Genomic DNA, 144,179 nt, shown 5'->3' with positions numbered 1-144,179 from the left:
GGAATTACACAGCCCTGCATATAACTACTGTGGGCCTGGGACAAAGCTAGACGCATTAGAGGAAGTGGTGGTACTCTAGACAAACTACCTGTGGAATTACACAGCCCTGCGCATAACTACTGTGGGCCTGGGACAAAGCTGGACGCATTAGGGGAAATGGTGGTACTCTAGACAAACTACCTGTGGAATTACACAGCCCTGCGTACAACTACTGTGGGCCTGGGACAAAGCTGGACGCATTAGAGGAAATGGTGGTACTCTAGACAAACTACCTGTGGAATTACACAGCCCTGCGTAAAACTACTGTGGGCCTGGGACATAGCTAGATGCATTAGAGGAAGCGGTGGTACTCTAGACAAACTACCTGTGGAATTACACAGCCCTGCATATAACTACTGTGGGCCTGGGACAAAGCTAGACGCATTAGAGGAAGTGGTGGTACTCTAGACAAACTACCTGTGGAATTACACAGTCCTGCGCATAACTACTGTGGGCCTGGGACAAAGCTAGACGCATCTGAGGAAGCGGTGGTGCTCTAGACAAACTACCTGTGGAATTACACAGCCCTGCGTATAACTACTGTGGGCCTGGGACAAAGCTAGACGCATTAGTGGAAGCGGTGGTACTCTAGACAAACTACCTGTGGAATTACACAGCCCTGCGTATAACTACTGTGGGCCTGGGATAAAGCTAGACGCATTAGGGGAAGCGGTGGTACTCTAGACAAACTACCTGTGGAATTACACAGCCTTGCGTATAACTACTGTGTGACTGGGACAAAGCTAGACATATTAGAGGAAGCGGTGGTACTCTACACAAACTACCTGTGGAATTACACAGCCCTGCGTATAAGTACTGTGGGCCTGGGACAAAGCTGGATGCATTAGAGGAAGCGGTGGTACTCTAGGCAAACTACCTGTGGAATTACACAGCCCTGTGTAAAACTACTGTGGGCCTGGGCATAGCTAGATGCATTAGAGGAAGCGGTGGTACTCTAGACAAACTACCTGTGGAATTACACAGCCCTGCGTATAACTACTGTGGGCCTGGGACAGAGCTAGACGCATTACAGGAAGCGATGGTACTCTAGACATACTACCTGTGGAATTCCACAGCCCTGCCTATAACTACATCCGGCCTGGGACAAAGCTAGACGCATTACAGGAAGCGGTGGTACTCTAGACAAACTACCTGTGGAATTACACAGCCTTGTGTGTAACTTCTGTGGGCCTGGGACAAAGCTAGACGCATTAGAGGAAGCGGTGGTACTCTAGACAAACTACCTGTGGAATTACACAGCCCTGCGTATAACTACTGTGGGCCTGGGACAAAGCTAGACGCATTAGAGGAAGCGGTGGTACTCTAGACAAACTACCTGTGGAATTACACAGCCCTGCGTATAACTACTGTGGGACTGGGGAAAAGCTAGACGCATTAGAGGAAGCGGTGGTAATCTACACAAACTACCTGTGGAATTTCACAGCCCTGCGTATAACTACTGCTGGCCTGGGACAAAGCTGGACGCATTAGAGGAAATGGTGGTACTCTAGACAAACTACCTGTGGAATTACACAGCCCTGCGTAAAACTACTGTGGGCCTGGGACATAGCTAGATGCATTAGAGGAAGCGGTGTGGTACTCTACACAAACTACCTGTGGAATTACACAGCCCTGCGTATAACTACTTTGGGCCTGGGACAAAGCTGGACGCATTAGAGAAAGCGGTGGTACTCTAGACAAACTACAAGTGGAATTACACAGCCCTGCATATAACTTCTGTGAGCCTGGGACAAAGCTAGACGCATTAGAGGAAGCGGTGGTACTCTAGACAAACTACCTGTGGAATTACACAGCCCTGCGCATAACTACTGTGGGCCTGGGACAAAGCTAGACGCATCTGAGGAAGCGGTGGTGCTCTAGACAAACTACCTGTGGAATTACACAGCCCTGCGTATAACTACTGTGGGCCTGGGACAAAGCTAGACGCATTAGAGGAAGCGGTGGTACTCTAGACAAACTACCTGTGGAATTACACAGCCTTGCGTGTAACTACTGTGGGCCTGGGACAAAGCTAGACGCATTAGAGGAGATGGTGGTACTCTAGACAAACAACCTGTGGAATTACACAGCCCTGCGTAAAACTACTGTGGGCCTTGGACATAGTTACATGCATTAGAGGAAGCGGTGGTACTCTAGACAAACTACCTGTGGAATTACACAGCCCTGCGTATAACTACTATGTGCCTGGGACAAAGCATGTCGCATCTGAGGAAGCGGTGGTACTGTAGACAAACTACCTGTGGAATTACACAGCCCTGCGTATAACTACTGTGGGCCTGGGACAAAGCTAGACGCATCTGAGGAAGCGGTGGTACTCTAGACAAACTACCTGTGGAATTACACAGCCCTGCGTATAACTACTGTGGGCCTGGGACAAAGCTAGACGCATTAGAGGAAGGGGTGGTACTCTAGACAAACTACCTGTGGAATTACACAGCCCTGCGCATAACTACTGTGGGCCTGGGACAAAGCTAGACGCATCTGAGGAAGCGGTGGTGCTCTAGACAAACTACCTGTGGAATTACACAGCCCTGCGTATAACTACTGTGGGCCTGGGACAAAGCTAGACGCATTAGAGGAAGCAGTGGTACTCTAGACAAACTACCTGTGGAATTACACAGCCCTGCGCATAACTACTGTGGGCCTGGGACAAAGCTAGACGCATCTGAGGAAGCAGTGGTGCTCTAGACAAACTACCTGTGGAATTACACAGCCCTGCGTATAACTACTGTGGGCCTGGGACAAAGCTAGATGCATTAGAGGAAGCGGTGGTACTCTACACAAACTACCTGTGGAATTACACAACCCTGCGTATAACTACTTTGGGCCTGGGACAAAGCTGGACGCATTAGAGAAAGCGGTGGTACTCTAGACAAACTACAAGTGGAATTACACAGCCCTGCATATAACTACTGTGGGCCTGGGACAAAGCTGGAAGCATTAGAGGAAGCGGTGGTACTCTACACAAACTACCTGTGGAATTACACAGCCCTGCGTATAACTACTGCCGGCCTGGGACAAACCTGGACGCATTAGAGGAAATGGTGGTACTCTAGACAAAGTACCTGTGGAATTACACAGCCCTGCGTAAAACTACTGTGGGCCTGGGACATAGCTAGATGCATTAGAGGAAGCGGTGGTACTCATGACAAACTACCTGTGGAATTACACAGCCCTGCGTATAACTACTGTGGGCCTGGGACAAAGCTAGACGCATTACAGGAAGCGACGGTACTCTAGACATACTACCTGTGGAATTCCACAGCCCTGCGTATAACTACTGCCGGCCTGGGACAAAGCTAGACGCATTACAGGAAGCGGTGGTACTCTAGACAAACTACCTGTGGAATTACACAGCCTTGCGTGTAACTACTGTGGGCCTGGGACAAAGCTAGACGCATTAGAGGAAGCGGTGGTACTCTAGACAAACTACCTGTGGAATTACACAGCCCTGCGTATAACTGCTGTGGGCCTTGGACAAAGCTAGACGCATTAGAGGAAGCGGTGGTACTCTAGACAAACTACCTGTGGAATTACACAGCCCTGCGTATAACTACTGTGGGCCTGGGAAAAAGCTAGACGCATTAGAGGAAGCGGTGGTAATCTAGACAAACAACCTGTGGAATTTCACAGCCCTGCGTATAACTACTGTTGGCCTGGTACAAAGCTAGACGCATTAGAGGAAGCGGTGGTACTCTAGACAAACTTTATGTGGAATTACACAGCCCTGCATATAACTACTTTGGGCCTGGGACAAAGCTAGTCGCATTAGAGGAAGCGGTGGTACTCTAGACAAAGTACCGGTGGAATTACACGGCCCTGCATATAACTTCTTTGGGCCTGGGACAAAGCTAGACTCTTAACAGGAAGCGGTGGTTCTGTAGACTAGCTACCTGTGGAATTTCACAGCCCTGCGTATAACTACTGTGGGCCTGGGACAAAGCTAGACGCATTAGAGGAAGCGGTGGTATTCTAGACAAACTACCTGTGGAATTACACAGCCCTGCGTATAACTACTGTGTGCCTGGGACAAAGCATGTCGCATCTGAGGAAGCCGTGGTACTGTAGACAAACTACCTGTGGAATTACACAGCCCTGCGTATAACTACTGTGGGCCTGGGACAAAGCTAGACGCATCTGAGGAAGCGGTGGTACTCTAGACAAACTACCTGTGGAATTACACAGCCCTGCGTATAACTACTGTGGGCCTGGGACAAAGCTAGACGCATTAGAGGAAGCGGTGGTACTCTAGACAAACTACCTGTGGAATTACACAGCCCTGCGTATAACTATTGTGGGCCTGGGACAAAGCTAGACGCATTAGAGGAAGCGGTGGTACTCTAGACAAACTACCGGTGGAATTACACAGCCCTGCGTATAACTACTGTGGGCCTGGGACAAAGCTAGACGCATTAGAGGAAGCGGTGGTACTCTAGACAAACTACCTGTGGAATTACACATCCGTGGGTATAACTACTGTGGACCTGAGACAAAGCTTCAAAACCGCTGGGCGCAAGGCGATAAGGTAGTCAATCTGTTTGACGAAGCTTGCATGGAACACGACTTTGCATACGCAGCAAATAAAGATCTATCAAGTCGTCACATTGCAGATAGGATTTTAGCTGATAAGGCTAAGGCGATACGGTAAAGAAAAGGTATTGGTATAGGTCACCGCATCGCGACATTCGCAGTTGATAAAACCATGCGCGGAAAAATCAAGTTGGGTTTAGGAGTGATGAATTTCAAGCGAGTAATGAACGCTGCACGTTGAGCACTAAACAGTTAAAAAAAGAACAAGAAGGGTTGTTTGACAGCGATGTATGCTGCTAAAAACGCAATGAAGCAGAAACATTTCAGAACAAGAAGAAGAGACTCGGTAAAGCCCCTCGTGTTGTACCAATACCCAAGACATCCGGCGGTTTTGTTCCTTTTCTCATCCCGGCCCTCTCCACTCTCTCAGCGGTAGGTTTCCTCGCCGTTGTGGCTGCAGCAATAGCTCTAACGGTTAAGAACGCGCAAAACTCCCAAGCGCAGTTAGATGAGGCGAGAAGACATAACCGCATGTTGGAAGCCGCACCCATTGGAAAAGGGCTATACTTGAAACCGTACTGGAAGGGACTTGGTGTATTCATAAATTGAAAAAAAAAAAAAAAAACATTAGCGGTCCTACCAGATCAGTCACTCACAAATACAGACCTTCTTAAGTTAGTTAGACATAAATTCAAGATAACTGGGCAATGATATCATCATTCAATATAACCAGTCCAATAGAATATGATGAGAGAATCATTCGTCAGGAATACTTCTCTCATAAGCCTTACGCTTCAACCACGTTTAACAAGAATGATGAAATCCGAATTGTCATACAGCACTAAGACACGCTCACGCTTCCGTGCAAGAGTTTCATATATCTCGAGGGGTCATTCCAAAAACCTGACGGCAGCGATGTAGTGGGACCCAAGCTGACACGTAACGCATTAGCATTCCTCTTCCAAGACATTCGATATGAGCTGAATGGCTCTGAGATCGATCGTGCACGCAATGTTGGCATAACATTGACCCTTAAAACATACATCTCGGCATCGCCAGCAGATCTGCATAGTTTAGAAAATGCAGGATGGTTCGTAGACGAGCCAGAGGACAGAGCAGCTCAAGAGTAAATGCGATTTACTCCATGCATACCTCTAAAAATGCTTATGGGTTACTTTCAGCATATGAGGCAGATTATTACGAATGCTAAACAAGAACCTATTCTGGTGCAGAGTGCGACCGACAGTAACTCATATATTCAAGGAACTCAAGAAGAGAATATGATCACGATCAACAAGATAATATGGAAAATGCCTCACATCAGTGTATCCGACAAGGAGCATTTGAAGCTTTTAAAAGTGCTGACATTCCGCTCATGGGAGATCTTCGAGTACCCAGTGTCACCGACACTTAGCAGACTTACATGGGCCATTAAGACCTCCAGCCATCTTGAGATACCCAGATTCTTCACACTTGCGTTTCAGACTGATAGAAGGGCAAATACAGTAAATGATTCCACCATGTTCGATAACTGCAAGTTAACTTTGCCAAAGTCTACCTCAGTTCAGAATTCTACCCATACGACAATCTAAATCTGCAATGGAATGAAAATGTATACAGCCTGGGGTATGACATGTACGCAAGATTTCGTCCTTCTTGCTATGAAATTGCTGAAGGAGAGGGAGGGAGCTGCCGAATAGGTCCACGTAAGTTCAAAGAGCTTTCACCGATCATTGTAATAGACTGCTCTAAACAGAATGGGATAATTAAGTCTGGACCCATAGACGTGCAAACTGAATTTGAATCATTGCCAAATTACCCAGAACACACTGCTGTGTATGCTACATGACGGTGTAATCAACTAATGTCCGCTCACAGGTGTTGTGCAGCTGTATAAATGAATAGGTGCCGCCCTGTGCATTCATCGTTTGACGATGGCGTGTGAGCAAGTGAACATCACTGCAGACATTCTAGGATTCTATGACGGAGAGCGTAGACAGTTCGTATTTAAGATGTTGTGTTTGTAGAGTACACACAACATGCAGGAATAATTGAAACTTTCTCTACCTGTGTTGCTGGAGAGAAAAGTGTGACTTTTTTGTGTGTGAAGTCAATTATCTCGGGTTCACGATTGATGACCATGGCATACATGCCTCTAAGGATGTTGAGGTGATTCAAAACCTGCGTCCTCCCACCAACGTGAAGCAACTGCAATATGTCCTCGGTCAAATTAAGTGTAATCGGCGTTTATACCCCACGCAGGCGAGATCTCGGTTCCTCTGACTTGGTTGTTGCACAAGGGTGTGTGTTGGGTCGGCTCTCTTCCACCGTCCTTGTCTGGCCGCTTACAACCCCTCCGTGCCCCTCATCGTCGCTGCCGATGCATTGGATTATGGCCTGAGTGCAGTCCTCTTGCAAGTGGTCAACGTCGTTGAGAGACCACTGTCTTTCGCATCCAAAAAATTGACTGACGCTGAAACCAAATATAGTCAAATTGAAAAGGAAGTTTTGGCACTTGTTTTCGCCCTGATGAAATTCTACGATTCTACATATGGTAGTCATTTTACTCTGCAGACCAACCACAAACCTTTGGTTACTTTGTTTCACCTGGGTGCCACAGTGACCACCCGGACAGCACCCTGCCTCCAGCATTGGGCACTTTTCCTGGCGACATTCGACTTTGATATTGTCTATCGCACCTGTGAACGGCACACAAACCCCGATTCCCTTTCCTGGCTGCCGGCTGGAGTGGACCATGAGTTTGACGCCTCCCTCTTGGTTGTTTCCATATAGAACTGAACGTGGACACAGATCTGGATGCGCTTAAATTGGATGCTGATGCTGTCCAGTGGACCACCTCTCAGGATCATACACTGCAAGCTCTCTGCACCAAATCACTGTGCATTGTCTGACTAGCTGTTGTAGTGTCCATGATGCAGAAGTCCAGCATTTTTGGGATCATTGGCACAGTCTTTTTTCTTTCAGAGTGGCGTCATCCTTTTGCATAGTGATTCGGACATTCCCCGGTTGGTCACACCATATGCATTGCACTGCTGTGTCCTCGACCTCCTCCATGCTGACCGTTGGGGAATCGTCCTCACCTAACAGCTGGTCCACTGACACCGTTATTGGCACAGATTGGATAAAGACATTGCCTCCCTCATGTTGGCCTGCACAACATGCCAAAAACATCAGGTAGCACCACCACAAACCTGAAACAGCCTATCCAATTTGTTCGTGAGGTCCACTGCAGACGAGCAACCGACGATGACATCGTCCAGCTGGCCGCAGTGGCCATGCGGTTCTAGGCGCTTCAGTCTGGACCCGCGCTGCTGCTAGGGTCGCAGGTTCGAATCCTGCCTCGGGTGTGGATGTGTGTGATGTCCTCATGTTAGTTAGATTTAAATAGTTCTAAATTCTATGGGACTGATGAGCTCAGATGTTAAGTCCCATAGTGCTTAGAGCCATTTGAACCTTTTGAACCAAAGCAAGAAATGTCTGTGGAGCCACGTGCAAAGTGTTCAATTTACCTGTGTTAGAATAAACGCTGTGATATACCTCTTGCAACGCTGGGGAGTGAAGGCAATGTTCTGATCTTGTGAGGGTTGCCTGAATCTGTTGTAGAGTTTCTGTCGAGGACTGAAGAAACTCCTCTAAGGAGGCCATTTCTTCCGAAAATGAAAGTTTTATCCTCATCACCAATAACAGTAGTATCCTGCGGTCGGCAGGAATGAACTAACGATCAATTTTGAACACACCTTATTTAACTAAAACGCCTTCTTGGCGTGCACTAATTTCCAAACGCAAGAACAACGAGAAACCCAACAATTCTTGTGGTGACAAAAGCCAGATAAGAGTACAAGACAACGAAAAGAAATAATAACCAAAATACTATGCTACACAATTACAAAGTGGCGTTACGCCCAACAAGATACAATTTTGTACTGAAGGCTACAGGGAGTGCGTACTAGGCTAGAGCCAGCTTAGATATTGGCCAGATCTGTTCTAGCTATAGGTACACAGTGCCGGTCTGACTCTGCTGGCGTGCTTATGACACCAATTCGGCAGAGTGCTACACGTAGTCACATTAGTTCCAATTGGTATATCTCTGTCACATGTCTTTTCATGAAGTAGTGCGGTGTTTATGTGGAAAGTCTGTTGATGTTTACATCCACAGGCGAGCTCTTGAAGGGAGGTCGGTATCCCACCTTGTTTATCTGTTGTATGGACCCTCTAACCGATAACGGGCCGCTATGACATGATCCTCTATAGGAGATAAGGTAGTATTGGTCTGAGTGTATACTGTGTATGCAAGAAAATGTTTGTTACAGTTTACTGTTAATGGTATGGTGTCACAGATCGAAGGGGTATGTTAGGGGTGTCATACTTCACAACAGCCCAGCTTGAATATAAGTTAGCCATTCGTGGTGCTAAGACTGTGCCACAAAGATGCGCCAGTAGTTGCAAGGGATGCTGGGAAGCCCTCTGGTCATCGCCACTGGGACTGTGGGTGAATTGACTAGGTATGTGAAATCTCGGAAAGACTGTTGTCTTGTGTCCAATCACATGTGGAGTTTCTCTGATGTGCCCCCACTCGATCCCAGGAGCTCTGTAAGGAGGTCCAAGCGACAAATATACGGAATAGGGTCTGAGATTTAGTAAAAATTAATGCTAACTGCAGAATTAAGACATGTATTGATAATTGTTGGGATAATGTCCTCCAGGTTTTACTAGCAACCCTGGAATTGAGTTGGTTAGATGACACAGTGGGGAAATCCAAGGGGAAGACGTGGGTTTGCTTCATAGGAGGGACCGCTGATGAGGGAGGCAAGGCCACAAGTTTTGGGCCGGGTGTCCCCGTGAAGACCATCAAACAGAGCCGAGGGGGTTTAAGTCCTGAATGGGGCAGCCAATAGCCTTGTTGAAAATATACAGTTTGCGGACGAAAAGTGTAAGTATGAACTCCTGGAAGGATAGGGGTGCCATGTACTTTGTGCTCTCACATCTGAAACAAGAGAGAGAAAAAACTTGTTTTTGGTGCCACCTGGGGGGAATTCTTTAAGGATTGCTCATTCCCTTGTGATAGGCGGGGCGAGACCCAACACTATAGGAGCTGGTCGAGCAGTGGGAATGAATGTCTGAGGCATCGAGAGGCCGAGATTTTAGGAGTGAGCCCAAATGGTATGAGAAAGGGAAGTGGGATCACGGTCCAGGGACACTAGTTAAGTTCTAATAAGAGACACATCACTTTTCCAGTTATTCGTAATTTAGTCGCTTTGATGAGTAACACCTGTAACTCATGTGTAAACTTATTCAGAAAACTTTTTGTAACAATTTCGTGATCGATCTATCTACTGCAAAACACATTTTCACCAAAGGATTATTTTGTTTCTCCTACGCTTCAGGACCAGGGACGAGTCCATCCTAATGTTGCCAAGAGCTGTTTTTCCTTTCAAACTGCATCTTATTTTTTTAGTTTTGAAGGAAGTAATCGTATGCCAAGCTTCTAGAACATTCTAATGGCCTCGCTTTTGCCCCTCTCGAGGACACAGCTTTCACACACATAGGAAACTCGTGTCTTCCGTGGGAACACCTCATCACCTCACAACACCACCAAATGTTTTATGATATGCTCTACAAGAAGTTTTTCTTTTCCTCAACTTAAGAGATTACTTAAGGTTAGCTTTCGGAAATGGGTGTGAACCGGGAAATAGCATTTCAGTTCCATGCCTCATCAGGACCTGAAAGGAAAACATAACTTGAGGAAGAAGTGAGACAGGGTTGTAGCCCTTTGGTGATGACATTCAACGTGTACGTTCAACCATCTGTAAGAGAAACGAAGGAGAAATGTGTAAAGAAAATTAAAGTCCTGGGAGGATAAATAAAAGCTTTGAGGTTTACCAGTAACATTTTAATTCTTTCGAAAACGTCAAAAGACGTTAAAGCGCAGTTGAATAGAATGGATGGAGCATTAAAAAGAGGTTATGAGATGAACATCAGCAAAAGATAGGTAATGGAATGTAGATGAATGAACCAGGCGTTGTTGAGGAAATTAGATTAAGAAGTGTCACATTAAAAGTGGTAGAGGGGTTTGGTTATTGGACAGCAACATACCTGTGAATGGTCCAGGTAGAGAGGATATAAAATGCAAACTGGTAATAGTAAGAAAAGCACATAGCAGACTGTGTTCCTATCAGAGAGTCGAAAGTTCTGAATGAAATCAGAAACAACATTTTCTTTGTAGATGAGTTACCATTCAGATATGATAAGTGTTGGGCTGGGTGTCCCCATGAAGACCATCAACCACCGGCCCCCCCTCCAGTCAGACCACACGCTATTCATTCGTTTCTTTCATCAGTCGACTTGACTGATTCTATATATCAACTAAGGGCTGGAACTCCTACTCCTTCCGATTTTTGAGGATAACTTCATCAAACAAATAAGCTCTCAAAACTCTATTCTATTTCAGAATGAAATTTTCACTCTGCAGCAGAGTGTGCGCAGATACGAAACTTCCTAGCGGATTAAAACTGTGTGCTGGACCGAGACTCGAACTCAGGACCTTTACTTCTCACGACCAAATGCTCTACCAGGCACTTGCCCACTAAAGGCAGGGAACCTGAGTTCGAGTCTCGGTCTGGCACACAGTTTTAACTTGCCAGAAAGTAGAACATTTGCCCATGAGAGATAAAGGTCCCGAGCTCTAGTCTCAGTCCAGCACACAGTTTTAATCTGCCAGGAAGTTTCACACCGGTGCACACGCTGCTGCAGAGTGAAAATTTCATTCTGGAAACATCCCACAGGCTGTGACTAAGTCATGTCTCCACAATATCCGTTCTTCCAGGAGTGCTAACCAATAGCACTTACGGAACATATGTCATATGCTAAAGCTCGAGCAATAAATGCACAACAAAACACAATAAAATTTATAACCCCACACATCCAGGTGCGGATACAATAGGCATATTTTTAAATCATCCAAAAGTGTTTGATTCAGTTAACCCTGAATCACTGCTGAAGAAAATGGAGGCATATAATATCAAGGGTTCATCTATGTAGCTACTGTCCACCCACTTAACCCAGTGAAATTGCAATTAAATTCCCTGCTGGTTGCTCTAAAACCAGATTTAATACATATTAGTCGCTATGATTACTTTATAAATCATGTAGCATATTTGTTGTGTGTGGTAGTTCTCTAAACAGACAGCTGAATGTAGAGCAACACCTCACATTTTACATTGCCATGCAGTTTCACTTCTTTCTCCTCTGCGACTACTGCTTGTTATTCCACACAATTAGGTTAATGAACCACAACCCCAGTGTACAAAAATATCATAGAAAGTAGGCACTGAGATTGTGTATTTCTAGGAACCACTAGTACAGAAAGACAGTTTATTCTCCATGGGTCAATTCTTGATCCTTTTCTTTCTGTGGTATACATTAATGATACTGCACAACCCTCACATCATCCATGTTAAGCTATGTAAATGATTTGCATCCCCTGTTTTATTAGAAAGAGTTTAATACACTGGATCCTGTTTCATGTGGTGGTGTGACATGTGTAACTTCATATATTCTTCATCTAGACTTAAACATTAATATAACGAAATACCAGTTACTATTATTTAAAGTAGTCATTTCAAATCTGAAGGAAGTGGACAGCATATGCAGTATCTTAGCAATGCAAAACAAAACAATATTAAATTACTTGATATCTACCTAAACAGAAACTTTCAATAGGTAAATTCAAATTAACTTTATATGTTAGAAAATTATCAGTGGTTTATACCCACAAAACCGTCAATTAGAATTAATAACATTAAAAAGAGAGTCAAAACTTTCTTCACAAGTAATGCATACTATGCAGCTGAACATTTCTTAGAGGACTCAGAGTTATGGTTAATGAGAAAAGGAGACAACTGCTGTTGAAATAACCTGTCATATTACAATGCATGGCAGCAATCTAAAGATAATAGTGCGCCAAAGTCTTGATAATAAGGTCTTGTCATTCTCCAGAAATTAATGTCTCACTCAAAGGGGTATGCTGAGTCAGTGTTCCAAATATACAGAAGGGAGGACATGAGGACGTGCACAGGGCATTGTAGCATGTTTATGGGCCTGGGGTCAGCTTCCTGGACAGACTAGAGAGGTTTTCTGATGTTTTTCTAAATCGTTCCAGCCAATTTCCGGGTGGTTCTTTCAGCAAGGCCACAGCTAACCACCTGTCCTATCCTCACACAAACGTTCTTATATATAGTATATTATACAAATGTATATTCTGAGATGTCTATTATCATTGTATTATAATGACAAATCCCATATCACTCTCAGATGATTTCTGGATGAATAAATAAATAAACAGTGTGCTGTGACACAATTTACATGTAACTGGTGTTTTAATTTTGCTTCAGGGCTGTGTAGCAGACACAACTCTCAGTAGAATATTAATACTGCAAAAAAATCTAGTTATAATGAAGCCTGGATTAATATATAGTATGTCCTGGTGTGAATCACTCGTAAAATGTAAGTATACAACAATATGTTCCTTGTATTTACATAAATTGGTAAATTTTTGAGTACAAAATCAAACAGTAGCAGGAAATTTTAGCCATATTCGTTACTACAAAAATAGGAGCGCAATTATTTCAGATGTAGTACTTGATTAAGATGAAGAGGCTACAGTCCAAATTTCAATAACTGATATAGATTAACAAAAAATTATCTCTGATTAAAAAGTTTTAAACATCTCGACTGTTAATTGATTTCTCTGGACATGTAACTACTTGCAATTCAGTACAGTGTTAGTTTATAAAAGACGTTTGATATCAGTTAGTGGGTACAAGTTAGTAGTATTATTACTGTTACTATCATTATTATTATCTTTGGTTCAATGCACTACAGTTAGATGATGGCTACAGCAAAGAAATTTTCTATCGTTATTTGTTTGTTGCTGTGCTCTTCAGTCTGGAGATTTTTCAAGTCTGTCCTGTGCATGATTCTTGATATCTATATAACTACTGCTATTTACATCTGTTGGAGCTAGTATACTGTAGTAACAGTTTGGTCTCTTTGTATCACCATATTTCAAGCGATTATATTCTCTTTTGTGTGGACTGTTTATCATCCACATTTCACTTCCCAACAAGACTACACCACAGACTTTGGACAAGTATCATATGAGAAACTATTCAATCATATCACAAAGCTAGTTTGATATTCCATACACTCTTATTTTATTTATTAGCTGACAGTGCAGAACTGTATTGAATACATTCTTGAAGTCAAGAAACACGACTCCAATCTGGGTGCTGGTGTTTAGTGTCTTCTTGGTCTTGTGAATGAACACGATCATCGTTTGCGAGATCCATGTTACTTCCAAAAGAGGAGGTTCTCAGTCACCAGAAATGTAATACAAGGTGTTTCAAATATAATGACCTGATTATAAAACTCCTTATTTATTGGTGAAAACATACCACAAACACAGGATACATTGCAAAATACTGACAAAATCTTAAAATTTTTACTGTGCTATTACAAATGCTCTATGTGGCCTCTAGCAGCAGCACAAACAACATCTAGATGAGAGCGAAATTCATCATAAACTTTACACAATGTATATGCTTTTACAGACATTATGGTGGCTCTTGCCCCGTTCTTCACTTCTTCTGTGTCACGAGGTAAAGGGACACGCTTTCCTTCTTATATCCCCACAAGAAAAAATCGCATGATGTCAATCTGGCGATCTTGGAGGCCAAGATTTCAGGGCTGTGTCTCGGGGTCACATGTGCCCTATCTAGCTTAGAGGCAGAGCGTCATTGAGAAACTGATGTACATCGTTGTACCAGTGTGGTGGAGCTCCATCCTGTTGGAAAGTGAAGTTATTCGAGTCCTGCAGAAGTTGTGGAGAAAGCCAGTTCTGCAGCATTTGAAAATAATTCATTTCAGTCACTGTGCTTTCGTTTTCAGGATCGACCTGCAATCTTATCTTTGCGCAAGCATCCTGTCTCTTCATATTGGCGATACCAACGACTAAAGTTCTTGGGTGCAGGCGGATCAGTGCCAAAACGCCGACGAAAAGCACGATGAACTGAAATCACTGACTCACTCTTTGCAAACAGTGGTACACAAAACACCCTCTGCTCCTTCTGACCGCCAACTGGGGAGACTGACTGACATCTAACGGCGATTTTCTGCAACTATAGGCCACGCCCATTCAAGAAACACACATTTCCTTGCTGGCGCGTTCCATGTTTCGTAATTATTACCGCCCAAAATAAAGTCATTGTTTCTGAGACACCCTGTAATACGCGAGCATAAAAGTGTTTAAAAAAAACAGCAACAGACCGACGTCAGCGACATTTTTAAGCAACTTAGATAGGAGTGCTCTCTATTGCAGCAGCTGATGAAATAGGTGAATGCCTTTACATTACATTTTATATATTTCTTAACTACAGCACTCGACATATCGTCTTATCACACTGTAACTTGTTGTATAACGAGTTAACAGTATCGCACACTTCGTGTTCATTCATCTCTGTAAACATAAAGTCCATTACTTGTATGACATACCTAGGCATGTGTAGATGGAGATTGAGAGCCTTCGCTGCACCGCTTTCTGTGGATGTAAACTGTTTAATAAAAGATGTGTTTTCATCTTTCGTGATTATGTTTGCCTATCTAAGACTAATGCCATACTAGGCGATTTTCTGCGGTGTAGATGGACGATTTTTGTCGTGTCACTAATAGAAGTAGCCGATCTAAGCGGAAGGTGCAACTGAACTAGTAGCTCCATGAAGTTTCCACCCGCAACTGTCGCTGTGGAATGAGTAAGTCCCTGTTTCTTCGCAGCAATTTTCGCTGGCCTTCCTGCCACATTACAGGCTGTTGTGCTGCAGTCTCGATGTTTGCTGTTCTGTGTTTCATCTGTGTGCGTTAATGTTTGAAAAATGTTGTCCCAGCGGATCATTTGGACAGTGTAGGCTACTAAGGCTACTAATAAAAACTGAGGTTTGTCTTCTGTACCAAAACAACAATCACTGAAATCAGTCGTTCCTAATCTGCAGGGGGGGGGGGCTAATTACCCCATGAGGGCTAAAATGAAATCTTCTGAGGGCAAAAACTAAACGATTCGATTCCGTTTCAGTCGCATTCGGGAGGGCGACGGTTCAGTCCCACGTCTGGCCACCCTGATTTATGTTTTCCACGATTTTCCAAAATCGCTTCAGGCAAATGCCAGGATGGTTCCTTCGAAAGGGTATGGCCGGCCTCTTTCCCCGTCCTTCCTTAATCTGATGAGACTGATGATGTTGCTGTCTGGTCTCCTCCCCCCAAAACAACCCAACACTGTTTCAGTTACGAAATTAAAATATTTTCAAAAGATCATTACTAGTATCACAGTTCTGTAACTACTCTAATACATATGCAAAGCTATTAACACTGACCTGAAGGAGAATTTCATGAGGGCAAATAAAATACCTCGACTCTGCAATATATTTACTCTGAAAAGTTACAGATGATAATTTTACAGTTTTAAACATGTTTGAGACTCAATATATTATCAGAAATTATAGGCTTGGCGACTGAACAATAGTTCAGTTTGTTTCTGAATCAGTATTCTCAATTCTCTGTTGAAGTTATAAACTTTTGCATCACAATACAAAACTCCATTTCTCTATTAAAGAATTATAAGATGCTGCCTTCTTATCTATATCAGTGCCTTTCCTGTTCTTAATTTTCCACAAACATATGTGACTCCTGTACATTTCAATAAATTCAGCAATGAATTCTCTAGGGCACTGATGTATATATACCAATTTGAAATTCACTGTTCATGCACAGAAAGAAACACTAGACTGAAAAAATAGCTGACGCAAATAAGTTTCATTCACACCACACACTACCATTTGTCTGTGCACAAGTGGTTGGTGCCCTCAGATTCGAGCAATTTTGTTGAAGCCCCCAGCGCCAACTTACAGGTTTCTATTGCACATCTCATATCTGCAAAAATGCCCTGTTCCCACACAATGATCGTTTTGGGCATACATGATGTGCACATACATTTGTGCAGACAGATCGTTGTTGTAGATCAATGTACAATTTTATTGTTCGATAATAAATCGAAAGATGCTACAGACATATAGTAATGATTGTAGAATTTCTCTGGGTAATCTCTACGTTTCTCGCCTAACAGTGTGTTTATCTTCAGTTGGAAGATTCACAATAATTCTATGAATCCATAATTGTCATAGAAAATGGTGCCTTCTGCATCGATGAGCAACATATAATGCTACTGCAGCTAAATATCTAATTTAAGAATGACAGCTCATGTTGCAAGGTGTGTCTTGTAGGCCACTCATAAAACAGCTACAAAAGCCATAGATTTTTGTGGTATGTGCGCCACGCAGTTTTAATTTGGTGCGACTCATCCACTGCGATTCTAATTGTTTCAAGTATGGCGCCCTTTGCTATTTCAACTGCTATTATCAAACAGAGAAATATCTTCTAGCTTGGCATTAGCCTAACATGTGTTGGTTCACTGTCACCTGTCACAAGGGGTGTTGTGATATTTTTGAATTAGTATTCAATAAGTTTTTCTTGGATTAGATGACAGTGGTATTTGATTTTTGTGAATGTGTTTCATAAAATTTTAAAGTTCTGCCTTAAAATTTTTTATCTGCCTTATATTTGTGCTAGAAAACCTGTAAGTTTGTTGATCTGTACACTACAGCCAGATCAATCATATTCAGCCTAAGCTTAGTGAATTTGAATGGTAGTTTGAATCTGATGTTATTTCCACATTGTGCCTGTGTATTAGAATTCCCTCTGTTTCTTTAATCAGCCAACAGTAGTAAAGGCGTCTCAACAGAGTTCTCTAAAATGCCTCTGAATTTTTGTCAGGTTCTTTTGTATCTACATCTACATTTATACTCCGCAAGCCACCCAACGGTGGACTATATCCCAGCTCCCTTTGCCAAGTTTATTTTTAAATCTGTTGGAAGGCTGTTTTCATTCTAAAACTGTCGATTTTTTTAGGTGCCAAATTTCCTTCTATTGAGCAAAGTATGTACTCTGTTGAACTTAAAACTCCTTGAGAATTTTTGTTTGTTATTGCATAATCCATCCGATTAGAACTTGAGTCTGTTACTCTGGCGTCTGAGCAAACTGTATTTACCAGACTGTATGAGCTTAGTATCTCTATGGGCTTCTTGTTAACTAAGTTAAAAAAATGGTCCAAATTTCTCTGAGCACTCTTAGACTTAACTTCTGAGGTCATCAGTCCCCTAGAACTTAGAACTACTTAAACCTAACTAACCTAAGGACATCACACATGGCCATGTCCGAGGCAGGATTCGAACCTGCGACCGTAGCAGTCACACGGTTCCAGACTGTAGCATCTAGAACTGCTCGACCATCCCGGCCGGCTGATTAAGTTACAAAAAATTGTATTTATATTAAAAATCCGAAATGCATGAAGGTCATTGGGCCCAGTCTACCTAACTATAGCGATAAAACTATACAAAAGATGGAATGTATCTGTATTTGGTGGCAGAGATATCCAAATATCTTTTACTAAGTTAAACCCCTGTCCTTTGAGCTGAATTACAACTCCACTAATATCATTTATTCACTCCTTGTTATAGTGGTCAGAAAGCGACATCTTCTTAAAGTAGATGTAGTCATTGACATAAATTGTCATGCCATAATGCTATTTTTATTTATTGCTGTCATTTATTGCTAATATGTAATCATTTAGTTTATAGCAATTAATTGCATGACTTTTAAAACCGTAATCTCTTATCACAAACAAATGTGGCTGATACTGTACTTGTTTACAAGTACCAGTATTAAGTAAAGCATGTATTCATCTACATCTACTTGGACACTCTGCAAATCACACTTAAGTGCCTGGCAGCGGCTTTATCGAACCACCTTCACAATAATTCTGTATTATTCCACTCTCAAATAGTACTTGGAAAAAATAAACACCTATATCTTTCTGTGTGAGATCTAATTTCCCTTATTTTATTATGATGATCGTTTCTCCCTATGTAGGTCGGCGTCAAGACAATATTTTCGCACTTGGAGGTGAAAATTGGTGACTGAAATTTCGTCAGAGTACTGTCACAACGAAAAACGCCTTTGTTTTAATAGTGTCCATCCCAAATCCTGTATCATGTCCATGACACTCTCTCCCCTATTTCGCGATGATACAAAAGGCACTGCTCTTCTTGGAAGTTTCTTGTGTAATCTGTTAATCCTATCTGATAAGGATCGCAGACCATGCAGCAGTATTCAAAATCAGGAAGGACACGTGTAGCCTAGGCAGTCTCTTCACTAGATCTGTTACATTTTCTAAGTGTTCTGCCAAGAAACGAAGTCTTTGGTTTGCCCTCCCCAAAACATTTTCTGTGTGTTCTTTCCAAACTAAATTGTTTGTAATTGTAATTCATACATGTGTAGTTGAATTTATAACCTTTAGGTTAGACTGCTTTATCATGTAAACGAATTCTAATGGATTCCTTTTAGCACTCCTGTGGCTATCTCACACTTTTCATTATTTAGGGTCAACAGCAAATTTTTGCATTATTCAAAAATCTTTTATAGATGGTTTTGTAATTTGTTTTGATCTCCTGATGAATTTAATAAACGGTAAACGACATTATCATCTGCATACAACCTAAGATGGCTCCTCAGATTGTCTGTTAAATTCTTTATATAGATAAGGAACAGCACAGGACCTATAACACTACCTCAGGAAATGTCAGAAACACTTATAAGATGTTGCACATCTAAATAGATCCATCTCAATTTTTACTCCTTTCTTTGATTCTTATTTTGTGGAGACTGCAATTTTCTGCTTTTGGGGACCCAATATCTGTTACTTCGCTACTTGTGCCTTTTAGGTATTCCGTAATACATAGAATTACAGTTTGTTTTGACCAAGTCTAGAAGTTGGAGATGGACTTGGTCAGTGCTTTTATCTTGCCTGCTTTGAGCTTTGCAGTTTACATAGTGCTTTATTGGGACAACCTGCTCTGTCTGTAGTGACTTGCAATTCTTCTTGCTAAGTATAGTTTTCCACAACACATTCATATGCTGACCACCTGATCCAAAACGATTTCATGCTATTATTTCGACTTTTTACGCCAAATTTTTTTCCAGGGACTTTTAGATGAAGAACATGTGTAGTGTGGAATCATCCACCATCATCATTGATGTTCAGAATAAGAGACTTACTTGATAAGTCTGGTAGAAAGCAAGGATGAATATTTGTTTCTTAAACAACCACCTTACTTCTCCACACAGTCTCATTTTGCGGATATATATTTGGTCCAGCGATTCTCCAGAATTTTTATCGCTTCATAAAAAAGATTCCGTCAAACTCTGTAAAATACTCATTGACAGCAACAATGACTTCCTCATTTGATGAAATTTTCTTCGAGGTCTAAGGCACTGCAGTCATAGACTGTGCGGCTGATCCTGGCGGAGTTTCGAGTCCTCCCTCAGGCATGGGTGTGTCTGTTTGTGCGTAGGATAATTTAGGTTAAGTATTGTGTAAGCTTAGGGACTGATGACCTTAGCAGTTAAGTCCCATAAGATAAAAAAACTTTCTCCCCCACAATTATCCAATTTAGGGAACAGGAAGCAGTCACTTGGGACTAAGTCTGCTGCGTAGGGTGGATGAGGAAGCAATTCAAAGCCCAATTCATGCACTTTCGCCATTGTTATCGCAGATGTGTAGAATGTTGCTCCGTCCTGGTGAAAGGGCATTTTTTTGCATGCCAGTCTTACTCTTTTTTCAGTCAATGTAAGTTTAAAACGATCCAACAATGAAGTATAATAGGATCAAGTTGTAGTTCTACTTTTTTCAAGTAATCTATGAGGGTTATTCCTTAGGAATCCCAAAAAACTGTGGCCATCACCTTACCAGCTGACAAAATGGTCTTTACCTTGTTTGGTGCACTTTCACCAGCCTTTGTCCATTGTTTTGAATACTTTTTTGACTCTTGGTGTGTAATAATGGATCTAGGTCTCGTCAACAGTCATACATCGGCGCAAAACGTTTTGCAACTTGCGATTAAACGTCAGCGGACATTGTGTTGAAATGTGCTGGATGCGTTATTGGTCAACTGTGAGCAGTCGCAGCAACCATTTCACAAATAGCTTCTCTATACCCAGTTCCCCATGTAAAATATTATGCACTCACTCCTTTGAGAGGCCTGCAACTATAGTCTTAGCAGTCTCATAGATTTTTATTTGGCAGTTCTAAATTACCATATCACGGCTTCTGTCAATGGTTTCCTTTGTGATGACCTCAGTTGGATGGTTGGAGAGTATTTTGCATACAGTGCTTGTCCGATCACGTCTAAATTCATTAATCCAAAAGTAAATGGTCTTCAACGTTGTTGCAGAGCCTGCGTGAACTTCAAACAATTTTTCGTGAAGTACTCGTTTTCTTTCAACAGGACGTCCGCTTTTGTGTCACAACACACACAATACCACTTTTCGCGTCTTTACCACATGGTTTACAAATGCTATTACATTTATTTCCACACGTCTACGTACCGTTGTGTATAAATAGAGCATTGTTTCTTTCATTATCACACTGACTGTTACACTGCTTAAATTTTATCGTATTCGTGTTTCACATCCCCCTACCTCTTGTCTTGATAGCCCTGTTGTAAAGTGCCAAACTATGCATCTAAACGTCATATGTTCGATTCTCAGCCTGTCCCAGAATTTTGATATGTCAGGTATCAATTCTTCCCCCTCTGTCAATGTTTGTTACTGCGAAAAATTACCGATTTGCACTGTAGTTCAAAGTCCAAGTTGAGCTGTGGCCCCCCCTATAACTGGATGGATAATTCAGTTCAAAGGCTGGAGTACGCCAAGGGCATACGCCATCTAGGAACATGCCCAGTAAGGACTGCAGTGATGAAATCAATCTTCAGGTTGTCGAGAGCTTTACTTTTACCTCTTCCGAAATGAAAGTAAAATTTCGATTTTGTAAGCAGACTTGTTCAGAAGTAAATCAACTCTGGTGAGAAGACGAAAGAATATCATAAATGAATAAATTACTTTAACTCATGGAGCGACAGCCTACTTTGCAAAGAAGAAAACTGTAAGTCCCCTTTTAGCAAATGATAATCTGAAGGCCAGTCCGCTCACCGCTATAGTTGTCTTTTTTTATTGACTTCTAGCACACAAGCTTTTTAGCCGCCACAAATAAATGTACTGACACACATAACAAGGTAACTTTTTTTCCTTCATCATACATACTGTTTAGGGCATACATTCATATGTTTTCAGATCAAAATTATTGTAATCAGATTACAAAACACAGTTGACTGCTACAAATTTATTTGTTAATTAAGTTCTTATTTAAGTTCAATTCATTTTAGATTTTTGTCTTCTTTCGCTAGAAACCGGGATATGGCATCATATGTAATCCTGGTTGTGTTTCCGAGAATTGGTATCGTGCAAAGCGGTTGGTAGTGACCAAGTCTTAAGAGCTCTTTTAAAAAGTAGTCTCTGTCTTTCTCATAGCGCCTAAAATGAAATAAGATGTGACTTACGTCTCCAATTATATCCTCTTCATATTGACAGTAGGGTGTCTCGGATATACCGATTCTATGTAAGTGGGTAGGGAAAGATCCATGATTGAGACTCATTCTCACAATGGACGTTATAATTTTCCTTGAATGTTTTAAGGCTGTCTTGGTATGAATGTCTGTATGTGTGCATAGCTTTTACCTCTTGTTTGTTGGCTTTCGTTCCATTCTTCGTGCCATTAGATAATCGCTTGTTGTTTTATTTTTAGGAGGTATTCTAATGTAGTTTAATGCCCATAGGTCTTCCACTGTTAATCGGATCTCTCGCTAGTTGATCTGCTTTGTCATTGAATAGAATGCCGGAATGTGATTTGACCCATACAGATTCTATAATTTGGCTAGTCTTCTTAGCTTTGTGGTATTGATCCAGTATGTCGAGGGTGTATTTACTAGTTCTTTTGTTCCAATTCCTGTAACTAATGGAATTCAGAACGCTTTTAGAGTCAGTGATTATTACTTCCTTCGGGATTTTGAGAGATCTTGCATATTTGATTCCCTCTATAACAACGAAAGTTTCAGGAAGAAATATGGAAGCATCAACTGGTAGTTGAAACTTTCTTTCTTCTGCAGATCCTGGACAGATGAAAGCACATCTGTTATGATTTTCCGTCCCCATTTTTGAGCCACTTGTATGTAGTTTAAGACATGCTGCCCACTTTTCTGCCAGGTGCGATGTAGGTGAAAACTGCCCATATCCTTTTCCTTTGCTTGAATAGTCGACATATGTTACAGGAATATAGAGATAAGAGCTGTGATAGTCATATAGGGACACTGGAAGAACCTCACTTCGATATAATTTCTTTTCGAGATATTTCCAGTCATTGTACCGCTTGTAGATATAAAACTGCTGTTTCCTGATATTTCTGTTATTCCTGATTTGAGAGAGCGTTTCGCACTTTTTTTATCAGTGGATGTTTAGTATCTACCATCCGCTGTAAGATATAATGATCACACATAACTGTTATGTGAATATGAAGAGGCATTTCTGATGCTTCCAGGAGAAGGGTCTTGGTGGGAGAATGCATAGCTCTAAGGCAGCTCCATAAGCTTCTGTACTGCTGTTTATCCAGTAGTGCTAGGTACTTGTTAGCAGCAGTGTGATGTGCATCCATAGTCTATACGGGAACGTATCAATGTGCAGTAGAGGGTGAGCAGAGTGTTGGGGTGAGCCCCCCACCATACTCTTGTCACCGATCTGATAAGGTTCAATGCTTCTTCATGTGTAGTGCCAACGTTTTGAATAAGAGGCATCCAACTCATTCTGGAATCGAAGAGGACACCAAGAAACATCGCCTGGGATTTTAATGGTATTTTATGACCAGAAGGTCTTACACTATCCAAGAACCCTGGCATAGTTTGGTTGGTGAAAGGAACGAGTACCAATTATTCTGCTGAAATCTGTAAACCACCGCTACATAATGTTTGATCCAGTGTGCCCATCACCTTTGATAGCTCACACACAGTGTGATCCATTTCTGCTGAAATCTGTAAACTACCGCTACATAATGTTTGATCCAGTGTGCCCATCATCTTTGATAGCTCACACACAGCGTGATCCATTTCTTTGGTCGACACATACAAATATCATCTGAATTTTAACTGGAAAAGGGATAATCCTGGCCAGCTCGTTAGTATATAGTGCAAAGAGTAGGGGCTGAGGATAGTTCCTTGTGGAAGACCTGTTGTACGACGACGTGGTCCAGTTAATTGATTTTGGTACCGAACCCATATGTATCTTTCAGCGAGGAAAGAGCCAATTCCATAAATCAGTTGTGGCGGGATTCCAATGGTTTCCGACTTCTGTAGCAACACATGTATAAGAACATTATCATATGCTTCAATTATATCCAGGGATATAGCTATTACATTCTCTTTCGTTGTTGTTGCGTCATAAATCTCTGGGGTTAAGGTATTTAAATAATCTATTGTTCCCTTGCCTTTTCCAAACCCATACTGACTCGATGACAGTGTCTGATTTGATTCCAACCACCATTCCAAGGGATTTTTTACCAGGGGTTATATAGCTTTACCGATACAGAAAGAAAGAGAAATAGGTCTATAGCTATAGTTGTCAGTTGTGACAAAGATGTTTACCAAAGAAATTTATTTGAACTGTCATCTGGTATGCAGGAATATTTAAAGAACTTCTTTGCACGTAGATCGAGTGCAGAGAACTATTGTTGACAATAAACATATTACACGCTTTTTTGCAAAATTTACCAAGCGCTTGATTCATATACATGGGCCAGTATTCTTTTGTGGCCAGATTCTGACTTTTACAGTTTTTGCGTTGGCTTAGGCTGACTAACATTTGAGCATACCGGTGTTTTCACACTTCAACAATAGATAACTGGGTATTGTGATATCATTCAAGTACGGTTTTCTTGCCAATTATAGTGATCTTTGCGTTTGCAGACAAGTGCCGTGTACGTGCCAGAAAAAAAATGTTGTGTAAGTTTTTTGAGCTGTGAACGAAAGTAATTCGTGTCTTGTTCCAAAATTCGATAAAGCTTTCTGTTTCGAAAGTTATTTTGGCAGCGCAATCTATAATATTAGGCAAGCGAAGATTCGCCATCAGTATATTATCGTATAAATATTATAAATACCTGTATGAACCGTTGAATATAGTGTCAGTGAAATGTGTATTAGATTCCATGTATGTGATGCAGATGTGCTATTCCGAATATTTTTTGTTGCAAATAGAGCATTAAATGATAGATCTGGGTACCTGTTTCTATCACAGGACGCATTACTGTAGCATACACAAAAATGGGGTCAGAAACGAGTAAACTACCAGATCTTGAAATTGAAGAGAGAAATGTGGAAGTTACTGCTGACTGGATAATGCATAGAGCGCACGTTTATTCAGAAAAACCTTACAGTGTATCGTTATTTGTATTTGAACCGAGTAATGACGTGAATGTGAAGAAGACAGTTCTGTTGGAACGCTGTGCAAAAGTGAGTCCTTTATCTGCGTCAATGTTACAGAAATTCAGCTGAGTTCTTTCAGATACATTTCATTTTGATGTCTTGCAGAATTTGCTAAAGTACCGCCATCCATGCATATTGAAGTACATTTCTTCATATTGGTCAAAAGGTTCATTCTACTTGGCGACAGAAGTAGCAAAACCACTTACTCATGTACTGCAAAGCCAATCTCCTTTGCAGATTTGTGTTGGACTGCATTCTATTCTAAAGGCTATAAATTTTCTACATCGGAAGGTAACACAAATGTTTAATACTACAGTGGCACTGCCATCAGCTTTTGTATATTTCTTTAATAGTATCTGTTTTCAGGCACAAGCAAGCCACAATAATTTGTGTCGTGCTGCTATATATGTTAGCCCTGATGGTGTGTGGAAGCTAGGAGGCTTTGAACACATGTGTCCGTAAGTTAAACTCACTACTTTTTTAATTTGTAGTTGTTTGCATTTATTTCAGAGGGCAAATGTCCACTGCTTGCTTTGTTGCTTCCACTATTCTTACTTATGAATGACCAGGCATCTTTTGAATGACTGTGCATGCTGTTATTAGTGTAATTTTATGTTTTTTATATCTACAGGAGCAACATCTAGTAGGCTACAATATATGTGCAGATTTTGCCAAAAAAAAAAAAAAAAAAAAACAGTTGTTAGGATTTTCTAAGATTTTCACCAGATATTAAGCATTTGGAGTTTTTTAACCATTCCTATTTTTAGTCTGCATGCTAAACAAACCTGCAGCCATTCAGTTGCCTTTGTTCTAACTGTTTATTGGTCTTACCTTACATGTATCCTACATTATACAATAGAGAATTGTTGAATGAGACAGAACAACTGTTAGGATGCTGACCTCATATTCAGGAAGTTGGAGTTGCTCTGCCCATTCTACCTGATCAGGGTTTTCTGTGGTTTTCCTGGACTGCTAAGGGAAATCTTGGTATGATTTCTTAATGTAGGCCACGGCCGAATGCCCATCCTATCACCATAGGCCACCAGTAGGCCTACTCTCCTCTTAAAGCACGATATGTATGCCGCGTATTATATTTTGGCCTGCTGATTGACACTGTATCACCCTGAAAAATCTCATATTATTGTGAGATGATACTTGGACAAATAAAGATAAATAAATAAGTTGAAGGAAGCTCTTTTAGGGCTAAGTTTAGAATAGGGGCAGTAGCATTCAGGGTGCTTTTAGACTATGATACATAGGTTACCAGTTCATTATTTTGTATGAAGCACACAATTTGCCTGCTGCTCTCTTGTGGCATACTTCCAACTAGCTGTTGTCATGCTCCACATTGTTCCTATCATGCCTTAATGTGAGAGATGCCAGCATTGATTTGCAAGTCATGCAGGCCTAACTGTGTTAGTTCCCCTGTTCTACACTTTCATAGACAGACTGCAGTTTACTGAAATCTTGTTGGTACCAACAACTAAACTGGTGTGTAGAGGTGGAGTTACTCCTCTAAGTTAACTAACATTTATAAGAATAATGGAAATTCACAGATGGAACAATACATAAAATAAGGGAAAGGCAGCCATTCGCCTATAATGCACTGATGTGTAGTGCATAAATATGTCTAATAGAAAACAATATTGAAACTCTCACTTGTTTCATAACAAAAGTGCACACATTTACACACCCAAATGAAGACAATCACAGTTGATCTGGGACATTGACGTTGAGATGAATATATCATGTATTGCAATTTTATGTGTAATCTGCTACTGCTGTTAGTGTGGGGATTAGGTAGTGTTGTAAGCTTGGCTGGCTAATTATTCATTGAATAAGTGATCAGTAAACCACAATACAGTTTTTCTTTATTTTAGTTTCTGTTTGTTTTTCTTTTTTATAGTATATTTTAATTATATAACACTTTTACAATTTCTGTGTTTGAGTGAAGTATTGAATGTGAATATGATTGGTAGACAGCAAGAGCAAATTTGTTACTGTTAGGTTTTTATATTTTCAATGTACAAATGATACTGTAACTATTGAGGGACAAAAAGAACAGTTTATAATTATCTTCAATCTTATCAAGCTAAATTATTTCAAGTATATTTAAACACAAGAGCATTGTACACTAGAGTATGTACGAACTCAATGAGGTGGTGCATTTGTTAAGACACTGACATCAGACCGACATCAGATTTATAGGATGAAAGCTCCTGCTTTGTGTGACCATCTTGATGTAGCTTCACTTACACTAAATGCCAGAATGGTTCTTTCAACATACCTTTTCCTTATACGAACTCCTGTATGTACGAACTTCAGCATATATCTGTATACACTGTACTGTTCATTTGCACTTCATAAAATAGGCCTCTATATATATTTGACATGGTTTTTGTATTTTGTTACTTGGATGATTTGAAAATGGGTCCCAGCCGGAAACTATTCATTAAGTAAATGGAAAAAATTATTTATGTATTTAAATTTGCAACTTTGGCTGGTTTAATGTTGTACGAGTCTGTATATATGACTCATGTTTTTTTCCTTGTATCAATGACTGTCAAATAATAGCAATATTTTGCTCTTACCTTTGTTTTTGAGTCCTTTATCAGTCATAATTTAGGTGTAGCTATAGATTTTTCCATTCTTGTCACTTATTTTTTATCCTACATGACTTGTTTGTTAGAACACTGAAGCTATCAGTCATTAATTTCAAGTTGCTTGCAATGCAGCTAATTGCACTCTGTTTTGAACTGATTTAGAAAATATATCTGCCTCATATTATACATCCACATTGTTAATGTCTTCTTTACAGTACTTATGACAGAACCAGATACTTTCATGTTACGATAAAATTTGTGCATGTTTAATGGTGAACAGTTCAGGATTTATTGCGTAAAATACTTTTAACAGCTTGTCTTTTTGAAATAGGGAATTACAGAGAGATCTGATTCCACCTGTCTGCTTTGATTCATGATGTCACCAAGATAGTGGACAGACCCTCTTCCGCCATATACAATACGATAACCATAACATCACCACATACAAATGTGAACGAAAATAAAAACAACTTGACAATATTTCACTCAAGCAGTGAAATGAAACTAGCAGAACAGCCAAAGGAAATAGAGGGCTTAGGGCAGGGACAAGCTAAATGAATGACAATATGAATGCCAGCACCATCCCAAAATAACAGTTATCCACAAAATCAAGCACAAAAAATTATCAACATACATCACAAAGATGCAAAAATGGAAACCATTGGAATTGTAAATTTTGAAACTTCCTGCCAGATTAAAACTGTGTGCCAGACTGAGACTCAAACTCGAGACCTTTGCCTTTTGCGGGCAAGTGCTCTACCAACTGAGCTACCCAAGCACGACTCACTCCCCATCCTCACAGCTTTAATTCTGTCAGTACCTCGTCTCCTGAATGTAAATTTTGCTTGACCTATATAGCCCAAACAATTGGATTGGCAAACCACCCACAACTCAAAAAGCCAGTAGCACAGATTTCACTTGACCTATGTAGCTCAACCAAAGCCAGTGATAAAAAACATGCATACGGAAAACCCCCAGATTCACTTGACCAATTAAAATACACACTAACACATGTAAGCCAAAAGAAAAAGAAAAAAACCCGTACATAATGGGAAAAATAAAACTGAGTTGGTACCCTTCCCCTCCCCCAACACACACACACACACACACACACACACACACACTATAAAAACAAAACAAAATTTTCCAAAGAACCCCAACCCCCCTGCCTTCCAATAAATCGACCCCCACTCCTAAACACAACCCACAAAAAATACAACAAACAAAAATTAAAAGCTTTCACACCTTAAAAAAAACTAAACTGATCCTCAGAAGACAAAACAGAATAAATAAAATAAGGTATATGCAAGGATCTTTCCTTGACCACGGGAAATCTTTCCTTGACGACGGGAGTGTGCATTTGTGTGTGTGTGTGTGTGTGTGTGTGTGTGTGTGTGTGTGTGTGTGTGTGTGTGTGTGTGTGTACTATTGATTTGGGGGGGGGGGGGGGCGATAGTAGTCAAAAGCTAGTGTGAAAGCTGTTTCCTGTTGTGTTCTACTGTGCTCCAAAGATGTGCTATAGATTACCTTTCTCTTATTTTACGTATTGCTCCATCCAGGAATTTACATTATTGTTAAAACAAATTAACTCTTCAACCTGCCCTACCCACCTCTCAGAACCTACCCCATTACCCCCCAAACCCCATCTAAAACCCCCACCTCCAATCCCACTCACTAACCTCGACTTACAGTCTGTAGCCTAGACATTCCTCATAATTGTCTTGTCAGCAATACTCATCTATAAGAGGTTGCAAATTGGAAGAGCATCTCTCTACGCTACCTGTGACAGATTTGGTGGGCCTCCAAAACCCCTCTGTTGTATTAGTACAGGCCCTGGTGGAATTATTTATAGACTCCATTCTAAGATTCATGATCAAATGAATGTAACTCCTTTCCCCGTATAGGATGAAATGGCATCACACACTTCAGTACTCCCCTCTTCAATATATTTGCCCATCAACCCCACAGGTACCCTCTCAGTTCGATTCTGCAGACACCCCCCTCCTGCCCCCTCCTCCCCCCTCCTCCCCCCTCCTGCCCCCTCCTCCCCCCTCCTGCCCCCTCCTCCCCCCTCCCCCCCCACTAACAAACATGGGAACCACAGCTCCCATATTTCCACTTCTCAAACTGTGACTTATCAATCTCCATTCCTACAACAGCCTCCCCCCCCCCTGCCCCCGCCCCAAATTTCTTCTTACACTGCACATTCTCACTACACCCTTCCCTGCAAAATGAAAATCAATCCAACACACTTTGCACACTCACTCCTGACTCATGCACACAAAATTGAATAGGTGAACAATAACAAAACCAATAGGGCACTAAAACTCTCTCCTTGATGGTCAACCTAAATTTCTCAAACTAGGTATCTCTTCATATAGATCGCCCATTGTTATGATGGCAACAACACCACATATACAGGTCTCTGGTCTGAGAAGCCGGAACTCTAGTAAACTTCGTATGCTTATTACATACACATCGTCACACACACTCGGCAATGCAGCCAAGCACCTGCAAAAACTTTGTGGTAGCTATCACATCTTTCCCCAGTGCAATGACTTAAAATTTTCCATCATATCCAACATTAACAAAACAGAGAAACACCAATAGATTTCAGACCATCAAAAAACACACAGCATTAATCTTACCTCACCCAAATGTAAATTCATCACCCCCAATACAAGAAATCAAATTAACTCCCTAGCAAAGCGGCACACTCTTGCAAACACAACAATGATTGTAAAAAGTCAAATGACCCACTACCACACACAACACAACAGACTTCAAACATGAACATGCAACACAATCACACACCACCAAATACGACGACACGCTGTATACAAACATGACCCGATTGAAAACGCCACGCTACAATGATGTCACACAACACAACACAACACGCTTGTCATTGGTCCAAGCAGATGAGTGGAATTGGACATTTCCCTTGACCCTAAAATAGTACTAATACATACCTGCCACTCGTGAACTATGTTTGTGTGATCAGAAAGCAAAATGAACAAGCAGCTCAATACTTGATTGGTGTGTTTTACTGTTTCTGTACTACTTTTTTTTCCCAGGTGTATGGCATGCAATACATTTACCGTAAAAAAAAAAAAAAAACTTTCAATTTTCAAAGATTGCATGCCACACGTGCCCCCCTCCCCATACGCGCGCGTGCGCACACGCACGCACACACACACACACACACACACACACACACACACACACACACACACACAAAATGAGAGCAGTGTTGAATGTGCTTCCCATAGTAGATTCCTCATAGTTCACGACCATTTGTAGCACAGAAAGATGAACCTAGTAACTAGCACTGTTTTAAAAACCCACTGTAATTAATGACTCATTGACATGCAGATTTTTCTTTGAATTATCAATATCATTTATTTCCACAGCTTTTCAAAACTAAGCCATGCATTTTTGCAAAAAGCAAGTGATAGCAGGTATCAGAAAGCTATAGCACCAGAGGAGGAGTCACCAGAAAGTTTACTCAGTTTGCCTACTTCAATTGACCAGTTTGCCTTTGGTGTTCTAGTTGAAGAAGTTCTGAACTGTGAAAGTGAAGGTTAGTTGAAATATTAATTGTTCTGTTTCTAATGCTGTTTGCAGTGGGAAGGAGTGACTCAAGCAGATAAGTGCAAGAATAATGTTTCGCTTTTCAGTATTGTAAGATATAATTCTGCGACTCTACTATGTTCCTATGCAAAATTGAGTCATCAGGGGCATATATTATGGTGATAATTTGTGATTCTTATATACCTGTGTCAGTAGACGGTGAATTCTTACAAAACCACTATGTATTTGAACTCTTATGGGATTTATTATTGATAATGTTTGTTGAACAGGAAGTGCTGTATTTAGTGAACACAAGCCAGAGAATTTGTGAGCTTGTGGGGATTAAATGTGTACTTATTATTCAGTGTATGTGAAGTAGCCTGTAAAAATTATTTCCAGTATGTTTTCACATCACTAATCACGAGAGTTAAACAATACAAACTGGGAGCTCTTCCTTAGAGAGGTAGATCAGTGGTTAAGGCACTGGACAAAAATTCAGGAGGTCCTAAAATGGACATGACCAATATCCTCTCCATTCTTGTCCTGATTACACCGATGTCCTGTACCAAATGACTTTGTTATCCGCAAGACATTAATCTTTCTATTCCTGAAAGCTCTTCTTTGATACATTTGTTTCACTCTGTATAATATAAATTCATGCATTTTTGGTTTCGTTTGTTGTGAGTGTAGGCTAGAAACATGAAATATCAACAAAATGCTGGGCTTGTGATCAAATGCATGTGTATTCATGTAAATTTACCAGAATGGTATTACAGGTGTGTGATTACAGCTGGGCACTGCATTGATGCAGTGTTCTAAAAAAATAGTGTGAACTGTAATATCTATAGAAACATAAATTTAAATCACCCAGGATTTCACTAATACATACATTCATTTATGATGAAGGTTTCAGTACATAATTTTATAGTTATTTCATGCAAATAGGCTGAACTACATGAATTTCTCCACTTCAAAAATGTCATTGCCATCTAGCGGTGAATGGCAGAACTCCTTGGAATCACAGCTCTGTGCAGCGCAGCGCAGCCACTACCAAACCAAGCATGAGTAAACACTCTTTTTCCTTTGCTGTATCGACAACAAGTGGAACGTGTTCATTGCAGTGCGCTCAGTGTGGATGTGACTTAACATATTCGGATAGTATTTGTTTGGACACTTTGAAATTACGTGTAAGCTTGGCAAATGAATCTCCGACGTTGTGACATGGGTATAGACCTTTATGATCATAAAAGTATTTAGATTTGCTAGCTACATTTGGTATGCAGCAATGTAAACTTAAAGTGCATCAATTGAAAAGTAGCAGCATTGCTTATTACCATGATGGGTTCATGGGCATCTCAAAGATGGAAACAGACATGGGTATGATCTTTGTGGCACTTTAAAAATAGAGGATGTAAAGTGATTCAGAAATTCCTAATGGATAACTAAAAGATTTCAAAAGACTTCTACAGACAGCTGGGGGACACATTCTGAAAAAAGTCGAGAATTTCAGACTGTCAATTGCTGCTTCCCTCAGATTAGCAATTGCAATTTGTATTCATAATTCACTGCACGGTCTTCGAACAATGGGCAGTAATTTACTTAACTTCAAAGTATTGTAAGCAGACGTTTGAGAACAGTTATGTAGCAAAGGAACATGCAAATTCAAAATCGGTGGAGTTTAATATTGTGTACAAAAGTAAAACATTTTCCAAAACAGTGCTGCACCAAAGTATGTAGCTTTGATTCATTTACATAAAGTAAGTTTTTTCAGCAGCACAGCAGATGACTCAACTTTCTGCTTTCTACCATCAAACGTGGATATGGATGCGATTCTTTTCATGATCGGATTCAAAAGTATTGTGCAAAGAGTCTCCGACAAAGAATTGCGCCAGTCTGAACGTTGACTCAGTGCTTATTAAGGTTTAAAGGAGGGGTGCTGTCATGGGATACACATCTTGAAACGTCCCCTTAGAACAATTATATAAGACTGGTCTATGTGAAACGTCCTCTTTGAACAATTATACACGACTGTGCTTAAACTGACACACAATATCTTTAGCGTAACGCAATCTGACTTCCAAAAATCCCTACGAAAGAATGGCCCTGACTAGCATTAACCTATACGTTTCACAAATCACTTACCTCACAAAAATCTTCGTTACTCAAGTTACTGCAATACAGCGAGCGCCACTACTGCCAGCTAAATAAAAGATTCAAACTACTGAAGGCACTAACTACTGATAGGCATAGTTAGCAAATGAAAGATTTTAATAGAGAACAAACAATGTATTTACCTCACTAGTCATAATATATATAGCAGTTCATGACACCAATTCTTACAAATTTCAAAACTCCGCCATCTCTCTCCCCACGTCCACCACTGCTGGCGGCTCACCTCCAACTGTGCAACGCTACGTGCTGTTAGCATCCAGCTGCCGCTGCCCAACACTACAATGGCAGACAACAATGCAGACTAAACACAGACTGCACACGGCACAGCCAGTGATTTTTTCATACCGAGCGCTATGTGGCGTTACCAATAAGAAAACCTAAACAGCCTACTTACATAGCCCCCATGCTCCCCACAAAAAATTTTTACAAATTGTTTTGGGCAGTGGCCTATAATGATTTGATAAAATTTTTCATAATTACTATAACAAAGATATCAAATACACACACTTATTGATACAATGTTGGTCAGAAGCTAAAATTTTCTCACAGTCCATAAAGACAGTCCTGATCGTTCATCACAGTAAAATTGCAGTGTTTTTTTCAAAGTCTGAGCAATAAAAGAAATTGCACTTGGAAGTAGTGGATTTCTAAGCAGTCTTGAAGAAGTAGTGTTGTCCTTCCAACGAAAGACAGTGCTGACTCTTGACATGCAGACAGGTAATGGGCCACAACAGAGCAAACCCACAGCAGAGTCAGTCGAAGTTTTGAAGAATATTGGTAGGTAGGTCATCACAGAGTAGACCCCTTGTAGTCCTGGTAGAGATTACGGTATTGGTGGGCCACCAGAGGTGCAGACCCATTGCAGTCCTTGGAGAAATAATGGTACCGGTGGGTCGTCAAAGGTGTAGACCCACTGTAGTCCTTGTAGAGATGGCCAGCAGCCATCTGTTTGACTGTGCAGGCGCACAATCACCATTGAAGAGTCTTGCGGATAACATAGCAAGTCCATAACCCACCACTTGTCAACTCACAAAGTTTTTGGAATTGTCCTTAGAACCAGCAATGCTGTTAACCAGTCCCTTGCTGAGTTATTAACACATGTGCAAACACTATCAGTCCCTACTTCTCACATATTGTCCATATACTATGACCAACAGAAACGTGTGCAGTGAAATGTAATTTACAAGTTACTTAATTTGATGAACTGGTGTCAATTACAATTTTATAACATAAGAATGCAATAACAAAGGTACAAAATAAATCTTTAAAGAACATAACACTACAGATAACATTTGCAGTAGTACAGGCTTTACAAAAGAATCGAAATAGCAAATACATCAGTGTTACGAAAATTACGACATAAGTACATACATAAAAAATCAGAATAACTTTTGAAACATCAACTTCACACATGAGCATTAGAACAAAACAGAATAAATAATGTGTAAACACAAAGTAAATAGCATGTTATTAATGCAAATTATATTTGAGGATAACAGTATTCTTCATCATAGTGAATGTAGCTTAGTATTAGAAAAATTCTGCAACATAAGTCTTATCAGATAAACATTTAAAGACAGGAAGAACATAAATACACAAGGGTACACAAACACATAGTGGGATAACACAAGGAAAGGGCAGGGTTTGTTTTACTGCAGTATTTTGCAAACAAAACTTTCTTTACTTCTCGGAGATCTCCCTTCGTTCTTCATTATTTCCAAAAAGTCCTATCTATACCTGCTTTCTGTACTTTTCTCATCCTCTTTCAAAAATAGTTTTTCTCCACTATACACTACTTTTTTTGGCCAAATCATTTTCATATAGCTTCTCAATGCTTCTCTTCCAATTCATCATAGTTAGTTTCTTATATAGTCTACCCCCTCTTAAGCTAACTTAAAATCTACTGAGCTCAGATGCTAAACTAAGGGACGACGCAATGCAGCAGCACAAAACGATTAACACAAACAGCAATGAATAAAAAATGCAAGTAAGCATAGCAAGCAGCAATAAATGTAATAACTTATACCTAAACATGACAAACCCACAAGCAGAAAAAATAGTACACTAAAGACAACAATGCAGATAAGGGAAAGTTATAATCACATCTTAATGACTATGTAATTAAAGTGGTGCACCACAACTTATTCTATTAAATAAATTACCAAGTACTTGAAAAGAAAATTATGTATGCAGTTCCTGTTACTAGTCCCTTCTTATTGTTCTTTCCTTTCCAAGTGCTCCTTTTTTTTTAAGAATGTGGATCATAAAATTATTATTTAACAGATCTGTTGACAGAAAGTTATCACATTAGCAAATGCATTTACTTTTATTTTATAAAATCAATTCTGTAACACAGCTGGAAAACAGATATCAAATGAAACAAGCAACTATGAAAGGCAAAGCATAAAAATATCATTAAATAGTCATGTGACATTTCATAAGTTAGTACAAATCCTCTCAACTCTCGTAGAAAGACGCTTGTCAGGTATGCATATGTAAGAAAATATCTTTCCAAGTAATGAGCGTGTCGTTTTTGCGATGCTTTCTACAAAGGAATTTCAATAGCGAGGGTAATGGCCTCTTTATTTTTTTCTCCACCTGTGCCTCTGAAAGGCACACACTAATGGCTTGTTTCCCGGTGGCTGTCGCCCAGCTGGGTGCCCACGACGCATTACGCGCAGGTGGTCCCTTAACTGTCTTATCGAAATATTTACGACACCAGTTTCCGCTACAGTGGCAGTCTCATATAAAAAAGTTCACAGGTCAAGAACTTGCGTTACAAATATGTAGAAACAAAATCCTGTAAATATAACAGTGTCCAAAAAATTTTCGGCGGCATTGTGGTACATTCACGCATTTACATACATTTCATCTCTTAAAGTACGATTCTTGATTTCCAACCACCTTTTTCACAAACCAGAGTCCCTAACCACTATTCATTATTCCTTACCTTATTACACATATACATATTCGTCCACACTTCTTCAATATTTCATCATAACAAATAAGTAGCATAATCAAATTCCTCATATAGCATCAGCTTATTGATCATAAACATGCCACAACAGCATAATACACATCGTCATCGTAATAATATCATCATAACACCTCAGTCAAATTCTCAAAATCGTCGTAGCTTCCTCCAATAATTTCAAAACCTAAAAAAATTATCTGCTCATGTCAAAAGTGTCATCTACCTCAAACGTACTTTAAAAATCATGATCCAATACCATATACATCATTCAAAGCTCTCATAGTATAACAATGGTTCCGAAAAAATATGAACAGTTCATAAAGTACAGAGAAATAGAATTTCATATGTGTGATGTTATCCAACGGTGTAATTACGTAAACATCTGTCACTGATGAATTAAAATAAATGTTTGTCTCTCTCAGTTAAATGACCAGATAGCTGTGTAATTTATGTTTTAGAGAAATATGGTACCGATGTGTAAAGTTGTATAAGTAAATACCATATTAGCTAGGGCTCCTTGTGCTTGCCAAACACATGGTACACAAAGTAAGCGTGTACCCTCCTGAGCATTAATGTAATTATACCCTCAGGGGTTACAGATTACAGCAATTTACAGATTACAGCAATGGAATGAAATGTATCACGGAAAACTTTCTTTGTAATTCAAATATGTTGAAAAATAAATAGTTTAATGCGTGTCCTGTAGCGCTAAATGTGCGTCTTGCTGTAAGACAATCTCTGTGGAAGTGTCGTAGTTATTGTCCGCCGAAAGCTAAGTTCTGCAGAAGTCAATGTACTTACCTCATGATAAACGAAATTGAAATGCTTTGCGTATAGATATCTTAGTTATTACGCTTATTGTCGTGATGAAGTAAGTACTGTACTGTACGTATTGTTGTGCTACAGAAAAGGCTGTCTCATTGTAGCTATACCACAAAGTTACTATTAAAACATGTTTTACTTTCCAGAATTATTCAGAAAAACTGCAGATATAAAACAGATACACCGCAAAAGCAACATTGTAAATTGTCACTCATTAGTAGCGTCGTGATATAATCGTGTAGCTGTCACATATACTAACCACTGTGTCATCTGGTATCTCACAGAAAGTACTTTAAATCCAGAATGTATTTGCAAGTAAACCAAAATGTTGCATTAAAATCTCATCAGTAGTACTGGTAAATGTTCTAAGTATGTCAGCCTTATGGTCGTTACATAATCGTGCCACTAACAAGCAAGAATGTACACACACACAATGACACTGTGTCATCTGTTCACTGTAACAATGCATTCGTAATTTCTGTTTAGATAAGTTCTCTTGGTTCTTGATTGGATATTTAACTTAAATATTGCTGCATGTTAAGAGATTATAAGTCTGACAAAGCATACTAGTAATGTGAAGTGAAAAGTTATATGGCAAATACAAAGTTAAAAAGCAGATTATCTTTCAATAAACGGTTTTACATGTAAAATGTGGTGTAAACCTTTACTCTTCCTAGTACGCAGATAGTCAACTGAAAAGCAATTATCATGTGGTTATGTCGGTAAGGAACACTGGAATTTTGCTCAAGGTTAGCTTATGTTATTTTTCTCTGAGCCAGCCGGTGCACGCGGCTGCCTGCGGTGCGAGTCATTGTCTGTTTCTTTGTTGGCGCGCGTCGTTAATGGGATTAGGAGACCTAACTTCTACAAATTCACTTTGCTGAGAGGGCCCTGCTCTGTTTGAATCCCGCCAGTTCTGATGCAATTCAGGTCTGTCGTTACGATCATATCGTCTGTTGTCATGTCGGTAATTTCTGTAATTAATTTGTTGTCGCTCACGTGGTGGAGAATTTCTCCCTGAATCGTAACTGCGCGCTGGACCGTTGCGTCTGAAGTTATTCCGTCTCCCTTGATAATAATTATTTTGGTTCCCATATTGTCTGTTTCTCTGATTGTCTCTGTGATAGTCATTACCGCGGAGAGGTGACCTTTCCCGGTAATTATTACTACTCTGCCAACGGTTGTCATACGGGTGGTGTCCGTTTTGGTCACGATTTACGTTGTATGAATAGCCTTGTCGTGTATTATTTCTGTCATCGCGGAATTGTGACAGGTGTGACCTGTAATTGTTGTGTTCCTGTTTTCGCGTTCGATTGTCAGTGTCAATTTCCAGTTCTTGTAACAGTCCCTGAAAAGCTTCAATGTCGTCTTTGCAACGGCCTGCCAAAATAATATGCCGTAAATGTTCAGGCAATTTGATTAAGCAAATGCAGATGAGTTCTGACGGGCTGTATGGGTTTGACAGGTACTGATTCTTGTGCAACATGTCTTCAAAATATTTCACAAGACTGGAAAATTCAGATTGTTCGAAATGTTTCATCATCATGATGCCATGTTTTACTCGGTCTTGTGTGGCTTGGGACCAATATGCTGAGAGGAAGGCATGGTAAAATTCTCCTTCACTGTGGCAATCGTGAATGACCGATCACATTCTTACAGCTGGTTCATTCTCTAAGTAGCCACACATAAATTTTAATCTGTGCTCTAGTGACCAGTTGGGAGGAAAACAATGAGAGAATTGATGGAGCCACGCTTGTGGATGAATGTCGTTGCCAGAATTCTTAAATGTTTTGAATTTACGTGTAGTAATGAACAGCTTATAGTCAAAATCATCGTCTCGGCGGGTAGCATATCGGTCATTGTTACGTCGTGTCGGCGGTTCCATCTCAGAATTCGGTGTACCTTGCCAATTTCTTTCATAATTTCCGAAGTGCCCTGTGTTATTATTTTGTGGCTGTTCCGTATTTCTATGTCCCTCTTCCCGTATTGGAGCGCGAGTGTCCTCTGAAATACGTAATTGTTGTATTACCTGTGTCAGCTGATCTTGTACTTCCCGGATTTCTCTTTGGTGTTGCGTACTAATTTGATTCAGACTTTGTTTGAATTTCCTAATTTGTTCGCACTCTTCTGTGTTATTAAAGACTACCGGTTTTGTGTCATTCAAATTATCATCTACCTTCGTAGATAAATTAGTGAACTGATCCGAAAGTTCGGCTACTTTCTCCGATAGTGAACACATTTCCTCAGTGTGTTTTTCTGAACCAAGTTTCAGAGTGTCCATTTGTGTTGAAATCGAATCTACTGTGTCCTTTAAGTTTTCCTGAGTTCTTGCAAGTTGCGTAACCGAATCGGTGGATGCAACTGAGTCCATTTTAGCTTGCAAGGTGTCGTGATTTCCACGAACAACAGTTTGCAATTCTTTTATGGCTGCTTCGTGATTCTGTAATGAGTTTTCATGCCGCGAAAAAATAGGTTGAAAATGCTCACAAATTTGTATTTTTATGTCATTACAGATTTTTTGGCATTTCGATTCAATGTTATGTAACTCAGTAGTTAAATCGTCACGTGTTTGTTCAAGTGTGGTGTCTAACTTTCGAAGATTTTGTTCCATTGTGTCTAACTTTTGAAGATTTTGTTCCATTGTGTCTAACTTATGAAGATTTTGTTCCATTGTGTCTAACTGTTGCTGTGTTTGTCTCTGGTTTTGTTTCATTTGTTGCATTAATTGCAATAATAATGTATTAGTGTATGGAATCTGATCATCTATGCTTTTCGGCAGTGCATTTGCACCGGCAACATTCACAGTTTGACAAGCAGAAAATGTGTCTCGGCTTATTTGAGAAAACGGTGAGGACGCAAAACCTGAATGTACAGTATTTGCAAGATTGTGTCCTGTCATATCGGATTCCTGACGCGAGCTGTTGCTGACCAATCGATCGATAATGCTTCCCTGTTCACTAACTGTTTCACTTCCTACACCATTATTTGCAGCCCGCTCCATTTCCCTATGCACTATTACCAAATTACTACTTTGAACATTTGTGAATTCATTACATGGTGCGCTAACACATTGCTTTCGTCTTCACTATCATTTCTCAGTTTACTTTGTAGCCTAGTATTACGTTTTTCACACGCCATTATTGTCACAATATTTCACACGATAACACAGAAAAGCACAATTTGAATAGCAAAAATAAGAGAACACATTAACATAGCACTGAAAATAATATCTAGTTAATTGCAAGCACAGCTGCGAAATACTTGGTGCAACTCTGCATGCATGCCACAACTGTTGTACTGTACAAGAATGAAAGACTACAACTACAAAGGAAATTCCCTCTATGATTACGCGCTAGCAATAAAAAAAATCTACATTAATTACACAAACTACAAGAAAAAATCAGAAGATTCCAGTGAGGTATCCTCGGCGAAGGGTCGACATATGAAACGTCCCCTTAGAACAATTATATAAGACTGGTCTATGTGAAACGTCCTCTTTGAACAATTATACACGACTGTGCTTAAACTGACACACAATATCTTTAGCGCAACGCAATCTGACTTCCAAAAATCCCTACGAAAGAATGGCCCTGACTAGCATTAACCTATACGTTTCACAAATCACTTACCTCACAAAAATCTTCGTTACTTAAGCTACTGCAATACAGCGAGCGCCACTACTGCCAGCTAAATAAAAGATTCAAACTACTGAAGGCGCTAACTACTGATAGGCATAGTTAGCAAATGAAAGATTTTAATAGAGAACAAACAATGTATTTACCTCACTAGTCATAATATATATAGCAGTTCATGACACCAATTCTTACAAATTTCAAAACTCCGCCATCTCTCTCCCCACGTCCACCACTGCTGGCGGCTCACCTCCAACTGCGCAACGCTACGTGCTGTTAGCATCCAGCTGCCGCTGCCCAACACTACAATGGCAGACAACAATGCAGACTGAACACAGACTGCACACGGCACAGCCAGTGATTTTTTCATACCGAGCGCTATGTGGCGTTACCAATAAGAAAACCTAAACAGCCTACTTACAATCTGATCAGTTGTGGAGGTTTTTTTTCCTTTCTTTTGTTTTGTTTGTGGCATTCATACATGATACACGCAACCAGCCTCCAAAACATGATATGCTACGATTTAAGACATATCTGATTGTGCCCACGTGCTTATGCTCATGGTTACATTTGTTATATACATACTGATTAAATCACGCTGTGCTCCCATCATTGCCACAAGATGTCGCTTCAAATACGAATTAAATAAGGACCAGATAACATTCATGCCTCCTAATACCTTTCCTGGCGTGTACTGCTTAAATTGTTTATGATGTTCAGTTATGTAACATTATTCTTAGAATTTTATGCGTAACTCTACGCAGAGACCCACATATAAATTTACAGTTACACCACTCAAATTGTCGAACCGTATATACTTAGTGCTACATGTGAGAAGCTAAGGTAGATCACTAGTCAAATATATATAACAAAAAGTACCTCTTCCATGCTGATGTAAATCAAAACATGTCCACTCATAGAAAAAAACGTTGGACACTGAAGTAATTGTCTATTGTATCTACAATAGCAGACACACATACCATCAGTTAATATGTAAATTATTCGAGTTGTAATTATCTGTTACTGCTAGAACAGCTATCACAATGCATGATCACATTACATGATCTCATTTGGCATATAATGAGCGTGCAATACATAAAATGGTGAGTGGGCATAGTGAAGTATCTCAGCCTGTCACATGGTATGACACTGGCGATTGAATGGAATATGTAGCTTGATACTGTCCATGTTGGTGAAATTAGCTAATCACTAAATAATGGAAATAAAGTGTTTTATTTAAAAATAACAAACAACATAAGCAGGAAAATGACTTCTTTCAAGAGTTTCACCATTTGGTGAATGTGCTCCATGGTGAATAAACATGCAAATGAAGACTTACCATAATGGCTCAGTTCACAACTAGCTCCCTCCCCCCTGCCTTGATGGAATAATATAGGTAGGGTTCTGATATCTAAACAATCTAGCTGTACTGTTCCATCAAGGATTTTAGAGGATCATATTAATTAAGAAAATGTTGTGTGTTGTTGCTACCAGAAACAAGGAATTGACTTGATTTTATTTACTGTAAATGGAGAGATGCAGTTCGTAATATTCCCTGAAAGTGTTTGATAATATGCTGCTTGAGGAAGCCTTCATTCGTTTGAGAGTAGAAAATTTACCTGAAAATTTTTGAGAGCGTTGTCATAGTGTTTGAATGTAATGATGGCCATTTGTAATCTGCATCAACAGCTACACTCCATGCACTACACTACTTTACTTGATGCACCACTGTAATTTGACCCCCCCCCCCCCCCCCCTCCACACACACACACACACACATACATACACTAGTTTTTTTTTCTTTCTGTTAGTGAAAGTTGCGATGAAAGGAAGAATGTAGAATGAGATGTCTCTGGTTTTGCCATCACGACTATTTTGTGAAATCCATGTGGGAAGAAGTAAAATATTGCTGAACCGTTCTCGATACCTGCATACGTGAAATTTTCACAGTAAACCTCTCTGTGACGCTCAACACCTCTAGTGTAACATCTACTGATGATGGAGGCGGATGAGCATCTCAGCAATACTTGCATGCTAAGGTGTTCTGCATGTCCTCTGTTAATCCTACCTGCTAAGGATCTCAGACTCATGAACAATATTTAAGAATTTGTTGAATGAATGTTTTGTAAGCTACTTTCTTTGTGAGTGAATTATATTTCCTTGGTATTCTTCCTATGAATCTCTGTGTGGCACCTGCCTCTCCTACAAGTAATTTTGTGTGTTTTCTCCACTTTAAATGCTGGCCGCGGTGGTCTAGCGGTTCTAGGCGCTCAGTCAGGAACCGCACGGCTGCTACGGTCGCAGGTTCGAATCCTGCCTCGGGCATGGATGTGTGTGATGTCCTTAGGTTAGTTAGGTTTAAGTAGTTCTAAGTTCTAGGGGACTGATGACCTAAGATGTTAAGTCCCGTAGTGCTCAGAGACATTTTCTTTCCCACTTTAAATAACCACTCTTTCATATGTCATATGCAAGGTTTTCATTGTTTACATTTCATGCTTATTTATGTGAAATAAGTAACTTTTATTTATGTTGAGTGTCAACTGTCGGTCCATGCACCGAGCATAGATTCTTGTGTCTTCCTACTCTATGTTATACTTTCCTGACATCACAACTTGCATGTCTATATATCAGGAAACTTCTAATGTTATCCAACATATAATGTATTATGTGTATAGAGAGTGAGGAAGCTATGACAGGTCACCCAAACTACTGTCAAAACAAGAAAGATTATTAAGGTGTGTTGATTTTGACAAGTATGGTTAACAATGTTGCGAATGTTCTGATACACACAAGAAATTTTTCAACATTTATAGCTGGCGACTTATGACACCAACTTAAAAAAGAACTGTATACGGTTTTCTGTGTTATTGGCAGGAGCCCTTTGAGTACCACAAACCAGTGCCCCACTGGCATGACAGAAACTTCCTCAAATGTCTACCCAACTACACTAAATATATGCAGACACATAACTCAGGCACATGTCATGTGTTTATCTCTGCACTTGAAGCCCACAAGTCCATTCTGCTGATGTAGTGATCAGGCAATTTGCTTATGATGCTTTTCAGGCTTTTGCAGTGTGTACAACAGTTGAAAAAGTGCATATGGTTTCTATTTGTGGTGAAAGTGAACATTCATGTAGCTGTATCCTGAACGGCATCCTGATCATGCCAAGCCCTCGTGGTCTGTCTTTGTGAACATCACATAAACATTTCAGGAAACTGTAAGTGTGAAGGAAATAAAATCCAGCATAAAAAATAGCAGCTGATCAGAGATATGCAACTGCAATGAGGTTGGCTGTGTTATTAGTGAAAAATGAATTTCCTTTATATCTTCATCGTTGCGATAATTAAAAATTTCTTGGCCTAAGATTTTGCATGTAAATAATCATGTATAATTCTATCACATGCAGTAGGCAGTATTATCCCAATAGCATTTATATGCTATAAAGTGATTCTGGATTCACAATACTGTACCTTGAATTTCACCAGGCCTTACCACTTCCTACCCCTTGTAATACTTAGTTAGAAACTTATATGTCCATGTTATACTGCATTAAAGTCCTCGGGAATGATTAATATTTCTTATAGGCATCTTATTTTAACTTTGCCCACTGATAGAAATGAAGAGGTGTTAAGTCCAATGAGCATGCAAGCCATTTTGTTTCCCTGTTGAATGATCCAATGCTTTCCAAACATTCTGTTAGTAAGGTCTATAATTGTCTGTGGAGAATAAGTGGGACCTCTGTCATGTTGGGACCGCATGGCTTTCCAACTGTCAAGTTGGTACCACATAGATTCCCCAAATAGTGATCATAGTTATTATGATATTTTGCATGTAAGTAATTTGAAAAGTTTGCAATGAAAGAAAAGGGCCACTATGAATTTATCTTTGGTACATAGTAGACTTTTATTGCTGCATATAAAATTTAGCTAACATACTGGATATTTCAAGCAATGGAAAATCCAGGAGGGACTGTAACAATATTAGAGAAGGAAAGTTGTTACTCATCATATAGCAGAAATGCTGAGTCGCAATAGGCACAACAAAAAGATTACACAATTATAGCTTTTGGCCATTAAGGCCTTTGTCAGCAACACACACACACACACACACACACACACACACACACACACACACACAACTTGCACACGTCTGCAGTCTCAGACAACTGGAACCACACTGCAAGTAACACCACCAGTGCATGATGGGAATGGTGACTGCGTTGGGCGTAAGGAAGATGCTGGGGTGGGGAGGGGGAGGGATAGTATGGTGGGGCTAGCGGACAGTGAAGTGCTGCAGTTTAGAGGGAGGGCAGGAGAGAAAGGGGGGGAGGGGGGGTAAGTAGCAGAAAGGAGGGAAATGAAAATAAATTAAGACTGGATGTGGCAGTGAAATGACGGCTGTGTTGTGCTGGAATGGGAACAGCGAAGGGGCTGAATGGGTGAGGACAGTGACTAACGAAGGTTGAGGCCAGCAGGGTTACGGGAACGTAGGATGCATTTTGTGGAAAGTTCCCACCTGCACAATTCAGAAAAGCTGGTGTTGGTGGGAAGGATCCATTTGGCACAGGCTGTGAAGCAGTCATTGATATGAGGGATATCATGTTTGGCAGCGTGTTCAGCAATAAGGTGGTCCACTTGTTTTTTGGCCATAGTTTGTCGGTGGGCTTTCATGTGGACAGACAGCTTTTTGGCTGTCATGCCTACATAGAATTCAGCACAATGGTTGCAGCTTAGCTCGTAAATCACATGACAGGTTTTACAGGTAGCCCTGCCTTTGCTAGGGTAGATGATGTTAGTGACCGGACTGGAGTAGGTGGTGGTAGGAGGATGTAGGGGACAGGTTCTTGCATCTGGATCTATTAAAGGGGTATGAGCCATGAGGTAAGGGATTGGGAGCAGGGGTTGTGTAAGGATGGACGAGTATATTGTATAGGTTTGGTGGATGGCAGAATACCACTTCAGGAAGGGTGGGAAGGATAGTGGGTAGGACATTTCTCATTTCAGGGCACGACGAGAGATAATCGAAACCCTGGCGGAGAATGTAATTCAGTTGCTCCAGCCCCACCTGTTACTGAGTTATGAGGGGAATGCTCCTCTGTGGCCGGACTGTGTTACTTTCGGAGGTGGTGGGAGAGTGGAAAGATAAGACATGGGAGATTTGTTTTTGTACAAGGTTGGGAGGATAATTAGTCAGTGAAGGCTTCTGTGAGACCCTCGGTATATTTTGAGAGGGACTGCTTGTCACTGCAAATGTGACGACCACGGGTGGCTAGGCTGCAGGGAAGGGACTTCTTGGTATGGAATGGGTGGCAATTGTCGAGGTGGAGGTATTGCTGGTAGTTAGTAGGTTTGATACAGGCGAAGGTACTGATGTAGCCATCTGTGGAGGTAAACATCTAGGGAGGTGGCTTGTTGGGTTGAGTAATGGAGGAATGTGGATAGGCTGTCCTCACCTTCAATCTAGATAGCAAAGATTTCATCAATGAATCTGAACCAGGTGAGGGGTTAGGGATTCTGGGTTTTTAGGAAGGATTCCACTAGATGGCCCATAAATAGGTTGGCATAGGATGGTGCCATGCAGGTGCCCATAGCTGTACCTTGGATTTGTTTGTAGGTAATTCTTTCAAAGGAGAAATGATTGTGGGTGAGGATATAGTTGGTCATGACTACTAGGAAGGAGGTTGTTGGTTTGGAATACTTAGGGTGTCTGGAACGGTAGTGTTCAATAGCAGTAAGGCCATGGGCATTAGGAATGTTAGTGTACAGGGAGGTGGCATCAATAGTGATGAGCAGGGTACCATGTAGTAAAGGGACAGGAACTGTGGAGAGTCGGTGGAGGAAATGGTTGGTATCTTTTATATAGAAGGATAGGTTCCGGGTAATAGGTTGAAGGTGTTGTTCTATGAAAGCAGAGATTCTCTCAGTGGGGGCACAGTAACTGGCCACAATAGGTCATCCTGGGTGCTTGGGTTTATGGACTTTAGGAAGCATGTAGAAAGGGGGAGTGCGGTGAGTGGTAGGGGTAAGTGGAGAGATGGACTGTGGGGAGAGGTTCTGGGATGGGCCTAAGGATATGAGTAGTGACTGGAGATCCTGCTGGATTACTGGAATGGGGTCGCTGTGGCAAGGTTTGTAGGTGGAAGTTTCTGACAGCTGACGGAGTCCTTCTGCCAGGTAATCCTTGCGGTTCAAAACAACGGTGTGGAGCCTTTGTCTGCAGGTAGGATTATAAGCTCAGGATCAGTTTTTAGATGGTGGACTGCGGATGTAAGGTTAGTTTACACGTTGATGGATTTGGGGAATGATGGGATGGCAAGGTTTGAGGTTAAGAAATTCTGGAAAGTTAACGGGGTGGTTTGGAGACAGTGGAGATGGATCATGGTTGGATAGAGGAGTGAACTTAGTTACGCAAGGTTCAATATTGGTCTTTGGTTGAGTCTGATTGATCGGGTTGACGGCGAAAAAGTGTTTCCACTTTAGGGATTGGAAGAAGGAGAAGGAGAGAAGGTCTTTAACAAGACCAGCATGATTGAATTTGGGAGTGGGGCAAAAGGTGAGGCCTTTGGAAAGGACTGATATTTACTTTTTTATTTATTTACACGTCTAGTTCCGTAGGACCAAATTGAGGAGCAAATCCCATCTGTCATGGAATGTGTCAGTACATGAAATTACAGCATAAAAGTAATAACAGATAAAAATAAATGTTTATGAACCTGAAAAAAGTCAGCCCATACGTTTAAGTAAACGCAATCAACAGTACAATAAGAATCAGCTTAATTTTTCAAGGAACTCGACAGAATAGAATGAGTGACCCATGAGGAAACTCTTCAGCAGTATACTGCACACCTTTCTGCACAAGAGTTAAGGAACTCCAATCCAAATGGAGGTTTGATTTCTGCTGAGTATTAACCGAGTGAAAACTGCTTATTCTTGGGAGTAAGCTAATATTGCTAACAAGAAATGACAGTAAGGAATATATATATACTCTTGGAAATTGAAATAAGAACACCGTGAATTCATTGTCCCAGGAAGGGGAAACTTTATTGATACATTCCTGGGGTCAGATACATCACATGATCACACTGACAGAACCACAGGCACATAGACACAGGCAGCAGAGCATGCACAATGTCGGCACTAGTACAGTGTATATCCACCTTTCGCAGCAATTCAGGCTGCTATTCTCCCATGGAGACGATCGTAGAGATGCTGGATGTAATCTTGTGGAACGGCTTGCCATGCCATTTCCACCTGGCGCCTCAGTTGGACCAGCGTTCGTGCTGGACGTGCAGACCGCGTGAGACGACGCTTCATCCAGTCCCAAACATGCTCAATGGGGAACAGATCCAGAGATCTTGCTGGCCAGGGTAGTTGACTTACACCTTCTAGAGCACGTTGGGTGGCACGGGATACATGCGGACGTGCATTGTCCTGTTGGAACAGCAAGTTCCCTTGCCGGTCTAGGAATGGTAGAACGATGGGTTCGATGACAGTTTGGATGTACCGTGCACTATTCAGTGTCCCCTCGACGATCACCAGAGGTGTACGGCCAGTGTAGGAGATCGCTCCCCACACCATGATGCCGGGTGTTGGCCCTGTGTGCCTCGGTCGTATGCAGTCCTGATTGTGGCGCTCACCTGCACGGCGCCAAACACGCATATGAACATCATTGGCACCAAGGCAGAAGCGACTCTCATCGCTGAAGATGACACGTCTCCATTCGTCCCTCCATTCACGCCTGTCGCGACACCACTGGAGGCGGAATGCACAATGTTGGGGCGTGAGCGGAAGACGGCCTAACGATGTGCGGGACCGTAGCCCAGCTTCATGGAGACGGTTGCGAATGGTCCTCGCCGATACCCCAGGAGCAACAGTGTCCCTAATTTGCTGGGAAGTGGCGGTGCGGTCCCCTACGGCACTGCGTAGGATCCTACGGTCTTGGCGTGCATCCGTGCGTCGCTGCGGTCCGGTCCCAGGTCGACGGGCACGTGCACCTTCCGCCGACCACTGGCGACAACATCGATGTACTGTGGAGACCTCACGCCCCACGTGTTGAGCAATTCGGCGGTACGTCCACCCGGCCTCCCGCATGCCCACTATACGCCCTCGCTCAAAGTCCGTCAACTGCACATACGGTTCATGTCCACGCTGTCGCGGCATGCTACCAGTGTTAAAGACTGCGATAGAGCTCCGTATGCACGCCAAACTGGCTGACACTGATGGCGGTGCACAAACGCTGCGCAGCTAGCGCCATTCGACGGCCAACACCGCTGTTCCTGGTGTGTCTGCTGTGCTGTGCGTGTGATCATTGCTTGTACAGCCCTCTCGCAGTGTCCGGGGCAAGTATGGTTCAATGTGTTCTTTTTTCCATTTCCAGGAGTGTGTATATATATATATATATATATATATATATATATATATATATATATATATATAAGCCAATGTCAAAATATCCAGACTCTTGAACAGGGGTCAGCAAGAGGTTCATGAAATTGAACCACTTATTGCCCAAACCGCCTGTTTCTGAGCCAAAAATATCCCTTTAGAATGGGAAGAGTTATCCCAAAATATAATACCATACGACATAAGGAAATGAAAGTAAGCAAAATAGACTAATTTTTGTGTCGAACGATCACTCACTTCTGATACCATTCGAATAGTAAAAATGGCAGCATTAAGTCTTTGAACAAGATCCTGAATGTGGACTTTCCACGACAGCTTACTATCTATCTGAACACCTAGAAATTTGAACTGTTCGCTTTCACTAATCATATGCCCGTTCTGTGAAAGTAAAATGTCAGGTTTGGTTGAATTGTGTGTTAGAAACTGTAAAAACCTCAGTCTACATCTACATCCATACTCCGCAAGCCACCTGACGGTGTGTGGCGGAGGGTACCCTGAATACCTCTATCGGTTCTCCCTTCTATTCCAGTCTCGTATTGTTCATGGAAAGAAGGATTGTCAGTATGCTTCCGTGTGGGCTCCAATCTCTCTGATTTTATCCTCATGGTCTCTTCGCGAGATATACGTAGGAGGGAGCAATATACTGCTTGACTCTTTGGTGAAGGTATGTTCTCGAAACTTTAACAAAAGCCCGTACCAAGCTACTGAGCGTCTCTCCTGCAGAGTCTTCCACTGGAGTTTATCTATCATCTCCGTAACGCTTTCGTGATTACTAAATGATCCTGTAACAAAGCGCACTGCTCTCCCACTGCTTAGCAGTATTCAAGCAGTGGGCGAACAAGCGTACTGTAACCAACTTCCTTTGTTTTCGGATTGCCTTTCCTTAGGATTCTTCCAATGAATCTATCTGGCATCTGCTTTATCGACGATCAACTTTATATGATCATTCCATTGTAAATCACTCCTAATGCCTACTCCCACATAATTTATGGAATTAACTGCTTCCAGTTGCTGACCTGCTATTTTGTAGCTAAATGATAAGGGAACTATCTTTCTATATATTCGCAGCACATTACACTTGCCTACATTGAGATTCAGTTGCCATTCCCTGCACCATGCGTCAATTCGCTGCGGATCCTCCTGCATTTCAGTACAATTTTCCATTGTTACAACCTCTCGATACAGCACAGCATCATCTGCAAAAAGCCTCAGTGAACTTCCGATGTCATCCAAAAGGTCATTTATGTATATTGTGAATAGCAACGGTCCTACGACACTCCCCTGCGGCACACCTGAAATCACTCTTACTTAGGAAGACTTCTCTCCATTAAGAATGACATGCTGCGTTCTGTTATCTAGGAACTCTTCAATCCAGTCACACAATTGGTCTGATAGTCCATATGCTCTTACTTTGTTCATTAAACAACTGTGGGGAACTGTATCGAACGCCTTGCAGAAATCAAGAAACACGACATCTACCTGGAAACAAGTGTCTATGGCCCTCTGAGTCTCATGGACAAATAGCGCGAGCTGGGTTTCACACGACCGTCTTTTTCGAAACCCATGCTGATTCCTACAGAGTAGATTTCTAGTCTCCAGAAAAGTCATTATACTCGAACATAATACGTGTTCCAAAATTCTACAACTGATCGACGTTAGAGATATAGGTCTATAGTTCTGCACATCTGTTCGACGTCCCTTCTTGAAAACGGGGATGACCTGTGCCCTTTTCCAATCCTTTGGAATGCTTCGCTCTTCTAGAGACCTACGGTACACCGCTGCAAGAAGGGGGGCCAAGTTCCTTCGCGTACTCTGTGTAAAATCGAACTGGTATCCCATCAGGTCCAGCGGTCTTTCCTCTTTTGAGCGATTTTAATTGTTTCTCTATCCCTCTGCCGTCTATTTCGATATCTACCATTTTGTCATCTGTGCGACAATCTAGAGAAGGAACTACAGTGCAGTCTTCCTCTGTGAAACAGCTTTGGAAAAAGACATCTAGTATTTCGGCCTTTAGTCTGTCATCCTCTGTTTCAGCACCATTTTGGTCACAGAGTGTCTGGACATTTAGTTTTGATCCACCTACCGCTTTGACATAAAACCAAAATTTCCTAGGATTTTCTGCCAAGTCAATACATAGAACTTTACTTTCGAATTCATTGAACGCCTCTCGCATATCCCTCCTCACACAACATTTCGCTTCGCGTAATTTTTGTTTGTCTGCAAGGCTTTGGCTAAGTTTATGTTTGCTGTGAAGTTCCCTTTGCTTCCGTAGCAGTTTTCTAACTCGGTTGTTGTACCACAGTGGCTCTTTTCCATCTCTTACTGTGATTTAGTATTAGTTTATTTTCTACAAGCCATGAACTTAGGTCTGCACTATTTGAAACCGAACCAATGTTGCACACAACACCCTTTACTACCAATGCTAATGACATCAGTAAACAGAAATATTTTAGAGTTACTCATAATACTAGGGGAAAATCTTTTATATAAACAAGGAACAGGAACACTGATCCCTGGGGCACGCCCCCCCCCTCCCCACTTGACAGTACCCCACTCAGACCCCAGACCCCCACATCACAATTCCTTCACAACTGACCATATGGTGAATTAGCTGTTCTATTTGCATACTACATACTCCTTGCCTTGCTAATAACATTTTTAAGCACCTTACAATACTGTTTGTAATGGGCTACTGAAGCTTGATTGTGACTACTTCTAACGTTTTGATATAATTCCGACTTTTTTCTACAAGATATCCTTATCCCACTAGTCAGCTTATTACTCCTAGTACCCCGTTTAGTATCATCTACGTTATTGGCACTATAAACATCCTGCCACTCTTGTTCCTTGACAAGGTTTAAAAAACTCTCTATTGCTGTTGGATTAACTTTCCTACATAGTTTGTAATTAAATATGACATTGGTTTGAGTACAAAAGCCTTTTAGTGTTAAAATTTGTACATCATTGTCTGAAAGGCCATTCAGCCTTTTACTAACAGATGTCCATCTAGTAATGAATAATGAATAAAAATATTGTCTATGGCTATGCTACTGTTTCTCTGCACCCTAGTTGGAAAAAACACAATCTGCATCATATCATGTGAATTAAGATCTACCAACATCCTTTTTCTTGCACCATCATATACAAAATTAATATTGAAGTCATCACATACAACTAATTTCTGGTACTTCCTACAAAGTGAATCAAGAACCTTCTCTAGTTTGAGCAGAAATGCTCTCAAGTCAGAGTTAGGGGACCTATAAACAGCAAAAATTAGATGTTTAGTTTCACTGAATTCAACTGCCCCTGCACACATTCAAATACATGTTCAGTGCAGTGTCACGATACGTCTGTGGACTTAAATGGAATACTGTTTTTTACATACATAGCCACTCCCCCACCATGCAAGGAACTCCTTGTGAAACAGCCAGCTAATCTGTATCCTGGTAAAGGAAGGGTCTGAATTGTCAAATTGTTTTAGTGGTACTCTGATGTACCAGTAATTTCAGAGTCAACTAACGTTATCTCTAATACCTCTTATATTTTGATGAAATATGTTAATTCCTTCTGTTCTTGAATACCTGACCTCCTCTGAAGGTGATTCCATACCTAGTGAGGTACAGGCCATGCCTAGTGAAACTCGATCTACTGATAGACCCAACTGGCACCACTGAGATATGACCCATGCCCTCAGCCATCAGCGCCCTCCCCTGCATTGTGTGCAGATGCATTGTCGTGTAAAAAAATTACTTTGCCATGTCTTCTGGCCCATTATGGTCTTTTTTCGATCAGTGCATAGTTCAGATTTATCACTTGTTGTCTACAGTGATTAGTATTCACAGTTTCACTGGGTTTTAGAAGCTCGTGATACACCACACATTTCTGATCCCACCAAACACAGAGCATTGTCTTCTTGCCGAATCGATCTGGTTTTGCAGTCAATGTTGATGGTTGTCCCTGATTAACCCATGATTTTTTCCCCGTTTAGGATTCTTAAGATAAATCCATTTTTCATCGCCAGTAACAATTCGATGCAAGATTGATTTTCTTTCATGTCTTTGAAGCAAAATTGGCCAAATGGTTTTTCGGTTTTCCGTCTGTCTTTCGTTCAATTCATATGGCACCCATTTCCCACACTTTTGGATCTTTTCCATATCTTTCAAATGGTCAGAAATTGTTTGTTGTGCAACATTTAGTATTGCTGCCATTTTCTTGTGACTCAAAGTATCAGCTTCATCCAATATTGCTTGCAACTCGACATCTTCGAACTTTTTTGGTGGTCTTCCACATTCTTCATTTTTTACATCAAAATCATTATTTGTGAACTGTAGAAACCATCTTTTGCATGTTGCTTCTGATAGAGCATGATCACCATATGCCGTGACAAGCATTCAATGTGACTCTGCAGCACCTTTTTTCAAATGGAAACAAAAAATTAATGCTTCAAAATTCTACATTGTTAACACGATGAAAACATATGATGTTGTTTGTTCCATGACTTGATGTATACTAAATATCTTTGGCAGATGTCATACCAAACAAAAAAATTAAGGCTCGTTCACAATAAATGTTTCCTATTGACACATTTGTATCTTAATGCTCATTTCATACTGGTACACCTGGTAAGGCTTCTGGAGGAAAGGTTCATGACTTGTGTTGTGGGTCTGTCTGGTTCTGGGTTCTGTGTGGTGGTGGGAGGGAGTTTTGTAGGGTGGGCTAAGTGTAGTAGGTCTGCGAGACAGGGTTTGTCGGCTTTGAGGGGAGGTGGGGGAGGTTTGGAGGTTTTTGTAGAGTTAGTGGACAGGGGTACTCAGAGTTGGGAATAGGAAATGAGCAGGATGGAGAGCTTTTTGAAGTGGCGTTGTACATGTTGCTCAAGCTCCTGCAGGGCAAGAGTTTCAGTGTGTGTTATGAGTTCCAGGAATTTGGGATTATATAGCAGGAGAATTTTGCGAATGGAGAGAAGGTACTGCACGGAGGATTGGGCTTGGTTGATATGGTTTTGCAGGACTGTGTTGATGAGGGCTAAGGATTGGCAGAATCTGAACAGTTAGAGGTGACTGTGGAAGGAGGGGTGGCAATCAGAGATGGGTAAGTTGATGGTAAGGCAATTAGGGGGGATTTAATGAGGCAAGCAACAACACAGGAACAATATGTGAGACTGGGATCTGGCTAGGGATAAGGAAACTTTTCTGTGTTGGTGCAGATGGAAGGAGCAAGGATCCATGTTGGTACAAAAAATGCAAAAAATTACATAAAAAAGTATAATCACACCTGAAAAATTATGCAAAAATACACCCAAATACATGCGAAAAATCACGAGAAGGATGAAATGGACACACAAGGGGAAAAAAAGAGAGAAAATCTGAGGAAGATGACTATAGCGGAAGGTGAAAACTCACTAAAATTGGCGAAAAGTCACAAGGATCAAAGTAGGGAATAGCTAATAATTAATAAATATATGTATAATACTGTGGGCAGCAGGTTTGAGTGGAGATAAGCATGAAAGGGGGGGGGGGGGGGCGCCAGAGTGACTGAATGAGAAATGTTCTGCCCACTATCCTTCCCACCCCTCCTACAGTGATATTCCGTCGTCCACCGAACCTACACAATATGCTCGTCCATCCTTACACAACCACTGCTCCCAGTATTTTACCTCGTGGCTCATACCCCTGTAATAGACCCAGATGCAAGACCTGTTCCATACATTCTCCTACCGCCACTTACTACAGTCCGGTCTCTAATATCACCTATCCCATCAAAGGCAGGGCTACCTGTGAAGGCGTCTCGATATCTAGTAGTCTCATGTTTGGACGAAACCAGACTTTCACTACTGTTAACCCCTTTGTTATACTGAAAAGCGTGGATGGCATCGCCAGCCCTGTGAAGTCATGCTCTTGTCTCTGCAATGGTACTCTGCTTTTGGAAATTGATAGTGCTTCCAGGCCCAGAAACTACTCAAGGCCCAAATCCACCATGAATATCCTATAAAAGTGGAGGCTCACAGGGCACTTAATTCATCCCGCAGTGGTATCTACACCCGGCTGTTGAATGGTTTGACGGAGGAAGAAATAACTCATTATCTATCGGATCAGGGCGTTACTGCTGCTCATCGAGTTATGAAGAAGGAAGCTGCCAATTTGGTGCCCACTCGCACATTGTTCCTGACTTTAGATCGATTAAATCTTCCTACCAAGATTAAGGCAGGCTATGAAGTGATCTATGTGTGGCCTTACATTCCGAACCCGTTGAGGTGTTATAAATGCCACCAGTTCAATCATATCAGCTTGTCATGTAAAACTGCAGCCAAATGTGTCACTTGTAGTGTGGATGCACAGGAGAGCGCCTGTCCACCTCCTTCACCCCGCTGCGTTAATTGTCATGGAGAACATGCTGCTTCTTCTGATTCTTGTCCAGTCTATCAAGATGAGCGGGCTGTTCAGGAGATAAGGGTGAAGGAGAAGGTACCTTTTTGTGTTGCCCGGAAACTGTTGGCAAGCAGTAAACCGAATGTCCCTTCATCTGGAAGCTACAGCACCGTTTTAGCCTCTCCCTGTCCCACAAAAAACATGGCTACGCAAACTTGTGACTTACAGTTCTACAGTTCAGATTGATGGTGGCATAGTCCCCTCACCTTCAAGCTGACACACTGTCTCCTGCTTCCCGGGCTGTAGATCCTGTTCCCCGTTCTTCGCCCTTGCCGGCAACGACGGTTGCAACACCGGCAGTGAACCGTCAATTCAAAAAGGTTTATTCCTGGGAAGATTTCTTGCATACCTAGAGTTTGCAGCTGTCTGGCTCTTCTGCCAATCGCAAAAAGTTGAAAAAATCATCTAAAGGCAAACAGTCTTCCCCCTTTCCGACTCGTCGGCCCTCATCAACTCGTCGGTCCTTTTCAACTGATCGACACTGGGGAAGCACCGTTGATCTTGCTGAGTTGATGGACGAAGATCCTCCACCTGTGGATTCCAGTGGCCGTCCTCCCTTGACCGCTCGCCCTAAGCGGCTGTCGAGGTGAGTGTTTCTTATTCATTCTCCGGTGTTCCTGAATTTTATGGCCCTTTTACAATCGAATATCCGTGACCTTCGGTATAACAGGGCGGACCTCCAGCTGCTCTTGTGATCGCAATGTTCGCTTGTAGACTGTCTCTAAGAAACCAAGCTACGTCCTCAAGACCATTTTGCTCTTTCCCATTTTGCTTCGCTATGGCTGGACCTTCCCCTTATGGCAGGGATTCCTGCTCATGATGGGGTCATGCTGCTTCTACGAGATGATGTTTGTCATTGTCCTGTCCCCTTGCACACCCTCCTGCAAGTAGTTGCTGCCCGTGTTTTCCTTCCCGAATTTACCTTTTCCTTCTGCACCATTTATATCCCTTCATCTTCTGCTGTCACTAGGGCGGACCTGATGCAGCTTGTTGCTCAGCTTCCTTCACCCTTTCTGCTCCTCGGTGACACCAATGCCCATCATCGTCTTTGGGTTCGCCTGTCGCCTGCCTGAGAGGTTCTCTTTTGATGGATCTTCTTAATCTTGTGTGCCTTAACACTGGCCACAGTTCTATCTGATTCCACATTTATTCCCACTTAGACCTCTTGATCTGCTCTGCCCAGCTCGCTCAACGTCTTGAGCGGTGTGCTCTTTCCGATACTCGAGTGACCTCTTCCCTTGTGTGACTCTCCTGTACAATCATACCCTGCCACAGTGGCCCACTCATTGGAAATTCTCTCTTGGTGACGGGAGGCTATGTTCCTCCTTGGCAGTCTTAGACGAATGGCTGTTTCCCAGCTGTGATGATCAGGGTGAGCACCTCGTGGGCGTTATTCTCTCAGCTGCCAAATCCTCTATCCCTCGTACTACTGTGGACTGTGGCAATTTGATTCGAGCCCGACGATGTGTGCTTCGTTTCTTTCACTGTCATACTACGTTACCGAACTGCATCCGCTACAAGCAACTACGTGCGCAGTGCTGTCATACTAATAAAGAAAGCATGCTGGGTTTCCTTCATCAGCTCATTCAACAGATATACTCCGTCTTCTCTCATTTGGGGTAGCTTGCGCCGGCTATCCGGGACTACTGCCCACTCCCCGATCCCTGGGCTGACTGGCGGGAAACGTAATAGTCGACCCTGTCGATGTTTCCAACGTGGGCCGATACTTTGTGGAGGTTTCGAGCTCCACCCATTACCATCCTGTCTTCCTTCCTTGGAAACAGGTGGAGAAGGCTTGTGCAATCTCTTTTCTCTCTCTTTGAATTGAGAATGTTACAATACTAGGGAGCTCGAGTGTGCTCTCTCCTCATCCAGGTCTTCTGCTCCTGGGCCCGATACAATCCACTTAGCCATGCTGCAGAATCTTCCTCCTGCCGGAAAATGCTTTCTCCTCGATACCTACAACCGCATTTGGACTGACGTTGTATTTCCCACACTTTGGTGTGAAGCTATTATTGTTCCCCTACCTAAGCCTGGTAAAGATAAATCTCTTCCTTCCAGCTATCATCCAATTTCCCTTACCTGCACGTTTGAGGGTGATGGAACACCTGATAATGGTCAGTTAGTGTGGTGGTTGGAGTCATAACATCTTCTCACTAATGCTCAATGTGGGTTTCGAAAATGCCACTCAGCAGTTGATCATCTCGTCACCCTGTCGACATTCATCATGAATAATTTTCTGCAGAAGCGACAAACAGTGGCCGTTTCCTTTGATTTGGAGAAAGCCTATGATACCTGTTGGCGGACAGGCATTTTACATACTCTGAACACATGGGGCCTTTGCGGTCGTCTTCCCACTTTCATCCAGGAATTTTTAACAGACTGAGTATTCCGGGCGTGTATGGGTTCCTCCTTATCCCACACCTTTTCACTGGAGAACAGGGTGCCTCAGGACTCCGTACCGAGTGTCGTCCTCTTCGCCATAGCCATCAACCCAATTATGGACTGCCTTCCAGCTGTCATTTCTGGCTCTCTTTTCTTTGATGACTTTGCTATTTATTGCAGCTTCTAGCGGACTTGTCTCCTGCATCGCTGCCTTTCTTTGTCTGGACCGTGTCTATTAGTGGATTGTCACAAATCGTTTCCGCTTTTCTGCAACCAAATCCATTTGTCTCAACTTCTGGCGGTACAAGGCGTTTCTTCCACTGTCCTGGGCCAAAATGCTCTCCCGTTCGTGGATGCAACAAAGTTCTTAGGGCTTATGTTCGATAGGAAACTCAATTGGTCTCCCCACGTGTCCTACCTGGCTGCACATTGCATCCGATCCCTCAATGTCCGTGTATTGAGTGGTACCTCTTGGGGAGCTGACTGGGCTGTCCTATTTCGCCCCTGTCGATCACTTGTCACCACCGGCTTTGAACACGTATTTTCGTCAACAAATCGAGGGTAGATTGAAGTCGCCACCAATTATAACTGTATGAGTGGTGTACTTATTTCTAATGAGATTCAAATTTTCTTTGAAGCATTAAGCTAACATATCATCTGAGTCGGGGGGTCGGTAGAAGGTGCCAATTATTATTTTGGTATGGCTGTTGAGTATAACCTCTACCCATAGTAATTTGCAGGAACTATCTATTTCAACTTCACTACAAGACAAACTACTGCCAACAGATATAAACACACAATCACCAACTTTATTTAATCTACCCTTTCTGAACACAGTTTGCGTCTCTAAAAATTTTTGCAGAATTTATCTCCTGTTTTAGCCAGCTTTCTGTTCCTATAACGATTTCGGCTTCAGTGCTTTCTATCAGTGTTCGAAGCTCTGATACTTTTCTAACACAGCTACGACAATTTACAGCTACAATACTGACTGTTGCTTGGTCGATTCTCGTCATTTCTTTACCCTGTACATCTTGAGACTGGAGCCCCTTTTGATCTTTCCCAAGACTGTCAAGCCTATTCCCAAGAGTTAGCAGCTTTCACTCAGTTAATACTAGGCAGAAATCGAATCTGCATGTGGAATGCACTTCCTTGACTCCTGTGCAGAAAGGAGTGCAGTATTCTGCTGCATCCATTTTCAATAAGGTACCACAAGAACTCAAAAATCTTAGCAGTAGCCCAAACTCTTTTAAGTCTAAACTGAAGAGTTTCCTCCTGGCTCACTCCTTCTATTCTGTCAAGGAGCTCCTGGAAGAGCTAAAAAATTAAGCAAATTCCAGTGTTACATTGTTGACTTTCTTTATTTAAATTTACGACTTGTTGTCTGAATATGTTTTTTATATTTCATTTTATCTGTTTCTACTATCGTGTTATAATTTCATCTATTGACTCGTTCCATGACCATGGAGACTTCTCCTTAATTTGGTCCTATGGAACAATAAATAAATAAAGACCAGTCCACGCCACACAGCCCATGCTACCTGTGTAGCCGCCTCCTGTGTGTAGTAGACATGTGATGTATTAGCGGAACCCGAAACCCCACCACCCTATGATGCAAGTCAAGGAATCCGCAGCATACACGGCCGCAGAATCGTCTCAGCCTCTGGTTCAGACTGGCCGAGGCAGAGATGTCAAAACTTCACTGTCTCAATTTGACCTCTGCCTTTTAAATACTGGGGCAGCTACACATTTCAGTGCAGCTGATGGTAGTTACTCGGCCATTGATTTATCAATCTGCAGCCCAGGACTTCTCCCATCTATCCACGGGAGAGCACATCACAACCTGTGTGGTAGTGACCATTTCCCCATCTTCCTGTCACTGCCACAGTGTCAGACACATGGATGCATGCCCAGATGGGCTTTGAACAAGGTGGACTGGGGAACTTTCACCTCTGCTGTCACCGTTGAATCTCCCCCACATGGTAACATCGATGTCAAGGTTGAGGAGGTGACTACAACAATTGTTTCTGCAGCAGAAAACGCAATACCTCGCTCTTTAGCGTGCCCAAGGCATAAGGCAGTCCCTTGGTGGTCGCCGGAAGTCGCTGAAGCAATTAAGGAGTATCGGCGAGCTCTACATCAGCATAAGTGGCGCTCTTCCCTGGAGCACCTCAAAGCCTTTAAATGGCTCCGTGCTCGCGTTTGCCAACTTACCAAAAGACGGATACAGAAGTGTTGGTCGACATTGGGGGCCATACGTCACCTTCCCAAGTCCGGGCAAAGATCAAACGTGTTTTTGGGTACCAGACCCTAACAGGTGTTCCCGGTGTTAACATAAATGACATGTTATCTACCGATGCAAACATGATTGTCGAGCACTTTGCTCGATCCTCTGTGTCAAAGAATTACCCCCCCCCCCCCCGCCTCCCCCTCCCCTCCCCCCTCCCCAGCTTTTCACACTCTCAAACAACAGCTGGAAGGGACCGTCCTCTCATTCACTACACACCACAGTGAATTCTATAATGCTCCATTTACAGAGTGGGAGCTCCTCAGTGCCCTTGCACATTGTCCCAACACAGCTCCTGGGCCTGATCGGATCCATAGCCAGCCATTAAACATCTCTCTACAGACGACATCTCCTTGTCGTCTTCAACCGGATCTGGAGCGGTGGCGTCTTTCCATCGCAATGGTGGGAGAGCACAATCGTTCTGGTGCTCAAACCCGGTAAAAACCTGCTTGATGTGGATAGCTATCTGCCCATCAGCCTCAAAAACGTTCTTTGTAAGCTGCTGGAACGTATGGTATGTCGGCGGTTGGGTTGGGTCCTGGAGTCACATGGCCTACTCGCTCCATGTCAGGGCGGCTTCCGCCAGGGTCGCTCTACCACTGATGATCTAGTGTCCCTCGAATCTGCCATCCAAACAGCCTTTTCCAGACACCAACAACTGGTTGCCGTCTTTTTTTGTCTTAATGTAAAGCATACAACACGACCTGGCAACATCATATCCTTGCCACATTGTATGAGCGGAGCCTTCGCGGCTCGCTCCCAATTTTTGTCCAAAACTTCCTGTCGCTCTGTACTTTCCATGTCCAAGTTGGTGCCTCCCATTGTTCCATCCATATCCAGGAAAATGGAGTCCCGCAGGGCTCAGTATTGCGTGTGTCTCCATTTTTAGTGGCCATTGAGGGGGAGGGGGAGGGAGGGGTAGGACGTCAAACGGGCTGACTTGGAGCAGGAGAGGCACCACAGGACATTTTAATTTCCAATGTCTACACTTTTATAAATAAATTCATAAAACTTTGTCAGTATGACCAGGAAGGATTCAGGATTGACTCTCATAGCAGTGGAAGTTCAATAACAATTATTTTTTTAAACCCGTGAAATTTAATCATTTTTTCACTTACTATTGGCTGCATTTGTTGCTGTAGGCACACTTTTCTTCATAAGTAAGAGAGATTCTTTGATGAATTTTGCACAGCATACAAATCATACTTACAGGTGTCTGAAACTCTATAAATTATTTAATTTATGAAAAAATGAATGAGGTGTTACATTTTAAACTTCATGTTTAGAAACAACCCGGTTGGCTGACTCGTGGGATAAGGATATCATGTAGAACAAAGCGGGAATTATATCAAAATGTTAGAAGTAGTCACAATCAAGCTACAGTATCCCATTACAAACAGTATTGTAAGGTGCTTAAAAATATTATTAGCAAGGCAAAAAGTATGTGGTATGCAAATAGAATAGCTAATTTACAGGATAAAATTAAAGCCGTATGGTCAGTTGTGAAGGAAGTGTCTGGTCAGCAGCACAAGGTTGACAATATAAAGTCAGTTTGCAGTAATAATATTTCTGTTACTGATAAATCAGATATATGTACAGTATTTAACAACCATTTTCTGAGCATTGCTGGTGAATTAAATAAAAATTTAGTATCTACAGGAAATCAAATAAATTTCTTAGCAAATCCCTTTCCGAGATTGACGTCTGAAATACTCCTCTGTGATACAGGCAAGAGGGAGATTGAGAAAATAATCAAATCTCTGAAGACTAAGGACTCTCATGGTTATGATGGAGTTTCTAGTAGAATATTAAAGCACTGAGCTGCACATGTTAGCCCTGTATTTAGCCATATTTGTAATTTTTCCTTTAGGAATGGTCAGTTTCCTGAGCGATTAAAGTACTCAGTAGTAAAGCCGCTTTATAAAAAGGGAGAAAGGGATAATGTAGATAATTTTAGACCTATTTCTATGCCATCAGTGTTTGCAAAAGTTATCGAAAAGGCTGTGTATGTAAGGTTAATTGATCATTTTATATCACACGATTTGCTATCAGATGTACAGTTCGGCTTTAGAAGTTGTTTGACAACTGAAAACGCTATATTCTCTTTTCTCTGTGAGGTACTGGATGGGCTAAACAAAAAGTTTCGATCGCTTGGAGTATTTTTTGATTTAACAAAGGCATTTGACTGTGTTGATCACACAATATTGCTCCAGAAGTTGGACCATTACAGAATAAGGGGAGTAGTTCACAATTGGTTCACCTCTTACTTTAGCAACAGGCAGCAAAAGGTCATTATTCACAATGTTGATAACGACTGTGATGTGGGATCTGAGTGGGGTACTGTCAAGTGGGGGGTGCCCCAGGGATCAGTGTTGGGGCCGCTCCTGTTCCTTATTTATATAAATGATATGCCCTCTAGTATTATGGGTAACTAAAATATTTCTGTTTACTGATGACACTAGCTTGGTAGTAAAGGATGTTGTGTGCAACATTGGCTCGGTTTCAAGTAGAGCAGTACATGACCTCAGTTCATGGCTTGTAGAAAATAAACTAACGTTAAATCACAGTACGACTCAGTTTTTACAGTTCCTAACACACAATTCAACAAAACGTGACGTTTTAATCTCTCAGAACGGGCATATGATTAATGAAACTGAACAGTTCAAATTCCTAGGTGTTCAGATAGATAGTAAGCTGTCGTGGAAAGCCCACGTTCACGATCTTGTTCAAAGATTTAATACTGCCATTTTCACTATTCGAACGGTATCGAAAGTGAGTGATATTTCGACACGTAAATTAGTCTACTTTGCTTCTTTTCATTCACTTATGTCGTATGGTGTTATGTTTTAGGATAACTCTTCCCATTCTAGAAGGATATTTTTGGCTCAGAAACGGGCGGTTCGGGCAATAAGTGGTGTGAGTTCACCAATATTAGTTTATTTCCAACAATAAGCAGCTTTCATTTGGTTAATACTCGGCAGAAATCAAACCTCCATTTGGATCAGACTTCCTTAACACTTGTGCAGAAAGGTGTGCAATATACTGCTGCATCCATTTTCAATAAGCTGCCATGCGAATTCAAAAATCTTAGCAGTAATCCACGCGCTTTCAAATTGAAACTGAAGAGTTTCCTCATGGGTCACTCCTTCTATTCTGTCAAGGAGTTCCTTGAAAAATTAAGCTGATTTTCATTGTATTGCTGATAGCGTTTGCTTAAACTTATTGACTGATTTTCTTTCAGGTTCATGAACATTTATTTTTATCTGTTATTATTTTTTATGTTGTAAGTTCATGTACCGACACATTCCATGACCTTGAAGGTTTGCTCCTCAATTTGGTCCTACGGAACTTGACATTTAAATAAATAAAAATAAAAAAACTCAAATTTTATAGTCAATTATCTCAATTTTTACCACAGTTTTTAATAGATCTGGAAAATTCTAGAGTTTCATACACCTGTAAGTATGGTTTGGATGCTGTGCAAAATTCATTGAAGAATCTCTCTCACTTATGAAGAAGAGTATACCTACAGCAACAAATGCAGCCAGTAGTAAGTGAAAAAATGATTAAATTTCATGGGTTTAAAAAAAATTGTTATTGAACTTCCACTGCTATGAGAGTGAATCCTGAATCCTTCCTGGTTATGCCGACAAAGCTTTACAGATTTATAGACAGTGGAAATTAAAATGTCCTGTGGTGCCTCTCCTGCTCCAAGTCGGTTCGTTTGACGTCCTACCCCCCTTAACTGTCTAGCAGCAGCTGTCGGCCCTCCGTCTCACCTTCTCTGTGTGCAGACGACTTCTGCATTTCGTACGCTGCTCCAGTACTAGTGTTTCTGAGCGTCGCCTGCAGGGAGCCATCCACAAGGCGCAGTCATGGGCTCTAGCCCACGGCTTCCAATTTTCAGCCACAAAGTCGTGTGTCATGCACTTCTGTCGGTGTCGTATTGCTCATCCGGACCCAGAACTTTACCTTCATGACGATCCACTCATTGTAGTGGAGACATATCGATTCTTAAGACCTGTTTCTGACACTCGATTGACTTGGCTTCCTCGTCTTCGTCAGCTTAAGCCGAAGTGCTGGCAGCACCTCAATGCCCTCCATTGCCTGAGCGACACCAATTGGGGTGCAGATCGCTGTACACTGCTGTGGCTCTACAGAGCCCTTTTCCAATCCCAAATTGACTATGGGAGTGTAGTTTAAGGTTCAGCAGTGCCCCCAGCATTGCATTTACTTGATCCTGTGCACCACTGTGTGGTTCGACTAGCAACAGGAGTCCAGTGACCCACCGTTGCAGATCAGACGTGCACATCTGCTTGCCAGTTATGTTGCACATATTCGTAGTTCTCCTGAATATCCGAGTTACAGTCTCCTTTCCCCTCTGTGGGAGCCCATCTCCCACATCGGTGGCCCAGGTCGGGGTAATGATTGCGGTTCGTGTGCAGTCCCATCTCTCGGAACTGGAGTCCTTCCCTTTACCATCTCTACTTGAGGTCCGTTCACCTACGCCTCCATTGTTTACACCTCGGCCGCAACTTCATCTGGACCTTTCACTTGGCCCTAAGGACTCCGTTAACCCTGCAGCTCTGCGCTGTCAATTCCCCTCCATTCTTGACATGTTCCGGGGCTCTGAAGTGGTTTACACCGACGGCTCGATGGCTGATGGTCGCGTTGGCTTTGCCTACGTTCATGGCGGCCATATTGAACACCATTCCTTACCCGATGGCTGCAGTGTATTCACTGCAGAGCTGGTGGCCATTTCTCATGCACTTCAGTATTTCCGTTCATGCCCTGTGGAGTCATTTTCTTTTTTGTACTGACTCCCTGAGCAGCCTGAAAACTATAGACGAGTGCTACCCTCATCATTCTTTGGTTACGTCCATCTATGCCGTGCAATGGTCCAGTTATTCAGTGGTGTTAATCTGGAACTCTGGTCACGTCGGAATCCCAGAAAGAACTTGCTGACAGGCTGGCCAAACAGGCTGCACAGAAATTGCTTCTGGAGATGGGCATTCTCGCAACTAACCTGCATTTGTTATTATGTCACAAGGTTTTTCAGCTTTGGGAGACGAAATGGCAAAATCTCAGTACGCACAACAAACTGCGAGCCATTAAAGGGACCACGAATGTGTGGAAGTCCTTGATGAAGGCCTCTCTCAGGGACTCTGTGGTTCTCTGCTGGCTCCGCATTGGCCATGCCACAGCTACCTCTTGTGCTGTGGAAACCCGCCTCAGTTTTGTTGCGGTGCCCAGTTGACAGTAGCCCATATTCTTCTGCTCTGTCCTTCTTTGGCCTCCCTGCGACTTCATCTCCGGTTGCTGGACTCGTTATCATTGATTTTAGCAGACAACACCTCATCTGCTGATTTGGTTTTACGTTTCATCCATGTGGGTGGGTTTTATCATTCAATCTGAGTTTTAGTGCATGTCCTTTGTCCCTTTGTGTCCTCCACCCTAGTGCTTTTAGGGTGAAGGTTTTAATGTGTTGCAGGATGACTGGCTTTTCGTTTTTATTTTCGTGGTTGGCCAGTCACTGTAATCTGCTTCCTTGTTTTACTCTCTTCTAACTGTTTCTTGCATCTCTCTGTTTTCTTGTCCTCTTTTTCTCCTTTTAGTGTTCATTGCCTTTCTTTCATTCTTGTTGTCTGTACTTTATTTCCGTTTTGTGTTATATGTCTTGTCTGTTTTATTCTCAGACTTGTGGCATTGTTTTATTAGGAACAAGGGACTGATGACCTCGTAGTTTGGTCCTTTTCCCCCTCTTTTAAACAAACAAACAAACCAACCAACCAATTGCCACTCCTGCCATGCACTAGTGCTGCTGCTCGCAGTGTGGTTTCAGTTGTCTGAGACTGTGTGTGTGTGTGTTTGTTTTGATGAGAAGGGTCTTAATGGCCAAATGCTGTAATTGTGTGTATCTTTTTGTTGTACCTATCGCGACTCAGCATCTCTGATATGTACTGGATATATCTTTAGACTTGAGAGTTGGTCTCCTTGCCGATCTCGGAAATAGTGATTTTACGCATCAGACTCATTTGCAATTACGTGCACAAGCAATGAAGCTAGAATGAAATGCTCATAACACCCCTCATATCTCAGAAATGGTTTGAGATATTGAAACGACATTTTGGCAAATGACAATGCACAAAGAGAAGAGTATTTTGCCATATGGTAGCCAAGTGGAACTTTCCTATGTACTGCAATATATGAGTAACTACACTTTCACAATGGAATGGTGTAATTTATTGGCTCATCTGCAGCTGGTGAAATAAGGGTTACTGTGGCTTTGCAACGAGGTAAGTGAAGAAATTGCATATTTATATTTATACCAAGAATGTGCTTTTGCATAAGCTTTTGACCTGATTTGTCCTCAGTTCCTCATTTAACAAACTATTGTTTCAGGATTCCGTTGCATTTGCAACTTCATTAGGATGTTAACGAGGTGACAGTGTGAAAATTGCTCCTTATTCTGACAAAAGAAGCAAATTTGAACATGGCAACAAGGAAATGTAGGTGATACTCGAAATTTGCCACTAATGGGTGTAGGTACTGATGACCCTGCAGTTTGGTCCTTTTACACCCCAAACCAACCAACCAACTGATGAGTGTGTGGTTTTCAGGTTACAGCAAGTTTTAGTTGCTACAAGTATAGTAAAATGAACACATTGAAAAACTTATACATCTGTACCACGTGAAATACATTGTTTGTGAAAATTGACACATGGATATTAGACAAGCGAGAATATGAAAAAACATATGGTGTACTGAGAGATTGTTAAAACATTACTAGATGTTATTCCAACTGTGGACCAAAGCATTATAAAACCAACAACATTGCAAAATGAGAGAATACCTCAAAAATATGCAAGTAGACAGCATTTCCTGATGTGAGGAAAAATAGGACATAATGTATTATTAGTAACATAAACATCTTTTAAGGTGCAAAAGGCAAGCCAGATTGTAAAAAAGTTTCATTACGGATCACTGATAATGCTTTATTTTTAACAAAATGAAATGCTGTTGGTGACAAAAATACCCATTTTCTTGTGGTTGCAAAGAAAAATTTAAAATTCCGACAATAACTATGGAAATAATCTCAGAAAGATGTAGGTGCCTTAAAAGATTGGTAAAAGATGCTGGTTGGAGAGCACCAATAAAATGTTTCTTATACTATGTTCATTATTATAGGCTACTACCCATCACTGTGTTATGTCTATTATTTTACAAGTATTGTGAATTTCTATACTTAACAAAGCCTCAGAGAGTCAGCGACTGCCACAGTTTTCTTTCTAGCATTGTTCATACTTTATCTTGATGATATGAACTACTTTCAAAGTGCAGAAATGTACTGCAGTAAGTAAAATGATTGTAAAGTGTCACATCGTGCAATGTACTTGCAGTGAGACACAGTAGCAACTTCTGAAATGTGTTGTACGTGACCTCTGACGTGTCATGCATGCACGGCAGACCTGGGTCCATGAATAAATAACTAGAACACACCAATTTGTTCCCAGACACAAAGGGACCTGGCCTGTGGACAGACCAGAGAGCTTCTCTTCTTAGGACAGTGGTGAAGTGAACTGCAGCACTGTTGTGTTTTTACTGTTTTTTCAAGCCCCATCCAAGTTTTGTTACTGATGTCCTTTAAAATTCCACAGAAAGTAGTGTATAGTTCTTTACGAATATATCAGGATAAATTTCTATTAAAAAGCCCTTGATGTCATAATTTGGCAGCTGTAAACATTAAACATTACTTGCATAAATGAGAACATTCACTTCTTCCCCACAATAACTTAGCCAAAACTGCACCTTGATTTATTGACTGTTTTTTGATATATTTAGGATGGCATGTTCTAGCTGCTTCGCTCTGTATATGGCGAATGGCAACACTTCCTCGTGGTCCTCCCAGAACTGATTTCTCATATGACCATTTATCCTGTTAAGAACAAAGTACTTATTTCTGTTTCCTAGAAAGTCTTCAAGTCAGTCATAAAAAAGGTTTGATATTCTGTATTCTCAAATTACTGTCCACTGGTGGGGAATTGTAACTAATGCCTTCTGGTGGCTGAAGAACACCACATGATACTGGTTCACACTATTTACTGCCTTCTAGATTTCCTGGACAAACAGAATGAACTATTTTTCTAAAGATAACTGTTTTCAGGATACATATCGAGTCTTGCAGAAGAGATTTTTACTCCCCAAAATATTAGCATAAAATGTTTCATGTTTCTGCTATTGACGTTGGCAATATAGTTTTACAGTTATTCACATCTGACTAGCGACACTACTTGAAAGCGTCGGAAGCTGTGCTATAACAAAACTGTTGATTGATGAGATGCTCTTTAAGCAAATGAAAGTATTAATAGATGTTTTTGTTGATTAAGATTAAGTGTTCCTGAGTATAAATCAAATCAGGAAAAGAATTTGAATGAGGAAGTGAAAGGAAGGAAAGTTATACAAATAATCTTTTGATTAACACTGCTGTTGAAATGTATCGGTGTATGATGTGATGTACATGTGAATGAGTGATAGAATGCATAATAAAAAGGTCCTGTAAATATAAGTTGCACTATAACATCTTTACATGATATGTATTTTTTAAAAAAATGCTGTTTACAGATGAAGTACCAGCCTTGAAAGAGTTCCTTGAACTAGCAAAGACACAGCTTCAGAATGTGAGACATACTTCACGTCCTACATTATCTACATTATTGACTCATGATTTCTTCAGTCATGACTTCATTAGAGTTTATAGTTTTCTTGTGGAATTGCCTGTTAAAACAGAAGAAGAAAAAAAATCTTTCTTCAGGTACTGAAAATATTGCATTCTTTCTTATTTTCTTCCTTTAGAGTAATGAAAATGCTCTCTAATGATGTAACGTTCTTTTGTTATTGTCTGTGATATAATTATATTGGATGTAAACATTCAGAAATGTTTGTTCTCATAGGTATTAGGAGACATTTAATATTCTTCAGCCATTGTGTCAAAAAAGAAACTGTTCATTGAGTGGCATATCCATTCCATTTAAGCAAGCATTTTGTCAAATGGTGACAGTTTACTTGTAGCACACTTCCGGAATAGTGTTCAGCTGTAATTTGGTGACTTCTAACATATGGATTATGAGATGTTGTAGTTCCTGATTTATGGTATCTTTTAATAGATAAATCATTGCCATTTATTTATTTGAGATATTGAAACGGTAGTTGCAGTGTGGCTACTGAGTAATGATTTCCATTTAAAGTATCCCCCTTTCACATAAATAACACTTTTGAAAATATTGCTGTAACTATAAAAACCTGTCAGTGTAATGTAATGGAACACTTGTGTTTGAAAAATGCTGTTTTTCACCCAACTGTATAAAGAATGGGAAGTCGAAGGTTAACAAAGTTGACAATATCATCCTAACATTCAGTTTGCCTATACTTCGAAAGCTCAATCGAGGCTGGATTTATTCAACTGAAGATAAGACCTTATGTGTCCAATCTGATGTGATGCTATGGATGCCAAAGATATGGTCACACCACAGTAGATTGTAATGGCAAGGCAACAGGCAGCACAAGGCCATCATGTTCAGTGACCACTGTGAAAATTGTCCAGGTAATAGCTCTACTTGGAGCAAGAATTGCCCAATATTTTTTACGAGAAAATAAAATAAAAAAAGTGATCAAAGTAATTTCATATTGAGGCCGTAAAGAATAAAAGACCTTGCAAGCTCTTGTTTCACGGCTCCTTACACTACAACTCTGAGAAAAGCTGTTGCAATAGTCAGTGCATCCATGCAAATGAAGATAATGTACACTCCTGGAAATGGAAAAAAGAACACATTGACACCGGTGTGTCAGACCCACCATACTTGCTCCGGACACTGCGAGAGGGCTGTACAAGCAATGATCACACGCACGGCACAGCGGACACACTAGGAACCGCGGTGTTGGCCGTCGAATGGCGCAAGCTGCGCAGCATTCGTGCACCACCGCCATCAGTGTCAGCCAGTTTGCCGTGCATACGGAGCTCCATCACAGTCTTTAAAACTGATGGCATGCCGCAACAGTGTGGATGTGAACCGTATGTGCAGTTGACGGACTTTGAGCGAGGGCGTATAGTGGGCATGCGGGAGGCCGGGTGGACGTACCGCTGAATTGCTCAACACGTGGGGCGTGAGGTCTTCACAGTACATCGATGTTGTCGCCAGTGGTCGGCGGAAGGTGCACGTGCCCGTCGACCTGGGACCAGACCGCAGCGACGCACGGATGCACGCCAAGACCGTAGCATCCTACGTAGTGCCGTAGGGGCCGCACCGCCACTTCCCAGCAAATTAGGGACACTGTTGCTCCTGGGGTATCGACGAGGACCATTCGCAACCGTCTCCATGAAGCTGGGCTACGGTCCCGCACACCGTTAGGCCGTCTTCCACTCACGCCCCAACATCGTGCATTCCGCCTCCAGTGGTGTCGCGACAGGCGTGAATGGAGGGATGAATGGAGACGTGTCGTCTTCAGCGATGAGAGTCACTTCTGCCTTGGTGCCAATGATGGTCGTATGCGTGTTTGGCGCCGTGCAGGTGAGCGCCACAATCAGGACTGCATACGACCGAGGCACACAGGGCCAACATCCGGCATCATGGTGTGGGGAGCAATCTCCTACACTGGCCGTACACCTCTGGTGATCATCGAGGGGACACTGAATAGTGCACGGTACATCCAAACCGTCATCGAACCCATCGTTCTACCATCCCTAGACCGGCAAGGGAACTTGCTGTTCCAAGAGGACAATGCACGTCCGCATGTATCCCGTGTCACCCAACGTGCTCTAGAAGGTGTAAGTCAACTACCCTGGCCAGCAAGATCTCCGGATCTGTCCCCCATTGAGCATGTTTGGGACTGGATGAAGCGTCGTCTCACGCGGTCTGCACATCCAGCACGAACACTGGTCCAACTGAGGCGCCAGGTGGAAATGGCATGGCAAGCCGTTCCACAGGACTACATCCAGCATCTCTACGATCGTCTCCATGGGAGAATAGCAGCCTGCATTGCTGCGAAAGGTGGATATACACTGTACTAGTGCCGACATTGTGCATGCTCTGTTGCCTGTGTGTATGTGCCTCTGGTTCTGTCAGTGTGATCATATGATGTATCTGACCCCCGGAGTGTGTCAATAAAGTTTCCCCTTCCTGGGACAATGAATTCATGGTGTTCTTATTTCAATTTCCAGGAGTGTACATGCAAGTGTGCATATGACAGTGCCCTAACTAACAAGTCCACAGCAGCTTTTGAGCTAGCTCCAGCAGAGGTCTCTAACAAATTACAGAAACAATGCTCAGTCACAAAGCTGGATTCATAAAATAGATCAATCTTTCATAAACAGTCTGCATCACAGGGTTATGTGCTTCACGTTAGACCCACCTTATGAACTTGTGTATAATGGGGCTCCTGAGAAACTCGTACACTAACGCCCCATTCCTTTTCTCCTCTTCAGAGATTCCAATGCAAATAACTCTCCCTTGTGAGTGTTTTCGGATTGGGTGTATAAAAGTAAACAAAAAAGAGAAAGGGATAACCCTGTTGCCTTATGCACATGCAGATTTGTTCAGGGTGCAATGGCTAATCAGTTTTTTCCATTTTGAGAACATGAATTTTTCACATGTACCTAGTTCTTCATACAAGAAAGACCTTCCACATAAAGTAATATAACGAGCAGAATTAGTCATTTTTGCGAGAGATGCGGGTATTACGAGCAATTCAAATGCAAATACAGCACCGGAAAAAATATATACTCTAATGTTAAATAAGTCGTTTTCCACTTAACAATTTCTCTCTACCCCTCTAAAGCTTCCCAAAACCCTCACCCCTCCCCCCTCCCTACCCCAGCCTCCAGTCACACTAGCCAGCTTCCATCCACCTCTCACTAATTTCCTTCTTTTTACTCCAAATTTATGATTATCCCATCCCTTTCCATGCACTTGTGTGTGTGTGTGTGTGTGTTTTGATAGTTGTGTAATAAAAATTATTTAAATAATTCACTGTTTTCTAATGTTTTGTTTTTCAGTTGTCTTGTAGACCAACTACTGACATTTCCAGAAACTCTTGTCGCAAAACAGCTTAGTGGTTTATTGTTGGCCCGTCTTGTGTTATTGGATTCAGCAGCACAGGAATGCCTTCTTCCTCACATTTTGCACCCTAGGAGTGGTAAGTGTGGATTCTGAATTCTATGGATTTATCTGTTTTGATGGATATATAGGAAAGGAACAAATGCCTAACGTTCTTTACTGCCAGCTGTTCATTCAGTTACATTTTTAATTAAGTGCTTAATTGTACTCCAGTTGCTACTTTTCTAGATTTTTCATTCTTACACATTTTTTTTTGCTTTACTGTATATTGTTGTCATTTATGTTATGCAGTTGTCACATATTTGTGAAATTTAGGATGAATGACTGTTTGATGCACTGAGATTTAAAGCCTTTTATATGACTGAAACTTCTATGTTTTCTTCGAGTGGCTATTTTGCTCAAAGCAACATGATGATGTGCTTTTGATATTTTAAATTTTATAGAGGCTGGTGTGAAATTTTGGTATTGATGTGGTAACAGTACAAGCATACTTTGAGATTTATTGTGAAGAAATCTGTCTCTCGGCAGATTTAAAGCTGTTGGTCATGGACAGGTCCATGATAAAACTGTCATCACTCTGCAAAAACAATGAGAAAGGAGATAAAGATGGTACAAGACCCTTTTAATTCGGTAGGCTCTTACTTTACAGTGTCAGTCCCAGAGTACATCTACAGGGTTCCTTTTCCACCGGGTACTGTTTAGTGCCTTATGTTGGCAAGTACCTTCTATGATGATATGCGACAAGTCCTCATGGACTTTATCTCTTCACCTTTTCTTTGGTTTTCCTAGCGGTCTTCTTCAACAGGGATTTCAAAGGCCACAAGTGTTTGTCCATCAGAGTGTCATGTCCTACCCATACAACCCGCTTGCTTCTTATCAAGCCTACAGTGTTTGGTCTATTGTAAATTTCATGCAGCTCACAATTATGCCAGTTCCTTTCTCCAGTAATTGTATCTTGTATTGGACTATTGATCTTCCTTAACACTTTTTGCTCAGAAATGAAAAGATTAAAATCTTTTTCCAGACACTGCAAGTTTCACAACCATACAGCCCTTCGGGTTGATCATTGTTTTGTTCAACTGGAGTTTGAAATTCCTTGAGAGACTGCACAATTTAAAAAAGCTGACCCAGACTGATGTATGATCGGTTTGTGGCTTCAATCCTCACTTTGGTTTATGCCTCACATGATGCAGCTCCTGTAAAGATTAACCCCCCCAGATATTGAAAATTATGAATCCTTTTCTATGGTCACGTTCAGACTACCAGATGCTGCTTGGACTTCGATTCGTTCACAAGGATACTGAATCTGTTCCCTACCGCCTCCACGCTATCACTCATCTGCATCAGTTCTTCCATAGATCTGCACATCAGGGCCAAATTGTCAACAAATGCAAGATGTGCGATTTTCTAACCCTATCCCTTAATCCCTTGTACGTTATTAAAGAAATCTTCCCTCATTATCTTTTCAAGCACCAGGTTGAACAATGTCGGGGACACGCGATCTCCTTGTCTCAACCCTGCGTTTACGTCAAATCTCTTCATGACTAGGTTCGAAAGCTTCACTTTGCCTTTTGAATCAGAGACAAACTATGGGTAAAAGTTTTTTAGGTATTCCAAACTTAGTTATGCAATCCATCAGGCTCTCCCAGTAGATGAAATCGTATGCCATCTTAAAACCTGTGACGAGCACGTGCAGATCTTTGCAATATTCCCACTTATTTTTAGGGAGTTGTCATAGCTTCATAGCTTACAGATGTCGTCGACAGTCAAAAAGCCCTTTCTGAAAAACCCCTTATATTCACTGATCACTTCTTCTGCAAACAGCTGGATTCTATCCACTATATGGTTTGACAAGATCGTATAATAAACACTCAGGAAGGCAATTTATCTGTAGTTCGTGCAGTCCAATTTGTCACCTTTCTTGTGTTTAGGCAGATGACCATTGTTTTCCAGTCTTGTGGGATCCCCTACAAAATCCAGATCCTCTATATAAGTCAGTGAATTTTCTTGTGGGGTCTCTCTCTTCCAGCTTGAATGTCTTATGCCTGGCTTCCATCTTCTGGATTTCTGTTGTTCTTTATTACCTGATTATTTCTTTTGTATGATAGCAGAATAAACCTTTGAAGGAAATAGTGATCATGTGTGTGGGAGATAAGGGAATTGGAAACAGATACTACTCTTCTGTGATACTTGTTAATGATCTACATTTACATCTACATCTACATCGATACTTCACAAACCACTATACAGTGCATGGCGAAGGGTACCCTGTACCACTATTTGTCACCTCCTTTCCTGTTCCACTTGCAAATACAGCTAGGGAAAAACAACTGTCTGTATGCCTCCGTATGAGCCATAATTTCTCATATATTATCTTTGCTATCCTTATGCACAGTGTATGTTGGTGGCAGTAGATCCGTTTGCTAGTCAGCTTCAAATGTCTGTTCTCTAAATTTTCTCAATGGTGTTTCTTGAAAAGAACGTCACCTTCCCTCCAGGGATTCCCATTTGAGTTCTCGAAGCATCTCCTCAACACTTACGTGTTGTCCAAACCTACCAGTAACAAATTGGCAACATGCCTCAGAATTGCTTTGATATCTTCCATCAATCTGACCTGGTACAGATCCCAAACACTTTAACCATACACAAAAATAGGTCTGTGGTCTCCTTTACAGGTGGACCACTCTTTCCTAAAATTCTCCCAATAAACCAAAGTTGACCATTCACCTTCCCTACCACAGTTCTCACATGCTTGTTTCACCTCATATCGCTTTGCAGTGTTACGCCCAGATATTTAAATGATTTGACTGTGTCAAGCAGGAGACTAGTAATACTGTATGTGAACATTACATGTTTGATCTTTATACCCATATGCATTAACTTACATTTTTCTACATTTAAGGCTAGCTATAATTCATCACACCAATGGGAAATTTTGTCTTGTATCTTCCTACAGTCACTCAACTTCGACACCTTACTGTATGGCACGGCATCATTAGCAAACAACTGCAGATTGCTGTCCACCTTGTCTGCCAAATCATGTAGGCATATAGAGACAACTGCAGTTCTATCACACTTCCATGGGCCACTCCTGACGATACCCTTCTCTCTGATGAACACTCACCATCAAAGACAACATACTGGGTTATATTATTTAAGAAGTCTTCATGCTCCTCGCGTACCTGTAAACTTATTCCGTATGCTTGTAGCTTCGTTAACAGCCTGCAATGGGGCACCGTGTTGAATGCTTTCCAGAAATTTAGAAGTATGGAATCTAATTACTTGCTGGACCAGAATTGTAGAATGGTAGAAAGAATACTTTGAGCAACTTTTAAACTGTAAAATTTTTGGAGGAAACTTATGGCTTGAGAGTATCAGTATCATTAGTCGCCCTCATATTTAACACACACACATGTCCCTTGGAAAGAAAAATTGCTTGATGCTGTAGTCTAACATATGGGCCCGATCTTCTGTGATATTACCCTCATTGTCATTGCATGATGCATATGAGGTTGATAGTAATGTATTCCTTGGGTCCTCTTAATATGTGAGTTCTTAGAGTCTGAGAACGCAACCTCCATGTTTTAGTGTCTCCCACTAGAGTTTGTGGAGCATGTGTGTAAAAATTTGCTTTAGCTAAACACACTTGTAACAAATCAAGCAAGCTACTCTCATTTTAATGTTCTCCAGCTTTAGTCATGTTCGATAAAGATCTTGCTCAGGGGAATAATACAAGTAAACATATTCAAGAAAGGTTTCAATCAACTATAATGGTTTATTGCCTTAGTTGATTGCTAAATTCCTTTGTTCAATTCATCTAGAGTGGCTATGGAACTATCACTTACATATGCAACTTTTCAGATTAACTGTTACACATCAAACAATTAGGGTAATTTGGCTTGTTGATGTTACAAATGATGATGATGATGATGATGATGATGATGATGATGATGATGATGATGATGTTGACAATAACAACAACACAGATCGAAGTAAGGAAAGCGAGGGGAATAAGACAATAAACTGGGCAGAAAATTAGAAAGCAGCAGGAGAGGAGCAGCTATTGTCAGTAACAATTTGAAGAGGAGGGGGAAGTTTCAAAAGAGCATTAAAATGAATAACAGGAATATTGAGAGAAAGAAAAATAACAACAGTAAATAGTGGCTATTCACAAAGAAAACACTGCAGTGAATCACAACTACTTCAGCCATACTTTGTTAGTAAGTGCGACTCTTTAAGACATGGCCAATTATACGCTTACAGGGACAAACCACGACCTCCTAAGAACAATGTGTGTATCTATATACAGGGTGTTACAAAAAGGTACGGCCAAACTTTCAGGAAACATTCCTCACACACAAATAAAGAAAATATGTTATGTGGACATGTGTCTGGAAACAATTTCCATGTTAGAGCTCATTTTAGTTTCATCCACCTACGCTCAATGGAGCACGTTACCATGATTTCATATGGGATACTCTACCTGTGCTGCTAGAACATGTGCCTTCACAAGTACGACACAACATGTGGTTCATGCACGATGGAGCTCCTGCACATTTCAGTCGAAGTGTTCGTACGCTTCTCAACAACAGATTCGGTGACCGATGGATTGGTAGAGGCGGACCAATTCCATGGCCTCCACGCTCTCCTGACCTCAACCCTCTTGACTTTCATTTATGGGGGCATTTGAAAGCTCTTGTCTACGCAACCCCAGTACCAAATGTAGAGACTCTTCATACTCGTATTGTGGGCGGCTGTGATACAATACGCCATTCTCCAGGGCTGCATCAGCGCATCAGGGATTGCATGCGACGGAGGGTGGATGCATGTATCCTTGCTAACCAAGGACATTTTGAACATTTCCTGTAACAAAGTGTTTGAAGTCACACTGCTACGTTCTGTTGCTGTGTGTTTCCATTCCATGATTAATGTGATTTGAAGAGAAGTAATAAAATGAGCTCTAACATGGAAAGTAAGCATTTCTGGACGCATGTCCACATAACATATTTTATTTCTTTGTGTGTGAGGAATGTTTCCTGAAAGTTTGGCCGTTCCTTTTTGTAACACCCTGTATATATATCTAAAAACAAAATGTCTGCTTGTCTGTGTATGTGCGGATGGATCTCTCTCTCTCTCTCTCTCTCTCTCTCTCTCTCTCTCTCTCTCTCTCTCTGTGTGTGTGTGTGTGTGTGTGTGTGTGTGTGTGTGTGTGTGTGTGTGTGGGCGCGCGCGCGAGTATATACATGTCCTTTTTTTCCCCCTAAGGTAAGTCTTTCCACTCCTGGGATTGGAATGAATCCTTACCCTCTCCCTTCCCATGTGGAATGTTTCCCTCTAATACAGGGTGCACCAGCTATCTGGTCCGCCCAAAATATCTCTGAAACAATAACAGCTATTAGAAAACAACTTTCACTGGTACCAATGTAGGGCTGGGGCCCATGAATGTACATATTTGGAAACATTCTAAAACGAAAGCATATGTGTTTTTTAACACAAACTTATGTTTTTTTAAATGGACCTCCTATATTTTTTCTGCAGCAATCCATAGCATGACAAAGCACATACACAATGGCATTGATTGCATCGCAATATTCCCATTATATCCCGAGATATTAAGACATGAAGTTGATGCTTGAAACACCCGACATGCGCTGCTAGCTCACGTCTTGAGGCTCAATCGTGAACCCCATGCTGCCTGTAATCGAGATGTGATTGACATGCGTAATCACACTTTCGTACTTATCAAGAGGTCCGAAACGAATAATACGGTCTGCTGCCATCCTGCATTAACGTCGTATATTCCAGCAGATATTTATCCCATAGGCTAGAGGTGATGCGGTTCTGTAACATATCTGTGTACCGCAACATTAGTCACAAAGTTAACTTCGCTTATCGTTAATCCAACATAATAAATTTACCAAATTAACACACATTTATGTACTTCATTTCTGGCCTGGCTTATACCATAAATTTGGATTAAGTTGGTAAACATGAGAAGGTGTAGCTCTCGTGTAAGATTGGAGGAAGCAAGGTGAAGTGGCTAAGGAACACAGCAAGAAAATGGATATGAAGAAACAACAGTACCTGCAGATGGCCAGAAACCCGTTGGACAACTAAGAACAGGGGTACTTTATGAGGTAATGAGCAATCTAATAGTTTCATTACTAGAAAACATGGATGTAAAGTAACAGTACAAATAAAGTGAAATCTTAAATTTCGATTGGCATTTATGTCGAAAGGATATAGTGGATGCCAGCGGTGACATATCTAACTAGAAAGTCGTAGATTCTGAGTGAAGGGAAGGATCAGAAACACCACTTTCCTCACTAGCTGCAGTGGCAGAATACTTCAGGTATAGCATGAGTAAACTTCTTGACCATGCTATCATAATTGTGGAGATTTCAACTTAACAATTGTAAAATGAGAGCTTGATGCAGTTAGATTTGGTGGACACTCTGTTCCAAAAGATCCATAGTGAGGAGATCATACAGGATGTAGAGTATGTCAGAAAATGAGAACACACAAAAAACATTTGCAAAGAAAAAAAGGATATGCTAATGTACCTCCCACAGGTCCCAAATGAAATTTTCCTGGTGGATATGGAATAAGTCAAAAAATCTTTTAAGTGTTTTCATTTAAAAGGTAGTAACAAACTTGTCACAAAACCTGTAAATGTCCAACAGATTGAGGTGCATATGATAATTCTTAGGCTGTTGTAGTTGCACTACAAAATTACTTAACAATACTTAGTTATATTAACTACATTACTGCTCTGAATTGGATAGAAGTGAGGCCATACATAATGCTTGTGTTGTTTGATATTGTTAAGGGAAAATTGTATGTCAGATTGTATAAAATTGGACATTTTCTGTTTCTTATTCCATATGTACTTTAGTCTATGCTGAACAGTTTGGTATATCGGAATCTAAAAAGAGACAACTTTTAAGTCCTTCAAATAATAGTTTAAATGTGACACACTATAGATAATTTTCAGCATCTCGTATACAGTGCCAGAGTTGAAGAGTCATATCTTGGGAACCCAACAGTCTAGAAGGCTCTGAATTGCCTGTTTTGTTACCACTGCTACATCTCAGAGGTTGCCATTACAAATAAACAAATCAGGCCTTTGTTTCTGGTATTAGTTTGTACAAAAATAGTTTGCTAGCCAGCAATTTCTGTAATATAATTGCATATATTGTTCTTTTATACATAAGTAAAATGACTGACTGTAAAAGTATGTTTAACAAAGTCAAGTATGGGGTTGACAGATACGTCACATATGAATTTGTGTCTTAAGTTTTCGAAAAAAAAGTATGCAGACAGTGAAGGAAGTGTAAATAACCAGATTAATGTGTCTGAAGCGACCACACCCTCTAGTGTAGTGTAGACAAGCTGAATTTTCTGGTAATCTTTGGCAGCAGTGATGCTATCAAACATATACTCAAAGATTTGCTAAATGCAGAGCTACTATAGAAATGTTTACATAAGACCCAGAATCTGAATGAATTCTTCAATAATGTTGTGTGGTGCCATGTGCCTAAAAATGTTTCTGTTGGCCTCATGACTCTATAGTTAGCAGTGTCTGCTGATGTAGTAACTTTTAAAAGTGGAAACTACAAAAGACTGAAGGTCCTGGAAAAGGTAGGTGTGCGATTAGGGCAAAACACAGCAAGAGCTCTGTGAGAACTGTTTGTGCTTCATGTAGGCCAAGCAAAATTTGCTGCTCAGCAAATGATAAAAGAAAGAAAACCATTGAGCAGTTGTGACACTTACAAGGACACAGATAATGGGCCAGGACAATTCTGGTGCCTGAAAGAGCCACAACTTTAAATCTGTATAAAAGTTTATGATTAAAAGAAACTTTGAACCTCAATATCTCAAAACTGTTTGTGTAATAAGTAGCCTGCTATGTCAAGAAGTACTAAAGGGAGAAACATGAAATTTTCACAGCATTCCAAGAATAAGATTCAACATACATGGAACTAGAAAAATAAAAGGTTCTATGTTGTTTAGTTCTTATGTTCTTTCATTTACAAAATTCTGCCAGAAAAATTAAGAGGCGGAGAAAACATAACACACCTAATAATTCTATTTTTTCAATAATTCTAGATCAGCATATCCACCAAAGTACATTCCTTAATTATGGAAAATTGGAAGCGGGTGTCTTAAAAACTTTCCAAGATAATGGTTCACAAATTTTGATAATTTAACATAGTATGTCCTATTTTGCCAATCTCACCCTAATACACACAATCTCACCCTAATAACATATATGCATCAGTTTGTTCTACTAAGAAATTCAGCAGTGGAGTAGCAGGAGTTTGTCACCAATAAATCCGTTAGGATCCTCTTCAACTGAAATTTATTAATAGTTAAACTTTATTTGATGGCAAATTATTGACAATGTGTGTTCCTGAATAATTGACACCTTTCTGGACCAAAGTAAGTGACTTTAAATCTTGGTGAAGATTATTCTGATTTCATTCTATGAACTAAGCTGTTGGTTTTAAAGAGATGTACCGTATTTACCAGAATATACAATGATACCTCTTTTTTTTGGTTCATTAGATTTTATTTTTAATGTATTCTGACTAATCAAAATTACAAACTGGTTTTTGTTTGTATTAAGTTTCTGTAAAAAGATAAAATTAAACATATTCTAAACTGGTGCCATTTATTTACTTTCAACATTTTAATAATCCAAGGAGATATAAAATACATGGTTTACCTCAATTTTTATCTTCTTTTCTTGTCTGCCTACTGTGGTATTGAAATTTATAATTATAATAATAATAATAATAATAATAATGATAATTATTATTATTATTATTATTATTATTATTATTATTATTATTATTATTATTACCACTGGTTGGGCTGTAATTTGCATCCATTATTGACTGCTACAGTTTACAGTTCTTACACCACTTACAATATGAGTGAACTGATAGACAACAATATGTTTACTTCCCTGCTCCCTACAGCTGATTTGGCAGAAATTGTACAACTTCAGATTAACACATTAGCCAGTCTTCAAAATCAACGGTGCTGTAGAGCAATGACAGCTTTAGTGCCATTGTTGAAGCTCATGCACCATTTGTTTCAAGTATTCTGTGCAAATGTATTTTTGGTAGCATTAATTTGTCTCCTGGGCTAAAGTCTTGGTTGTATTCACCACTATTCACATTGGTGTGTCTAATGCTCACAGGTTGACCACACGTCAGCTGCACATAGCAGATGGGATGTTGTGACCAAACCTGCTGACAAATTTGTAGTATTAAATAATTCTCGTACGAAATCGTGCAGAATCGTACTGTCTTTACGAAACATAGTTGAGGGGGAGGGGGGGAGGGAAATGTTAACTATGTACGTTTTTCCTTACGTCTTTCTTTCTACTAATTTTGTTTAAATAAATACATTTTCAGCACACATAATAACGTTAGCTGTTTGCTGCTGAGTGAAAGTCCCGCACTAGCCGTTCAGCCTAAAGTGAATGCCCTTTGGAAGCGGGCAGCGGCCACCTCTCCTCTGGTGCCTAGTGAACACTGGCATAAAAAATCTTAATGATGTCTCCGCGGCCGCGTTCCGCTGCTTTTCTCAAGACACAATACAGCCATTCACTCACCCCCACTAAAGTAAACTTCACACTGAAAAATGTTACTGCAAATATTGTTAATAAACTTTCCGAGTTAAACAAAACGTATAATCGGTGTAACCCAATGGGCTTTACACTGCAAGGCGATCATTTAATGTGTGCTTCTACCCAAAGCACAATGTGGATGAAGGGGCTTGATGCACAGATTCGGTGGGGCACACAGGATTGTACAATTTCTGACCTACGTGCTATCAGGATTCACCCATACCGCAGTAGCACACCACAGTAGACTCGAAACCTTACCTTAGTTAGGCCCACTGTAAGAAAAACTATTCCCAAAATTTTATTTTTGGTTGCCAGTTCTGAAGGAGCAATTTTGAAATCTTTAAATGTTTTTCTTTTAATTGCTTTTAGTTGTGACAGTGCCTTTCAGTGGCTGTAATGTGAATTTACTTTGAAACAACATGTAAGCCAACTGGGACTGGCCAAGTGGCAGCCATCTTTACTTTTGAAAAACTCGTTAGGTAAATCATGAATTAGCTAGCAAGGCAAATTTAAATTTGTAGCAAAATTAATGTTATTCAGTGGAATGTGGTTTATTTCTCTGAACAAAGTGACCACATTTAAAGATGGTGTTATAAACCAAAGCAATTTCTTAAATTGAATGTCTCCCTCTCTCTGCTATGAAGCAGTTCATAATAATAATAAATTTACTTATTGTACCTTTCACTCAATTGTTAAACAAACAAACCGTTTAACTTTCAAACCATCATTACACAAGAAACATGACCAGGAAACATGACTGGTGATGGCTTGGGGCTGAAATTTTCAGAGAATAAGTTTGCATATCTTCTATTCTTTGTTTCAAAGTAAGTTGACTGTAACCCCTCACATGTTCTGAGATCAAACAAACAAGTCTACAAAATTAGTACTTGCCTTGAGTTGCGTGCTGGAGGACTCATAGTACTGTTGGTACGACAATTCCGGTTGGCTCTTCACATCCCCAATGATGGACTTCTTTATTGATAGCCACATCACAAGGAGCAGCTATCTTTACTCATCAGAGTGTTGGCCGCATTCCATCATAAAATTATGCGGATTATTTTGCTTTCCGAATTGATACATATTGGAGATGACTTTGGGGCACAAAAGCTGCTGCCATCCGAATATTTGGTTGCACTTTTTTCACAACTTTACCAGCATATAAGCCTCACTTAACGGACCTATCACAGCCCGATACGCTGTGAAGGCTCCCACACAACTGCCTTTCTTTCCACTGTATTTTCCCTTGGCTCTCCTCTCGCCAAGGTCACCAAAACTGGTCATATAAAACCCTTTGTACTTTCCCTCATCTTGTCCTGTACATTTGTTTAACATAGTAACCATGAAGTTTTGACCTGAGGGGGTTACAGTCATTACAATTGTTTCATTGAAGGACAATAAAATTTTCCTTATCATTAATCAACAATTGGGTATGAAGTAATACTTTTATGTCAAAGATCTTTGTATACAAACACAACACTTTTACACATTCATTTGCTGACTTCTTTTACATCTCTCTGTAACACCTAATATCGATCTTTCAGCATACCAATACCCTAAACCAAAGTTTAAAAAATATTTAAAAAATTTATTTAATTTTTAATGGTGGCATCACAATGTGATAATGTAGCAATATTCTTTAAAATAAGTCTGCATGTGATCTTAATTGTTAAAGCTTCATCTGTAAATTACATAACCCTGTATTAATCCATTACACAATATAATAATGTTGATCTCAACAGCAATGGGTGAACCTGTGAATGTAAGATGACTCTGCATTTTTCAAAAGATGAATTTTGGTAAAATAAGAAAAAACCCTCATCTTACAGTCTGTTAAATATGCTATTTTTAATGATAAATTTCATTATGGAATAAATACATCGGGGAGCAGTAGTTGGTATCCACAGATCCTTAAACGAGGCCTCTGCAGGACATTCTTGAGTTTACATCACAAGTAATTTGTTTTATAAGTTTTTGGTCTCTGTAAACTTTAGCTGGCATGATGAGTTATTGCAAAAAATATACTGTGTGAAATATGGGGCAAAAGTAAGCAAAGTAGACTAGCTTTTATATTTTCATATCACCGATTTCTGACAACACATTGCACGTAGAGATTAAGTTTGGTGCTTTAGCAATTATTTGGCGTGCTCCTCTCAGCAGAATTTATCAGCAATCTGTAATCCCAAGAATTTAAGTGTCAAATTCTTCTGTCTGCTTGTCATATTTTAGACATATACAAGGGGGACCTGTGGAAAGTTCTAAACTGCATATAGTGTGTTTTTCAAAGTTTAGTTACATAGAATTGGCGAGGAAACATTTATTACTGGCCATGAAAATTTCATCAGCTGATCTTTGTAAGACTATATTTGATTCGCTATTTGTTGCAATGTTTGTATCATCTGAAAAACCAAACAAACTTAGCATCTGGTAATGTTACTGATGGAAGGTCATTGATAAACACAATAAAAAGTAAGGGCCGTGAGATGGAACCTTGTAAAACTCAGTATTTAATTAGTTCCCCGTTGGATGATTCTTGGAAATGCACATATCTTTCCTATTGACATCCTTTGTTTTCTGTCAGAGCTACACAATTTGAACTATTTTGCAGCATTTCCTGTGGCTCCATAATATTGTAATCTACTTTTTTTTAAAAATTGTGATTTACACTGTCAAATGTCTTTGACACAGTATCCTCTAATTTGTTGTCTAATGAATTAAGTACATTCTCACTATACTTGTAGATAGCCTTCATAATATTTGAACCCTTTAGAAATCCAAATTGTGCCATGGTGAATATATTCCACTGTGCAGCCACATTAATGTGACCATTGCCTATGTTCAGTGACAATGTGCAGTAAGCACTCACAGATAGCAGGTGGCAAAATAAGCAGTAGAGGGTATATTAAGTGTCTCGGGGATGTGGAAAATGTTGCAGTAGTTGTTGTCGTGCAGGAACGGGATGATTTACCTGGCATCCTCAAGGGCACGATCATTGGCTTTCTGTCCAAGGGTGGAAACATTTCCAAAACGGTTAAGTTTGTCAACTGTTCACATGCCACCACGGTTAATGTATACTGTGAATGGCAAAATGGTGCTATCCAAAACCAATGCCGAGGTAACGGTGGTGCACTGTGAGCTGTAGATGATGTGTGAATGATGGCTGTGGAGATGTGGGAAATAGATATGCAACTGTTAAGCAACTGACCACCCAGATAAACCAGGGCACTAACCAATAGTGTCTCCCGTATGACTGTTCAGCGAGCATTGCTGTGTACGGTCCTTCACAGTAGGCACCTGGTTCATGCACTTGTGCTGACTGCTGTAGAGCGCACATTGGATCAACATAATAATGGTTCTATTGTTGGCAACCGTGTCCACCCCTACATGCAGGTTTTTTTTTTTCCAGCACAATGGAATCTACCAGCAGGATACTACAACGTATCACACAGCTCGCATTGTATGTGCTCGGTTTAAAGAGTACCGGGATGGGTTTACTGTATTTCCCTGGCCACCAAACTCCCGGATTTAAATCCAGTCAAGAATCTGTGGGACCACACCAGTTGGGCTGTTTGCGCCATGGATCCTTAGCTGAGAAACCTAGTGTGGCTGGCTGTGACACTGGAGTCCACATGGCTCCATATCCCTGTCAGTACCTTCCAGAACTTCATTTACTCTCTCCATGCATGTCTTGCAGTGGTCTGCATTGCAAAAGGTGATTGTTCAGGCTTTTTGACAGATGGCCACATTAATGTGACTGGACATTGTATTTGTTGTCATGTTTATGAGGCCAGTTGTAACATTGCCTTTTCTAAAATTTTTGAGAATGCTGGAAAAAGTGAAATTGAAGGGAAATCTAAAGGTATTTCTTAATCTTCTTTCTTAAACAAAGGCTTAATATCAGCATGTTTAAACTATTCAGGAAATGATCCACTGATAAATTACTAGCTACACAAATAAAATAATATATTACGAAACTCAGAAGGCACACTCTTTAAGTAATTTTGTTGAAATTTTGTCATAATGAGAAACATTTTTAATTAAAAAAAAAAAAGATTTTATGGTGGGCATTACTTCTACTGGTGTAGTGACGGTCATATTCATATTACTGAAACTGCTTGCTATGACTGGTGTGATATATTCCATGGAAAATTCAGAGCAGTTCTCTCCAGTAGAGAACAGTTCCCAACCAATTCCAAAACAGCTCTGGCTAAAGTCATCTGCATAAAATGCAGTAGATCCAATTCATAGAAATACTGTTGTAGATGAGACACCATTTGTTGTTGCAAAATTCTGGAACATGTTCTGAATTCAAACAAAATGTCCTTATTGGAACTGAATTTCTTTCTCGTTGGAAAGAAATATTGACTTCAAAACCACAACTATTGTGGAACTTGACTTGCACTTTCTACACACAATATCTTAAGAACAATGGGTACAGGTTTTCTGGTGGAGTTGCGGGCTTCCAGATTTGCATAAATCTGTTGTTACAGTACCACACCAACAGTTACTTAAGAAAATACATTTGTATGCAGTATCTAATCAGACCTGCAACTGGACTAAAAATTGAAAGGCAGAGTACAGCTTTCCCCCTTTCCCCCTTTCTCACTTGATATCCTGGGAACCATGGATGAAAGGTAACAGGCGAATTGCATGTTTGTAGATTTCCTGGAAATGTTTGACACGGTGCCTTACTGCAATCTGTTAACAAAGGTTTGAGCATATGGAATAGGTTTCCAGAGATGTGAATAACTTAACAGTGCCTTTAAGTAAGAAAACCAAGTAAATTGTACTAGACAGCAAGTGTTCATCAGTCACGAGGGTATTGCCAGGATTGCCCCAGGGAAGTGTGATGAGATCCCTCTTGTTCTCTACATACGTAAATAATCTGACACATGAGGTGAGCAGGAAAGTATTGTCATTGTGTGACTGTGAGAAGACTTGGACGAAATTTCTGTATGATGCCATGAATGGCAGCTTGCCCTTAATACAGAGATGTATAAGTTTGGTGGGTAGACCACATAACGAATGAGGAGGTATTGAATAGAATTGTGGAGAAGAGAAATTTGTGGCACAACTTGACTAGATGAAGGGATCAGTTGGTAGGACATGTTCTGAGGCATCAAGGGATTTAGTATTGGAGGGCAGCGTAGAGGGTAAAAATCGTAGAGGGAGACCAAGAGATGAATACACTATGCAGATGCAGAAGGCTGTAGGTTGCAGTAGGTACTGGGAGATGAAGCAGCTTGCACAGGGTAGAATAGCATAGAGAGCATCATCAAACCAGTCTCAGGACTGAAGACCACAATAATAACATAAGTTAATGCAGAAGAGCAGGAAAAAACCATCCTCTAATGTTCAAATACAGTGTTAGTGATTTGTGGCTTGGCACAGTCAAGCTGATTAGTTGTCTAGTAGCATTTCATAACATTGGAAATGGAATGAACACACAAGACAGAGTTAGGGAAGGCACCTGGTTGACTTTAGTTTATTGGAAGAATTTTTGGAAAGTATAGCTCATCTATAAAGGAGACTGCATACAGAACACTAGCACAGCCAATTCTTGAGTACAACTAGAATATTTTGGATCCCCACCAGGTTGGATTAAAGGAAGACATCAAAGCAATTCAGAACCTTGTTGCTAGATTTATTTTAAGTAGGTCTGATCAACACATGAATTACGGAGATGCTTTGTGTGTTCTTCCTTGTAGGGGAAGATGGTGTTCTTTTTACAAATCACTGTTGAGAAATTTTAGATAACCAGCGTTTGTATCTGACTGTTGCATGATTCTTCTGCTGCCAGCATACATTTCATGTATGGACTGCAAAGACAAGATCAGAGAGATTAGGGTCCGTATGGAGGCCTATAGACAGTCATTTATCCCTCACTCCGTTTGGAAGTGGAACAGAAAAGGAAATGACTGGTAGTGGTAAAAGGTATCCTCCACCATATGTGATATGGTGGGTTGCAGAGTATGGTATATAGATGTAGATAGAGGGTCTGTAGGTAGTGATAGGAAAAAAAAAATATGTCAAAATTTGGTGTTACATTTTACCAAATTTGGTGTTCCTTTTTGCTACTGTTTTCAAATTCGTTTTTGTGCCAAAGTGAGTGTTATTTTTGCCAAAATCCGGATTGTTTTTTCCATATTTGTTGGTAGTTTTTGCCAAATCAGTGTTTTCTTGCCAAATCAGTGTTTTTTTTCTTGCCAGTTTTGGTGTTGTTTTCTTTGTCAATCCAAAGTTCATTACGTGGGAAATGAACTGTAATTTTAAGATTACCTGTACACATGAATCTCAACCTTCAGGCGATTAGAAGCCAAAATTCAATTGACATTCAATAACTATCAATTATGAATATTAGTAAACTGCCATACTCAGATATATGACATTTTGAGAAGGAACAATTACAAATTTTGTGATGTCTCATAAATTTGGCAAATTTGCATTATTTTGCAAAAACAACTTACTTTGCATTACCTTTAGTGTTAGAATTTTCAGTACATTGTCATGCCCCTGTCTATAGGTTATCCTAATAGAGGGAATAGGAGCTCTCCAAAGAAGAATGAAACAAATTGTCACAGGCTAGTTGGACTGGCATGAAAGTGTAACGGCAATGATGGAAAAATCTTAACTGGCAGACAGTTAAAGAAAGGCATTTTCTCTCCCAAAAGTTGCTTTGAAAATTTCAAGAACCAGCTTCTAGGGTTTAACTGTGGTTGCACTTCAGCCTCCTATTTAGTGATCCTATGAAGATACAATTAGACTAACAGCTTGTTTAGAGGCACACAAACTATCATTTTACCTTTCCTCACATAATCTGTAGATTTGTAGAGCACTAAGACGGGGTTGGGCAGAAATATGGAAACACGACAAGAATGCTTGAACATAAAGTCACGTCTTCAGTGCCCACTAGTCACCAGATCTCAGTATTATTGAGCTCTTGTTGTCTACTTTGGAGAGAAGTGAGCATGATCACTATCCACCTCCATCATCATTACCTGAACATGCCACTATTTTGTATGAAGAATGGTATAAGATTCCCTCGAACACCATAAAGGACCTGTAGTCATCAAAACTGAGTCTACTGGAAGCTGATCTGAAAGCCAACAGTTTTCATGCACCATAATAGACCTGGTAGTGTGTTGTGTTGCCGATATTTCCATATTATTACCTGCCCCTGTATGTAGATGTCATAAGCTTGTAAGACACAATTTAGCACATAAACAGTCTTGGATGTTATCAGTTGTCAACAGCAACAAGGTGGTTTTGAGGTTTTAGTGGATGAAATCTACCCCCCTCCCCCCCGTCTGACACCCCCCCCGCCCCGTATCCTCGGCCCCCCGTCTCCTCGCCTCCCCCCCCCCCCCCTCCGTCTCCTGCAGCAACTGTTGCTGATGTTTATTGACTTTTCTATTCAGGTATCTGCAATGTGCTATTTTTACACTATAGTGTTAATGAAGCAGAATGTTTCTGGGAAATGTGTGATATCGGTGACACTTTCCTGTGAAAACTATTTTACTCAGTTGTGGTTACCTTTTATTTCACTGAAGTGTCATTTAAATAGTTTTATATTCTTGGTACACAGTGGAGCTTACCACTCTTTCATGTGTCTTTGTGCAGAGAATGGAGGGAATGGTCTCCTGTCACCAAATATGTACAGACAATATATCGTACCACAGCTAGTACAGATATTCTGTGTGCGTGATGCACAGATTCGGTTGGTTCTGTTGAAGCATTTCAAGCACTACTTTCACATGTTTACTTTGGAACAGTTGAAGAATCAAATACTGCCTGAGGTATGTTCAAGACTCAAATTGCTTCTCTTGCTCAGACTTGAATTTACTGGGGTAATTTTCTCTGCCAACTTATTTCATTGCTCCGTGGCTTCAAAATTAGTTAAGCCTTCATATTAATTTGTAGCTTTTATTAGTTTTTGAGAAAAGAAGCTATGATACACAATTTGGAGGATTTATTTCATCTGTGTACCTGGTTCACAGTTGTATTTATTGACTAGTGTACCTGCCAGTGCTTCAAAATTGCTAAATATGTACAGAAACTGGATACGTGTACTAATCTCCTTCTCCACCCTCTTTCTGCCCATCTTGTCTTCCACCCCCCCCCCTCCCCATCTCCTTCTCCAGCTATGTCCATTTCACCTCCCCCCCCTTTTCTTTGTCCATCTACTTCTCCCCCTATTTCTGGTCTTGAGCCCTGTTTATTGTTATTGCAAATTCAGATTCCATAATAGTATTCTAATTATAAGTTGATAAGTCATAAATAAAACTTGTCTGTCTTCTTTGAAAACTAACAGCGAGGAAGAAAATGAAACAGCACATTGTTGTGTATACAATTATATGTAACACACTCACAGCAGAAAAAAACATAGCATTTTCATTCTCACAGTCAGTTTTAACAGAAAACCTGTACATTGTTGTTTAAAAACATGTATGTAACAGGGTGTAGACACCACAAGACAACTGGGACATCTGGAAAAAAACACGGGAATTAGTCTTCCAGGAAAAACCCTCGAATTTTGTAAAATTCCAGGAATTTTTCATTGTTTTACATTTAGTTTTCAGTTACATTTTTATAGTTTTGACTGGTAAGAGCTGATGCTCCAACAAAGAATTTTACTTTAGACCTCTACTGCAGAATAATACTGCAGTGATAAAACATAAATGTGAGAATAACACCAAAATAAAACTTTAGTTGCAAAGGAAATGTGTCATTTACGATAGCAAAACTTAGTGCACATACAAGTGTCTGCCGGGGAAAATATTGCAAATGATGGTTCGAGAAGCATTACTTTCAAAGTAAATTTCCTTTTACGTAAGGTGAATTTTGCTATGTGGGACAATGTGTGATTAATTTCTTAAACTGCTGAGAGTTTGACTCTCATTCAAAACTTAACACTTTGAGGATCGGCCACTTAGAATATTTTGAGCCCAGATCAGCCATTTATGCCATTATTTAAAGTTTTACAGACACATTTCTGTTTTATATGTGTGAAAGCTTAGCTGTTCTTGTAGCTATATGGTGTGTGTATTAATTTAAACCATTGTTCACACTACTTAAGTGTTGTTGCTGTTGCCTAAAAACATATGCTCTGAATATATGTTGTCAGTGTCTGGTGCCATCATGTGACGTGAGCTGTGATTGGTTGACAGAAGCATATCACACAGTGTAAATTCAATTTCAATGCTTTGGAAGCCACCATGTTCTATTCGCTGGAATTTGTAGTTCAACTTTTGTAATATGAAAATATGCAGTGTACACATTGCCACACACCAAATATCTTTCTAAAACACATTGTTTTTTGCTGGATTTTGTTTAGTAAAGTGGTGGGGAGTTCTTCGCCAGTGTATAAAATCTTCACCATTCAAAGAATTGATAAGTTTTACAACTCCAGGGGAAAGCATATTGTCACTTGACATGTCCTACAGAACATAAGAACACATCTCAGTATTAACAGTATGGGGGGTCACATCTGTTTGTCACCAACCAATGTAAAATTACTTGTGAAGTGATACAGTGGGTAATGCACTAGGCTTGCATTTGAGAGAACTGGAATTCAGATCCCCATTTGGCTATCCAAATTTATGTTGTTCATGTTTCTAAAGAGCCTTTAAGGATGACATGCTCTATTTCCTTCCCTTCATTGCAGTAACTGAATTACCTGTACATTTCTAATGACATAATTGGGGATGGGATGTCTAACACTAATTTTCCTGTTTTCTTTCAGTGTAGTATATTTCTGTTGTGTGTGATTTTTCAAATAGGCGTATGGAACAGTTAGAGGAAGTTTTACCGAGCGAGGTGTCACAGTGGTTAGCACACTGGGCTCGCATTCAGGATGATGACAGTTCAATCCAGCGTCCAGCCATCCTGATTTAGGTTTTCCATGATTTCCGTAAATCGTTTCAGGCAAATGCCAGGATGGTTCCTTTCACAGGGCATGGCTGACTTCCTTCCCCGTCCTTCCATAATCTGACGAGACTAATGACCTCACTGTTTGGTCTCTTCCCCCAAATGAATCCAATTAAAGAAAGTTTTGTCCTGTGTGTCAGTGAAGTTGTAATTTTGCTCTGTCTGAAACTAGATGATTAATCAGTTCATGCTTATACTTTCTTGTGAAATAATTTTATGTAAGGCATTTCTTAGTGTTAACTACTATATTAACTAAAAAGATCAGAAGACAGTGCTCAGAGCACCAGTTCCACAACTGAGTAAACAAACTATAAAAGTAACTGTAGTTGTGTTTTCCAATACAAATTGTATGAACCCACAGTGATGGGGGAGAAACAGGACATATACTCAAGGGCTGAGACAGCTCATTTGCAGACAAGCCATAGATGTCAATGGAGACAAATGAAGGAAGAGGGAATTAAATTATTATGAAATATGAGGTGTTTTAATACCATAATGAACGTTCAATATCCACATACCTTCCAGTTGTATAGAGGCTGGTCGCACTGATGCCTGTTGTAGGTACATCTGTGTTAATAGCGATACATAGACAGTGTTCATAGGGAAAAATGATTGTTTGAAGCATGCTTTATACACAAGTTTGTTCCGTTATATCCTGCATGTGAGCAGTTGAAGATTCCTTAATCTGAAGTTCTGTATTTAAATTATCACATAAATTGCATCCACATAGTAGGCTATATTTTGACGATAGTAAACATTGTCTAATATCAAGTGACACTTGTGATATGTAGTAATGAAAACTTACATTTTATTATGAATAAGTTAATTAGCAGATACTGCAGTTCCGCTACCACCTATTACTATGGCAACAGTGAACCACCCATTTCCATGTGAGAAGGTATTGTTTATGTCCAAACTAAAATTAAGGGAACATCCAAGAAATACACAGGGTCCATCGACTAGGGCGTGGGCTGCAACACTCTTCACGGGAATGCGATTGTTCTTGTCTCCTGACGTTGTTGTTAGTTTGATGTTTTCTATATATTTTTACATGATATCAAAGATCTGAAGCTCTAACCTGTAGACCTAATTTTTGTGGCTTGTAAACAATAATTCATGCAGTATAAAGTGTGTTAAGGGACTTGGTTCTGTTTTTAAGTGTTTAAGCTGTGTTGCAATGTGTGATAAGTGTGGATGTTGGTGCAGGGTAGTCCAACAGGTGGTACGTGAAGATTGTGGGTTAGTGTTCGGTTGGGGCAATTGTAGTGGGAGGGGGGTGGGGTTGGGGGAAGACTAAGAGAACTAGGAACAGGCAAAAGGGAAACAGCTCTTCAGCTTCCTCAATTATATTTGAGCTTACAGTATCTGATAAGTTTTGACTTATTACCTGAAATAGGAGGGGAAGGGCCTCATACAGTTGCAGGTCACAGTAGGGTGTAGCAGACTTTTAGAAAAGAAACTGAGTGTAGATAGATACCAAAAGAGAAAGGGAAGAAGAGTCTTGCTGCTAGGTAGTAACAATAGCAGGGATGTAGGGCAGATGGTATGAGACAAATTAGGAATAGAAGAAGCATTAAAAATACTGAAAGGTCATTTCCCAAATTCCATAGAGCAGATATATGTAACCTCTATAACAGTACAGGAAGTAAGAAAAACCATTATTTCTTTAAAAGCAAAAAATTCAGCTGGTGTTGATGAAATTTCTAGCAAATTGCTAAAAGCCTGCTGCAACAAGTTCAGTGAAGTCAGAGCTCATATATTCAATGTCTCTCTCAAACAAGGTATCTTCCCTGAAAGGATGAAATATGCTATTGTAAAGCCCTTCTACAAAAGAGGCAATGCCTCAAATGTTACAAACTATCAGCCTCTCTCTCTTTTGACTACATTTTCTAAAGTTCTCAAAAAGCTAATGTATGCCAGAATAGTCGCTCATGTAGAAAAACGTGCAATAATTAGTAAAAACGAGTTTGGATTCCGAGAAGGTATCTCCACAACCGAAGCAATATTTTAGTTTACGAATAACACTTTGGAATGCCTCAACAAAAAGACATTGCCTGTGAGCATATTTTGCAATCTGTCTAAAGCCTTTGTGTTAGTCATAGAATACTTACAGAGAAAGCATGCCACTATGGACTCCGAGGAAATATGGGCAACTGGCTCAAATCCTACCTACAGGGCAGACAACAGAAAACAGTGCTAGATGCTAACAATAGTCACATAGGAGGAGTAGAGTTTGACTGGGGAAAAACAACGATTCCAAGACTTACCAAGCGGGAAAGCTCCGGTAGATAGGCACAATGAATAAAACACACAAACACACACACAGAATTTCGAGCTTTCGCAACCGGCGGCTGCTTCGTCAGGAAAGAGGGAAGGAAAAGGAAAGATGAAAGGATGTAGGGATGTAGGTTTTAAGGGAGAGGGTAAGGAGTCATTCCAATCCTGGGAGCGGAAAGACTTACCTTAGGGGGAAAAAAGGATAGGCATATACTCGCACGCGCTCGCGCACACGCACGCGCGCACACACACACACACACACACACACACACACACACACACACACACACACACACACATATCCATACATACACAGACACAAGCAGACACAACAGACATATATATATAGAGAGAGGGGGAGAGAGAGAGAGAGGGAGGGAGGGAAACATTCCACGTGGGAAAAATATATCTAAAAACAAAGATGATGTGACTTACCGAACAAAAGCGCAGGCAGGTTGATAGACACACAAACACACACACACATGCACACAAAATTTGAGCTTTCGCAACTGGCGGTCTTTCCTGACGAAGCAACTGCCAGTTGCGAAAGCTCGTAATTCTGTGTGTGTGTTTGTGTGTTTTGTTCATGTGCCTGTCTGCCGGCGCTTTCCCGCTTGGTAAGTCTTGGAATCTTTGTTTTTAATATATTTTTCCCATGTGGAAGTTTCTTTCTGTTTTATTTACATCGTCATATATATATATATATATATATATCAGTGTCCTCAAATATACCATTGTCCTCAAACAGAGCAAGCAGCTTTACAATGTTTACAGATGACAGAAGTATTGTGATAGTAAGATACTCTCTGATCTAGAATTAAGTGCCAGCCATTTACTTCAGGATGTTCTGAACTGGTTCACAGTAAATTCTTTATCAATAAACCTAAGCAAAACTAATTATATTCATTTCCATTCTGGTCACAAAAGTCCACAGGAAATAAACATTATACTTGAGAGCCGGGGAGCAGATTGTTTGAAATCAGGCTTAACTGGGAACAACACATCCACCAAACCCTGAAAAACGCTCAGCTCAGCAACATTTGCCATTCGTTTCATTCACTTATGTGTTATGGAATAATCTTCTGGGACAATTCACCACTATCGAAAAAGGTTTTCACAAGTCAGAAAAAGGTTGTCCAAATTGTGTGTGGAGTGTATCCAAGAATCTCATGTCGCAATCTTTTTAAGCAAATAAGGATCCTAACCACTACTTCACAATATATCTTTTCAACCATGGCATTCATGCTTCACAATCCTTCTCAATATGAAACATGAAACAAATTAAATGTACCATCAGCATAACACAAGGAGGCAATGTGACATGCACTGTGACCTGAAAAATCTGTCCCTGGTGCAAAAAGGTGTGAAATACACAAGCACAAAAATCTTCAATGCACTTCCAAGTAATATAAAGTGTCTACGAGATAAAAAAGTACTGCTTAAAAATAAGCTGAAGGAGTTCTTGCTTGAAAAAAGCTTCTATTCTCTAGAAGAATTCTATAGCAGAGATGGCTAGTTTTATTTCCCAAATACTATTGTATATTCCTGCCTCAATATATCTTGCTGTGCTAATCAGATTAATTGGTGATCTGTAAAAAAATTTCTTGGACAAAATCAGAATGTTTTATCTGGAACTCTGCTTTTGAGTGTAATTTTATCCTACCGATTTGGTTTCTAACTTTTATTATTAATGTTTGTTTATTGTCGTTATGTAAACTAATGTAATAATGAACTAAATGTTTTTGACTCCTTCTGCATCCATGAGTTAACACGCAGAATTGGATCTACGGACTATATATTGCAATAAATAAATAAATAAATAGGGTACCAAATAACAAGTATTGTGTAGCTAAGTGACAGAGGACATAGGGAATTAGTGCAAAGACTTTGGTAGTAGGTGAAATAGGGAACAGTGTGGCTAAAGGCAGAAATTACAGGATTAGTGGTGACCTGGATGAAATTGAAGTAGAAATCATGCACACAAGTGTGAATTTTGTGGAGGTCTTAATGCCACCATGACTGGTTGTGGGTTAACACTACTGTGAGCCATGTGACCACTGAGTTGAGCAGACTGCTGCTAACTGAAATGAATTCTCATAAGAGTAGTGTGCCTGTTGCTACAATTGGAAGATGGTGATGTTCTAGACATGTCCTAGAGAGGGAAAGGCAGGTTGCTTGAGCTTCTTGCAGAGTGTGTACAGGAAGCCAGCTTCACCCAAAGCAAAATTCCTGTGGTTACTGGTGTCTGAGGGTACCATTTTTAGCTTAGGATTGGGATTTGGCACCCTGTTGCTAAATAAACTAAAATAACAGAAGAGCTGCACAAAATGCTCAAGAATAAACAGAAAAATGTTGGCTTATTTCATCAGAATATTAGAGTATTGAGGAATAAGGTAGAAGAGTTTCTTGTCTGAAAAGATAGAGGGGTCCTGTGCCTACCTGGGCACCATATAACTACAGGATTCGAGAAGTTAAATATAAAACAAACATTTCATTCATGTAGAACTAATATGGGAAAAAGAATTGTTGTTGTAATTAAGACAGAACCCAAGTTCAAAAGCATTGAAACAAGTAGATTTTGTAGCTATCAGCATACAGAAGTTTATCATATGATGATTCAGAACTTGGATCAAATACATAATTTTAAGAGTTTACAGTGTAAGAAATGACAAGCAAAATACATGTACAGAATCAAATGTTCAAAGTATTATGCTAAAGTACCTACACATTACATAAGTTCTTAGATTTCTAAGTCCAGTTGAGCCCTTCAGGTGATGACGGTGGATGTTTATCCCCCAAAGGCTCATTTCGGGCATTCACCAACAATGTGATTAATTGTTTGCAGGGCAGCTCCACAGTCACAATCTGGAGATGTTGCCCAGCTCCATTTGTGCTTTAGATATCCGCAGTTCACTTTTCCTGTTCGGATGCGGTTGATGGTTCTCCAATGCCATCTGGGGAGTGTGAAACCTGGAACTCACACGGAAGGCTTTTCAACCAGATGACCGTTGAACACTGACGATTCTCCCCACTGACTTCTCCATACTTCATTGATGTTGCAGTCAGAGGCTTCAATATGTCATGCAGTTCGCCAAGGTGGTTTTCTTGACTTCAGACGCTGATGTTCTGCTATTAATATATCGCTGTGTACAGGTAGCTGGGAGTTCTTCTGAATGTTTCTTCAGGAGAGCATCTGATCTTCGTAGAGCTGGAGGTTGGATGTTACTTAAAACTGGTAGCCATGCAGTTTGAGTGCTACGTATGCAACCTGTGATAAGTCTTATTGTCTGGTTGAGTTGCGCATCTGTCTTGCTATAGTAAGCACCGTTCATGAAAGTTGGACAACAGTATTCAGCGACAGAGTATGATAGTGCAAAGCAGGTGATCTTAGGGTTTGAGCACTGCAACCCCAGGAGGTACCAGCAAGCTTCTTACTGATATTATTACTGATCTTCACTTTTGCGGCCACGTTGGAGAGATGTTGTGGGAAAGTTAGGGACCTATCGAGTGTTATCCCGAGGTACTTTGGTGTGCTGCAGTACTTCAAGGTTTGGCCTCAGAGTTTAACTTCTGGTTTATAGTCAGAGTGTCTGTTCTGTAGGTGGAATACTGAAGTAACAGTTTTCTGGGGGTTTAGGCGGAGGCACCATTTCCTGAAGTATGTGTCCAGGATTTCCCCCCTCAGGAGGCTCAGTATTTAGTTGCTGGGTACGGGCTTGGCGATCCCAGGGTCCCTGAGCTGGGGACTGGGAAGCGCCACCAGTCCTCAATACCATAAGCTCTGAGCGTGCTTCAACAACCACCGTAAGGCGCGACAGTGGAACGTTGTACGGTACAGAGCCCGGGGATCATGGCTTAACTGCCTGGGTCGCGAGGATGGTATAAACCTGTATAAAAAAACTTAAATCTCAAGGTGTGCTGTGCGCCGAGGAGACGCGTGGCTGTTGAGGTAGAACAGTTGCTAGCCGGCGACCTCTGGGGAACCTGCCGCTCCTGTTTGTATTAGGCTTACCCAGGCAAGCGGGACTCTGTCTGGGTGGACGTTCCTTCCCCTAGCTGATCGTGGGACCACCATGAAATGAAATCCGAATAGTGCGCAAGCACGAGTTCCTAATAAAGGAAAGTTCAATGCTTTACAGTATGACCCCCAATCATTCCCTTCCCTGTCCACACCAGGGTAGGAATAGCAGTCAAAATTACCTGGTGCGACGTATTCTCCTTGATTTATGATTTGCAGCCGAACAGATGGGGACTCATTTCTGACCACAAAGCCTCAGTTTTTTGTGGAAAATTTGAAGAACAGTTTGGAGAAGTTGAGGGCCTATCTAAAATGAGGTCTGGAGCAGTCCTCATACAGACAGCATCCCCAGCACAGTCACGGGCATTGCGTGTTTGTGACAAGCTCGGTGATGTTGCAGTCTCCATTAAGCCTCATAAGAGCCTCAGCATGGTTCAGGGACTTATTTTTCATCGTGACCTGTTTTTGCAGTTTTACGACGAGCTCCGTGCAAATCTGGAACACTGTGTTGTCCACTTTGTTTGACGCGTCTTCAGGGGACCTAAAGATAGTAGGGTCGCCACCGGCACCTTCATCTTGGCTTTCGAGGGAGACACCCTGCCCGAAAAGGTCAAAGTGATGCTATATCGATGTGATGTTAAGCCTTACGTCCCTCCTCCCATGCACTGCTTTAAGTGCTGGAGGTTTGGGCATATGTCATCGAGATGTGACGCCAACCCTTCCTATCGGGATTGTGGACGTGCCTCCCACCCCAATGTCCCGCGTTCGCCACCCCCGTTTGTGTCAGCAGCCGACAGAAACATTCACCTTGCTCGTCAGACTGCGTGGTTTATCAAAAAGAACGGAAGATTATGGAGTATAAGACCTTGGACAGGCTCACTTACACAGAGGCTAAACGCAAGTACGACCGACTTCACCTTGTGCGTATTTCATCAACGTTTGCTGCTGCAGCTTCGATGTTGCCATCCCTGGCGATGAGCCCCCAAGATCAGCCACTTTTTGTGGTCCCTCCAGCCCGGCCGTCTATTCCTGCCCCCCCAGCTAGTTGTGGGAACACCCTCTTACGTTAATCCCCGGTTATCAACATTGGGAGTAACAACCCCTCCTTCTTTGGGGACTTCAGTCCCCACCTCTGAGCTGGAGAAGTGTCCGCCTCCTCCGACTCCCCTCGTGCGGAAGGGATTGCTTGGTGCCCTCCCTTCCATGGTTACTGCCCCTCCAGATGTCAGCCAGTGGCTGGAACAGCCACCACCTGAGGGCCGTAGGGCTTCCAGGTCTTCCTTGGTCCATGAGCCTTGGTTTGAAAAGCCCACCCAGCCTGATAAACCAAAGGACAAACAGGACCCTACCAAAAAGAAGAAAAAGCAAAAGGAGAAGAACATAGAGACAGAAAAGCAGTTCACCACTGCACCTGAAGATGATGTGGAGCATCTAGCATCCCCTCAGGAGTTAGATGTTGCTCGACCTGCAGCTCCTATGGAAGTTGATCAGGCTACTTCCCAATCGGTGGTGGCGAGCGCTTCTAAGGCGTAACCTATCCCCCCTCCCCCAGGTTCTTTCATGTCTTCACAATCGGATACCCTTATCCTTCAGTGGAATTGCCGTGGTTTTTCCACCACTTTGCTGAGTTGCCGCTTCTCTGCCACTTGTCTGGCCCTACAGGAAACCTGGTTTCCTGTTCGGCAGACCTCTGTGGCTACTGGGGTTACTATAAGAACCACGTAGAATACGACTGGGTGTCTGGCGGTGTCTGTGTTTATGTTCTTGCCACTGTTCGTAGTGCCGCAGTGCCACTTCACACGGCTCTTGAGGCTGTGGCTGTTAGAATCCGGGCAGGAATGGAGGTTACTGTCTGTTCCCTCTACCTTCCCCCGGATGAGGTTGTCCCTCTTGCTGATCTCGTTGCCTTGTTCACCCAGCTCCCCCTGCCATTCCTCCTTTTGGGGGACTTTAATGCCGACCAGCCTTTATGGGGTGGGACCCAGATCTCAGGCCAGGGTAGGAACGTTGAGGCTCTCTTGGCACAGCAGGACTTTGCTTCCTTAACACTGGTGCTCCCACATATTTTAGCTTGACTCATGGCACATACTCGGCCATTGACCTCTCTCTTGGTGGCCCAGGTCTTCTTCCATACCTCAGTTGGAGGATCCACGACGACCTCTGTGGTAGCGAACACTTTCCTATCCTGGTTTCTCTTCTTCAATCCCAACAAATACTTTTGAACAAAAACAATCTCAGTTGAAATTTTTTTTATTAGTAACAATTATGTGCTTCGTACTTGTAAGGCATCATCAGACTATCTGGAGACAATAGAACAAAAACTAATATGACAAACCAGTAAATAGAATGAACAGGGTTCTGAGCTGTGCAGCCACATGTAAAAGGGACACTAATATATGCAAAAACTCACATAAAAGTTTAGTAGGATAAGCTTAATCCTTTAGTTGCCACTGAAGGGCATTAAATAAGAATCAGAAGTGTCTGGATATAACATCCACTGTCTTATCAGATACTTGAAGGACCCAAGTGGGAAATAAAAGTAGAAAAGTTAAATTAACCACGAGTTGTAACAGTAATGTGATTTGTTCTCATTTTAAGTGGTCTCACATATATCTAATAAGTTTTCAGATGGTTGACATTAAGCAATGCAATTAGTGCAATCTGTTACATTTGAGCCTTTGTGCCATAAAGCCTTTGTCCATGATACAAGTGCGGCACATCCAGCAGCATACCTCACAGTTGGTTCTGTTCTTCTGTTTGGCAGACCTATGTAGCTGATCACATGTATGCATGGCTCTGTGCTGTGTACACCACACTGAGCATGCTTTAGTACACATAATGTACCTGACTGGTCTAGTACTTTACATATTTTAGATTCCCATTTCTTCTGCCACCCACCAGTAATTGTGTTAATTTTACATTCCACTTTTAATTCCTGCAAAGATCCTTCACGCATCTGGTAAGACATTTGATGATCAGATGTTACATCCACTTGCGTCTTACTTTATTTAATACCCTTCAGCAGCAGTTGACAAATGAAGCTTATCTTACTACATTTTTACATGAGTGAAGTTCACACACACACACGAATAGAAAGAAACTTCCACATGGGAAAAATATATTAAAAACAAAGATTTTTGTTTTGTTTTTAATATTAATGACTCCTTACCCTCTCCCTTAAAACCCTTATCCTTTTGTCTTTCCCTCTCCTTCCCTCTTTTCTGAAGAAGCAACCGCCGGTTGCGAAACCTAGAAATTCTGTGTGTGTGTGTGTGTGTGTGTGTGTGTGTGTGTGTGTGTGTGTGTGTGTGTGTGTGTGTTTTATTCATTGTGCCTATCTACCGGCACTTTCCCGCTTGGTAAGTCTTGGAATCTTTGTTTTTGATATGTTATCTGATGTGGAATTGTTATTAATAAAAATAGTTTTGCCACTGAGACTGTTTTCATTCAAAAAACTAATTGCTAATCTTTTCTTTGATGAAGTTCAAAGCAAGAAAATAACTGTATACCCAGTATCAAATGCTTCATCCGATCATGATGCACAGTTAGTGATGATAAATAATATAGTGTGTGACAGTATAGATAGATATTACTCAGTAGAAATCAGTTAGAATAACTAATGACTTTAAGACAAATGTTTTTTAAGAATAGTTTACAAGAGATGACCTGGGATGAAATTTATAATGAACCAAATGCTGCCTTACATACACCATAAAATTTAATCTCATCCACGATAGATTCATAAATTCATATCATTATTTAAAAATAGCTTTCCAAATAAACTGATCAGAGAAGACCTTGAACAGCCATTTAACAAATCATGAATCATGAAAGGGATTAAAGTATTTTATGAAAGAAAAAGGGAAATGTATCTGTTAGCGAGAACAACTAAAGATCCCACAGTAATTCCACACCACAAAACTTACTCAAAATTACTAGAATATTAAAAAGCCAATAAACATGCACACTATGTCACAAATCAGTAAGTCTGACAACAGGTAAGTCTGTATGGAATGTAGTAAAATGGCAACAGGCCACAAAACAAGACAATTTCACTATTGATTTAAATGGAAGGGCTATAAATGATAGGTCACCGGTGGCAGATACATTTAATAATTTCTTAAATGTAGAAAATATAAGGACAAGCAGTTACAGAGATGATTCAAAGCAGTGTATTGATAAAGCAACTCGCATAAAATTCAGTTAATGAATGTCTAACCAACTTCTTGTTCTGAAATTAAGAAAATCATGTATTCTTTCAAAAATAGCTCACCTGGATTCAATGTTGCTTTCAGGAGGGTACTAAAGATGTGTTCCCATATAATAAGTGCAGTCTTGTCTGAAATGTGTGATGCATCCCTAATGTAGGGTATCGTTGTGAAGAGGTTAAAATATGCCAGCATGAAACGCCTATTCACCAGAATTTTTGAGAAGGTTAGGTATTCCAGAACCCACCTGAGCAGCAATAATATCTGCACTAAACCACAGTTTTGATTTTGGAAGAATTGCTCAACAGAGAATTCCATTTACACATTCACTGACTTAATGTTACAAGCATTAAATAATGAAATAGTGTCAGTTGGTATTTTATGTAATGTATCTAAGGCACTTGACTGTGTTAATCACAATATTCTCCTAGATAAATTTATGTTTTATGAAATTGATCGTATAGCCAATAACCAAAATAATGCAAAAAGTTGTAATTAATAAGTCAACCAATGTAAGCAGGAGATATTATTCTGACTGGGGAGAAATAAATTATTGCATTCCACAAAGCTCTGTCTCAGGGCCACCATTGTTTCATATATATGAAACAACATTTCGTCTTAATATGCAACAAGCATATTGTAATCAGTTCAAATGTATGTACAGCAACAGAAGAAATAGTAAATAGAAATCTTAAAAGTATTATCAAGTGGTTTCCTGTGAACAATCTTTCCTCAGTTTCAAAAACAGACAACATATTTATTAAAAATGGACACAAACAGTCTCGTCCACAAAAACATTTATTTTGATGATAACCACTTTGTCGGTTTTTCACCCGCCTCAGACCCTCATACCGAAATATCAACATGGAATGGATTTAGAGGGATGTCTGATAATAGTAGTAACGTGTAAAATATATTTTTATAATGTTATATATGATGTATCTTACAATCTTACATGTTACCACTGTTATCAGATGTCCCTCTAAATTCATTGTACGATGTGTGTTCATATTTCAGTATGGAGATCTGAGAAAGGTAAAAAACTGACCAAAACTGGTTACCATCAGAATAAATGTTTTTGCTGTCAAGACTGTTTGTGGCCATTTTTAAAGTACTTTTTGCCAGACTGCTGTTTTCCATGAAAAACTTCTCAAACATTACAACATATTCAGTTGGGCACAACTGGAGGTACGACAACAATGATAAGTGTAACACATGGTAAGGGAATAATAGACAAGGTGGAAACTGGAAACTCTAAAATTTTTATGTATCCATAGTGATGAGAATTTAAAGTGGAAAGAATACATTTTGGAACTTCTAAAACAACTTAGATCAGCAATATTTGCATTTCAAATAATTGTAGATCTTGGGGAGAGAGAAATCAGTTGGTTGACATTTTGAATATTTTCATTCAATAATGTCATAAAGAATGATCTTCAGGGGTAACTCATCTTTCAGGAAAAATGTCTTCTTTTCTCAAAAATGTGCTATAAGAATAATATGTAGTGCTCACCCATGATCATTGTATAGTCATTTGTTTAAGTAGTTAGCCATTTTGACTATTCCTTCACAGTATATTTATTCCCTCATCACGTTTATTCCCTCATCAAGTATGTACATAATTGTAATACGAGAAGAGAAAATGGCTTTCATTACTCCTCATTAATGTTTCTTCAGCACAAAGAGGGGTGCACAATGCTGCAGTCAGCATTTTTGATCACTTATATAAAAATGTCTGACAGACAGCAAAGTTAAATTTGGAAACAAACTGAAACAGTTTCTCCTTGATAAGTCTGTCTGTTCTGCAGAAGACTTTCTGTTTTTGTAATCTGTAAAAGTTTCTGGGTAGGAATTACTATCTCACATCCATACTAAAAAGAGAGAGAGAGAGAGGTGGTTTTCAGTGCAAGCACACTCAAAAGTTTTTGAAGTATTGTCTGAGGAAATGACTGATACATTGGTGGAGTTTCTGGAATTAAATCGTGCTTCAGTATTGGTACTCGTATTAAAGTTAACAGTTTAAATGCCAATGATGTAAAGCATCAACATTATTGTCAGCATACTCATCTGGATAAATACTTTGATGTTAATCTTGAACACGGTATACCATTCACTGTGTCTTGGTTTAACCCCATTTTCTTCCTCATCTGTGCATCTTATGAAATAGGGACATAAAACTAGTACTCCACTGCGATGGTTGAATTGTCACTAAAGTCTCCACATGCATTCATCGCAGATCTCTTGATGAACAGTAAAATTGAAACTCGGAGCTTGATTTCATCTCTTATGTGGGCTAGGGGTAGGATCTTTAACTCATAATCATATCTTCCCGAGTCCTGGGTTTGATCTCAGTGACTGCTTGAATTTAGAATAAAAATCATAAGCTATAACCACTAAAGACTTCCATTATAAGTAGCCAACCTTGTTCTGCCAAAGGCTTTTTAAAAGAGGGCAGAGGAGCAAACAAAGATCTAGGACACCCTCTTGCCTTTGGGGTAGAAAACTGCCCATAAAAGGGAGAAGAATTAGCAGTGATTAACAGCAGGAGGATGCAGAAGGCAATGGAATTCATTGCATTAAATACAGTCAAACCTCAATACATCGAAGACCTGTCTCTATCAACTTTTTTCTTCATACTCTTCTCTTGGAAGCCCAAAACCTTGATACTGTGAAGAAAACCTGCCATTGCATCGAAGTTTTTGGAAGGTTCGAGAAGGGCAGATTTTACCTCTATATATTGAAGTTCTATGGACAAAAACTCTTTATATCAAAATCACCTCTATATATTGAAGTCTTTCATATGGTACGTCCATGTCTCAAATTGCACGCAAATAGGGAAATCCCAGTCCCTCTGCTCCTTGCATCGATGTGTCAGTGAGATCTGTGTGGTGGTGGAAGTTCCCTCACCCTTCAGGCAGGTGTGATTTGAGGCAGTGTTTGTTACGATTGTTAGCTGTGTCAGCCATGAGCTCTACATTAAAATGTCTGACAGTAGCTGAAAAGCAAAAGTTAATTGCTGATGTGAAAGCAGGAGTGAAGAAAAAGAAAGACATAGTTGCAGAGTCAGGGGTTGTGGCAAGCACACTGCCGACAGTAATTGAGAATGAAGACTGTGTGATTACCACAGATGAAGGGACATTGGAAATGACGACAAAAGGATGAGTTTCCAGATTTAGAAGAGTGTTTAGTGCAGTGGTTCTGACAACAGAGGAACAATAACATGAATTTTGGTGGACTTATTTTGAAAGAAAAGGTAAATTATTTTGCAACAGCTGAGTGGGGAAAGTGCCAGTATAGACAGAAAAATTTGTGATCAGTAGAAGTCAGAATTGCAGAGGATCATTCAGGATTACAAACCAGATGGTGTTTTTAATGCAGATGATCTTGAACTTTTTTACAAATGTCTCTCAGACAAAACTTTGACTTTCCTAGAAGAAAAATGTCATGCAGGCAAATTAAGCAAAGATCATGTTACTGTTCTGTTGGCAGCAAATACGAGCAGAACAGAAAATCTCCAAGCCAAGTATGATTTAGGAGTGGGATTAAAATTCAGGGTGAAATGACATCAATGATAAGATCCAGTGATGGCATTGATATACTCAGTGGAAGTAAAGAAGAAATATACGATCTGTTTAATAGAATGAACAGTTCTTAGCATACAGAATATGGATTAAAAGTAAACCAAAGAAAGACGACAGTAATGAGGAGTAGCAGAAATGAGATTAGCATTAAATGTAACATCCAAATTGGTGACAATGAGGTAGTTGAAGTAAAGGATTTCTGCTACCTTCAAAGCTAAAGAGCACATGATGTACAAAGTAAGGAGAACATAAGAGCTGTATCGGTAAAAGCTAAGCCTCATTTTGCTTGAGATGATCTGTGTGCTGGCAAGGTGATAAATGTCGAGGAAAAACATTTGTAACAGGCAGCCATTGTGGCATCTACTGCAACCCAGTTTTATTAGCCTTCTCAAGTATGTGGGGCTGCTGATGAACTGGTGGGGAGCTAAGGTGTGGGAATAGCAATGCACCGAGCATAAACAAAACAATTTTTAAAATAAACAGTTATTTACTTACAACAGAGGCCCATCTTTCAAGTATCAAAACAAGTAAAATCGATTTGCCACAACGGGAAAACTTTCGATTACAAGTATCAGCATAATTGACAGGAGCAGATAGCTGACACTTAAGGTATGATGCATGTAGTGAAACCATAAATGCAAACAAATTTTTGAAGGCAGCAGATTGTGCCCATCTGTGAAGCAGACCCAACAGTGCATTCAGTAACTTATCAAAGTACACAAGTGAAACATTAATGCTCAAAATTTAAAAAGAATAAAAAAATTATACACATCTGCGAAGCAGACAGCAGAACCATTAATCCAAGTTTTTAAAAGAGGACATTGTGTACATGTCCATGAAGCAGACAAAGTGGCATGTTTTATAATCAGTACTAAAACAAACAGGTAATGCAGTAAAATATTTAGAAAGGAAACAAACTATACATGTCTGTGAAGCAGAAAGAGAAGGATGTTAATAAAAATGTTTTAAAGAAAAATAAATTGTACGTGTCCGTGAAGCAGATGGAGCAGAATGATGTAACAGAACTTAAATTTTTCAATATTTAACAAGAGCTTTACTTTAGGATTGCATGTGTTTCCTCAATTCAGAACAGATTCTGCATTAAACAGGAAGTACTTGGCAGGACACAGAAAGCTGACCAATTTTTACAGTCAAATCAGAAATTTTCTCTGGGACGGAAAGCAAAAGTGACCATATACGTCACCTATTTTGTACCAATCCCTACATATGGTTTACAAACATGTATCCTGGTGAACAAAGACCTCAGCAGAATTCAGGCAACAGAAATGAGATTCATTAGAACTATGCATCAAACTAGAAAGGACACAATCAGGAATGAGGTGAATAGAAAGTAGCTGGTATTGAGGTTACTTTTAGCAGTATCATAAAGAAATGCTGGCATTAGTGGTATGGGCACATAATGAGAGCGAACAGTGAAAGACCTGCCGAAAAATATTTCAACCTAAACCTTGTAGGAAGAAGACTATGGAGAAGATGAAGAAAACACTTGATAGAGACTGTAAGATCAGATGTGGAAAAGAAAGGACCCATATAGGAAGTTGTCCTGGAACAGATTATGTATGAAGACAGAAGGGGATGGCAAGCACTCCTGGGAAACTGGAGCTGGAAAAAGAAGATGATGATGATGATGATGATGATGATGATGATGATGATGATGATGATGATGATAGAAAAGCACACACAGTGGGTAGATGAGCTGCTTAAATCATTTAAAATATTGCATAGTTGCACCTTGGTAATTGAGGCAATGACATCTTGTCAAGCCCCTAAACTACTTAAAGAATAAAAAAGTTGGAAAATATGTTATGGGGATTGAAATTTACAGTGCCTTTAATTACAGTACAGATATCAGCATGAATGCAACAATTTTCTTTATTATTATTTTTTTCCGAAGACCACCCTTCACTTATTTAGTTTATTGTTAGCTAAAATCAATACGACACCTGCTAAACTGTTTGAGAAAGGGCCAGATAGTCGTGCAGTGTTGGAAGTAGTACTTATGGTGATGTGAAACACTCTGTCCCTTCCAGCCCACAGCATCTATTTTCACTGGAGTTCAAGTTTTTGTCCAGTTGTACACCAAGGTATCTAACATATAAACTAAAACATGGTTTTTGTGTTCCTCAGAATGACATGGGGAAGGAATTTTCACAAATGTAAGCTGATGAGTGTTTATTGAGGTGTAAGGGTTGCTTGTGACTGGGTAGGATTCAGCTGAAGTCTCAGTTTTCTGACCCAGTCATAAATAGCCTGAAGATCAGTAATATTGTTTATAGGGCCATTTACATTTTATGATCTAACATCCAGATATGGTCAAGGTCAACCATATAGTTGAGTGAGAGGGTAAAAGTGTCATTTCTGTTATTATTATTAGCAGCTGCAAGTTTCACAAGCTATGAAAACTTATTTGCTACTAATGTCACAATGCTCTGCCAGCTTTTGCTTGGCATTTAATTTACCAATTCACCATATTTAAGATTTTCACATCTCTTTTGTTGTCATAGTAGTATAGTCTTGGTCTTCCAAGAGATCTTTTTCCTTGAGGATATTCTGTACATACTTGATGGGTTGTCCTTTGTCCTTTCTCCATGGAGCTCAAAGTGCATATCCAATACAATGAAATCTCCTAGCTTTAATTTTATAGAGAATGTCTGGTTATCCATATACGCCGAAGAGCCAAAGAAACTGATACACCTGACTAATATTGTGTAGGCCCCCCCACGAGCACACAGAAGTGTTGGACACGACATGGCATGGACTCGACTAATGTCTAAATTAGTGCTGGAGGGAATTGAAACTATGAATCCTGCAGGGCTGTCCATAAATTTGTAAGAATATGAGGGGGTGAAGATCTCTTCTGAACAGCATGTTGCAATGCAGCCCAGCTATGCTCAATAATGTTCATGTCCAGGGAGTTAGGGGCCAGCAGAAGTGTTCAAACTCAGAAGAGTGTTTCCAGAGCCACTCAGTAACAGTTCTGGACTTGGGTGTCACATTGTCCTGCTGGAATTGCCCAAATCCATCAGAATCCACAATGGACATGAATGGGGGCAGATGATCAAACAGGATGCGTATGTGTGTGTCACCTGTTAGCCATATCTAGACATATCAGAGGTCCCATATCACTCCAATTGCACATGCTCCACATCATAACAGATCCTCCACCAGCTTGAACAGTCCCTTGCGGACATGCAGGGTCCATGGATTCATGAGGAGGTCTCCATACCCATACATGTCCATCCTCTCAATACAATTTGAAACAAGACTCATGTGATAAGGCAACACGTTTCCAGTCAACAGTCCAATTGCAGTGTTGATAGGCTCTGGTGAGGCGTAAAGCTTTGTATCGTGCAGTCGTCGAGGGTACACGAAAGCCCATATCAATGTTATTTCATTGAATGTTTCACATACTGACACTTGTTGATGGCCCAGTATTGATATCTGCAGAGCAATTTGTAGAAGGGTTGCACTTCTGTCACAGTGAACGAATTTCTTCAGTCATCATTGGTCTTGTTCTTGGAGGATCTTTTTCTGGCCACAGCGATGTCAGAGATTTGTCGTTTTACCAGATTCTTGATATTCACGGTACTCTTGTGAAAATCAGGAAAATCCGAACTTCATCATTACCTTGGAGATGGTGTGTCCTATCCCTTGTGCGTCGACCATAACACCATGTTCAAACTCGCTTAAATCTTGATAACCTGCCATTGTAGAAGCAGTAACCGATCTAACAACTGCGCAAGACACTTGGTGTCTTATATAGGTGTTGCCAACCACAGCACTGTATTCTGCCTGTTTACATATTTCTATATTTGAATATGCATGCCTATACCAGTTTCTTTAGCACTTCATTGTAGGGCATAATACTTCTTTGTTTGTTAATATTCTCCAGTCCACTGCATTCTTAACTTGAATCCTGCCAAGTATCCTCCTCAAAATTTTCCTTTTAACGATTCTTAAAGGACAGCTCATTTTGTATTATCACGTAATAGGGGAGAGAGTGTGGCAGATATGATACACAAGTTGGGATGGAAGTTTTTCGTCGCGGCGAGATCTATTTACGAAATTTCAGTCACCAACTTCCTCTTCCGAATGCGAAAATATTTTGTTGATCCCAACCTACATAGGTAGGAATGACCATCAAAATAAAATACGAGAAATCAGAGCTCAAACAAAAATGTTTAGGTGTTCGTTTTTCCCGCGCTGTTCGGGAGTGGAATGGTAGAGAGATAGTATGATTGTGGTTCAATGAACCCTCTGCCAAGCACTTAAATGTGAATTGCAGAGTAATCATGTAGATGTAGATGCTCCTTCTGATTTTGTCAGTGTCGATGTCCATGCCTCATAAACTTATGACAGAGCACGTATGATAAGAGTTTTATATGCAAATCTCTGAAATTTTTGAAATAAGTTTGCTTTTTAATACTTCCAGTAAAGCAAAATAATATATATTATCTTTTTTGTGTTCTTCCATTTATTTCTTCTGTAACACTGTTTTGTAGTTAGCAGGGTTCGAAGGTACGTGAAGTGAGTTACTGTTTTGATTTTCTCTGCACCAATTTTAAAGTTATAGTTTGCCTTGAGGTGCACTATTGTTTTGTCCCCTATAGTGATGTTTGTATTATTTTCCTTATGTTATGATGAAAACCTGCTAAATGTGGATACTATTATAACCCATAATAGAGAATCATAAGTTTTTTAATTTTACAGTTATTATGTTCAAATCGATAATGTTGAAAGACTTACTGAAGTTGAGTGGCACATACAGTGCTTTTTGTCAACCCAGAGCAAGATCAGTTGTTGCACTGTGATGTTTCTGAAAACCTGATTGATTGATAGTAAATGGCTCACTCATCCACAAGTGTTTATTCATTGTACAAAAGTATCTTTGACAATGCTGCAAGAATAGGTATTGATTTACTATCGGAGGGATGTTTAGAATGCCTTTCCTTGGTAGGGGTTTTATTGAGTTATGTTTAAAAGCATATGGGAATTTACTCTCTGTTCCTAAGTCAAAGATTCATTCTGCAAATAATCCCTAGGTTACAGCTAAGCCATTTCTCTGCAATGTTCTTTCTTTTAATAGTGCTACCTCAGTTTCTGTTAACTTAGGATAGTAGGAGAAAGGTGTTGACAGAACTGGAACACCGTGGGTATTTCATGAGCTTAGAGTTAATACCTCGGTTAATAAGAGTACTACCCACAAATGGCAAGGTTCCAGTTTCGAGTCCTAGTCCAGCACAGTGTTTTATTCTGCAAACTGAGAGATTCATTCTGGTGACAATTTAATAATAGGTCTGGTAGGTATTTAGTCCATTTTAAGTACATTCATCCTACTACTTTGAGAAATGGGGGTTGTTTATCATGCTGTTCCATCCCTGAAACTAAAGCCATCCATCTCTTTTTCAACTTAGTCAGAACGTTTTCCTGTCTACATTAGGTGATATAATTCATGGAGCTTTCTTCATTTCACTTACCAATTTCAATGTGAATCAGTCTTCTGGTAAATCACAAATGCTATGAAAGCCTCTATTTGACAAACAGATGTGATTCATTGTCAGGTGTTTTGATCAAGTAAAAAAAGCCTAATGTAGTCCTGTTTTTTTAAAAAATTAAGTGCTTGATGAGTGAAAGTGTAAATGGCATTTTCATGTGAGCAACCTATTTCATGTCCTCACTGTGATTTACAAAGTATATTATCACCAGAGTGTGACATTATTCTAGAGAATATTATACTGAATTTTCATCAAGAAAACTGTGTGCAAACTGTTTTAGGAAGTCAAACTTTTGTAGATATAACATTGTTAAAGAAGTGTGTTACTTTGTCAGTTGCATTATTTCATGAGCAAAAAGATTAACAGTCTGGTAAAAAAGGGATTATAGAAATTTTTCTCAAGAACTACTGCAGTTAGTTTGTGATGTGGTGAAAGTAGAGTATAAATATGTATCGGCATACCTAATTAGGTGGGGCTTCAATAAGACTAATATATTTCAAGGTTACAGTCTGATTTCCATGTTATTATACTTTAACTTTTGTTACAGGATAGAAAGCATTAGTCAAAGTAAGGAGAGGCACAACTCATTTACTGATAATTGATGTGTAACACACAGTCACAAGTAACAGCACAAGAACTTGACTACCTCCTGAGCTTCCAGGCTTTTTTTAGTGTAAGTGGATACAGGCAAACAAAGCCACACACAAGCATTAATGCATCTACTCACGGCAGTGGGATGAATGTATGATTCCCAGAAATTACTTCTGGCATGCGACAGGATGAATCATCACCCAAAATGAGTAGCTGCTCCTACTCCCTCTCCAGTTAACACAATGTTAATTAAGTAGATGGCAGGAGAGGGAGAGAAAGAATAAGGGGAAAGTATTGTTGAAAAATGAGAGGAAATGAGTGAAGGAAGCTCCTGGAAAGTAGATATACCTACGAGTTTAAAGTTAAAGGACCTCACTTTGACATAAATAAGGAGAAACTGATGTGCGAGAGAGAGACTCTTGCTGCCTGTTGGAGCAGTTCGAAAGTGAACATACGTCTACATTGCTGCCCATTAAAATTGCAACACCAGGAAGAATAGTGAGTAACATAAAGTTACTTATTATGTGTATGTAGTTTAGTAGGAAGGATAAACAATAAAATTTTTTGTTTATATTGGGATGTATTGGGTGCGTAGTTTTGCATACAAGAGCTGCCACCTCTGGTAGCAACATTGACTCTAACATTGTTGTGTACTGAGTTGAACTGAGCTTTGAAGTCTGAAACATCATTCTGTGCTATTTCAAATGTATACCAGATATCATTTTTTGTAGTGGTTGGTGAGTGGTGGTGTGCCAGTCTCCTAACAATCCATAACAGGACATTTTCAATGGGTGAAATATGTAGAGGATATGCTGGCCAGAGCATTGTGGGCAACATTTGGTCTGGTGTTTTCTTGTGGAAAGATAATTTCATGGAGACGTTGAAGACAAGGTCGTGGCCTTCACCCTGAAGGTGTCAGAAATGGGATCCTGATCAATGCGAGCATCGGACACAGTCTCAGTAGACCAAAATCCTGCCACTATTTATTCTGACACCTGCTGGTACACGCTTCTCCTTCAGAAAAAAAGAATATCATTCAAATGTGCTATCTCTGAATGAGAAATCTGCTGTGCAATCTTTCCTTACAAACAGAATGTGTTTTACTTCCTTTTAAACTTGTTTGCATTTGAACTATTACTGTAATGGTACAGGCACCCCACATGTATGAAAATGGGAGCTAATTTTTGTAGTTATCAGCATGCAGTGCTGTTTATCTGCATGATTTAAGTTTTCTGTTTATGGAAGACTTGTGTATCATTAGGGAAATAAGCACTTGAAAATGAGGTATGAACCGATAAATTGTGCTGTATGTAGTGCTGGTGGTATTTCAGCTTCTATGTCAGCCTGTGCAGTCTGTAAGGTGCTAAGTGTGATAAATTTTAGAGAAATATATTGCAGTTACAGAAATTGGATACCTGTTACTGCCTGAGTAAGAACAATTAAGTTCAAATTTAAAGTTGTTTTTTGATTATTGTGTTCTTTTACAGAAGTGTGTAGGGAGAAAAGTCATATATTTCATAATAATTATCAATGTCTATAAATGAGTGTTCATAACCATATGGTCACTAGCTCTAAATTCTTAGATTTTTCACCTTCCCAATTGTATTTATAAATTGTTTGTAGAGTAGAGAACAATCCAAAATGATTCTCTTACAATTCAAATTTTTATTGTATTAATATTGTGTAGATTAGATTAGATTAGTACTTGTTCCATAGATCATGAATACAACACTTCGTAATGATGTGGAAAGTGTCAGGTTAATAAAAAGTGTCTATACAAGATATTACATTACAGAAAATATTACATGACACTTAATATTTTAATTTTTTTTATTTTTTTGTGTGTTTGGGGAAATTACCCACTTGCTATATCCAAAAATTCATCTAATGAGTAGAAGGAGTTGCCATTAAGAAATTCTTTTAATTTCCTTTTAAATGCTAATGGCTATCTGTCAGACTTTCGATGCTATTAGGTAAGTGACGAAAGACTTTTGTGGCAGCATAATTTACCCCCTTGTGAGCCAAAGTTAAATCTAACCTTGAGTAGTGAAGATCATCCTTTCTCCTAGTGTTGTAGCCGTGTACACTGTTATTACTTTTGAATTCGTTCGGATGGTTAATAACAAATTTCATCAGTGTATAATTTAATACTCTTGTCCTCATAATGTAAGTGAATTAAATTATAATTTTTCAGTTGTTGGTAGGAATAAAGGATACAAATGACCTATTAGTAACGGCAACACTTTGTGCACTTGCTGAACTGGTTCCTGTACTGGGTGCAGCAGCTGTCATAGGAGGAAAACGGGCCCGGCTGTTTACTGATGGTCGGCCACTGGTGTGTATACATCAACATGTGTTAGCACTAATGTTGAAGTTAGTTAAAATCTTTTATAAAAGTTGAACAGAGAAAATTTATTGTATAATATACAGATAAAATGACTTCAAGCCACACACAATTTGATTTTATAATGGGTTTCGCCTGTTTTAAGTGGACATCATCACATAATCATTGCCCTAGGAACATCATTAGAAACTTAAAAACTGTTGAAAGAGAATAAATACTTTTTATTCTGTATAATAAGAGGTTTTTGATTGGAATGATTGCTTTTGAAAAACTGTCAACAGAGTTTTTTCTGAGACGTTCTTTGCTTATTTTCTTCTTTTGGCTCTAATTAAGCTGCAAGAAAATGAATATTTTTGTTAATAATAATAATAATAATAATAAGAAGAAGAAGAAGAAGAAGAAGAAGAAGAAGAAGAAGAAGAAAGCAGCATTTTCCCTCTGTAAAACAGTGTGCTTCTCTGGTGTAAGGTTGTTCTTGACATTATATAAGTTTTCTTGACACTATTTTTCTTTTCTATCCATTGCGGTAATTGCAGAATCTGCGGAATACTGATTTTGAATCTGTAACATCAAAGCTCTGATTGACATAGTGCAGTGACCTTTTGTTGGTATTTGTAGTCATGTGACCCACACGTGACAACACTACAGATAGAACTGACAAGGTATTTAGAGTAGAAATAGAACCATAAATAACTCTATTCATGCTCTACAGGAAGATTCTTGAGACATTCAAAACATATTGATAGATTTTTTTTCTAGTTGCTATGGTGCGGACACCATAAAGAGGCAGTTGGCCAGAAGCATAAACAAATGAAAACTCAGACCAGAGATCTGAGGGAGGATAATATCTGCCTCCTCTCATAGGGCAGGCACCCTACACCCGTGTATTATGCTTCTTTGACAGCAGGACTCTCACATCGTAATAGGAATTGCTAGTCATTTCTGGTGTTGTGGGAATCATACTTGAATCCTGTTATTTGCCAGTACAGTCTCTTCACTTATTTCAGAATAAGAAAACAATAAGCACAACCCAAAGCTAAGTGGAGGATATAAAGCATTTGATAGATTCTGCCGCACAATTTCTTGTTGAGGTTGGTGGCACTCTCCTGGTATCTGAAGCAAGTATGGATAGCAGACACATGTACTTGTTCCTTGGTTCTAAGGTACTAGGACACATTAGACAGAAAGAGATGGAAAAGGCTTGTGAAACAAACTTTTGGTTGATGAGGTCCTTCCCAAATAAAAAAGAAGAAAGAAATCTTCTGTATATTATTCTTTTGCAGGCTATTTGGATGCAGAAGCCAAAAGCCAAAAATCCTTTACAAGAATTTTTAACTAAATTTTTACACGTCAGTATTAATGAATGGTGGGATACCACCACCTTCCGCCCATGAAATGTGTAATACAAGCCTTCAGATCTATAAAAATGAGGAATTGTGTACAGTTTCTCTGGTGATATTTAAAATAGGTAAAGTACAATTTTACTTTATGCCTATTCTAAAGGAATGATGATTTACATTTGCTTAAGCTTGAACTATTCGTTCTAAGAAAAGGGTGGATAGTGTGTGTGTGAAGTGAACCTGGTTGCATTATCTTTTAATTTACACAGGTTGTGGGGCATCAGTCCAGAGCCACACAGCTACAGTGTGATCCAAATGGTATTACTAGCTGTGATGTGCAGCTTTCTGAGAGACCTTCCCCTGACGGTGGAGAAGATCATAGCTCTTCAGATGAGGAAACTGCTGTTTGGTCTGACTGGGAAAACAATGTAAGTTATACTGTGCTCTTGCAGAGTATGTGTGTGTGTGTGTGTGTGTGTGTGTGTGTGTGTGTGTAGGGATGAGGGTTGTAAGTTATTTTATTTATCCATATATCATATATAACTTTCTAACTCATTTTCCTTGATTTATTTCTACGTATATAGATAATATTTTCATAGTTAGCTATTAGTACTGCAAATATTCAGTCTCTATTTTCATGTTGGAAGAATTTGTTATTTCACTGAAATTGCTTTTCTCATAAATTGCCTAAGAAAAACTACTGACTGTGCTAATAATATCAACATGCTGACAGGTCCTTGTGACCAAGGAACATTCTAACTCAAAACTGAGAATTAATGATGAGAAATGCATACAATGACACAGTCATATATGGCACTAAAAGTTCACTGCAGATTAATTCAGCTGGGCTGCACAAAACAATGGTCAATCGTGATCTTAGGTCAAAATTGCTGTAACACCATTTCTTAAAGTAAGGACTAAATACTTGTACATTGGACATGTGCAAGGGGTCTTCAGAGTGGATGTTGACAATATGTATCAAAAGTTTTGTGATTCTTGAGTTTCTCCCGGCGTATTTGATAATCAAAATATCCACGGGTGTACTGCCGGTCTATAGTGTCCAACGGGCACAATATTTCGGCGATCAAACATGTCGTCATCATCAGGTGAACTGACGGACTGAGCTCCTGTGAACGTGCCGGCACGGAGATCCGTACGCTATGGCTGCTCAGGGGGAACTGGGTTCGGTCGCGGCCGATTTAAATACCCTCCGCCCGCAGCGCGCTCCCTCCGCCGTCCGCGCCCCGCGCCACGGTAGCGCGGTGAAACAGATTGCGACGGCGTCTGAGATGACGTCGGTGTGATGGCTCTGTCCGCCATGCTCTTCACAACTATGCGTTTGCTCGATTTACTCTTGATTAACCCAATTGCTGGTTCCCAAGCCTTGCTAAGATTATAGCCATAGTCACGGTTTATGAGGTCGTCATTGGTGCGAATTTCGATGGCCTCTCTAACAACGCTGTCCCAGTATCTCGACGTCTGTACCAGATCGCTGAAATATTGTGCCCGTTGGACACTATGGACCGGCAGTACACCCGTGGATATTTTGATTATCAAAAGTTTTGTTTGTAGCTGAATACATTAACAATGAAGGCCCCTTGGGCAATGTTACTATTAAAATTGCCTATAATAAGAATTGTATGTGTTACTCCTGGTAAATAGAAGAAATTTTTGTGTTCTTTTTTCATTACTTTATTGACCTCCACAATTTGTCAGCATCTCATTCATTAACCTTGATTTTTGATGATAAAGAAATAATGAAAAATTTATACTTAATTATGAGCTATGAAAATGTTTTTATGTCTGTTCATGAGCTACTTTATGTGAAGATTCGAAATCACAGCACTGCCAGCTATGTTTCTTAGGTTTCATTTGTAACTTTCATTGTTATGTTTTGTACACGTGATAAGGAGAAACTTTACAGGCCTGTCATAAAAATGCTGTTGATATCCATAACATTTTGTTTTAATTACGTTCATACATGTTGTGTAATAACATACCGTATTTACTTGAATCTAAGCCGCACCTGAAAAATAAGACTCAAAATCGAGGGGGAAAACTTCCCAAATCTAAGCAGCACCTGAAATTTGAGCCTCGAAATTCAAGGGGAAAGGGCAGTTTTAGACCGCACCTCCAAATCGAAACAAAGCTAGTCCATTGTAGCGTGAGAGACAATTTAGGTTGAATGGGTGAAGATATAGCTACAGTAGTTTGGTTCAAGTCGTAAGCTTAGCATTTAAGCTTTACCAGGTAGCCATTGTTATGTGTCAGCTGCTTCATCTGTATTTATACAGGTACCCTTCCTTTTTCACATGCTTTGTCTGGTTTGAATCGATTGCTTATTTTGCTTTGGTGTGATAAGTGCCATTCTCTTTGTTATAGGTGTTTACATCACTCTAAGCTGAAAATGCACTATTGTACCTTGTCATGTGTTGTTTGTCGCATTCTGATAATGAGTGTTTACGACCTGTTGCCGCTTGTGGTACGGCTTACTTTTGTGCGTGCTACTGCTGCTTACAATAAAAAAAAAGAGAGGAATTGTCTCATTAGTGAAACAATGACAAGAGACTGCTATTTGTTGTTACTTACACGGCTGCTTTCTGTGATAATGATCAACAAAAACCAAATAATAGACTGCTTATGATAGATGTTCTGAATGAGAGTTTAGCGAAAATGTTTCTCCATTTGAAAATCTTTGCAGACGCTTCTTTAGTACATTACATTCTGCACAGAAATTAGGGTCATCTTAGATTTAAAAATCTGGTCAGTTCTCGTGCTTCATTTTTGACTGTATCTCTGTTCAGCATAAGAATAATACGAATATAAACATGATATGTATATTCTTCCGCGTTTGCTGTTATCTCACTCTAGTTTCGTAGTTTATTAGGCAGACAGGATTTAAATGAGATAGCAGTAAACACGAAAGAATACGTGGCATAGTGTTTACATTCATATTATTCTTACGGCATGTGATTCACGATTCATAAAAGTTCCTATTAGCAACTGTCTCTTGTCACAGGTAGGAAAAAATTCAGAACGTAGAGTTTGCCATGCTGACATACATCACAAACAGCCTTGCCAGTCAGATTTTTGTAGTAGATTTTTAGTGATGAGTTCAAATGCAGTGTGTGTTGTTGTTGTCTTCAGTCCGTAGACTGGTTTGATGCAGCTCTCCAAATTTTTCTATCCTGTGCAACACTTATAAAATAAGAATGAAAATCACTTAGAAATCAAACAATGAAATTTAAAACAAAATTTTATTATGTTTGTAACATATCTTATATGAAATGTTTAAAATCTCAGTCATGATTCTGAATTGCTATCACTCGATACTTTTTGCTCATTTCTTCATACAGAGCATCGTCCTCCATACTATCTAGTGCATTGGATATCCAACATTTTTTAAATGCTTGTTGCACAGTCTGATTTGGAACACACTTCCATGCATCATAAAACCATTGATGGACTTTTGACAAACTTGCCCATTTTACACGTCCTGTTTGTGTCAGTTGCCTGTCACTTTTCGAAAGCCAGTCTGTTTACATGTGTTTAAGCTTGCCCTTGAATGGTTTATTCAAACGGACATCTAGTGGTTGCAGAATTGAATTCATCCCACTTGGAATTACTGCCAAGTCCATTTTGCTTTCCTCTAATTTTCATTTTACTGCAGGTGTTGTATGGCCTGCGTACCCATCTAATACCAACAGACTGCATAAACCAAGCATTGTGCCAGGACAAAGATTCCACACACGTCCAATCCATTCCAGAACCATGTCCTCCGAAAACCACCCAGTTTCATTTGCTCATACAATTACAGTTTTTAGAAACACTTCCAATTTCAGTAAAGTCTTTCACTTGAAAACTATGAATGGGGGTAATTTATGTCCATCTGCTGTGCAAGCAAGCATGACAAACATCCGCTGTTTTTCACCCCCCCTGATGTAAGAACACTTATTTCTTTCCTTTGGCATCAACTGTATAATTTGACTACATGTGAAAATATACAGGATTTTGGTCAGCACTTCCTATCTGACCAAGAAAGTATTGCTTTTCTGTGCGCTGCCTAATTATGAAGCGCTGAAATTCCACAAGTTTTTCTTCATAATTTTTCGGCAGCTTCTGTGCAACTGAAGTTCACCTCCAAAGTGAAAAACCCCAGAACTTCAAAACCAGATCAATCCAGCTGTTACTAGCCTTAAAATTTTCGATTTTTTACTCTCTGGCAATTTCATGTGCCTTAATGTTTAAAATTTCGGCATTCACGGGCAGGAATTTCTGGTGCTATTCCTTAACTAATTCATTTAAAATCACTTCCAGTGCATGATATCGGTCACACTTTGGCCCACTAAATGCTTTCTTGCTACTTGAACATTCAAATAATTTGTCTCTTTGCAGTCACCATCGCCTGACGTTGCTCTCAGCAATCCCGTATTGCAAACCTGTGGCATGATTAGAACTTTCTTCTGCAGAAGCGATAACTCCCCTCTTGAATTTGGCAGCTTAATGAAAGTTCTTCACAAAACTCCACGAAGCAATAGGTACCGCTATGTGAAATCTTAATGAGCCCCAGCGTATCAACTCGTGCAACAATCCTAAAGCCTTGTACATTGTTGGTATTTTTGTGTAAAGAAATTTATTTCTGCTGCTACGAGTATTTGAAACGCTACTACACTCGAAGATGTAGCATATGAAATTTCTATGTACTTTGTTGGATAATGTATGAAAATGCAGTAGTCGAAACTCGGGGTGGAGAAAAAAGCTCATCTTCTAGCCTTTTTTTAAATTAATTTACTGACATAGAGGTTTTGGTGACAGTATTTATCTTTGTGCCTGCAAAGTATGCCTGTGTAGTGCTACATATATTCAACAGCAGAAGTTAGTTGTGGTGGCACCTACCAACATTTTTCAGAACTTCAACTTACTTTGCACTCGATTCTAAGCCACAGGCGGTTTTTTGGATAGCAAAAATCGGAAAAAAAGTGTGGCTTAGATTCGAGTAAATGTCAGCTTTATCTAAATAATAGTTTTGTTATGGGACTTTTTAACATTGATGATGATGATGATGATGATGATGATGATGATGATATAGATATAGTACTGTATGTGTGGAAGATAAACAATGGAAAGAGTAAAGGTAACAGTTCCTGTATAGTTGAGGCATTAAGCGGTAGTCAGGAATAAAATTAAGTTGGAATTCATAGCTAATCTATTGAATAATGTCTTTCCTCAGAACCAACAGACATCCTGTGTTTAGGTGTGTTTTTGTTACTGTGTTGTCTAAAATCTTAACTGTGCATTTTGTCATGTTTGTGTGTCTATCACTTAGTGCCCTAACTATGCAGTGTGAGTGGTTTACACCATCCGTTGTTCATGTTGAGTCCATTTCATTCAAACGGATAAAGAGGAACTACGTATTGTCATAAAATTCATATTGAAAACGTTATTGACACTGGAAATTATCCCAACTATCATTTATGAAGAGTCTGCTACTTTGTTTTCAATAGTTAGAAAATGGGTTACTGAATCAGATGTGCCATACTTATTTCAAGGATGACCTACAAGCAAGATGTCATGGAATTGGGTGATATGTGAATAAAGGTGTCTGAAACGGTTGGTGACATAGGCATATCAGCAGAAGAAGAGTATACCATATTTTTCACTAAGAATTAGTGAATTTCACATTTCTTGGATCTTAACAAAAAGCAAATACAGAAACAAATGTGAAAACAATCTGGCACTTCATATGAGCTGTACTCATCGTTGCCAAAAGTGCTGATGATTCTCTGTTTGCTTTCAAGATCAATTGAACTTCACACTGTATTAATCTGGGGTTTGTCTTCCACCCTGTGAGCAGTCTTTGCTTCGCCACATTGCACCTACATACAGTAAAAATAGAATTGAAAATATCTGTAGAAACATCACAGGATTGCCACCTGACATCCAGTGTGTGTGTGTGTGTGTGTGTGTGAGAGAGAGAGAGAGAGAGAGAGAGAGAGAGAGAGAGAGAGAGAGAGAATATTCTGTATTAGTTAGCTCTGAAGGAGAACATTGTCTGAAAGCTTGGTAACAATTTAATTTTCTTTGTGTCCCTATCAGCTGTTCAGCACCTCAACTATATGAAGGGTTTTTACTTTTATCCCTTCCATTATTTGTATTCCACAAAGTACTTTCCAGAAGTATTCATCCAGAGTATTTCACAGGACACTATTAAAGATATACACAAAGCTGCATAAAAAATAACTGTAGAAGGTGGAGAAATTGTTTGCACACATTGAGAGTATTGAAAAATAACATTGGTATTGTGATGCTTTATGTTGTCACATCCAGTAAATTGTAAGAACGTATGTATTACTGCCAGTGGCACCTGGTAAGAAGCATTATTGACTAGTGATACATTTGTCCTTATGTCAAGCATGTGACATGTGCTTATATTTCCCCAGTGTCAATAGTGATTTGCAACGAAGTGTAACTGCAGTCCACTGTCAGAGTTGTGCAAGGATGCTGCTTGGAATACCAAAGTCGAGTGCGTGCGCGCGCGCGCACACGCACGCACGCACGCACGCACGCACGCACGCACACACACACACACACACACACACACACACACACACACGAATGCGTGCATGTGCACTCACTCACTCTTAGGCCAACTGGGCACATAAGTGATGGTCAGTAAGCATTTGCTTGGAGACAAAACACTCCATGGATTTCAATCAGTCGAAGGTACTGATGCAAACCTTAGGATTCCATTATTAACATAATCAGTTGAAGTCATTATCATGGAAAACATTATTAGCCATGACTCAGGGTGCCACCTCGGTGTATTTATTTATTACAATACCTATCCTGTAGATAAATTTTGCACGGTAATGCATGGATGTGGAATGAGTCAAACAGAATCACAAATGCAGATTAAGAATACAAATTAGAAAATAATAATAATAAAAAAAATGACTATAAGTAAGTTCTAATTACACTTACAAACAGGTGTTTAGGTAATATATGAAAATTATATCTTAACAGTTATTTATTTAAAAAAATGTTATTCTTAACTTAAAGAACACAAATTAATGTAATTAAAGCAGCAAGATAAATTGGAGGAGGAATACACAGAAATTATTTTATCTTACTGTTTGTTGTTGTCTTCAGTCCTGAGACTGGTTTGATGCAGCTCTCCATGCTACTCTATCCTGTGCAAGCTGCTTCATCTCCCAGTACCTACTGCAACCTACATCCTTCTGAATCTGCTTAGTGTACTCATCTCTCGGTCTCCCTCTACGATTTTTACCCTCCACGCTGCCCTCCAATGCTAAATTTGTGATCCCATGATGCCTCAAAACATGTCCTACCAACCGATCCCTTCTTCTAGTCAAGTTGTGCCACAAACTTCTCTTCTCCCCAATCCTATTCAATACCTCCTCATTAGTTACGTGATCTATCCACCTTATCTTCAGTATTCTTCTGTAGCACCACATTTCGAAAGCTTCTATTCTCTTCTTGTCCAAACTAGTTATCGTCCATGTTTCACTTCCATACATGGCTACACTCCAAACAAATACTTTCAGAAACGACTTCCTGATACATAAATCTATATTCGATGTTAACAAATTTCTCTTCTTCAGAAACGCTTTCCTTGCCATTGCCAGTCTACATTTTATATCCTCTCTACTTCGACCATCATCAGTTATTTTACTTCCTAAATAGCAAAACTCCTTTACTACTTTAAGTGTCTCATTTCCTAATCTAATTCCCTCAGCATCACCCGATTTAATTTGACTACATTCCATTATCCTCGTTTTGCTTTTGTTAATGTTCATCTTATATCCTCCTTTCAAGACACTGTCCATTCCGTTCAACTGCTCTTCCAAGTCCTTTGCCGTCTCTGACAGAATTACAATGTCATCGGCGAACCTCAAAGTTTTTACTTCGTCTCCATGAATTTTAATACCTACTCCAAATTTTTCTTTTGTTTCCTTTACTGCTTGCTCAATATACAGATTGAATAACATCGGGGAGAGGCTACAACCCTGTCTCACTCCTTTCCCAACCACTGCTTCCCTTTCATGCCCCTCGACTCTTATTACTGCCATCTGGTTTCTGTACAAATTATAAATAGCCTTTCGCTCCCTGTATTTTACCCCTGCCACCTTTAGAATTTGAAAAAGAGTATTCCAGTCAACATTGTCAAAAGCTTTCTCTAAGTCTACAAATGCTAGAAACGTAGGTTTGCCTTTTCTTAATCTTTCTTCTAAGATAAGTCGTAAGGTCAGTATTGCCTCACGTGTTCCAACATTTCTACGGAATCCAAACTGATCCTCCCCGAGGTCTGCATCTACCAGTTTTTCCATTCGTCTGTAAAGAATTCGCGTTAGTATTTTGCAGCCGTGGCTTATTAAACTGATAGTTCGGTAATTTTCACATCTGTCAGCACCTGCTTTCTTTGGGATTGGAATTATTATATTCTTCTTGAAGTCTGAGGGTATTTCGCCTGTCTCATACATCTTGCTCACCAGCTGGTAGAGTTTTGTCATGATTGGCTCTCCCAAGGCCGTCAGTAGTTCTAATGGAATGTTGTCTACTCCGGGGGCCTTGTTTCGACTCAGGTCTTTCAGTGCTCTGTCAAACTCTTCACGCAGTATCATATCCCCCATTTCGTCTTCATCTACATCCTCTTCTATTTCCATAATATTGTCCTCAAGTACATCGCCCTTGTATAAACCTTCTATATACTCCTTCCACCTTTCTGCCTTCCCTTCTTTGCTTAGAACTGGGCTGCCATCTGAGCTCTTGATATTCATACACGTGGTTCTCTTCTCTCCAAAGGTCTCTTTAATTTTCCTGTAGGCAGTATCTATCTTACCCCTAGTGAGATAAGCTTCTACATCCTTACATTTGTCCTCTAGCCATCCCTGTTTAGCCATTTTGCACTTCCTGTCGATCTCATTTTTGAGACGTTTGTATTCCTTTTTGCCTGCTTCATTTACTGCATTTTTATATTTTCTCCTTCCATCAATTAAATTCAATATTTCTTCTGTTACCCAAGGATTTCTAGCAGCCCTCGTCTTTGTACCTACTTTATCCTCTGCTGCCTTCACTACTACATCCCTCAGAGCTACCCATTCTTCTTCTACTGTATTTCTTTCCCCTATTCCTGTCAATTGTTCCCTTATGCTCTCTCTGAAACTCTGTACAACCTCTGGTTCTTTCAGTTTATCCAGGTCCCATCTCCTTAATTTCCCACATTTTTGCAGTTTCTTCAGTTTTAATCTACAGGTCATAACCAATAGATTGTGGTCAGAGTCCACATCTGCCCCTGGAAATGTCTTACAACTTAAAACCTGGTTCCTAAATCTCTGTTTTACCATTATATAATCTATCTGATACCTTTTAGTATCTCCAGGGTTCTTCCACGTATACAACCTTCTTTCATGATTCTTAAACCAAGTGTTAGCTATGATTAAGTTGTCCTCTGTGCAAAATTCTACTAGGCGGCTTCCTCTTTCATTTCTTAGCCCCAATCCATATTCACCTACTATGTTTCCTTCTCTCCCTTTTCCTACACTCGAATTCCAGTCACCCATTACTATTAAATTTTCGTCTCCCTCCACTATCTGAATAATTTCTTTTATTTCATCGTACATTTCTTCAATTTCTTCATCATCTGCAGAGCTAGTTGGCATATAAACTTGTACTACTGTAGTAGGTGTGGGCTTCGTATCTATCTTGGCCACAATAATGCGTTCACTATGCTGTTTGTAGTAGCTTACCCGCATTCCTATTTTCCTATTCATTATTAAACCTACTCCTGCATTACCCCTATTTGATTTTGTGTTTATAACCCTGTAGTCACCTGACCAGAAGTCTTGTTCCTCCTGCCACCGAACTTCACTAATTCCCACTATATCTAACTTTAACCTATCCATTTCCCTTTTTAAATTTTCTAACCTACCTGCCCGATTAAGGGATCTGACATTCCACGCTCCGATCCGAAGAACGCCAGTTTTCTTTCTCCTGATAACGACATCCTCCTGAGTAGTCCCCGCCCGGAGATCCGAATGGGGGACTATTTTACCTCTGGAATATTTTACCCAAGAGGATGCCATCATCATTTAATCATACAGTAAAGCTGCATGTCCTCGGGAAAAATTACGGCTGTAGTTTCCCCTTGCTTTCAGCCGTTCGCAGTACCAGCACAGCAAGGCCGTTTTGGTTAATGTTGCAAGGCCAGATCAGTCAATCATCCAGACTGTTGCCCCTGCAACTACTGAAAAGGCTGCTGCCCCTCTTCAGGAACCACACGTTTGTCTGGCCTCTCAACAGGTACCCCTCCGTTGTGGCTGCACCTACGGTACGGCCATCTGTATCGCTGAGGCACGCAAGCCTCCCCACCAACGGCAAGGTCCATGGTTCATGGGGGGGGGGGGGTTATCTTACTATGATAAAGAATTCATGTAGAGAGTAAAAACTTTTTCCGAGCAAGAACTCCTGTAGGTTGTTTTTAAATAGTATATTATTACGTCATAGACATGTAATACTGCTTGAAAGTGGGCTGAAGATTATTGTGCTTATGTATTTTAGATCTTTTGCACCAGAGATTTTTTTTTGTTTTTTCCCTAAGTTACAGTACATAGCACATTTCCCTCTTGTTATGATGATGGGATGACATTCATTTCATATTGAAGGTGACTGTGAAGCATGAAAGAGATATTTGAGGTTGTGGTTCGTAGCCTTATTTGCTTAAAAAGATTACAACATAAGGTTCTTGGAGGCACTCCATACAATATTTGGATAATGTTTTTATGACTTGCAAAGACTTTTATCAATAGTGATAAATTACCCCAGAGTATTCCGCAACAAATAAGTAAATGGAGGTAGCCAAAGTAGCAGATTTTGAGACACCGGTCCTCAATTTTGGGAGTTATTCTGATGACAAATGTTGCTGAGCTAAGCCTTTTCAGGATTTGGTGGATGTGGCATTCCTAGTTAAGAGTGCTACTATGTAGATGCCTAAGAATTTAAAGTATTGTACCTTCTGTGTCTACTGGCTCTCATGGGCAATGTTTATCTTCTGTGGGCTTTTGTGGCCAGAATGGAAATGAATGTTATTGGTCTTGGTGAAGTTTACTGATACAGAATTTACTGTAAACCAGTTCAGAACATCTGCAGGTAATTGGTTGGCATTTAACTTTGTCGGTGAATATTTTATTGTCTGTCACAATATTTGTGTCATTTGCAAACATTGTAAAGTTGCTTGCTTTGTTTGAGGAAAGTGGTAGGTCGTTTATACTCTCACGTTGTGTGTCAGAATGATTCACAGAAGGCTGTAGGGCAAGACAAGATGGGTCACATCGCACCACCCAGCCCACCCTCAAGAAGAGCGACACCTCATCCAAATGGTATTGCATGTCAGATCTGGTTCCTTTCCAGCTCTGGCGCAACCATGGGAAAGTTTAACGCATCGTACACTATCAGGGGTGACAGTCCATTACTGTTTATTGTTGCGTAGGTTACGTGCACATCGCCGTCTCCTTCGCCTACCTTTGACTAACGCGCAGAAACATGTTAGGTGGCAGTGTTGTATTGAACAATGCTGCTGGGGAAAGGAATGGCATCAAATAGTGTTTTGGACGAGTCCAGGTTCTGTTGGTGGTTTTTTTTTTTTTTAAATGATGACCGCTTTTTGGTTTGCTGCAGTTAGGGGGAGCAGCATCTTGGTGATTGCATTCGTGCAAGACATACAGAGCCAACTCGAGGCCTTATGGTATTGGGTGATATTGGGTACCACTCCAAGTCACTGTTGGTGCGTGTCCAGGGCACTGTGACCAGTTTGACCTATGTGACTGATATCCTGTGACCCGTAGCCATACCCTTTCCACATTTCACCTTATCCCACACATTTTTGATTGGCGACCCAGTGCCAACAACCACAGATGAACTTCAGAACCAGGTGAATGTAGCATGGGTGGCTATAAAACAGGACGCCATTTGTACTTTATACTCGTTGATGCCATCACCTGTGGAACAAGTTATCGGGGCCCATAGAGAACCCTGTGCTTACTAGGCAACAGAATACATGCTGAATTTAGGTGACAAAATGCTAATCATTTCTTTGGAATATACTAATGTACATGTCGTGTGAATATGAACTTCCTATTTCTAGTCTTTCTCAAGGTGTTCTGTTTTTTTCTGAACGCGAGTGTATATATGAGAAGTAGAAGGGGACCAAGGACAGAACCTTGTGGGAATCCATAATGTACTGTTCCCCAGTCAGACTCGTCCACTCCTACCTGCTTGTTTTTACCATAACACTGTTTTCTGTTGCCTGCCCTGTAGATAGGATTTGAGCCAGTTGCCCATTTGTCGTCAGTTTCCGTAGTCTAGTGTGACCAGATTTCCAAAATAAAAATATGGGGCCCAAATTAGAAATTGAAATAATCAACATTTTGTGGAACCTTTTGTTAATGCTATGTCTATATACTAGTTTTGTGTCAAACTACTTGGTTTATGCTACAACTACGTAGATCATCGTACCATTTTCCTCAAATTCACATACCATTTTCCTCAAATTCACATTAAACAAACTGTCAAAATACCGTGCATTACTAATTGAGTAAATATTTTATTGTTTTATTTTTGTCACATGCAAACACAATCTATCACTTTAATACATGGCAAACCAGGCAGATGAAGCATATTATGTGCAAGAATTTGCACACACATTACTGATTGGCAGTGGGCAGAGCTATCCATTCAAAGTTTCCCAGCACAGCAGAGGAGGATGGTTGTTTGTGTGATGCACAATGTTGGAGCCGACCAGGCCTGTCGCAATAGACAGTGGACCTTGTGAGGGACGTGATTATGTGAAGTCCTAACATCCTTCAGCCAGCAGTGTGGAAAATCCTGTGTAAGTGATTGAGAGTGAATTTGCAGCCCCTGCAAACCATAAGCCATGACAACAAATTCACCCTCTGCAGTTTTGCATTGATACGCAGAACCATCTTGAAAATGACGATTTTGCTAGCAAGTTAATCTTCAGTGATGAAGCCACTTTTAATCTTTTGGGAAAGGTCAACTGACATAACACCACATATTAGGGACAGACAATCCACATGCAACTGTCAATCATTCCCAGAATTATGAGAAAGTTAATTTGTTCTGTGTTGTGCCCAGCAAGACAGTTTATGTATTTTTCTTCTCTTGGAGGAGAGCCTTTGGTATCACCTATCTTGAAATGCTGCAGTTGTGGCTAATGCCACATCTTGAAACTGATAGCAGGGATTTCAGGGTTCAACAAGACAGTGTCCCTTCACATTTCCACAATTGCATATGAGATTACCTGAACGAGATGTTACCACATTGCTGGATAAGTCATGTTGAGGCTGTTGATCTGGCACTACTCCAGTGGCCACTGCCATTCCTGAACTTGATGCTTTGAATTATTTTTTCTTTGTGGGATTACATCAAGGATAGCATTTATATTCCACGTCGACCATAGAACTTTGAAGATTTGCTACACTGCTTTGCAGCAGTTCACACTGTCACTGCAGGGTCGAATGTGGGCAGAAATGGTCTGATTAGATGTGTGCTGTGTGAAGAAGTGTAGACACACCCAGAACATTTATAAACATTCACATACTGTACTATTTGTTACATTGTACTTGACGATTGTATGTACTGATTTTTTGAAATGTTTTATGGATTTAATAATTACCCTAAATTGGTGAATCACATTAACTTTGTACTGTTTACTGATAAAGATTCAATTACATTTTCTCTTTGTACTTGGCCAACTACCCTTCATTATGGGTTATTTTTGTATTTAAATGTAATCTAAGATGAAGAGATTGTGCACTATGTTGATAAGACTGAAATATTTTGTTTTTGTTTCAGGGAGAGAGTAATGTTCAAGATTCTGTATTAGAAGAGAAACCAAAGCCATCCACTAGGAATCAAGAGAAACCATCACAGACATTACATGATATCTCGTTCCTGGATATTAAAAGTGCTCCTACCAGCAGTCAAGATGAATTCAACTATTTCCAGGATATGGAGCCAGTAATATCAAAGCCACCAGTTGCACAGATAGATCAGGACATTGAACATGGTGTACAGACTCATGGGGTTACTTCCAGGCTCTTTGCTGTTGATACTTCAGAGCATGATAAGTGGTTGGCCGAAAGTGATGGTTGGGGTGATGACATAGTTGACTGGGACAACAATGAAAGTCACAAAGATGACCTAGAAAATACAATTGTGACTTAGTTACAAAACAAATGAAAACATAGTTTTGTAAATGTATGTTGTGCTACAAATAAAACAAAACCTCCAGTTGTAATGACTGCCATTTGTTTAAAAAAATTCATAAAGTGTGCGTATGATTTGTTCGTTGCAGAAGTGGTTGCTTGTGTTACGACATGATAGTATTTCCTAATTGTTTGGCAATGTAATAACAACTTCCTTGAGTGAATTTGAGATATATGAAAATCATATTTTTGAACAACATAGCTAAAACAAAGAAATTGGTTTTGAGAGAACTACTGCTTATTGTGAGAATGTTGTGTCAACATTTTCTTTAATTATTTTATGAAGTGTTCCAGGCAGTGCATTAATAAGTGTCTGTAAACAGCCAAAAGTGATCCAGTGCCTTATTATTAAGTGATTGTATGTCTTTCTTAAATGTGTGAACTACATCTGTTAAACAGAGATAAAAACACATCATTACTACAAAAAAGTTAAATGTCGTTCTTTGATTAGCGTACTGTGAATTTAAACAAAATTTTGAAATAATCTGAAGGAAAGTCTCCAACATTATAAGTTATCGGATTTGTAGTTACGGTACAAGAACAGTCTAGTGAAGAGGATAGTTCTTGGTGCATTGAAGATAGTAATATCAGTATAATTATGCCAATTGATACATCTGTAATGTGTTGTTATTGCAGAGGTCAGAAGATTAAGACTAAGCACAAAAGTTAGTACTGTTCCAACTTATTTAGGTGGTGGTGTGGCTATTTCATCAGATGTAAATTGCCAGAACTTGTACAGATACTATATAATATCTTCAGTTTTGATGGTGAATGTAAATAAAAACCATCCCACATCCACTTGTGTAATGTTGCCTCTCAAGTCCCAAAAGAAATGCATAAGGCTATAGCCTCATTTCTGACCAAGCAAGGTGGCAGGTTAGCTGATTCAGTGGACACATTATGGGGAGGCTTTGGATTCAAATCCACCTATTGCACTACCTCTAATGACCACACTCTAGACAGAAAGCCAAACATCAAGCTCTCTTTTATTTTCAGCCTTGTGGTATGTCCATTGACTGAAACCACTGTGTTACCTACTATCTCCTGTGATCAGTGTATTCTGTTTCTCTCCCATTTCTTGGTATTTCAGCAATTATTGACTGAAGATGAATCGCAAAAAGTAATGTACAGAATTGGGATTAATGGCATAAAAATTGAGTTAACAACAATGAGGCCAATAATATTTGCAGTGACATTGTGCAGCAACTACTCCATCAACAAGAAGCGATACTAGTAGTACAACTGAATTATGCAGCATGACCCACCATATGGTGTGTGGTGTTACCACTATCATTTCACTGTTTCCTGTTGTATTCATGTCTGGTTTGTTGGAAAACTTACTGCTTTTATGAGCTCGAATTCTCTGATTTTAATGCTGCAGTCATTTCAGAAGATATTTGTGGGAGGAATTTACATATTTCTCGACTCTTCACGGAATAAGCATTCTCACAACTTCAAAAGTAAACATCTCCCTCAAGCGTACCCAACAGCGAGGTCATCAAAATGCCCTTGCATTTATCAAAAGAAACGAATGTGGAGATAAACAAAATTGTTGTACACTCATGCACTTGAAATGACTATACAGTCACTCAGTGTCACATGCTCTAAAACCAATTAGGAGATAAAGTAGCTATACATAAAACTACCACACAGAAGAGCTAATAGAAAACACAGGGAAATGTGACTGGCTGACACTTATAAAAAAACTTGGGTGAATCAGTCACCCTGTTGACACAGTGAAAACATCTCCCTAAAATCTTGTAAAAAATGGACAATTCACAAAACTTTCAAACTTTAACCACATTTGTTGGAATATTGCTTAAAATAAGGGGCAGATCTGTCTGCAAACTTGCCACAGTTCTTGTTGACAAATAAAATGCAGTACAATAAAATGTGGCGCACAGTGATCTGCACTCAACAAGCACTAAACATTGGAGGGTCCTCTTGTCAGAGTAAGGATCCATCAGTCATGGGACTGTGGCCTATGTGAAGACAAGTAAGAAGGACCTTGTCCCTTTGTCATTGCTGGAAGTATGTCGTGGCTGAGTTGTGGGCTTTACTACACGGAGCTTGTTGTCAGTCACTTCCAGCCACTCATCTTCACATCAACACATGATCTTTTACTTAAACAGCGAAGTGATAGCACGCAGGGAGATGGCACACTGAAATACCTGAGGATCATGACACAGTTCCTTGGGAGCATGATTGTCCCTTTTGTTCCCCACAATTCCCATGTGCCCAGGTACCTGGCAGAAAGACACCTCGTTTCCAAGTTATTTTAGTTGGAGGAGGGCATCCTGGGTATTCTGGATGACTTTATCTGCTGGGTACAAATGTTTGAGAAATTAAAGGCGCTCAGACAAGAAATTTAGCACTTTCAGAACTAGACCCGCCTGTAAAGACAGCTACATAGTTGCAGTGCACTTATAAAATGTCTGTAAATGTCGAATTACAAACAAGCAGGAGTGCAATCTCTCCTGTACTGCATGAAATGTAAAATGACACTGGGCCTCAGCAGTAACCAGGGTAGTAGACAGTTAAAATCCTGGATTTGGGGTTGCACTTGCTCTGCACCGAGTGACTTGAGCAAGTGCTGCACGTGGATTCCAAATGGCAGTGTGGCTCATGGGCGGTTGAAGAAAAGGCATTCCAGAGGTGAGATTAGATTAGTACTTGTTCCATAGATCATGAATACAACACTTTGTAATGATGTGGAATCTGTCAGGTTAATAAAAGGTGTCTATACAAAATATTACATTACACAAAATACTACATGACACCTTTTTTTCGTGGAAATTACCCACTTACTGTATCTAAAAATTCATCTAATGAGTAGGAGTTGCCATTAAGAAATTCTTTTGATTTCCTTTTAAATGCTATACGGCTATCTGTCAGACTTTTGATGCTATTAGGTAAGTGACCAAAGACTTTTGTGGCAGCATAATATATCCCCTTCTGTGCCAAAGTTAGATTTAACCTTGAGTAGTGAAGATCATCATTTCTCCTAGTGTTGTGGTCATGTACACTGCTATTACTTTTGAATTCGTTCGGATTGTTAATAACAAATTTCGTAAGTGACTAGAGGGAAACATTCCACGTGGGAAAAATATATCTAAAAACAAAGATGATGTGACTTACCAAACAAAAGCACTGGCATATCAAGAGACACAAAAACAAACATCCACACAAAATTCAAGCTTTCGCAACCAACGGTTGCTTCTTCAGGAAAGAGGGAAGGAGAGGGAAAGACGAAAGGATGCGGGTTTTAAGGGAGAGGGTAAGGAGTCCTTCCAATCCCGGGAGCGGAAAGACTTATCTTACACACACACACACACACACACACACACACACACACACAAAATCCATCCGCACATTCACAGACACGTGTCTGTGTGTGTGTGTGTGTGTGTGTGTGTGTGTGTGTGTGTGTGTGTGTGTACAGGGTGCGTTCCGAAAGTAATGCAATTATTTTTTTTTAAAGTAATTTATTGAACAGATTTGCACAAACACTTAAAATTCTTCAAAGTACTGTCCTTGGGCCTCTACACATTTTTTCCAGCGACTCTGCCATGACCGGTACGCGCCCTGGAAGGCGTCTTCTGGGACCTCTCGCAAGGTCTTCGTCACGGCGGATTGGATCTCGTCTATGGACGAAAAACAGGTTCCTTTCAGGGCTGACTTAATCCTAGGAAACAAAAAGAAGTCAGCTGGGGCGAGGTCAGGACTATAGGGGGGGGTGGGGCAGCGTTGGCACCTGGTGTTTGGCCAGGAACTCGCGGACTCGTAGCGCGTTGTGGCAAGGCGCGTTGTCGTGATGGAGTTGCCAGGTAGCGGAGATGTCCTTTCTCATCCTGACGACCCTTTTGCGGAGTCTTTCCGGCACATCCACGTAGTAGGCAGCGTTAACTGTCTGTCCTTGAGGAACAAACTCCTTATGGACCACTCCTTTGCTGTCGAAAAAGACAATGAGCATTGTTTTCACTTTTGATTTGCTCATTCTTGCCTTTTTGGGCTTGGGGGACTGATCAGTGTGCCACTCAGAGCTTTGGTGTTTTGTTTCTGGGTCGTATTCAAAAACCCAGGTTTCATCACCAGTGATGACGTTGTCCAAATAATCAGGTTCAATTTCAACACGTTGCAAAAGTTCACTTGAAATTTCCGCTCGGTTGGTCTTTTCGTCGTCTGACAACACCTTGGGCACGAGCTTGGCGCACACTTTCCTCATCGCTAAATCTTCAGTAACAATGCGAAAAACAACAGTAGACGACAAGTTCAGTTCATTGGCAACCATCCTGATACTCAATCGACGGTCAGAGTCCAACAGTTGTCGCACACGAGCCACATTGTTGTCGGTTTTGCTGGTTGACGGCCGCCCAGAGCGTTGTTCGTCGTGAACCTCTTCCCGGCCTTCCTTAAAGGCCTTTAACCACCTCGAAACATGTGAGTAGGACAGAGCAGAGTCCCCGTAAGCCTCACGAATCATTTTGTTAGTATCCTCAAAAGATTTGTTCAGTTTAGCACAAAACTTAATCGCGTAACGTTGCTCGATCGTCGATTCCATTTTTTCCGTGACACGGTTGGCGCGCAGATGTTTACAATAACAGACGTCCTGCCGCTTCCACAGCTCGGAGAGCACTGAAACCGGTTTCGCGGCAAAGCTTAGCGTCCCCCCCACCTACTCCATGTGGCCCGCTCCCACTCCGACTACTAGGAGCGGCGCGGGAAATTCAATTGCATTACTTTCGGAACGTACCCTGTATATATATACTTGTCCTTTTTAAGTGTATACCTATCCTTTTTTCCCCTTAAGGTAAGTCTTTCCACACCCGGGATTGGAATGACTCCTTACCCTCTCCCTTAAAACCCACATCCTTTCGTTTTTCCCTCTCCTTCCTTCTTTCCTGAAGAAGCAACCGTTGGTTGCAAAAGCTTGAATTTTGTGTGTATATTTGTGTTTGTTTGTGTGTCTATCGATCTGCCAGCGCTTTTGTTTGGTAAGTCACATCTTATATATATATTTATTGTGAGGCTACAGTGAAGATCTCGAGCTTTTTAAATAAGTGTCTGTAGGATGATCTTGAATGAGCTCCAGCAATTATTCTGATTACACGCTTCTGTGCAATGAACACACTTTTACTCAATGATGAGTTACCCCTGAATATGATGCCATACAATAGCAGAGAATGAAAATAGGCATGGTAAGCTAATTTACTGAGATGTATATCGCCAAAATTTGCAATGATCCTAATAGCATAAGTAGCTGAACTGAAACGTTTCAACAAATCTTCGTTATGCTTTTTCCAGTTCAACCCCTCAGCAATGCATACAGCTAGAAATTTTGAATATTCTACTTTAGCTACCGATTTCTGATGAAGTCTATATTTATTAATGGTGTCATTCCATTTACTGTGTGGAACTGTATGTACTGTGTTTTGTCAAAGTTTAATGTGAGCCCATTTGCAGAGAACCACTATATGATTTTCTGAAAAACACCGTTTACAATTTCACCAGTTAATTCTTGTCTGTTGGGTGTAATAGCTGTATCAGCAAAAAGTACCACCTTTGCATCTTCAAGAATATAGAACAAGTCATCACCCCATTCTTGATTGTTCCCCAGTTTGAGAAATCACCAGTTTTTTGTATATTATATGAACTGCTTGTTTCAACATTCTGCTCTCTCCCAGTTAGGTGCGATTTAAACCATTTGAGCGCTGCCCCATTCATACCACAGTACTTGAGCTTATCTAGAAGTATTCCACGATTTACGCAATCAAAAGTCTTTGAGAGATCACAAAAAATCCCAACAGGTGACTTCTGGTTACTCAGAGCATTTAATATTTCCTTAGTGAAAGTATATATAACATTTTCCGTTGGAAAAACCTTTCTGGAAACCAAGGTGACATTTTGTTAAAACTTTATTTTTACAAAAGTGTGAAGCTACTCTACAATACATCACTTTTTCAAGAATTTTGGATAAGGAAGGCAGAAGAGAGATTGGGCGGTAGTTGTTGACATCAGACATATCCCCTTCTTTATGCAGTGGTTTAACAATGGCATACTTTTGTCTCTCTGGGAAAATACCCTGCTTGAGAGAGCTATTACATATGTGGCTAAGAATCCCACTTATCTCGTGGGAACAAGCTTTTATTATTCTGCTGGAAATGCCATCAATTCCATGTGAGCTTTTATTCTTGAGAGAGTTTATTATCTTCCTAATAAACAAGAAACAATATGGCATTTGGGCATGTCCAATGCACCATGAGTAGCTGCTGCCGGATGGTAAGTGGCAGTTCTCTGGCCTCAGCACAGAGGCTGGGTCCTATAAGCACCTATGGCTACCCAAATCCCCTCATGGTGGACAGTGTCAATGATCTTCAGATACGAAGGCCTCACTGATCCCTACACTGTGCACCCATAATCCAGCCATGAATGCACAAAAGCCCTATAAAACTGGAGCATAAGTACCCTGTCCACTCCCCAAGACCTGTAGCTAAGGCACTTTTAAGATATTCAGTGCCTTGAGGTTTCTGGTTTTCAGATCTCTCAGGTGTGGCAACCACAATAATTTAGAGTCAAAAATGAGCCCCAGAAACCACACTGGGTCTCTAAAATGTAGGATGGTGTCCCCCATGTGCAAGTCAGGCAAATTAAAAAAAAAAAAAAAAAAAAAAAAGACTAGAATGATTAACATGAACACTCTCACACTTATCCACAGAAAACCAGTCTTTGCAGCCCACTCTAACCACCATCAGCTGAGTTGCAGCTGACAACTTGCTGTTGCAACACTGGAGGGGGAACAGGAAACAGCAAAATTGTTCACAAATAATTGTGGAGACAGGACCATATGAAGATGGGTAGGTGGCCACAAAAACCCCATTGGTGCAGTTGTGCGAGAATACAGTATCTCCAAATAGTATTGTACGCCTTACTGATGTCGAAGAATACGCTGATACAATGATGGTTCCAAATACGCTGATACAGTAATGGTTCTGTAGGAAAGACTGCTGAATAGCCGCTTCTAGCAGGGTCAGGTCCGAAATCCACTCTGAGAGCGGTTAAGGAGTTGTCTGGTCTCTAACAACCAGACAGATGACTGTTAGTCCTTTCCCAGTTTCAGGAGAGGTATCAGAACTGCCTCCCTCCACGATTTGGGGAAGTTGCCAGTGTGCTATATCAGATTAAAACATTTGAGGAGGATTTCCTTTGGCACCACTGGCAAATGTTGAAGCACGAAGTACTGGATTTGGTCATGGACAAGTGCAGTATTGTGAGTCTCAGACAGTGCAGATTCTAGCTCCCACATGGGGAAAGGAACTTTGTAGGCCTCAGAACAGTTGGCTCTGAAGTCCAACTTGCTCCTCTCTACAGTTGCACGGTAATGATGAAATGCCGGATGCTGGCTCGCGTTGGCAGTAGTTTTTGCAAAATGTTCAGCCAGCCTCTGTGCAGTGGTGCGTCTGGGCGTTTGGAGACACTCCTGTTTCAGAACTGCCGGTATTAGTGAACGGCTGCGTTTACCGGAAATCCTCCTGATGGTTTTCCCATACTTTTATAGAATAAGTAGAATGGTTAATGGAGTCCAGGAACACTTGCCATGACTGTTTTTTTGCACTTCTTAATGAAGCATCAAACATCGGTTCTCATGACTCGAAAGGCATTGAGGTTGTCTCCTGTCGGGCGGCATTTAAACTTTTGAAGAGCCACACATCTGGCCGGGATGGCTGAACGGCATTCTTCTGTCCACCAAGGTACAGATCAACTCCTAAGAGGATTGAAAGACAGTGGTATAGAAATGTAAGCGACAAGATGGATAACATGCGTGATGTGGTCCACCTATTCCTGGGCGCTGTCACGGTGTTCAAACAAAGCCAACTGGTTGAACAGCATCCAGTTAGCCCTGCAAATCATCCTTGTTGGGGGCTTCTGTTTCAGCAAGGCACAATCCAGTAGATTAATGCGAATTGGTAAGTGGTCACTGGAATGAAGGTTGTCAATGACCTCCCAGAGAACAGGCTTGGCGAGGGCTGGAGAGCAGAGAGATAGGTTGATGGCCGAGAATGACTCGGCAACATCACAGAAATGACTGGGAGTACCAGTGTTTAGGATGCACTGAGATGTCGGGAGCCTCTCTGAACCTGACCCCAAGGGCAAGTAGAAGTCGAGCCCCACAGGACGTGATGGGCATTGAAATCTCCCAAAAGGAGAAATGGTTGAGGAGTTGTTCTGTATGATCTGTGAGAGCCTCAGAGTCTATTGCATCAAGCAGAGGTAAATACAGAGAGCAAACTAAGCCTCTGACATGTACGAATTTCAGTGCTACTGCTTGCAGGTTGGTAGCCCGGGAGAGAGCAGAAGAGTGGTGCACATTATTGACAAACACTGCGACCCCTCCCTTGACTCTTTCACCTGACAGGTCATCCTTGCGGTATAGCGTATAGCTCCGTAGCACAGGGATGTCTGTATCTTTAAAATGTGTTTCTTGCAAATCAAAGCTCAAGGGGCGTGTCTGTGTTAGGAGTTTCAGTTCCCCCACATGAGTCCTGAACCCATTCAAGTTCCACTGTAGTATGAGAGCCATGTCATCGGTGTAGTTTTAATTTACCCTTATCTTTGCACTAGGGAGGCGAAGCCCTTGTAAAGCAAGGGCGAATGGAGGGGCTGCCTGGATCTGAGGCATCTAACTCCATGACTTCCTCCTCATCGATCAGGCTTCCCAGAGTGACGTCTGACAGTGCCCGGGACAGCTTGTGATCTAACGTTGGGATCCTTTCCCTGCATCCTGTCCCATCGAGGATGAGGGGGAAAGGGATGTTAAGAGGCACTCTGCTTTATGTGTGACTTCTGGATGCCCAGTGCTGAACTGTTGTTAGTCTTCCCTGTTGCATCAGTGTGGATTGCTTTGTGCTTACTCTTTTTTCCTGGGCATGCACACAAACAAGTACAAATGCTTGTGGATACAGGCACGCTAGATGTTGTCTGCTTTGAAGCGTCCACCTTGGGAATAGATTTATGCATCGTGGAAGAAAATGAGGTGGCAGAGACGGAGTTTCATCACCTTATATTCTTCGTTGGCTTCAGCATAGGGGATCTGCTTGGTCACTTTTATTTCCCATATTTTTGCATTCCTCAGCTAAAACAGGACTGTCTCAGCTCCAGACTAGGTGGTTTCCAGAGCAGTTGGGACAGATCGCTGGAGACGGGCAGTCAGTCCCAGCATCATGAGTTGCTTTTCCGCACTTCTCGCAAATCACTTCATCTCCATGACTCATGGTTGTATGGCCAAACATTAAGTCGAAGGAACCTTGCCATAATATGTTCAGCCAGTGTCGGAGAATTGAGTGTGACATTGGAAGTGGCAGTCTTTTCAGTGTCTCCATTAGTCCTTCGTATTCATTGCTCCACATTTACTATCCACTGGGATGTCCATTCTTGTTTCAGTTCCACTATGTCCATGATGTCCCGACACGTGACAATGCCCTTACTGGAGTTGAGAGAGTTGTGCATCTCAAAAATATCATATTCATCCAGTTTCTGCGATTTCTTAAGAAGTTCCACTTGCTTTGACACATTAGTTTTGGCCAACAAGGAGTCATTATGCAGTCGTTTTATAGATTTCAAAGTTCCAGCAAGGTCTTCCAAACCCTTATGGATACAGGAGCTGGACATCTTTTCAAATATCCCCTCCTTCCTCTTTATCACCAAAAACACATTTTTGTTTATGACTCCATGAGCCCTGTTACCGAAGTCCAACGTATTCTTATCATCAGGAGGACTAGCCTATCTCATTCTCTTGGATGAATGGGTGTGAATACTTCCAGGCAGTACACCCTTTCCACTGGGAAGAGAAGAAGATTTTGCAGGTTCCATCTTGGTCCTACGAGCAACTAGGGAAATAAGGGCCCACTAAGACAAAGCCCGCATGCCTGAGTAAGCCTTATACAACTGAGGTGTGGCAGGTTTCCCAGAGATTGCCCACTAATGACTGTTCCACCTCAACAGTCATGCATGGCATCAGCACACAGCACAGCTTGAGATGGAAGTTTTTTTTATAGAGGTTTATTCCGTCCTTGCAGTCTGGGAGGTCAAGTCGAGATCCCTGTTCCCTGAGACACACAACGTTCCACTGTCACACCACACGATGGTTGCTGAAGCATGCACAGAGCTTATGGTGACAGGACACTGGCATCGTTTACCAGATCCCAGCTCAGGAACCCTGGGGTCGCCAAGCCCGTAACCGGCAAATGAATGATGAGCTCTTGAGGGCACAAGTGATGCTGCTATTCTGTAGATCTTTTGTATTAATACTGTATTCCAGGTTACATTCTCTAGATTCAACATATTTCGAAAAGACCGGATTGATGTGAAGGGTGGATGTACCAGCAATTAACAGTGCTGTGTTGCTATGGTCAGCACTGTAGTTTGTGGCAGCACTTATAAAACTACCAGATGGGTCATTTACAGTCATGTCAATTTACTGCCCACGAGATAAGTCGTATCAAAAGAACTATGAAAGGAAATTTTCTCTCGGGGCCAGCATTCTTTCTTAATGTGCTGCAACTCGATTGGTCATGTTAAAGCATGGGGATGCAGGCTGCAGACCAAAATTTGTGTAACTATTCATTTAGTAAGAAAAGATCATATGCTTTCTTTTGTCACACAGCTTTGCCCATGGCAGTGTCTTCATCTTATTAAAGAAACTTAGCTGTTAATATTTTGTGCAGTCCATATATCACTATGCATGCTTGAGAAGGATGTCTTGAAAAACCCCATAGGGTCAGCTCATTATCCCATTCAGATCCTTTCAACAACAAACTTGCGTTCTCCACCCTAGATAGCTGGGCCTGGCAAATGGAACAGTGGAGAAACTGACAGAGAAGGTATCCAGCATGGATAAAGGATGAATGAACAATTTCCCTACTCATCCTATTTGCACATGACTGGTTTGGAGAGAGCAGCTTCTACACCCATGCTGAGGAAAATAGATCACTGCCACAGTAATAAGCAGCCTACAGCAGGGTGGAATCTGGAATGCTCAGTGGCCATTGCTTCAAGTATATCAGTGTTATGAGAATTAAGACAGCAGCCCATGCAGGAAATGAGCCTAAAATACAAATGCATCAATGCCCAGGGTCAAGCCATTCTTGAAACATTGCAATAGGGATACTTTGAAGTCATTCTGTACCTCACTCATATGGGACGCATAAAAATGTGCTCGCAGAAAATGTGCTCATAATATCATAGATGCGTCCACAAGCAGGAGTGAAGACTTTGTGATACAGTTGCCCCACCTTTTAACCCTTAAGCAATTTAATTTGATTTCATGGCAGATCACTACCTACATGCCCCCATTACTTTGTGGGGACTTTAAATTGTAACCAAGCAAACCTTCAACACTGTCCCTAAGAGTGATAACATTTGTCACCTGGTGATTACACTTTTTCCATCAAAGGCATTACAGCAGCTGTTACACGTCCTCAATTAAATGTGGCCTACAGAATCTCTTCCAATGACAGGAATCATTCAAATTAATCAGTTCATACTGAAATGAGGAAAAAGAGACTGATCACATTGAGTCTTAGAGGTCAGCTGTACTAAGGTCATTTATCAGCAAAACTCTGGAATGAAATGAGGTGCTAAGCATCGTAAGGGCCTAAAGCACACTGTCATTGGGCCCATGTGGAAGTGAATATAAGAGAAATTGGGAGACAGCTTTTCGTGAATGTTCTTATGTGCAATGTGGGCCTACAGCACAGATAAACCTGACTCGCCATAAGATCAACAGATGCCAGTAGCATGTATACATGCTACAGTCTCAAAATCGACATGGTGTACTTTACACCCTTGGGGTACACAGTGCTTCAGTTGTTGAAACATGGCCAAATGGTGGCTGGAACATAATTACTTACTGCCTAGTGTCCAAAATGTCTTCAGAAAAGGAAGAGAAGCATACAATAATCATGCAATATTGATGACTGAATTTAAATTCTTGGCTGGTTTTACGAATAGATGCTTCCTCACCGTGGTCTTCATCAATCTCAAATGAGTATGACAATGTAAAAATTGCTTTAGTAATACATAAGCTTCATGCTTGTGGAATTCCACATATTTTCATCACATTTGGATAAGCAATGAATTAGTGGGCCCCTATTGAATATCACAAAGCATACTTGAAGGGATGGTCATCAGTCCAATATTTTATACCCTATATGCTCCTGAAATCAAAATTTCTCTATGACCAACTGTTAAACTATTACAGCATGTTGACAATGCTACGGCCTATCTATGGGGTACTTGCCAAAAACTAAATCATGCTGTCGTATTATTTGATGGTTGGCTATTAAAAACTGACTTGTAATATCCCCTGGCAGATCCCAAGTAGAAGTGTTTACTTATACGTGTACAGAACTTTGCTACACTGGGTGATGTTGGGACCCTATACCATACCTCTAAGTTTGATGGTATGATTCCTGGGCCTAACTTACGACTCACGACTTAGGTGATATGTCTTCATAAGGCTATTACTTCGAAGGCTAGAATAAGCAATAAATGGTCTCCCTGTGTTGACCAATACTTGGGGGGGGGGGGGGGGGGCACGTTCCACCATTGGTGCAAGTGCAGGTATATTATGGTGCAATCAAGTTGCACTGCTGCTCTAAGTTAGTACTCACCAAATTAAACAAAACACAGTACTGCTGTTTCAGAGTGGTGGCATCAACATTGACTAATGCTCTGCTCTTGAAAACAGCACAATTCTCTCTCTCTATATTCCATACCAGTTCCTGGTGGATAAATATATGTTGCAGAAAGTCCAAAGTCTGGAATCTCCAATTATTCAGAAATTAACTGACTTGCTGGAGTTTCTTACAACCAGTATCATTTCCCTACTGAAGTAAAGAGTGTGTTGTTGAATAGTAACTGCAACATAACAAGAATGTTCCCTTACAGCACAGTTCATCTGATGCACAAGCACTTTGAAATTCTTTTTTCTCAACTACTCATCTCATGCAATAGCCATCAGCCCTCCAAAAATGAAATGCGTATTAACAACATATTCATGACAACCATGCAGATGCAGTGACCAAATGAGATTAAAATATTCACTGAAGGACAAAAATAACTGTTCATCCATATATGAGTACCATCTTCTTTTGTCTACATCTACATCCATACTCCGCAAGCCACCTGACGGTGTGTGGCGGAGGGTACCCTGAGTACCTCTATCGGTTCTCCCTTCTATTCCAGTCTCGTATTGTTCGTGGAAAGAAGGATTGTGGGCTCTAATCTCTCTGATTTTATCCTCATGGTCTCTTCGCGAGATATATGCAGGAGGGAGCAATATACTGCTTGACTCTTCGATGAAGGTATGTTCTCGAAACTTTAACAAAAGCCCGTACCGAGCTACTGAGCGTCTTTCCTGCAGAGTCTTCCACTGGAGTTCATCTATTATCTCCGTAACACTTTTGTGATTACTAAATGATCCTGTAACGAAGCGCACTGCTCTCCGTTGGATCTTCTCTATCTCTTCTATCAACCATATCTGGTACGGATCCCACACTGCTGAGCAGTATTCAAGCAGTGGGCGAACAAGCATACTGTAACCAACTTCCTTTGTTTTCAGATTGCATTTCCTTAGGATTCTTCCAATGAATCTCAGTCTGGCATCTGCTTTACCGACGATCAACTTTATACGATCATTCCACTTTAAATCACTCCTAATGCGTACTGCCAGATAATTTATGGAATTAACTGCTTCCAGTTGCTGACCTGCTATTTTGTAGCTAAATGATAAGGGAACTATCTTTCTATATATTCGCAGCACATTACAATTGTCTACATTGAGATTCAATTGCCATTCCCTGCACCATGTGTCAATTCGCTGCAGATCCTCCTGCATTTCTGTACAATTTTACATTGTT

The 144,179-nt window shown here is 40.5% G+C and overlaps 1 protein-coding gene across 3 annotated transcripts; it reads left to right on the top strand.

Moving 5' to 3' along the window:
• The first annotated feature begins 23,837 nt into the window (after positions 1-23,837).
• LOC126298098 (protein-associating with the carboxyl-terminal domain of ezrin) lies at positions 23,838-130,295 on the top strand. 3 transcript variants are annotated; one of them, XM_049989417.1, is made up of 11 exons: positions 23,838-24,653; positions 24,946-25,160; positions 25,239-25,424; positions 25,500-25,591; positions 31,150-31,319; positions 69,034-69,223; positions 72,461-72,600; positions 89,779-89,954; positions 114,471-114,611; positions 116,230-116,388; positions 129,851-130,295. In XM_049989417.1, exons 2-11 carry the CDS (start codon positions 24,972-24,974, stop codon positions 130,220-130,222), a joined length of 1,815 nt encoding a protein of 604 aa, XP_049845374.1. In that variant the 5' UTR covers positions 23,838-24,653; positions 24,946-24,971; the 3' UTR covers positions 130,223-130,295. The 3 variants fall into 3 exon arrangements, with proteins under 3 accessions (XP_049845374.1, XP_049845376.1, XP_049845375.1); XM_049989419.1 differs by having other exon boundaries at positions 23,874-23,918; XM_049989418.1 differs by having other exon boundaries at positions 24,078-24,858.
• The last annotated feature ends 13,884 nt before the right edge of the window (positions 130,296-144,179 follow it).

This window comes from Schistocerca gregaria, chromosome X (genome assembly GCF_023897955.1).
Source record: "Schistocerca gregaria isolate iqSchGreg1 chromosome X, iqSchGreg1.2, whole genome shotgun sequence".
Lineage (NCBI taxonomy): Eukaryota > Metazoa > Arthropoda > Insecta > Orthoptera > Acrididae > Schistocerca > Schistocerca gregaria.
This window is presented reverse-complemented; position numbering and strand designations above follow the sequence as displayed.

Excerpts from the sequence above, each read along its gene's own strand:
- LOC126298098 (XM_049989417.1), top strand. The coding sequence starts at position 24,972 with ATGGGGTCAGAAACGAGTAAACTACCAGATCTTGAAATTGAAGAGAGA. Across the intron at positions 25,425-25,499 it reads TAAATTTTCTACATCGGAAG|GCACAAGCAAGCCACAATAA; the intron begins GTAACACAAATG and ends ATCTGTTTTCAG. Across the intron at positions 116,389-129,850 it reads GGTCTGACTGGGAAAACAAT|GGAGAGAGTAATGTTCAAGA; the intron begins GTAAGTTATACT and ends TTTTTGTTTCAG.